The sequence below is a fragment of the Cricetulus griseus genome, chromosome 6 (genome assembly GCF_003668045.3).
Source record: "Cricetulus griseus strain 17A/GY chromosome 6, alternate assembly CriGri-PICRH-1.0, whole genome shotgun sequence".
Classification (NCBI taxonomy): Eukaryota; Metazoa; Chordata; class Mammalia; order Rodentia; family Cricetidae; genus Cricetulus; species Cricetulus griseus.
The window spans coordinates 23,530,183-23,670,378 of NC_048599.1; the positions used below are offsets into that span (position 1 = coordinate 23,530,183).

Sequence of the window (140,196 nt, forward strand, 5' to 3'; positions counted from 1 at the left end):
AAGTTAAGTATTATTCTTTCCAGGTCTGTGAAAAATTGTGCTGGGATTTTGATGGGGATTGCATTGAATCTGTTGATTGCTTTTGGCAAGATTGCCATTTTTGACTATGTTGATCCTACCTATCCAAGAGCATGGAAGATCTTTCCATTTTCTGATATCTTCTTTAATTTCTTTCTTTAAAGGCTTGAAGTTCTTGTCAAATAGGTCTTTCACTTGTTTGACTAGAGTTACCCCAAAATATTTTGTTATTTGTGGCTATTGTAAAGGGTGATGTTTCTCTGATTTCTTTCTCACTCTGTTTATCATTTGTATATAGGAGGGCTACTGATTTTTTTGAGTTAATCTTGTATTCTAAAAGCCTGCATTTTTAAAGTGTTTGAGTTTGTAAAGACTGTGAGCTTGTGAGGCTTTTAGCCAGGCAGTGGTAGCATAGCCTTTAATCCCAGCCCTTGGGAGGCAGAGGCAGGCAGATCTCCCAGTTTGAGGCCAAGTTGGTCTACAGAGTGAGTTCCACGACAACCAGAGCTACACAGAGAAACCCTGTCTCAAAAATCCCTGCCCCCAATAAATAAAAACCTGTGAGAATTCTAAGTTTCCAATGTTCTTTTTTTTGGGGGGGGCAGGGTTTCTCTGTGTAGCTTTGTAGACCAGGTTGGCCTCAAACTCACAGAGAGCCACCTGCCTCTACCTCCCGAGTGCTGGGATTACAGGCATTCACCACCACTGCCCAGCTCAGTATGTTTTATATTGTTTTATTTATTAATATGAGAGATTGTGAATGAACAAAAATGGAAAGGTTATTGTTAAATAGTGTTTTATTGGTGTGTCAAGTGGACAAAGGGTCAATTGTTCTGGCTAGTTTTATGTCAACTTGACACAAGCTAAAGTCATCTGAGAGGAAGAAACCTCAATTGAGAAAATGTCTGTCAGAGCGGGCTTTAGGCAAGCCTGTTGGGCATTTTCTTAACTTATTGATGGTGGAGGGCCCAGCTTATTGTGGATGGGGACATTTCTGGGCTGGCAGTCCTCGATTCTATTAGAAAGCAAACAAACTAAAAGGCAGACTGAGTAAGCCATGATGAGCAAGCCAGTAAGCGGAACTTCTCCATAGCCTCTGCATGCTTGAGTTCCAGCTGTTTGATATGCAAGCGTGAGTGAAATAAGCCCTTTCCAAGACTTGCTTTTGGTCATGGTGTTCTACCACAGCGATAGAAAGAACATGAAGGCTTGAGGCCTCACGGGCTAGCAAGGACCAGCCTGAGATGTTCTCTATCTGTACCCGATCCCAGCTCCCATCCCACAAAGATGAGATACAGGCTGAAGCTTCTTGCCCTTCTTGCCATCCTGCCGACGGTATGGGAAGAGCTCTGGGCTGACCCCACCTCTCAGGCCTCAGGCCTTCCCACCCATGACCTCCAGGCCTGCTCCCTGTGTGTTTGACTAGAGGGAAGGGATTGCTGAACCTGCTGGGTGAGTCCAGTGAGTCATGGACAACACTGGTGGGCAGAAGGGCAAGCAGGCAGACTGAGCCACAGCACTGCGCCATGGCTCTGACCGTGTGTGTGAGACGCCTAACAGAGCTGCCAGGCATCCATGACCGACAAGTGAAGCTCTGCTTCCGTGGTGAGATTTGCATGGATGGGGACTTTTAGAGCTGGGGGTTTCTGGATTCTTCATTCCCTCCAACTTAAATCCTTGCCAGCTCTATAACCCGTCTCCCTTCTCCCTGGCTTCTACTTGTTTCCTTATCTCCCACCTTTAAGTTTGAGTGGGGAAGTCGGCAGTGGGTCATGGGTTGGGGAGGTAAATGATTTGTGTGTGTGGAGGGCCTGATAAAAGCTTCATTTTTGAGCAGGCTTTACCCAGAAAACAAGGAAAATTCATTGTGGCCGAGAAGCAGATGTTGGTGAGGTCAGTATAGCTGGTTCCCAGCTGAAAAGAAGTCAGTATTTTCCTTTTGGGGTCCATGCTGGGGCAGAAGGGCTCATTCCTGGGCCTGGAAGGTATGGTCTCCAGAAATGGTGTGCGTCTCAGGTTTGAGACGTTAGCCCTGGTTTAAGACCCCAGTCTCAAAACTAGTGGGATTAGTGCTTGATTGGCAAGGAGTCCCAGATGAGCCCTAGACTGAAGTCAACCCCATGTTGGAGGGGTTTGTTCTGGGCTTAGGAGATTACTCTTAGGTGTGGCCTCACATTTGAACAGTTGGGAATAGACTCTGTGAGGGTCAGCCTAGCATCCAGTTACGAGCGTCTTCCTGTCTCCTCAGATGTTTCGTTGGCCCCACTATGGATCTCCACTGGCTGGAGAGAGTCTGACTGTACAGGTGGTCAACTGTAGCCGTGTGTTCAGCCCCAGGTGAGTAGAACTGGAGGAAGCCAGGAAGTGGCTTAGTGTCAACTACCTGCCCCACTCTTCTGCTCTATGCCTTTCTTCTAGGTCCCTGGGGACCCTGGTGATTTCCCTGCAGCAGTTACAGAGTTCTGGGCACTTGGTGCTGAGGGAAGCCCTAGTGGATGAGAAACTCCGAGTGTCCCCGGTAAGTGCCACCAGCCAACTGTCAGCAAGTCTGAGACTTCCTCCAAACAGATGGTTCCATTTAACTGAGGGGAAAAGTTGAGCCAGACAGGAGTGGCAACAAGCACCCGGCCCCAACTTAGGCTCCCTTTCTTACAGCCCCTGCCTGAGTCCTACACAGGCCAGAATCAGGCTATTTCTGAGTCACAAGGGGGTGTGGTGAGTGTACCATTGCTCCTTGGATCTGGGGTAGGCTCACTTCTTTTCTTACAGGTGACAATGATGAACCTGGTAGGATTTTCCTGGAAGGTTGCACACCTTTAAAAGAGGTGGACCTGGCTTCAAATCTCCGTTCCCCCTGGAGAACCTAGTAGAGTTCAGCATCTCCAAGCTGTTTCCCCATTTACGTAATGGAGAATCAGACTTTTTTTTTTTTTTTTCCATTCAATCATTGGTTAAGTTCAAGGATGATATTGAGCAATAGGGATTCAGTGATAAGCAAAACCAAATAAAGATTTGCTTTATTGAAGCTCACTAGCTGAACCAAGGGGGCCCAACACTAAGCAAGCATCCACACAGGTAGAGGTAGTCTTGCTGCTGGTGAATGCTGCAGGGCTGGTAAGAGTCTATGAGCGTGGATAACCAGTCTGACCTAGATGAGGAAGTCAGAAGAGTTCCCCTGGGGAAATGGTGCTTGAGCTCAGAATGGAAGGTTATAGGTGTTAGCTAGGTAGGAAGGAGAATGTTGAGATAGAGGATCCTGAATAAGTGAAATCCCAGGGTGCTGATGGAGCATTGTTGGGGTGCTGAGCAGGACAGAAACCTATAATGAGATGGAGCTGGAGAAGTTGTCAGGGACCAGAGAAGGAATCAGCTCAAGAGGCAACTTGCACATTGAAGCTGAGTTTTGTTGCTGTTTGTTTTGTGTTTTCCAAGCTTAGATTTGTTTGTTTTCAGTACTGCTGAACCCAAACCCAAGCCTTTCTGAATGCTAGACAAGCACTGTACCAACTGGGCTGGATCTCCAGCCTTAAGTTCTTTTCATTGATTTCCTTTTTATTTATAGCGGAGCACGGGGGTACACACCTTTAATCCTGGCAGAGGCAGGTGGATCTCTCTGTGTTCCAGGCTGGCTTGGTTTAGTGACTTCCAGGCTACACTAAAACCCTGTCTCAAAAATAATTTTAAGGGCTGGAGAGATGGCTCAACGGTTAAGAGCACTGACTCTTCCTACAGAGGTCCTGAGTTCAATTCCCAGCAACTACATGGTGGCTCACAACCACCTTGAATGAGATCTGGTACCCTCTGCTGGCATGCAGGCAGAAGACTGTATACATAATAAATAAATAATTTTCTTTTTCGAGACAGGGTTTCCCTGTGGCTTTTGGAGGCTGTCCTGGAACTAGCTCCTGTAGACCAGGCTAGTCTCGAACTCACAGAGATCTGCCTGCCTCTGCCTCCCTAGTGCTGGGATTAAAGGCATGAGCCACCAACGCCCTAATGTACACCTATATATATATATATATATATATATATATATGTGCCCCGTCTGCATGTACACCTGCATGCCAGAAGAGGGAATCAGATCCCATTATAGATGCTTATGAGTCACTATGTGGGTACTGGGTATTGAACCCAAGTCCTCTGGAAGAGCAGCCAGTGCTCTTAACAGATGAGTCATCTCTCTAGCCCCTTAAACATGTATTTATTTTAGTTCATTATTTTGTTTTTTCAAGACAGGGTTTCTCTGTGCATCCCTGGCTGTCCTAGAACTCACTCTGTAGACCAGGCTGGCCTCTGAACTCAGAGATCCGCCTGCCTCTGCCTCCTGAGTGCTGGGATTAAAGGTGTGCGCCACCATTGCCCAGCCAAACATTTATTTTCTTATGTGTGAGTAGGCATATGTCCAGAAGTTAGACACCTTCTAGGAGTCGGTTCTCTTCCTCCACTGTGTAGGTTCTGGGCATCAAACTCAGGTTGTCAGGATTGCCAACAAGCATCTTTAACCTACTAGGCCGTCTCCCCAGATCATTGCCTGTAGTTCTCAAGAAGGCTGTGACTATTTTAAAAATAATATTCTTTGTTAATTCCATAAGAACTTAATAGAATATATTTTGATCATATTCATTCCCAACTCTTCCCATGTGTCTTCTTTCCACCCTCACCTCCCTTCCCACCCAACTGTGAGTTTTCTTTTTTCTTTTCCACCCCCTGACAATAGTTCAGTTTATGTTGCCTGACTGCTCTTGGAAGTGGGGCCTGCCTTGGAGTGTAGTTTACCCCCCAGGGGTCACGTCATTAAAGACAGCTGACTTTACCTCTTCTGGCAGCTAGCAAATGCAGAGGATTGTGAGTGCTAACATTGATAATGAGAGAGGAACATGTTACTACATACACAGTCCAAAGGGTCTCTATTTGCAGACGAAGTGTAATGCATTGTCCAGATACTCTTGTAATGTCAGATTCTTGGCCCATTTGGTCCCACTGCCCTTCTCTGTCCCCCCAAAAGCACACAGACACTATATAGTTATAAAGCTGTTGGCCTTTGGCTAAGTTTTCTTATTCTTAATCATTAACCCATTTCTAAAAATCTAAGTATCTCCACGTGGTCTTATTTGACCAGAGAAAGGTCCAGGGACCTCTTACTCCTCTGGCGACCTACATCTCGACTGTTCAGCATTTCAGCAGAGAAGAGAACGATTTCCTATTTGTCCCGGCTGATGTGCAGTTTCTGCCCAGCCATGTCACTTCCGGGATCACATAACAACTCCTCTCTGCCTATACTTCCCAGAATCCTCCTTGTCTCCCAATCCTACCTATCATCCTGCCTTGGCAAATCATGGTTTTATTCATTAACCAATAAAAGAAACGTCTGCACAGAAGAACATTCCCCGTCACACTCTCCTAGCCCCATGTCGGTTTGAGGGACCTATGGGCATCGTATCTTGTTTCAGATCCAGGTGGAGCTTGACTTAAAGTATCAGCCCCCTGAGGGAGCTGCTGGAACCTGGGTAGAGGAGGACTTTGGGACACCCATTCGAGACAGGTAATAATCCTAAGCAAGGTCTGGTGTCCGCAGATGAAACTCAGCCCAAAGAGAGAAAGGGAGCATTCGTCTCCTTACTGGGTGTGCTGGGTGCTGTGACTCTGAGTGCATTCTCAGCGGGTCTTACCTCTCTATTTTCCCTCCCAGCTCAGAGCTGATCATCCCCAATGTGGGCTTCCAGGAGATGGAGTAAGTATGAGGGAGTGATTGAGAGCCACGGGGTCAGTTTTGAGGTTGAGAACCAGTGACATGGAGTTAGTCCCAGAGTCTGAGAATGGGATGAATGAATTATAAGGTCAGAGGTCAATCCTTGCAGCAGGACAAGGTTCTGAAGTTAGAATGGTCTCAGGATTAAGAGTCCAAAGCCAGGTGTGGTGGCACACGCCTTTATTCCCAGCACTTGGAAGGCAAAGGCAGGCAGATCTGTGAGTTCAAGGCCAGCCTGGCCTTCAAAGGGAGTTCTAGGACAGCCAGGGCTATTACCTGACTTAAAAAACAAAACAAAACAAAACAAAAAAAGAATTAGTCCCAGAATAGCGGGATCAATCTGAAATCAAAGGTCAATCATAAAATAAGCAAAAACAAGGGATGCCCAGCAACAGATGATCTCTGAGGGTCTTTTCCATTAGGCCTGGGGAGGCCCGGCTGGAGCGTCAGGCAGTGGCTCTGGGCCGCAGGCTAGCTCGAAGCCTAGGGACACAGGATGATGAAGAGAACGAGCTGGAGCTGGAGCTGGAGCTGGAGGACGAGCCTGACGTGGAGATTTCTGGGGTGGTGTTCAGCCCCCTCAAAAGGTAACGTGTTCCCATACACCTGCTCTCACACCCTGTCACTGAGTCAGTCTTCCTCATACATAAGGCCACACCCATCCACACCAGGGTGTAGGGGAGAGGTGGATTGTCTGGCATCAAGAGTCATTCACTTATAGGCACAGACACCATCGTGTTCAAACTCAGTTGTAGTGGCTCACACTAGTTAATAAAGAGACTTGATTAGGGTAGGTTTTGTCTATTGTTCATGTCAGTGTTACAGCTCTTAGAACAGTGCTGGCACATAGCAGGTCTCAATCAACCTTTGCTGAGCAAACAAATGGTTTTGGCGCTCCAAGAATGAGTCAAATTCTGGATGTAGGCCTGAGATGAAGGTAGGGCAATGCAATCTGAAAGGACTTAAACTCCAAAAGTTCATGGTGCGGAGTCCTTATCCCAGCGCCAGGCAACTGTATGTGTGGGCGGCTGAGGAAGGGGACGTGAAGTTGACCCTATGCTTCTCTACAGCCGCACCCTGGGCCTGCCCCGTAGGGATCCCTTCCAGGTGTGCAGAGCCCAGGACTTCCAGGTATGACTCTTGGGCCATGCTCTAATCCTCATGGAATCTCACAGGTTTCTCCCCTCATCCAGGCAGGTCTCACTCTCTTTCCTCCCTCTTTTGCATTCCTTACCTAGGTGGGGGTCACCATTCTTGAGGCCCAGAAACTGGTGGGCGTCAATATTAATCCCTATGTGGCTGTTCGTGTGGGGGATCAGCGTCGTGTGACTGCAACACAGCGTGGAACCAATTGCCCCTTCTACAATGAGGTGAGCACCACCAAGGAATAGGGTGGGCTTGAGAGAATGGGGGTGATCAGAGACACCCTGTCCCTGGAGAGGGCAGGCCTGGGTGCAACAATTCTGGTTTTATGAGTGAAGAGATTGCGGGGCAAGCTGAATGCATCTTTCACACCTAACGCTCTTTCCCTTTCTCATCTCACTCAACCCAGTACTTCTTGTTCGAATTTCACAAGACTCGGCTTCACCTCCAAGAGTTGCTGATAGAGATCACTGTGAGTGAGAAAGAGGATTATTTTGAGAAAGGGGCGATGCCCAGCTGAGTCTTTGGGTGGCTGAGGCAGCAAGAGTGCCATGAGTTCAAAGCCCTGCCAGGGCTATAGAGAGACTTACAAGGGGGCAGGGAGAAAGGTACCAAAGCACCAGGACTAACCCTTCTCTCCCCAGGTTTTCCACTCGCAGACTCTCCCATTCATGGCCACCAGGGTAGGCACCTTCAGGATGGATCTGGGCATGGCCTTGGACCAGCCAGGTATTGAACCCCCCTCTCTCATTGAAACTCATTTACATGAACAAAGACTCCAGAAACTGAGCTCTGGTCACTCACCTGTGCTGTCCCCAGTGCACTAACTTCTGAGAAGGTCATCTCTTGTGATGGCTGACCTTTCTTGTGCTTAGGCTCTTCTCTCTATGCCAGATAGAATGCTTTGCCCAGAACCCCAGCCACTGTCCAATGTCCTGAAACAACTCGGTGTATTCCTTAGGCACCTCTCACTCCTTTCCATCCTTAGATGGGCATTTCCACCAAAAGTGGGCTCCCCTACATGATCCCTGTGACACCCGATCTGGGACCAAGGGCTTTGTCAAGATCACCTTGTCTGTGAGGGCACGCGGGGATCTTCCCCTTCCACTGCCCGCTCCAATCCCTGGGACCAGTTCAGACATCGAGAAGTGAGCTGGAGTGACCCGGGAGTGACACGGGAGTGGAGGATTGGAGGAGGCATGGCCTGGGGGGGGGGGTCAGAGAAGCAGAGGGGCTCAGGCTCTAGCTTTACTCCTCAGTGAGGGATGTTCCTAGGAATCTACTCCTGCCACGTGGGGTGCAGGCTGAGAGACCGTGGGCACGCCTGCGTGTACGTGTGTACCGTGCAGAGGGTCTTCCTACAGTGCGCACGGGGCTGCTAGGCAGTCTGGCCCGTGCCTTGCATGACCAACACGTCCTCCTGGATCCCTATGTGAGGGTGAGCTTCCTGGGGCAGCAGGTAAGTCACGCTTATCCCCCTATGCCACAGCTCGAACCTTTTAAAATTTTATTTATTTATTAAAGATATCTTATTTTGGGATAAGGTTTTGCTATGTAGCCCTACCAGGCCTGGAACTCAGATTCCCTTGGTAGGATTAGGCATGTGTCACAATGCCTGGCTGCTATTATTCTTAATTGTGTGTATGTGGAATATCTGTGGTATTCTGTGCACATGAGTACAAGTGCCCATGGAGGCCTGAAGAGGGAGTCAGACCCCCTGCAGCTGGAGTCAGGGTGGTGGTGTGATGCACCCTGTGTGGACTGGGAAGCAAACTCACTCCCTGGAAGAGTACTTGCTCTAACTTTAATCCCAGAGCGCTCTCTCCAGCCTTTATTATTTTTTTATTTTTATTTATTTATTATGTATACAACATTCTGCTTCCATATATATCTGCACACCAGAAGAGGGCACCAGATCTCATAACAGATGGTTGTAAGCCACCATGTGGTTGCTGGGAATTGAACTCAGGACCTCTGGAAGAGCAGTCAGTGCTCTTAACCTCTGAGCCATCTCTCCAGCCCTCCAGCCTTTATTATTTATTTTGTGTATGTGTGTGGGTGCCCTGAGTGCCATGGCACATGTGTGGAGGTCAGAGGACACCCTGCAGGAGGGACAGCAGTATAGGATCTGGGGATCAAACTCAGGTCATCGCACTTGATATCAAGCACTATAACCTGCAGAACTATCCTTTGGGACCCACACTAACTCCCTCCTCCTGACTTGGCCTTCAGGGTGAGACTTCTGTGTGTGAAGAGGAGACGGAGCCCGAGTGGAACGAGCAGTTGAGCTTTGTGGAACTCTTCCCACCGCTAACACGTGGCCTTCGCCTGCAGCTGCGTGAAGATGCACCGCTCCTGGATGTGGCACTCGCCACACATGTGCTGGACCTGAGGCAGATTTCGAACTCCGGTCGCACAGGTGAGTGTAACTGACCTGTGTGCGGGGGCGGGGGGGGACGGGGGGGCGGCTCACATCAGCCCCTTAGAACAAAACATCCTTAAAACACAGGTGGTCTAGGGAGGACCATCCACCCCACAAAACGAACTGTTCTAAGCCAGGCTCTATTGAGATGATCTGGTGTCTGTAAGGCTAAGATATCTTTATTTAGAGAAACACCAGCCAAACGCAAGCCAGAGCGTGCCAGGGGCAGCAAGGCAGGGAGGCCAGAGAGAAGGGGCTCCCATGTGCCTTGCAGCCACTTAAAACCCTATCACGTGTCATCCTGACCTCACCTTGGCCACGCCCTGACAGGCATGGTCAGGCACACCTGTAGCCAGCTTCTAGCAGGCGTGGCTTACACTGTCCCCTACAAGGCTCTGTCTTCCAACCATGACCCCCACCCCACCCCCACCCCACTGTTCCAGTCAAGCCTTGCTGCAAAATGACCTCTCTGAAGTCAGTGGTTTCAGTATCCACACCCTCTCCGCCAATTACCACACCAGTACTTCTACCCCACTCTCAGCTCCCCTCTGAAGTCTAGAGAGGTCCTCTGTCTGCTACTGTTTGTCACAGACCTGTTCCCTTCCAGAACTCAGCCTTCTCTTTCCCTCCCCCCAACACCTGGAGGATACAAAGGTGTACAGTCCAGAGCAGTCTCCATTTACCCTGTGCTCTCCTCCAAACCCTGTTCTTGTCCCCCATAGCGGGGTTTAACCCCACTTTTGGTCCAGCCTGGGTGCCCCTCTATGGCTCGCTCCCCAGTGGCAGGTTCCGGGATGGTCTTCAAAGTCTCAATGAAGGTGTTGGAGAAGGCATTTGGTTCCGGGGCCGAATTCTGGTAGCTGTGTCCATGGAGGTGTTGGAAGGCAGAGTTGAACCTACATCCCCCCAGAGCACACAGGGGTCCAGATTGTCCCGACTCACTGGGAAGAAAAAGAAGAAAACCAAGCAGCGTCAAACCACGGCTGGCGTTCCGAAGCCTGTGGATGCCAGTGCCAGCGGGGACGCACCTGAGATTCCTAGCGCAATGGAGGTGGAGGTGGAGGAGTTGCTGCCTCTGCCGGAGGTGGGGCTGGTGGTGGTGACCCTCGGCTCTAGGGCTTGTAAATCCCTTTCCAAGCTTTAGAAATCATGATGCTGTTATCAATTTGGGGACTTGGGTTGAGAATTCAGTGTATGTGCACACGTGTTCTGATGTACACAGACATGGTATATATAGAGGGCGTGGACCAGAGAGAATCTGTCCTCTGGACCAATGTATAGGGAAGCTACCAGGGGCCAAGAGGGAGGTAAGACACTCACAGAGCCCCCTGGACCTTAGCTGATATCTTTCTGTGGGCATTGTGACCAAGCATAGAGCAAACTGCTCCTGGGGAGGATGGGAGCTGACCCCAGCTGACCTTGCTCTCTTTCCTAGAATGCCCTGGCACCCTGCGAAGATTTCCTGCTTTTTGCAGTGGTCTTTGAGGCTACCATGATTGATCCTTCGCTGGCCAAGCAGCCTATCAGCTTGGAGATTTCCATTGGTGTGTGGCCTAAATAAGCACTGAAGGTCATGGGTTTGCCTTCTTGTTTCAGCTTTAGGCACTGGAGGGAGGTTCACCTTCAGGGAGAGTGGTGGGCTCTGCTCCTACTGGGGGAGAGGCTGCAGAGGGATGCATAGGACCCTCAGCCTGAGGCTCTGATCCTTGATGTTCTGGGGGCAGGTCACACAGGCCGCCGAGAGGAGCAATTGGGCCAAAGGTCAAGGGCTGATGAGGGAGCCGAAGGCAGCACACTAGAGAGCGAATCTCGGCCTCTCCTGGGATCTGAGGACAGAGGGGCAGGGCAGGAAGAGGAAGAGTTGCTGGGGACACCGGATCAGTGGCCCGAGCCTGTAGATGGCAATGGGTAAGTGATCGGGCGTGACTTGTAGGAGGGTATAGATAGGTCTTCAAGCACTCGGGATGCCCCCAGCCCCCTCCCTTCTCTCTGGCCCAGGCCATACCTCTGCTTGCCTCTGCTGCACCAAAAACCCTGCCTGCATGTGTGGAGCCGCTGGGAGGATTATACTTGGCGCCTGCATAGCAGCAACAGTGTGTACAAAGTGGCTGAGAGGCTGGTGAGAGCAAGGTGACCCCTGAAGGGAAGGGCCCAGACACAGGACACAAGGGACTCAGCTTTGGAAAGGTGCTCCAAACTAGACACTAAGGGGTGGAGCTCATGTCTTGTTGGTGTAGGGCCAAGAAATGGGTGGCAGCCTGAGGGGAACAAAGTTGTGGGAGCTTGGGAAGGGATGGGTACAATGATAGACGGAGTGAAGCCGGAAGGGGGCTAGAGAAGCAGAACCAGGGGTATGAATGGGTGGGGCGGGGTGGGGTGAGCCCCAGACCCTCAAGACTGACTTCTGCTGGAGCCCACACAGGACCAGGGCCTGCAGGAGGTTGAGAAGATTCAGCGCAGGTCGGGGTTGGGTGCCTGCACACGGCTCAAGCAGACTCTGGAAGAGCTGGTGGCTGGGAGCAGGTGAGCTGAGAGTCATGGCGGCTGTTGAAATCAAGGGTGATTTCAAGCTGCATTATTTGTCCAGCATCTACAGAAGAAAGAGAATGGGAAGTGTCCATATCAATGGTGCTTGCTATAGATCACGGGGTGTTTGGCTCTAGAGGCTTATAAGGCTTCTCTCCTATTTCCTGAGAAAGGACAACCCTGCCCCCCCCCCCGAGCCTGTACCTGGTCAGCTTCTACATCCATTTGTTGGCCCTTCTTCCTGATCCAGGGAGGAAGCTACTTCCCCGGTTGCAGGTCTGGGATACTGATTCAATCTCCCGTCACCTCCTGCATAACTAGCTCTGCCATCATCTGTCTCTGCTGCACCCTTAGCTAGTCCTTTCCCAGTTACCAGTTGTTGCTCTAATCACAGGAACACATCCTGGTGGTTTCTGTCTTTCACCTCACTGCCATGAATTTGATAACATGCTCTAGCGCTTGAGTCCCTTTCTGACACTTTCTCAAGTGTTTTCTCTCTATTCAGCAAACACTCGTGACACTTGCCATGTCATTGCAATGACCATGGTTTCTTTTCTGGGTGATGGGAGAGCCACTGAGGGTCTTGAAATTCTCTTTATAACTTTAGAAAGGATGAGTGGCAGAGAGATGGTGTGAGAGAAGACAGGGTTACTAAAGAAGGCTTTGTAGTAGTTTAGGGGACAGAGAGCTGAACCACGCGATGGAGACGAGGTAAACGGATTAAACAGCTGTGGATGAACTGACTTGGCAGAGTGCTTGCCTAGCACTGAGTGCTTGCAGAGCCCTGGTTCAATCCCTAGCACTGCAGAAACCAGGTGTGGCGGTGCATATTTATAACCCCAGCACTTGGGAGGTAGAGGCAGGGGGATCAGAAGTTCAAGGTCAGCGTCAGCTTGAGACCAGTGTGACATACAAGAGATCGTGTCTCAAAAAAGGGTGGGGGGGGCTGGGGATTCACACTTGGAGATGTCACCTCAGTATGGCTAAATGTAGAAAAGGAGAAAAATGTGTGGAGTCACAGATGAACTTCAAGATTTCAGACCCAGTATCTGTTACTTTCCTCATTGCTATGAAAGATCACTCTCCAAAATGACTTAAGGAAGAGTTTATGTTGGCTTACAGTTTTAGGGGTTACAGTCCATTGTAGCAGGGAAAGCTTTGCAGCAAGAGCAGGACACACAGCTGACCACACTGTGTCTGCAGCCATGAAGCAGGGAGGGAGGAGTGCTTGGGGCTTAGCTCACCCTCTCCATTTTATTCAACCCAGAACCTCAGCCCTTGAGATGGTGCCACCCACAGTTCTGGTGGGTCTTCCCAGATAAATTTATACAATCTAAGCTGGGAAGTGGTGGTGCATACCTTTAATCCCAGCACTTGGGAGGCAGAGGCAAGCAGATCTCTGAGTTCAATGCCAGCCTGGTTTACAAAGCAAGTTACAGGATAGCCAGAGCTGTTACACAGAGAAACCCTGTCTCAAAAAAAAAAAAAAAAACACAAAAAGCCCTAAAAATTATTTTTATTTTAAAAGTAGGGGGCTGCTGAACACGGTGGCACATGCCACTAATCTCTACATTTGAAGGCAGAGACAGACAGGTGGATCTCTGTGTATTTAAGGCCAATCTACATAATGAGTTCCAGGACAGACAGAGATAGTGAGTCCTTGTCTCAGGGGAAAAAATTAATAAATAAATAAAAATATTTTTAATTAAAAAATAACATTTTAAGTGATAGAGTACTTAACAAGAATGAGAATATCCCAGCGCCAGAAGCTGTAAGCCCTGGGTTGTGGATGCTCACTTCTCCACCCATATCTTTTGGAGACACAGTAGAGCTCATTCCTTACTGTTGTTGACTTCTATAACATCCCTAGCTTTCTACTGTGTGGCTTGCTCACTCCTTTTGCTGCCCCCTCCCTTTAAGATAGGGTATCACTGTGTAGCTATGAGGGGTAATGGGTATGGTATAATTTTATGGAGTGTCCCTGTAGGCTTACAGCAGGCAGGGAAACAATCCATGATTGGTGCTGATACCAGATCATTTACTTGAGTCATATTTAAGCACAATATAATTTTGGGTGAAAAGGTTTTCTGATAACAATTAATTCAGTCCCAAGTGCATAACAAATTTAAGACACGAAGCTGGGCAGTGGTGGTATGTATATGCCTTTAGTCCCAGCACCTGGGAGGTAGAAACAGGAGATCTCTGAAAGTTCAAAATTAGTCTGCTGTTCAGAGCTAATTCCAGGGCAGCCAGGGCTACACAGAGAAACTGTCTTGAACACACACACACACACACACACACACACACACACAGAAAGAGAGAGAGAGAGAGGTTTGTATTGAGACTCTTTACAAAGTACATCTGGCCTCTTTCATAAATATGGGTACTGTTGTCTCAGAGATAGTGCCCCAAGATTTAGGATCTAGGCTGTGACTGACTAGATAAACATGCCTGTGAGTGTCAGGATTGGCCTAGTCCTACGATGGCATAGAAGTCACTTAGGCTGTTGAAAAATACAAGTGACATCACCCATGAGGGTGGTTTTATGTCTTAGAAGCAATGCTCAAGGTATGTTGTTGTTGTTGCTGTTGTTGAGGGGGAGGGTCTGGGATAAGTAAAACAAATTCTAGGAGATGTGAACAAAGCCTGGCTCACCAGACAGCAAAGGGTCATCAGGCTGTAAACTACAGCTAAGCACCTCATTCCACTCAAGAGTTAAGCTATGCATTTAGCTTTTCCTACATTCCTTGGTGCTTATCTGTGTGCACAAAGACTTCGTGCTCTCTACATAATTTATGGAGGAGCAAAGAAGCCAGTGTGACACATAGTTGTCCTTCATGGGACAAGGCATATTTAATGAGGATGGAGATAATGGACCAGATGTGCAGAACCTTTTGGCCATTTTTAGAGTTTTGTGATTTAGCTTTAGATGAGTAGAACAAAATAGATGGAAACGTGTTGACAGCATTCTGGGTGCTTTTGAGAATGTTCTATGGCATGAGGGTTAGAACAGCAAACAGTGCAGTGAGGAGGTGACTGCAGTGATCCTGGGTGAGACACAATGGTCATTTCACCTGGGTGATCCTAGAGGAAGATGGGAGAAGTGGTTAGATGCAGGGTGCCAGTACATACATGTTACATGCATGTGGTGCTGGACATTAAACTCAGCATCACACATGCTATGCGTGTGCTCTGTTGCTCACTCATATATCCATCCTGATATTGGATTCCTCTCCCTCCCCAAGACAAGGTCTCTGTGATGTAAGCGTTACTGCTCAGAAGGGAAAGGTATCCTGGCAGTCAGAAGCCAAGGAATACCTACAGCTCTGTTGCGGTGGAGGGCGGTTTCCCTAGAAAAATGTTACAATCCTTGCTCCAGGAAATGTTTCCCTCATGTCAGTATAACAACTCTGCTTTAGCAGAGGAGGATTTCCCCAGTTGGGTTGTCACAGCTCTATTCCACTCTGCTCCAGAGAAATGTTACAGCCCTGCTCAGCTTCCCCAGAGTGTAACAATTATTCTTCCAGCAAGGGAAAGTTTCCCCAGCCACAGTGTTAAAGCTCTGTTCTGCCCCAGTGAAAGTTGTTACAGCTCTGCTCTGCCCCAATGAAAGTTGTTACAGCTCTGCTCTGCTAAGGAAATTTTACTACAGAAATGTAACAGTTCTGCTCGGCTCTGGCTTCAAGGGCGGGTACATCTCTGCTTTGCTCCAGGGAAAGAAAACGTTGTTACAACAAACCTCACTCAAGAGATTTATTGGGAGGGAAGAATCCAGGAGAGAGGCTGCCTCTGCCAAGAAAAAGGGCATCCCCAAACTGAGTTAGTACAGAGCTTATACAGGATTTCTTAAGGGTGGGGCTTTCCAAGGTAGAGATTTTCAGGGTGGGGATTGGTAGGATCTTAATTCCTGAGTTTGGAACAAGATCAGAGATTGGTTGGATTTCATACTCAGGGATTTGTTGGTTTAGTGTTCAGGGATTGGTTGGATTTCAATTATTGAATTGGTGAGGGGCAGGGTGTGTTTCTTTGGCTTAGGTCTTAGGGCCTGGGTTTTCTTTCACTGGCCCTTTTTACCCTACAGTTTAGCCCTGGCTGTCCTGGAACTCGCTCTAATAGACCAGGTTGGCCTAGAACTAACAGAGATCCACCTGCCTCTGCCTCCTGCGTGCTGGGATTAAAGGTGTCATCTACCATTTCACCTGGAAGTCCAGCTATCTTTTAGTTAGGCTGGTGGAGACTAAAGCAGGCATTCTTCTTTGATTTAGTATGGGTATAGGACTCTCCCAGAAAGTAAACACGAAGGGCCTGGTGCTGTAGGCCTTGGGTGGTGCTGACAGGACAGGCAGGACATTTCTAAATAGCATGCAGAGGTTAGTCAGGCTGTTGGGCCATAACTGAAGTAGCCAGGGCAGGAGATGTTAAATATTGGTGACTGCAGGGCTCAAAGACCAGGTTGTGCTTGGTGCATTTGGGCATGAGGCTCTCTGAAGAAGGGCTGTCAGGATCAGGAATAGGAGGCCTTCTGAGGGAAGTGTTTCTGAGGTCCTGATCTCACCGTGGCTTCTCTCTTCTCTGCAGACAGTTTTGCCTTGGTGCTGAGCGCAGGACGATGACACGACCCAACACCCTGGATCGATGTCGAGGGAAACTACTGTCACACAGCCTGGTACAGGCTGGGGACTGGGAGGAGGGAGGGCACCTAGCTGAGTCCTTCTACTTATGTTCTCCCTGCCTCTCCCCCGCCCCCAAGAATCTGATGGCAAAGCAAGGATTGCAGCTTTTACGGGGCCTGAGGCAGAGCAACATGCAAAGGAAGGTGGCACTGGCCAAGAAGCTCCTGGCAAAGCTGCATTTCCTGGCTAAGGAGGTGATGCCTTGCCCACCATGCTTTCTTACGCTACATATTTCCCCCCACCTAAGTTCTGGATCATTCTAGAGACCTTGGGGCATCTGCAACAGTTGTCCTCTGGATGGCGCCATTGTGCCGCCTGCTTCATGTGGAAGTCAAGAGTGAGGAAGGGAGGGGTCAGCGGGGATCCAGAGATGACTCAAGAGCTGCTGGAAAGGACAGCCGACTGGCTTGCCTTGGGCAAGGCTTCCTCTGTTTAGTACCGTGGGTGGCTGGGGTGTATGAGGAGAGCTTGTGCTTGGGACACTTTCTGCACGAAGCATCTGCTTGAGTTCTAGTGTAATTCTTCAAACAACCTTGGGGGAGGGGTCTGTGCCATAACAGGCATCCAGTGGAGGCTGACAGTCTAGCTATCTTGGCATAGCTGGTTAAGCAGCAGCAGGAATTTCAAGCACATTTGATAGTTGCAGTTTGGTGTGTGAGAGGAGCGACACTTGCAAATGCCCAGAACTGGGAGGCCTGGTGGAAAATGGCACTGGAAGGAGGAAGAGGAGAGGAATTCACTAAGTGGAATCTTAGAGTGAAATTAATCTTCTTTCCATTCTCTCCCTCCCCCCTCCCTCCCTCCCTCTCCCTCCCTCTCTCCCTTTCTTCTTTGCCCTATGATAAGCATGTTTTACCACTGACTCATACCCCTATCCTGTCTTTAAAATTTGTAATGAAAGTCTTCCTTTGTCAAATGACATTTCATAGCACAAATACTCATTCAATCTAGTGTTGTCGTTTTTGTTTTGTTTTGTTTTTTTAAGGTTTATTTAGTTTATGTGTATAAATTCTTGGCCTGTGTGTATATTTTTGCCCCTCGGTCGTGCCTGGTGTCTGTGGGAAGAGGGCGTCAGATCCCTGGGATCCGCCCGGCTCCATTCCTAGCTTTCTTTTTAAGTGTTGTATTACTTTGCTTTCTTTGTGGTTATTGGGAACTGGGCCCTCAGCTGGAAATGCGGAGCTGTGCTCAGTGGGTGTTGAGTTTCTGGGTTTTTGTTGTTGTTTTTTGAGTTTCTGTTTTGTAAAATGAGAAGATTTCTGGGGGTGCATGGCTGTCAGTACACCTGTGAATGCACTTAACACCATTGAATTGTAGATTTAAAAGTGACAAGGGCTCCGGACGTTGGTGGCGCACGCCTTTCATCCCATCACTTGGGAGGCAGAGGCAGGTGGATCTCTGTGAGTTCGAGGCCAGCCTGGTCTCCAGAGCGAGTGCCAGGATAGGCTCCAGAGCTACACAGAGAAACCCTGTCTGAAAAAAAAAAAAAGTGATTGGGGCAGAATGCAGTGTGGAGACTAGGTGGTCTAGGTGGTCTTCGAGTCTGAGGTGCCCTATGGTGCAATAGGAGGAGAGGTCAGGGAGCAGGTGGCCACAGGACCAGAGGTTCAGAAAAGTCGGGGCATTTAAATTACCCATTCAGCTTTAGGATCGGGTAGCATTAGCTCCAGACTCCCCAGGTGACCTGTCCTCCACTTGCAGCCGCAGCCACCCTTCCCTGATGTGCTGGTCTGGATGATCAGCGGCCAGCGCCGGGTGGCCTATGCCCGCGTCCCTGCCCAGGATGTGCTGTTCTCTGTGGTGGAGGAGGAACGAGGCCGAGACTGTGGGAAGATCCAGAGTCTTCTACTCACAGTGAGATGGGCCTGGGGTGGAGGCGCTGGTGAGAGTGGGGTTCATAGCACAGGGCAGGACATCAGGGGTGATGGTCTGTGGCTTCTAACCAGGAACCTCTCTGGCTGTTTTTAACCATCCAAAAAGCCAAAAGGAGGTTATAGCTTTGTCCAGGTCAGCTGAACAGCAAACTTGTGTGCCCTGGGCCAGCGCTGGCCCTTTGACACAGACAGGGTAATGAGGAAGGAGGGTGACCATTCTGGCAAGCAGAACTGGTGGATTACAGACAGAGATTTTCCAGGTGAATTGTGTCTGGAAAAGACACTAAAACAGGTTTTTAACAGTGAGAAGCTGTGACCCTTGGCACAAAGGATAGAGTATAAATGTGTTGAGGCTAGAAGGGACAAGGGAGAGTCCAGATTATAATCTGCAGTTAAAACTGTGGGGATGGGAAGCAGGGTCATGTGAGGTGTGGGGCGGGATGGAGGGCATGGAGAGAGACGCAGAAGTGGGAACAGAGGGCATGCCTCCTGTACTGGGAGCTTGGGTTCCATTTAGCAGAGAGATTTGGGGCATGCTTTAGGGTGGCCAACATGCCTCCTTCCCACACAGGCACCTGGGGCAGCCCCCGGGGAGGTCTGTGCCAAGCTGGAGCTCTTCCTGTGGCTGGGGCTGGCCAAGCAAGCCAAGGCCTGCACCTCCGAGCTGCCCCCAGATCTTCTGCCTGAACCCTCGGCTGGACTGCCTCACAGCCTATACCGGGACGGTGAGTATAGGGCCAGGGGGTCAGCCGCCTTGCTGTTTGCCCTAGGTGGGGGTTCATGAGTAGGAGAGCTCCAGTGGTCTCCTGAGCAAGCATGGCTCCTTCCTTCCATTCATGTCAGACTTCAGCTATTTCCAGCTGCGGGCTCATCTGTACCAGGCCCGCGGTGTGTTGGCAGCAGATGACAGTGGCCTCTCAGACCCGTTTGCACATGTCCTCATCTCTACCCAGTGCCAGACCACACGGGTGAGGGCCAAGCTTGGCTATGGGCAGAGGGGAGCAGGGGACAAGGGGCACTCTTGTACAAGCCCTGAGTTTCTCTTCCCACTTTGGGTTTTCAGCACAGGCCACTAGATAACACCCTGGCCTGACTCAGTGATGGAGAACAGAAAACCAGTTTCCTGGGGTTGACTTTAGAGCGAGGATATGAGAATGGCAGATGGCCATAGGGAGACACCAGAGCTGGATACCCTTGCCTTTGGGTGACAAACAGAGAATCTCTTTGACTGCTCACTGGTATGTGTAGGGAGTCCACTTCTGATCTGCTTTTGCCCCTTTTTCTGCATGGTCCCCAAGGTCTTGGAGCAGACACTGAGCCCCCTGTGGGATGAACTCTTGGTGTTTGAGCAGCTGATTGTGGATGGCAGGCGCGAGCATTTGCAGGAGGAGCCTCCGCTAGTGGTCATCAACGTCTTTGACCACAATAAGTTTGTAAGTGTGTCCCTCCCTCCATCCCCTCTCCAGCCTCCTCTTCCCTTGAATGCTCCCCTTAGCTTCTGAGCATTTTTATCTTCCCACATTTATCTTTGAGACAGGGTCTTACTGTGTAGTCCTGGCTGGCCTGGAACTCATCATAGAACCTATCATCTCTGTTTCCTAAATGCTGGGATTAAAGATGTAGCCACCACAACCAGTTATATCATCTTTATTTCCTCACTGCTTTGCCTCCTACAGGGCCCTGCTGTGTTCCTGGGCAGGGCACTTGCAGCCCCAAGGGTAAAGCTGATAGAAGACCCATATCAGCGCCCAGAGCTGCAGTTCTTCCCCCTGAGGAAGGGATCACAGGCTGCTGGAGAAGTCATTGCTACCTTTGAACTCATTGAGCTGGACTACAGAGGCCACCTCGAGGTTAGAATTCTCTGGCCTGACTAGCAAGTTGTATCCATTCTTATTCATCAGGCTGTGTAGACTCAGGGTGCCCCAAGGATAACTGTCTAGTCACTTACCCAAGAGAATGCTGGCTGCAGGGTTATCTTGGGGTGACTTCATTGCACACCCAGGATTACAGATGGATATATCTAAGGTTCATCTTGCCAGAATTCTACCCTAGAGAACCCAGACTACTGTTCATCCTGAGTTTACCTATTGCGAATGCCTCGGGCTCCCCCACGGCTTTCTGTACACACCCATCTGCTTTCTGGAAAATCTTTCCTATACACTCAGCCTTGTCTGGCTCCCCTGCATTTGTACTTCACAGAGACTGTCTTAGTCAGGCTTTTTATTGTTGTGAAGAGACAATATTATTTCATTTCTTATAAATGAAAACATTTAATGGGTGCCTTAGAGTTTCAGAGATTTAGTCCATTATCACCATGATGGGACATGGTGGCATGCAGGCTACCATGGTGCCGAGAGTCCTTACATCTTGTCTCACAGGCAACAGGAAGTGAACTGTTTCACTGGGTGTAGCTTGAGCATAGGAGACCTCAATGCCCACCCCCACAGCGACACACTTCCTCCAATAAGGCCACACCTACTTCAACAAGGCCACACCTCCCATTAGGGACCATTGTCTTTCAAACCACCACAGAAACCTATGGTCCATCTCCAAGCCTAGGCTTTCTGTGTTGTGGCATGAATTCTAATTTATTTCTTCTTGTAGCCCACAGTGCCTAGTGATGTGGAGCCCCAGGATCTGGCATCTCTGGTTCAGCCCATCACTGGACACCTGAGCCTGCCTCCTAACGTACGCCCTGTGCTCAGGGAGTTCCGTATTGAGGTAACAAGCCTTTTCCCTTCCCCCAACCAGGTGGCACCGTGTCAGCTTCCAGCCCTTGAATCTCTCTCCTTTCCCAAACTTAGGTGCTGTTCTGGGGTCTTCGAGGCCTGGGTCGTATACACCTGTTTGAGGTGGAAAGGCCCCAGGTTGTTCTGGAAGTGGCTGGGAGACGTGTGGAGTCTGAAGTTCTGGCCAGCTACCGTGAGAGCCCTAACTTCACAGAGCTTGTCCAGCATGTGACGGTGGTAAGGAGGGGGCCAGGACACAGGCTGCGGGGCAGAGGAGTGAAGGTGAAGGATGCAGTATGTAGTGAATTCCAGCTGGCTACATTACGGATTCAGGAGCAGCATTCTCCAAATGTTCTGGCCTCTTATCTTCAACTCTTCAACTTTGCCACTGTAGATGAAAACAGCAATAGACGGTGTAGAAATGAATATGGCTGTGTTCTGATAAAGCTTATACAAACTGGCAGTGGGAGGTACATGAATCATGGCTGTAGTTCCCTGACCTGGATTAATCTGTAGACTGGTGGCATTCTCTCAGCTCTGTTGAATGGAAGGTCTTAGCCAGAGTCCTGAATGTTCAAAAAACAGTACAGGGCCTTCAGACATGGCTGAACCACTAAGAGCCAGCACAGCTCTTCAGATCCACATCAGGTCCAGCTCCAGGGGTCTCTTAGACTTCTGGCCTCTGCAGGTACCTGTACTCTGTATACACCCCCCAAAAGACACATGTACGCACGAGCACGCACGTGTGTGTGCGAGCGCGCGCACACACACACACACACACACACAATGTAAAATAAAATATATGTTTAAAATGTGAAATACGCTGTATTGTAAAAAATGATTAGGTCTAATGATTTTTGAGGGGCAGTGCTGGAGCACCGAGGCCAGAGCCTTACACATGGAGACTGGTACCAAACCGCTGAGCTGCTTCCTCACTCTTGGTAGTTTCAGTTATGGTTGAATGGGTTTGGGGGTCAAATTCTACCAATGCAATTTAGGGTTTCATCAAGTCATCTGTCCTCTTGATTTTGTTTTATTTTGAGATGTGGTAGTTTTGGTGGCCTGGAACTCACTATGTGGACAGGCTGGCCTTGAACTCATGAAGATCTTCTGCTTCTGCCTCCTGAGTGCTGGGATTAAATGTGTCTGCTACCATGTTCAGAAAAATCATTTGTATTAATTGAGATTCGTCATTCTGTCCTCTTTTTACTTTTTATTGTTGGAGCCAGGGTCTCATTATGCAGCCCACGATGGCCTGGAACCTTAGATCTTCCTGGTGTAGCCTCTTGAATGCTGGGATTACAGCTGTGGGCTGCCATGCTTAGGTCCAAAGCAGAATTTTCCTCCCCTCCCCTCCCCTCTTCTTCCCTCCCCTTCCCTCCCCTCTCCTCCTTTCCCCTGTGGAGGTCAGAAGACATCTCTGTGGAGTCAGTTCTCCCTTTCCACCTTCATCTGGGTCTCAGTCATCAGGCTTGTGCAGCGAGGGCCTTACCCACTGAGCCGTCTTGCCAGCACTTTTTAGCTTTTTGATAAATCTCCATTCTGACTTCCACGGAGGCTGTACCCATTTACACTCCTACCAGCATTAAATAAGGGTTCCTCTTTGCCCACATCCTTGCCAGCATTTCTTGTTACTTTTTTTTTTTAATTTATTACATTTTAAATTGTGTTTGTGTTCCCACGTGGGCATTGTGCCAGTCTGAGGACAATCTGTGGGAGTCGCTTCTTCCTTCCACCATGGGACAGTAGGGACTGGATTTAGTTCATCTGCCATGGCAGCAAGCACTTTTATGTGCTGAACTACTTCTCTTAATGTTTTCTTAATGATAGCCACTCTGACTGGGGAGACATGGAAATTTCAAAGTAGTTTTAATTTGCATTTCCTTAATGGCTAAGGATGTTGAACACTTTAAGGTGAGGCTGCAGAGACGGCTAAGCAGTTAAGAGCATTGGCTACTCTTTCAGAGGACCTGGATTCAATTCCCAGCACCCACATGGCTGCTCACAATTGTGTATGATTCCCCTTCTAGGGTATCCAGCGCCTTCTTCCGGCCTCTTTTGACACTGCATGCTCATGGTGCACAGACAAAATACCAACCCACATTTTATTTTTTATTTTTTGGTTTTGTTTTGGTTTTTCGAGACAGGGTTTCTCTGTGGCTTTGGAGGAGGCTGGTCTCAAACTCATATAGATCCGCCTGCCTCTGCCTCCCAAGCACTGGGATTAAGGGTGTGTGAGCACCACCACTGCCCAGCTCAACCCACATTTTTGTTGTTGTGGCCATTTGTTTCTTCTTTTTCTTTGTTTTTTTTTTTTAATTTTTGCAAACTATCTACTTAAGATGGGGGTTAATATCTAGGAAATATAAGGAACTGCAAAAATTAAACACACAACCAAACGACCAATCTTGTTTCTGGTTTTTAGAGGCAAGGACCCACTATGGAGCTCAAACTGGCATCAAACTTGTCGTGTATCCCATGACTCCAAATACTGGGAATACAGGTGTGTGCCACCACACCTTGGGCATCAAAGACCCTATTTTAATACTGTCACCCTTTGCTCCCTCTAAGTGATGTGTTTATAGGAACATAGACATTGAGACTATACTAAGGGCTTCCCTTTCATCCCTTGTTCCAAGGTTCAGATGGGGTGGCCCCACTTTTCCCACTGTGCATCTGAGGTGAGTGCACCCTCCCGTTGAGCTCAGTGGCCTGTAGATCCATCAGTCGGGTCAAGTTGCTTCACAGTGTTTCCCACACCTCTTCTGTCCATTATCAATATTAGGGCATTGAAATCTCAAGTTGTTCTGTGTTTCTCCAGCTCTGTTGCTTCTTTTTTCAGCCCTGAGTATTAGACCTTGTGAATTGCACGTGCTAGACGGGCTCAGTACCTCTTGGCCACTGTCCCCAGCCTCATCTGTCACTTCTTACTTTATTTTGGATTCTGTTGTTAGGTGTGTATTTGTATACAGTTGTTTTAGCTTCCAACTTACCACTGTAGAATGGCCCTCATTGTCTCTGGTAATTATATAGATAGTCCCTCACTGAGACGCTTTTCCTAGGAGAGTCTAGGTTGTATCCAGTTGAGAAACAGTCACAAGTGTGACTTGAAAGGTGTAAACTAAACTCAAAGGCTTCACTTCTAGGAATGAAGGGATCAGACCCTCACTCAGCCCCTGCTTCAGCAGCCATGACAGGCTACAGAAAGGACATGTAGGCCTCTGACACAAGGGGAAACCCAGATCCTCTGGCCTCCCAGAGCCTAGGGCTAAAACTGAACACAAAGAAACTCCAGACCCCCCCTCCCCAGCCTCCTAGATACTTGGTTCCTGGGAACTGTTTGGCCACAAAAGAAACTCCAGGGGAGACCAAAACCTCCCCTGTAGTTTCCAGGATACAGTTCTGAAAACTATTGCTATCTGTGTACAACAGGCCACCTGCAAGTAACAAGACAAAGCCATAGAAACCACAGAATGTTCCCTCTCAGCACTGACCAATGAGAATAATTGGTACACAGGTATTTCATGCCAAAATATGACTTTGAGAAATTCTCCTGATTGTTCCCAAATGTCAACCAATCAGAAACCAAACCATACCTACTGATGTAATCCTGTGACTTTTGTCTTTTTTTTTTTTTTTTGGAGACAGGGTTTCTCTGTGGCTTTGGAGGCTTTCCTGGAACTAGCTCTTGTAGACCAGGCTGGTCTCAAACTCATAGAGATCCACCTGCCTCTGCCTCCCAAGTGCTGGGATTAAAGGCGTGAGCCACCAACGCCCGGCTGACTTTTGTCTTTAAAACTTAGCAGTAGACAGGAAACTTGCTCCCTCTGGAGGCTGCTGAGTTGGCTAGCCAGACGGGGTGCCTGTCATGGTTGGATGAACAATCAATAAAACCTTGCTTTGTAGTTTGGTGGGTCTGTCTTCCTGGTGGTCTCTGGGGGTCTTTGTGACTTGGGCACAACATGAGTACTGATTTTTCACGACTTACTTCAGATTATTACTCATTTTCTGTTTTTTTTTTTGAGACAGGATCTCACTATGTAGTTCTGGTTGTCCTGGAACTCACTCTGTAGACGGGGCTGGCCTCAAACTCACAAAGATCCAGAGATCCATCAGTCTCTGCCTCCTGAGTGCAGGGAATCAGTGTGTGCCACCACACACAGCTATGGTTATTTCTCATATTTAGGACACGGTGGCACACTTCTGTAATCCCAGAATTCAGAAGGCAGCAGCAGGAAAATCATAACAACTCTGAAGCTAGTCTGGTCTACATAGCAAGTTTCAGGCCATCCAGGGCTACATAGCATCTTATTAAAAACTAATAATAATTCAAGGGAAAGGTAGATGTTTTTCTCTGGTGTAGCTCTATTCCTTCTCCTCTTTGTATATAATAAGAATCACTATCTTCATCCCTCTGGGGTACCAGGGACAGACAGGGAATCACTTGTCCAAGGTCCATACATATTTTAATGGTTCTGACACTCTCTCTGCAGGCTGAGCATTTACCCTGTAAGAACAATGCTAACTGTGTTTCTGGTTGCACTTTGTAGGTGTCTCAGTTGTTTCACCGAACTTAGAACAGTCTGTTGAGTCCAGTGCTGTGTCCCTTCTTCAGCTGGGGCAGAGAGTCAGAAGGCCATAATGACTGACTGTGTGGCAGATCTGAGCCCAGAATGCCTTGTTCCCACTGACTTTGTACCCCCCCCCAGGTTTGGAGTTACTTCCTGTTTTCCCCTCCCTAGGACTTACCAGAACAGCCATACCTGCAGCCCCCACTCAGCATCCTGGTGATTGAAAACCGGGCCTTTGGCCGAACTGTCCTTGTGGGTTCCCATATTGTCCCCCATATGCTGCGATTCACACTCCAGGGCCATGAGGATCCCCCTGAGGAGGAGGAAATAGAGGAGGATACAAGAGACCTGACTCCAAAGGGACCTCAAGGTTAGGAGTCTTTCTCCATAGGGGCCACCAGATAGAAGCACCTCTGGACCCTGGTAGAGACACTCTAGTGGACCGCCCAGTGGGGCCTGCAGTTCGATTTCTACTGGCCTAAACTCATGGAATAACTTCCCTACTTCCAGGAGAGCAGTCTGGGGACCCCTTCGTGGCTAAAGCAGGACAATCCAGCCGGCTCCTGAAGGTGATGGGGTGTTCCTGAGGCTGGAGAGGGGGATGTCAGGGTTTGTGGTGGTGCTGACTGAGAGCAACAAGGTCCTCTCTGCCTCAGGCTCCTCTGAAGAAGCTCACCTTAGGGCTCCTGGGTCAAGGTCCTGAGCTGGAGGAGGACATCCCAGACCCAGAAGAGATGGACTGGTGGTCCAAGTACTATGCCTCACTGCAGGAGCTCCAGGGGCAGGTGGGTGGAGCTCCAGGGGCAGGTGGATGGAGCTCCAGGGGCAGGTGGGTGGAGCTCCAGGGGCAGGTGGATGGAGCTCCAGGGGCAGGTGGATGGAGCTCCAGGGGCAGGTGGGCACAGCACAACCTAGGGCAGGAACTGGGGGAGGAAAGGCAAGAAGGTGGGGAGTCTCATCAAACAAGACCACTGTGTGTCCCAGAGCTCTTTATTGCGGACATCTTTTCTCCTCTATACCACAATTTTAGTAGTTGGACATTAGTACTTCTGCCTCCCAACACTCTGTTGCTCTAATAAAATAGAACATGAGGGGCTGGAGAGATGGCTCAGAGGTTAAGAGCACTGGCTGTTCTTCCAGAGTTTCTGAGTTCAATTCCCAGCAACCACATAGTGGTTCACAGCCATCTATAATGAGATCTGGTGCTCTCTTCTGGTGTGCAGGCATACATGCAGGCAGAACATTGTATACATAATAAACAATAAATCCTTAAAAAAAAAAAAAAAGAACATGAGGCCAGCATGGTGGTGCACAGCCTTAATCCCTGCACTGGATCAATCCCTGTGAGTTCGAGGCCAGCCTGGTCTATATAACAGGCAGTGAGACCTGTCTCTGAAACAAAAAACATGAGTGTAGAATTTTAGCTCTTAAACTTGGGTATGGTGACACACACCTCTCCAGTGAGCACCTGGGAGGTGGTAACAGAAAGGTCAGGAGTTCAAAGCCAGCTTATACCAACATGAGACTCTGTCTCAAATTTTTTTTATTTTAATTTTTGTTAATAGCCACATTTAAAAAGTGAAAGGGAACAAATGAGAATAATTTTTGGTACTGTTTTATTAATGTATACAAAATATTGTTCCAACCAGTGATTATCATAAAAATTAGTAATATGCTATTTTACATTCTCACAGTAAGTCTGCTGTGTGTCCCACTCACACCACCTCACAGTGCAGACTGACCTCACTTCAAGGGCTCAGTGACCGTGGGTGGGTGGTGGTGACTGAAGTCAACAGCATAGGTTTAGACAATAGAGGGGACTTTAAAAAGAAGTGACTGTGGCTGAAGAAGAGGGGTGGGCCAAGGGGGGCAGTGGGAGGGGCTACCTCCGACCTGTCTTTTGATTTCAGTCCGGCTTTGATGAGGATGAGATGGAGGACGCTGGGGACCCAGGTGAGAGTCCTGACTTTTGTTCTTGCTCCATCTCTCCACCCATCCCTGTCCCCACATTCTTACCTGGACCATTTCTGCTGTTTCCAGACGGGACCCACCTCATTTCTGGGGACAGGGAGGCTCAGGAGCAGGGAAGAACTGATATCAAAGTGTCTGGACCTCAGAAGAAAGCAATCGCCACCTTGAAGGTGACAAGGTGTTGGGGAGAAGGGTGCCCCTTGGATTTGGGGAACAGAGTTGTCACTGAGACCCCTCACCTTTCAGATCTACAACAGCTCCCTAGAGGAGGAGTTTAACCACTTTGAGGACTGGCTGAATGTGTTCCCCCTGTACAGAGGGCAAGGCGGCCAGGCTGGAGATGGCGAGGAAGGTTCTGGACACTTGGTGGGCAAATTCAAGGTATACTTGGGGGAAGAATGGGAGACTGACAAGGGACAAGCTTTCATACAGGCTGAGAGGTGGCTCAGCAGTTAACACTGGCTGCTCTTGCAGGGGATCGTGGTTCTATTCCCAGTGCCACAGCGTGGTTTACAACCATCCCTAACTCCAGTTTCAGGGAATCTGACACTCACTTCTGACCTTCTCAGGAACCAAGCTCACACAGACATACACACAAGCAAAACACTCGCACATAAAATAAATCCAATGTAATTTAAAACAGAACAAAACACCTTTCTTACCAACTCCTTTCCTGCTTTCCTGTCTCCCCGACTTCAGGGCTCCTTCCTCATTTATCCTGAGTCAGAGGCAGCATCGTTCTCTGAACCCCAGATCTCCAGGGGGATCCCCCAGAACCGGCCCATCAAGCTTCTGGTTAGAGTGTACGTAGTGAAGGTGAGTGTCCTTAGTCCCTAGCTCATCCCCATGGCAGCAGAGGCAACAGCCTGATGTCTACAAAGGCTCTCGAAGGCTCCTCTGGGTTTAGGTAGAAATCTTGGGTGTGATTAGACTTCCTCTCCTCACAAAGCTTGCCTGTGGCAGGCCTTATGCAGACTTTTGGTCTGGGGCCAGGGGGAGCCGAAGGCTATAGTGGAGGATCCCCAAATCCTGAATGCCTTTTGTCAAATACCCTGTAGTTCCTTCCATTGCTATGGCTGTCATGCAGAGACTAGCAGGGTCCTGGAATTTTCTTAAAGGAGTCTTGGGGAGAAACAGGGAATAAGCAGGTTGCTCTGTCCCTGTATCCCTGTCCCTCTGTCCCTGGAGCAGATGCTGCGGCCTGACCTAGGGATTCTGAGACATCACTGGAAGAGACAGTCCTCCTAGGGTACTGCTAGGGAGTGGGACTCATCCTGCCTGTGTGTTGTAGCAATATGGCAGGCAGGATGCTCTGAGATAAACTTTGTAATACATTGAGACATGTCAGACAAAGACTGTTTTTATGAACACAAAGCTCTGAAGAAAGGGAAGCATTCCTGTTCCCCGAGTGAGGAGGTGGCAGCAGTAATTCCAAGGGGGCCATGTGCCCCAGAGCTCAGCTTAGTTTGTCCCCACCTTGGCCTTGGGTTCCTAGAGTCTGACAAGGGAGGGGGCTGGAGACAAGACCCTGCATGAAGCAGGACCTCCTTGAGAGAGAGTCTGAGAGGCAGCTTGTCCACTGGGAAGGGGAGGCTGTTTCAGGGAAACAGTGTCTTCCTGGGGAATGTGTCTTTAGTGTGCCCCCCACATTGATTTAAGACTGGGATTTATATTAATATTATCTGTTTAATCCAGAAAACCTCAGTTCTGGGAGCCCAGCTTTAGCTCAGAACACTTTTTTTTTTTATTTATTTTTCAAGACAGGGTTTCTCTGTATAGCTCTGGCTGCCCTGAAACTTGCTCTGTAGACCAAGCTGGCTTCGAACTCACAGAGATCTGCCTGCCTCTGCCTCCCAAGTGCTGGGATTAAAGCTGTGCACCATGACAGCCCAGAAGCTCAGAACACTGGAGCCAAAGTGTTGCTCCAGGCCTTGGGGTCCATCCCCAGCACTAGGCTGAGCAGGAAGCTGAGACAGGAAGATTACTGTGAATTCTAGGCCAGCCTGGACTACATATAGTGAGTTTCAGGTCGGCCTGGCCTATACAGTGGGACAAACAAAACAAAACAAAACAAAAAACCCCAAAACCCAAACAAACCCCAAGCCATAACTGAGTGCAGTGCACATCAGTAATCCCCAAATTTGGGAAATGGAGGCAAGAGGATCAAAATACCAGCCAGGGCCTGAGAGGAGATCAGCAGTTATGAGCACTGGTTGTTCTTCCAAAGGTCCTAGATTGAATTCCCAGCACCCACGTGGCAGCTCACAAGCATCTGTAACTCCAGTTCTAGGAGATCTATCTGCTCTCTCTTGGCCCCTGCCTGAAACATGCACATGGTACATAGACACACATGCAGGCAAAACACTCATACACATAAAATAAAATTAAAACAAAACTCCTCACTAAGCCAAACAAGACAACAACCCAAAGCAAGGGGGCAAACAAAAAGGGCCAAACAAGCTGGTGTGGCCACTCATGTCTGTAATCCCAGTACTGGAGAGGTGGAGAGAGGCTGCTGGGGTTCACTGGCCAGCCAAGCTAGCCTACTTGGCAAGTTCCAGTCCAGTGAGAGATGCTGTCTCAGAAAAAAAAAAAAAAAAAAAAGGACTCTGAGGAACATCTGAGGCTATGAAGTCACTTTTTGACCTCCACATACATGCACACATACGAATGTCCTCACAAACACACACACAAAAACAACTCGAGCTGGGCCTGGTAGCACAGATCTGTAATCCCAGCTGCTTAGGAGGCTAAGATAGAAGGACTGTAAGTTCAAGACCAGCCAAGGACTGGAGACATAGCTCAGTTTGTAGAGTGCATTCCCAGAATATACAAAGACCTGGATTTAATCCCCAGAATCATGCAAAGCAAGTGTGCACATGCCTGTAATCCCAGCACGCAGGAGGTGAAGGCAGGAAGGTCAGAAGTTCAAAGTTATCGTCAGCCATGACGTGCCTGGGCTACCTGAGACTCTGTCTCAAGAGTGAATAGGGCTGGGAGATGGCTTGGTAGGTAGAGTGCTTGCTTGGCAAGCATGAAGACTAACAGATCCCCAGCACATTGCCCCCCTCATCCCCTGAGCCTGCGGTTCTCTTTGGCTGAATTCTTTAGGGCAGTATAATCTTCCCAGTGTCTAGTACTGTCCCCTCCCCAAACCTTATCCTATTGGCCCATACTATGGGCTGAGTCACATAGGAGATTTTTCCAACTTTTCAACCCTTGGCTGAACTGTTAACACCAGATAGGCAACCACTGCTGGCTGGGGAAGATAGGGCCCTAATGCTCCCTGCGTCTCTGACTTCCCCAGTGAGTTCTAAACACACCTCATACTGCAGATGGCCTGTACTGATTTATCTCTTACAGTGTAACAAGAGCCAGGGCTATGGTGTGGCTCAGTCAATGGAGTACTTGACCAGCATGGAGGAAAACCTGGATTTGACCTCCAGCAGCTCATAAAATCCTGTAATCAGGTTCCACAAGGGCTTAGGCTTCAAGGATGATTCCACTATATTTGAATTCCACCCCCCCTAGGCTACCAACTTGGCTCCTGCAGACCCCAATGGCAAGGCAGACCCCTATGTGGTGGTGAGCGCTGGCAAGGAGCAGCGGGACACTAAGGAACGCTACATCCCCAAGCAACTCCACCCCATCTTTGGAGAGTGAGGCTGGGCCCTGGCTTGGGAATTGGGGGTTCCTGGGCTCCAAATGCTCTGGCCTAGGCAGTTGGCTTGCTGATGGTGGGGGGCTGGACACTGCCACTCCAGGTCCCATCAGAGTGCATGGAACTGTCCTTAGCTACTTTTCCTTCCTGGCCAGGGTCCTGGAGCTGAGTGTTTCCCTCCCAGCCGAGCCAGAGCTGACTGTGGCCATATTCGATCATGACTTGGTGGGCTCTGATGACCTCATTGGGGAGACACGGATTGACCTGGAGAACAGATTTTATAGCCACCACAGAGCCAACTGTGGGCTAGCCTCACAGTATGATGTGTGAGTCTGGCAGGGCCCATTCATGAAACACATTGAAGCTCACATTTCCATTTTAAATGGTTTTAATCTTATTATAATTTGAATGTGTTTGCGTGAGTATATTCATGTGTGAGAATCTGGGCACACATGTTCCACAACATGCATGGGAAGGTCTGAGGACAGACTTGGGTGTTGTTCATCTCTTTCCATCTTGTGTGAGGCAGGGTCTCCTCACTGTTGTGAGCCAGGCTACCTGGCTCATGAACTTTCAAAGTCTCCTTGAACTTTCTATCTCCCATAGAAGTGCTGGTATTACAGACACTTGCCCTACGAGTCAACTTTCATGTGGGCTCCTGGGATTTGAACTCAGGTCCTCATGTTTATGCAACAAGCCCTCTACATACTGAACAGTTGCCTCCCTCCAGCTGCCACATCCCCATTCTTGTATACAAATTATAGTTTTACAGGAGAACTTCTCCCACCCCTTGAAAGACATCTTAGCTCAGTAGCCAAGACTTGAGCTAGGGTATTGGGGTTTTGGTACTAGTAAGTCATTTGACCTCTTTGAACCTCTGTGCCCATTGTGCCCACACACTGCCCTAGCTGATGCATGGTCCTCTTCTGCCTGCAGGGATGGGTACAATGCCTGGCGCGATGCATTCCGGCCTTCACAGATTCTGCTGGGGCTGTGCCAGCGCTGTGGCCTCCCTGCTCCTGAATACAGAGCTGGGGCTGTCAAGGTGGGCACCAGAGTCTTCCTGACACCGTCCGAGGCCCTGCCTTCAGGTACCAGACCCTTTGTGCTGGGCAGGCCACGAGGAGTATGAGGGAGGCAGACTGAGACACAGGACACAGCAGGTGTTGGGCTAGTGTACCCAGGAGAGCCCACTGATGGCAGTAGGCCCAGGGATGTTTGTGAGTTTGTCTGAGTAAGGGCAAAGCTCCTGGCTGCTGGGAGAACATGATCTTAGGTAGACCCCTCAGAGCACAGGATACAGAGCTCTACACAGTCTGTGGCTGTGGAATTGAGCTCACACTTCAAATGGCTGGTGGCCTCGTCTCTAGACAGGGTCTTGAGCAAAGGTGCTGCTGGCTCTTCACAGTCAGGAGTAGTGACAGCAGCAGCACCCTCCCCCCCACCCCCCACCTCCCACCCCTTGCTTTTTGTGAATGGTGGACTTGCTCTCCCAGGCTGCAGGCCACAGACTTTTTGTCTGGGGGAGGGACATAGTTGTTAAGGAGGTCTCTACATAGTCTTGTCTATCCTAGAACTCATTTTGTAGACCAGGCTTGCCTCAAACTCCTGGAACTCTGCTGGGATTAAAGGTGTAAACCACCACGCCATGTATAGACAACCAGCTTTATCTAGAGGTGCTGAGGAGGGAGGAGAGCTGGGGACTGTGGTGAACCCAAGTCCACACCCCTCTTGTTTCAGATGGCAGGGATCCCAAGGGGACAAATGAGGCTTCTGAAGAGGCCCAAGCATTGCTTGTGCTTCGGCGTTGGCAGGAGATGCCAGGATTTGGGATCCAGCTGGTACCTGAACATGTGGAAACACGGCCCCTGTACCACCCCCGGAGCCCAGGGCTGCTGCAGGTGAAGGGACCTCAGACTCCCAAGACTCATTGAGACACCCCACCACCACCACCACCCTTTCCCCAAGCCCTCTTCCCACACACTACACCGCCACTGACCCTGCTTCTGGTGTCAGTGAGAACCTCTGTTACAGGCTGTACTTACTATCCAGCCCCCCCCCACACACACCCTGGTCCTACAGGATCCCCAACCCTGAGCCAACAAGCGTGAGACCTGGGGCTCCTGATCTGAGCTCCACCCTCATTCACTAAGGTCTGGGCCTCAAGACCACAACCTACTCTTGACCTCAGTTTTCTCACTCTGGAACCGCCTCTTCCTGAACCCAAACCTGGCCTTGACTGTGGGACCCTCATTTCAGACTCTACTACCTTCATTTGAATACCCCCAAATCTACCCCATGACTCCTGCCCCTGTCCCTTCTCCCCACTGGGGACAGGGCAGCCACCAGATGCAAGGCTGTAGAGAGAAGAGTTCTCGAGCATGACCCTGCAGCCTGGTTTTGTGCTCTCAGGGATCCCTTCATATGTGGATCGACATCTTCCCCAGTGATGTGCCTGCCCCGCCCCCAGTTGACATTAAGCCTCGTCAGCCAATCAGGTGAGAGAATTTTGGCCCCTCTACTCTCTGAAAATCTGAGCTCCCACTAAGTCAGGCCAAGACTTCTGACTCAGGCCTATGGGCAGGTGAGTTATTACACTTTCTTCCCCATAATCTGTGAGCGTTGGGTATCGTAAAGAGTCCAAATGTCTTTCAGTAAACCCTGTTCTACCCCAGCTAGCCCAAGTGCAGCTCTGTGAGGGTGTCACACTCAGACACTGGTCCACATCAGCCCTCTTCTGATCTCTGCAGGCCCCAAGCATATATGTAACATACAGACACAGAAACCAGAGTCACAGATGGTTGTGAGCCACACTGTGGAGTCCTTTGGAAGAGCAACAAGTGCTCTTTTTTGGGGCCGGGGGTATTCAAGACAGGGTTTCTCTATGTAGCTTTAGAGCCTATCTTGGAACTCACTATGTAGAGCAGGCTGTCCTTGAACTCACGGTGGTCCACCTGCCTCTGCTCCCTGAGTGATGGGATTAAAGGTGTGCGCCACCACCACCCCGCAACAAGTTAGGTGGTGGTGGCAGCAAGTGTTCTTAATCACTGAGTTGTCCCTCTAGCCATTCAGAGAGCCTTTTGCAGTCCACAAAGAACAAGGTAACTTCTAAGGGTGCCGGACTCATCTCTTACCAGCCAGGACTCTTGAGCAGAAATAAATACCCAATCCTATTAAAGCAAAAGCCCAGAGCCACTTCCACTGACTGGCAGGGGTTAGATGCTCTTCTCTGAATCAGTTACTATGGGCAGGGCTGGGATACCTCACATTGGCTACTTCTGGGTGGTTCTCCCAAACCTGGAGTTGGGTAGATGCCTTCCCACCAGAACCATATAGATTGATAGTGTGGTTGGGTAGAATTCTAGGGAAAACAGGTATGGTAGTGTATGCCTATATCCCTGTACTCAGAAGGCAAAGGCAGGAGGATCAGGAGTTCAGAGGCCAGCCTCTGCTTCATAGAGAGGTCAAGGCTGGCCTGGGCTACATGAGACCTTATCTGAAGAAGACAAAACCAGGGAGAATCAATAAATGAAGGGATGAAGAGATATCCAGGCAACCCCATGACAGCAACGGGGCCGTACCGGGGAAGAACCAGAAACATCTATCTCTGGTTGTCTTTTCAATTCACACTTCTCTGTACCCCAGCACTGTGCGTTGCACAGCATGTGGCTTGCTGTGGCTCTAACCCTGCAGCTGGTGGATGTTGAACCACTCAAAGTTTTCAGCTTCTGACACCTCATTGTACTGGCTTGGGTTAGACCATGCCTTGTGGTGCCATTGTAGTAGTAGGGAAGGGGTCAGTGACACCTACCTAGTTCCTTTCTGTTTGCACAGCTGTCCCCCCCTTTGTCTTTAGAGACAAGGTATCATGTAGAACCAGCTGGCACTGAACAAGGTATGCAGCTGTGGATGGCTTTTGAACTCTCTCCATCCTCCTGCCTCTAACCCTCCATTGCTGGGATTACAGGCATGTACCACTACACCTTGCCATGTATGTGCGCTAGAGATTGACCCCAGGACCTTTGTGCATGCATGGTAGTTCACTCTACCAACTGAACTGATTTGTTGGCTGTTGTGGTTTGGGGACAGGGTTTCATATAGCCTCAAGGATGAGCTCTAGGTGCTCCTTCTGTCACCTCTGGAGCAGCTGGATTTACAATCCTGTGTGCCACCACCCCAGTTTAAGAGTTGCTGGGGAATCAAACCAGGACTGTAGTGTTAGGCCAGCACACTCCCAGGACCCTTCTCAACAGTCGGAAACCACTGTGTCCCCAGCTATGAGCTCCGAGTTGTCATCTGGAACACGGAAGATGTGGTTCTGGATGATGTGAACCCACTCACTGGAGAGATGTCAAGTGACATCTATGTGAAAAGGTAGGCTTGCAGGCCGGCTCACCAAATGGCTGTCTAAAGGAAACTGTAAATGGGGACCCTGTGTTCAGGCCCTCTGTGCAGAGAGCTGAGTTCTGGGTGTGGCCCCAGCCCTGACACCACCTTGACCTGGGTTGTGTCCTTCCTCACCCAGTTGGGTAAAGGGGCTGGAGCATGATAAACAGGAGACAGACGTCCACTTCAATTCCCTGACTGGAGAGGGCAACTTCAATTGGCGCTTTGTGTTTCGCTTTGACTACCTGCCTACGGAGCGGGAGGTGAGCGTCCGGCGGAAGCCTGGACCTTTCGCCCTGGAGGAGGCTGAGTTCCGGCAGCCGGCTGTGCTGGCGCTGCAGGTTTGGGACTTTGACCGAATCTCCGCCAACGACTTTCTTGGTACTTGGCTTTTTCTAGCCTCAAGCCTACATTTGATTTGTCCTTATTTGCCTTGCCTCCACCCTTTCCTCTCTGTCCCTTGGTTCCTACTCTAAGCAAACTTTGAGCCCTGTGGTCGATTTTAGACCCAAGCGTGAAACATAGTTTTCTACCTAATCACGGTGTTCAGGGAGTGCTGCAAAGCAACCTCCTTTATTTATTTATTTACTTATTGTTTATTTGATTTTCCAAGACAGCATTTGGCTGTGTAGCTTTGGAGCCTGTGGTGAAACTCACTCTGTAGACCAGGCTGACTTCCAACCCCCAGAGATCGCCTGTCTCTGCCTCCCAAGTGCTGGGATTAAGGGCGTGCGCCACCGCAGCCTGGCTAGTAACCTTTCTACCCAAGGCTCTGTCTCAGTCCTCCCCCTGGACCCTTCTGCAGTCGCTCTGGGTTCCCATTATGGCCTTTGATCCTTGCTTTGGCAGTAGGGTCCTGGACCTCCAGTTGGGACCTGCTGGTAGCTAGACTGGTTAGGAAGTCTATAGCTGTGGACTGACCGTTGGCTGCATTCTCCCTTTTGGCACTTTGCAACTCTGGGGTGCTGTCTCTTTGACCCCTTACCCTAACCTCGTGAGTTTTGCTCTCACAGGATCCCTCGAGTTGCAGCTACCAGACATGGTGAGGGGGGCCCGGGTCCCTGAGCAGTGTTCTGTTCGACTAGCCCTTGATGGGGCTGGGCCGAGATGCAATCTGTTTCGCTGCCGTCGACTGCGGGGCTGGTGGCCTGTAGTGAAGACGAGGGAAATGGAAGATGTGGAGCGGGAGGCCCGAGAGGCTCAGGCTGGCAAGAAACGCAAGAGGAGGAGGAGGAGGAAAGGACGGCCGGAAGACCTGGAGTTCACAGACACCGGTGGCAATGTCTACATCCTCACGGTGCGTAGTGTAATGACCACGACGTGGCTCAGGGCTGGGCTCTGTCCACTCATGGCCCCACCATCTCCTTCTAGGGGAAGGTTGAGGCAGAGTTTGAACTACTGACTGTGGAGGAGGCAGAGAAGCGGCCGGTTGGGAAGGGGAGAAAAGAGCCAGAGCCTCTGGAGAAGCCCAAGTAAGTAGCGGAGCTTAGGGAGGCGGGGCCGCTGTCAGGGGCTTCCTGGTCATGTGACTCCACCCTTCCCCAACAGCCGTCCCAAAACCTCCTTCAATTGGTTTGTGAACCCCCTGAAGACTTTCGTCTTCTTCATCTGGCGCCGGTACTGGCGCATCCTGGTGCTGCTGCTGCTGCTTGCGCTCATCACTGTCTTCCTGCTCCTCGTCTTCTACACTATTCCTGGACAGATCAGCGAGGTCATCTTCAGCCCCATCCACAAACACTAATCCAAGGGACCAGAGACACAGCTCAGGGAGCCAACCTTTCAACCCTGCTCTGGATGTCCTTCCTTCCAACGTGAGCTGTCAGGATTCAGTACTTGGTGAAAGGTTCAGGCATTATGCTGGCCTGCCCCTGTTACCTGGTGGAATCCACTCAGGCAATACCCTGGTCAGCCCAAGGTTCCATGGGAAAGAAGTCTGCACGCAGGTGCAGAGGACCCCTTTAAAAGATAGGCCCCTGCACCTTTACGCTCTCTGTCTGTTCCCCTCTCTCTCTCTCTCTCTCTCTCTCTCTCTCTCTCTCTCTCTCCCCCTGTCTCTCTCTCTCTCTCTGTCCCCTCTCTGTTTCCCGCTCTGTCTCTCTATGGCGACCGGCCATGGCGGTCAGCCATTTACCCCTGTTCCTCTTCTTAGTCTCCCCATTCTACCGGCCCTTATAATAAACTTATAGTCAATATGTCTGTCTCGAAGACTGTCCACATGCAACCCCAGAAAAGAACAAGCCCTAAGGATTAAGTGCACTGTGTCAACCTGTAACCCCCCACCCCCGCAGCATGCTTTCTATTCCAACCAGAGGCTGGTTGCCCTCAATCTGCTCATGGCTCTACCTTCCATGACACCTAAGCACTTTGTTCCACTAACTTTTTACCAACCCCGAGAGCAAGGATGTCTGCTAAAGCTTTCAGTGTCAAGAAAAAGAAATCTCAACCCAAATTGGCTTAAGCAAAAAGGGAAATTATTGTTTTGGTTGGCTGACTTCAAGTAGCTTGTCATAGGGCTTAAATGGTATCACTGGCTGTTGCTGCCCCCAGAGGACAGTTGCAGACAGCCTGCCCCGGAACTGGAGGAGCACTGTGCAGCTCCATCTCTCCCTCCTTCAGAGGGGCCTGGCTTATCTTGGGTCTGGTGGCTGGCCTACTCAGATGGTGACCTTCCTAAGGGCATGGGGTAAACCAACCTTCCTCTGGAACCACAGAGGCTGATGGTGGGTAGGTTGCCCGGTTTAACAAGGGAAACGGTCCCCAGGTGACCAAAGGGCCATCTCCCTCAATTCCTCAGTGATATTGACAACTCTCAGGTGATCAAATCACCTGGACCTCAGGCACCCTCCGGAGGTTTTGCTGTCATTAGGGGAAATAGAAGAGCTGATGAACTGACTGCTGTCCGCTGTCCTGACTCCCTGGGCTGTGGAGCAGTGAGGCCTCTGGGCCACGATTCTCTACACAGAGCTAAGGGCTCTAACAAGAAGCCCCAGTTGGGTCCTGAGTCAAGGATCTGGTGCTGGCTGTGCTCCAAAATGGCAGTGCCACCTCTCTCCCTGTTTTTCAGTTTTGCTTCCATTTAGGAGTCTGTAAAGGTCTATTTTCTCAATGCCGAGACACTATGGGGCTTGGCAGAGAGCTGGACCACATGACTGAGTCCAGGCTGTGGGAAGCCCCCTCTGCTTTAGCTGTCCATCACTGCAGAAGTGACACAATCCAGCCTGGACTCAGAGCTCTGGGATAATGGCACTGGAGCCATCTATTCCACAAGCTATGGTGGCTTCCAAAATATTTACCCTAGAACATTCTATTCAGTCACAGAAGAAGAGGGACTAAGGACATGGCTGTGAAGCCATATTAAACAGGAGACGCATATGTGGGACCCCAAAAGGGGGGTGGCCCCAGCCTGTCAGTCATGATGGACCTCATGTGGCTGTGAGGGGGCGCTGTTCCTAGGTTTCAGCCAGATCCCAAGAATCACACTGAGAGCAACAATAGTATCACAATGTTTATCGCCCTGGGCTGACTCTGGAGAGGAGGAATATGGGGTAGTGAAGGCTGAGGAGTGATCACAGGAACAGAGGAAAGGAAGAATGACAAGGAAGGATGATGACTACGTTGTCTTCCCTAGATCAATTTTCTTCTGGATGGCCCGAGCAGAGTGGTAGATGAGCGAGTCGATGAGTCCAGCCACTGGGAAGAGAGACCAGGGCTAGCACTGGACCCCTCATGTGGACCCTGCCTTGCCATCTAACTGGCCAGGCTAGCATTGTCCTTGGCCCTTAAGGTTCCCCTCTTCCCCAACCAAAGCCTGGGGCATTGCTGAGGGTGCCACTCAGTGGGGGAACACCTGCCCAAACACAGCACGGGAAGCCTGGGCACCCTGCTCCCCAAACAGGGACTCTGGGACTTACCAGTAAACATGCCTCCAATGATGGCGCACACACCTGTCAGGAAGTGGGTGAAGGACCTGCAGGGCACAAGGGGGGCTCAGTAGGCACCCTGCTCTCGCAGGCTCAGAGCCTTCGCCACTCCCACTCCTTACCTGTGTTTTTCTGTTAGCTTCACCATCATGGGTGAGAGTTCATAGAGTACAAAGACTCCTGGCAGGCCCTGGTCACCCAGCAGCCCATTGGCAACCTTCTCGTGTCTGGTCACAGAGAACTGGTTTGTCCTCAGCACCTGCAGGAAGAAGGGAACCAGAAGCAGAGAGAGGTTTATAACCTGGCTCAGGGTTGTTCTGAGCCCCGCTTCTTGTCAGGCTGTGACTATATGAAGAGATAGAATGAAGCTCCCAGTTGGTAACTAGCAACACAAGGCCTGGGGACCATCCTTGTTTCCCTTCCAGTCCACCATCTTATCAGTTTTTGCCTGTCCTAGCTACATCTGATGGATACTTTCACTGGTAGTACAGGGAAGAGAAGAAACTCTTGCAGGCAGCACCCTAAGGCTAGGACTCACATCCTTGCCCTTCAGCCCTGTCACACCACCCCAAAGACAGCTGTTCCAGACCACAGAACAGAGCAGGCCCAAGGAGGCTTGGCCTAGCCAACCCCCAGGTCAGCACAGACAATGGGGTCAGTAAGCACCCAAGGACTGTCTGGAGGCAGTGTGGGAGGCAGGAAGACCAAATAGTGTCTAGTGTGTGTCTCCCACGAGGGCATCAGTACCCTGGAGCCTCAGCTCTGCATCCATCACACAGGAGTGAGAGCAGTACCTCATTCCCCGGGCCAAAGTAATGACACACAGGACTTTGAGAGCTTGACAACAAGCTGAACTGGACGCCTATACTCGACTCACCTCCCCATCCACTTTCATGTACACAGTGGGGACCACCTTCACAAAGTACTGAAACATCATGGAGGCTGTGAGGAGAAGCAAGCACAGGGCATGGGCACCAGGAAGGGCGTTAGCGGTAGAGGGGGCTACCTCCCAGGATGGTACCTTGGGGTGCAGTGACATTGGTGTGGTCCAGGGGGTTCACAATGCCTGGATAGTCCTCCCCAAATGACAGGTGCTTGATGTAGTGAGTCATGTTGATCTGTAAGCAACATCAGCATCTGAGGCCCGATAGCACACCCCCACACAACACCAGCGTCTGTCTGAGGCCCGATAGCACACCCCCACACAACACCAGTGTCTGTCTGAGGCCCGATAGCACATACCCACATAACACCAGTGTTTGTCTGAGGCCCGATAGCACACACCCACACAACATCAGCATCTGTCTGAGGCCCAATAGCACACAACCCACACAACACCAGTGTCTGTCTGAGGCCCGATAGCACACACCCACACAACACCAGCGTCTGTCTGAGGCCCGATAGCACACACCCACACAACACCAGCGTCTGTCTGAGGCCCGATAGCACACACCCACACAACACCAGCGTCTGTCTGAGGCCCGATAGCACACACCCACACAACACCAGTGTCTGTCTGAGGCCCGAAAGCACACACCCACACAACACCAGCGTCTGTCTGAGGCCCGATAGCACATACCCACACAACATCAGCATCTGTCTGAGGCCCAATAGCACACAACCCACACAAAACCAGCTAGAGTAGCAGAGTGTTCCCCAAGGCTGTGAGCGCAGGTGGGAAGAGGGAGGAAGGAAGCGGCCCTGTACAGGAGAAGCTATGGCTTTAATAGGAGAAGTGTCTGTACCAGGCACTTGTTTTCACTTAGGGATCTCTCCTCAGTCCACAGATTTCTGGGCTCTAGGGTTTAAGGTACAGCTTCAAGCAGCCACATTGTACATGGTGACACTAGTCCTGTCTGCACACCTCAAGGGATGAAGGTCTAAGCCAGAAGCCCCAACTGGCAGCTTCCTTGAGGGACAGTTAGAAATGTAAATCTAACTATGTCACACCCCTGGTTAAGGTGAGGCAAAAGTGGCCCCTCTTCTCAAAAGGCAGACTCCTCAGTGTGGCTCCAGTCCCAAGGCCTCGACCCTGCCAACTCTGCCAGCTTCCTAGAAATGCCACACTCTGTCCTGGCTTTGCTCTGAGCTTCCTTCTGTTGAGGGTGCACCCGTCCAACGATCTCTGCCCTGGGTCTGAACACCAGCAGAACATGGAGAGTGATTTCTCCCCATTTCAGACATGAGCAGAGTCCAGTCTCTTGCCACCCATCCTCCATGGTTTCCGCCTGGTACGTACATTGTCAAGGCCGAAGCTCTGCAAGTCATGAACTAGGAGAAGAAGAAAACAGTCACCAGGCAGGCAGGACCAGGTTCCTGAGTCTTTTTTCAGGCCGTACTCCTCCCTGTGGGATATGACGCTCTGACCCCTCAGTCACCCACAGCCTGATACGCTGGCCCTGCTTAAGCACAGCTGGCCAGAGCCTGCCCTGCACCTGGGTAAAGGGTTCCCAGCCTCCCACTGGGGTGGACAAGAACACAGATTTCCCGGCCAGGCTTTTATCTCAGGAAACAAAACCCACGGACAGGTCTCTCACTAACCAGAGTTACTGACAAATTACTGTACCCCAACATCAATAGGGACTCCCTTGATTCTACCCTCAAAATTCCCCAAAGGGATTTTTGAACCAGCAGTTTCTTCCCATCTTAACCCCAATTGCCCACTGTTAGGAACCCCATGTCAAAGCCCATCCCAGGAGTAAGTCACCCAGCGGCAGGGTCAGAAGGCTCTATCCCAGACCCATCCAAACCTCCCCCCATTCCAGGAGGGCAGGCTGCTTTGGAAGTGGGGAGAGGGCATCCTTGGGGGCAGGGCCACTTACTCTCCACAGCATGAACTGCAGCATGGGGAAGGGAGAAGAGAACAGAGATTCAGAGCTCCAGTGGGATCTATGGAGCAAGACCCACAGTAGCGGGGAGGATGGAGACTCCTGCTTTGGCACGAGGGTCTAGCCCTAGCTAAAAGGCCTCTTCCAGGACCAAAGAGGCATAAAAGAGGGCTGAAGCATAAAAACAGCCAGCCTAAGAACAAAATGAGACCTAGAGCCTCGAAGTCCTCCCCCAGCTGTGTGACCTGGGCAGAGCACTTGGCCGGTGTTGTCTGCCAAGGGCTGACCTGAGGGTCTAGGAGGGGCAGATGCTTGGTCAACTTCACAAGACCTTATACCCCCTGGTGTTGTTCACCCTGCAACCAACAGGATGTTAAAAGCACTCTGAGGACTCAATGGCAGATCTTGGGCCACGGGCCACTGTAGCCATATGTGTATGAGCATCCTTGCACTCAGAGTCAGCTGCCCCGGGGTCCATGACCCAGAAGGTAGACCTAAGCAGAGGTGCAGGCGGAAATGCTGTTGTGATAGCAGCCCCCTCCCGAGTGTCTGAAGGCCTGTAGTCCACAGCTTCACACAGTGACACACCGATGTCGTCCTATGGTCTCAGGAAATCTATTTTACTCGGCCTCCTCCAGAGTAAAGGGGTGGGTGGGGGTTCCAGAGCTCTTCAGGGTCCTCCAGGCCACCTACCTCTCCTTGTGCCTTCCCCCTCTGCAGGTACAGACTACATGAGAGACTACAGGACCCCACGCCCGCCCACCTTAGTCACTGGGAGCAGCTCAGAACCACCAGGTCCTGCTTGTCCTCTGGAATCCTCTTGGCTGGTAGCGATCTCCCAAATGATCCTAATTCTCACCCCACCCACACCCCACCAGGTAGCAGCAGCATCTTCAGCCTCCACTTTGGCCCTTCACTCTTCTGCTTCCCCCGCAGCCTGACTTTCTCTTCCAGGCACCAGCTCCATTCCATCGTCTCAACTACTGTTTGGTCTCCCATACCTATCCACTCTGTAGTCAAGAGAGAGGTCCTTCTAGCTCCTTCCTGCCATTTTCAGACCACTGTCCCCTGATCTACAGTCAAAGTCCTTAGCTCCCAGGCAGTTCAAGGCACCCTACTTGTTAATCATGAAATTCCACCAGGCACCCCCAGGACAGTTTTAGTAACTACCTGCCCATCCTTTATGGCACCCGAATCTCAGCTTTTGGTGAGTCCCATAGTCATGTACACGAGCCTTCCAACACCCTGTCATCCCAGTTCCTGGACAGCCCCGCCTCCCTGCTCTTCTCTCCCACTCCAGACCACCATGGTGACCATTCCCTAACCCTGACATTAGCAGTAGCTATACCTTCTCTAGTGTCAACCACAAGCACCTCATGCTCCAACTGCCAGCTTGCTAACTTCCTCCTGTTCCTTCCCTGGCCCCGCAGTGCCCCAAATCCAACCATCCTTTGCCACCACACCAAAGGCCTGCGGCAGTCTGGTGCTTCTCCGCTTCCTCATTGGCGTCTACTCCTCCCCCAAACCCTGAGTCCTCACTTTCCTCCCATGGTCCAGCTCTGTGATTGCCTCTTTGTATACTCTTTGACTCCCTTGTCTGTGCAGCACAGAGCAACACTAAACCCCAGAAAATCCCACAGGTGCTCTCACTTCCACCCACTGTCCCCGAAACCAAAGACGTCCCCCTGTTGCCTCCAGCATGCCATCCCTTTCTCCACAGCCTTCGCTAATGACCTTGCTTCCTCTGCCCGAGAAGAAGCCAGGAGAGACACTGCATGAGCGCTTCTGCTCCCCTGCCATGGCTGGAGTTTGCTCTTTCCACACGCTCAAGGCCTAGACTGTCTTCTCCAGACCCGCTGTGTCACTTCAGCCCTTGTCACAGCCCTGTACATGAGCCATCTGACAGCCTGCGCACCAGTTCCTGGACACGCCTCCTCAGTCTTGTCCTCCGCCCCCCAGTCTCCAGTTCTGTTGCCATCCTCTAAACCAGCGTTCTCAACCTGCAGTTTGTGACCCCTCACGGGCTGAGCAACCCTTTCACAGGGGTCGCCTAAGACCACTGGAAAACACAGATATTTATATTATAATTCATAACAGTGGCAAAACTACAGTTATGAAGTAGCAACAAAAATCACTTTATGGTTGGGGTCATGACAACACGAGGAACTGTATTAAATGGTACTAGCATTAGGAAGGTTGGGAACCCCTGCTCTAGTCCGTGACGTGGTAGTAATGGCGCCCATCTGCAGTTTCAGTTTCGAGCACCTGGTGCTCTAATGCAAATCTTAAACACTTTTCTGCATTTCTAGTCATAGTCATGTTCTGTCAGGGCCACCAACGACCACTACACTAACAACCAACCTTCATCTTTTGCTTGGTATCCAGGAGTACCCATCCCTTGGCTCTTAGGATGGCACACTCCTGGCTGAAGCTCCCACCTCACCAGCCATCCTTACAGTCTCCTTTACAGCCCCATGCCGCTGGCCTCTAACACAAGAAGCCTGGTAGTACTCAGGTTCCCTTCTCCAACAAAGTTCACCTGCAGGGAGAGTGCATGGAGTCCCATAGCTTTAAATATGTGGGAGGGTTCAACGTCTGTCTCTTGGCTAGTCTCTGTCCTTGAACTCCAGGCAAACACTTATTTGGCATCCGCAGGGCCTAGGAAATGAGAATCCTACTAGTCTAGATATCTGCTCTGTACTTACTTTCAAATAACCACCCCACCCCGAGTCCTCCTGAGTCTCCTAAATGGTAGTTCCAATCTTTCCACTACTTAGGCATAAACTCTGAAGGCATCTTGGACTCCTTTGTCCTTCTCTGTCACATCTATCAGCTCTTCTCAGCTCTACCTGTAACGTATCCAGAACCCAGTTGCTTCTCCACCTCCACCACTCTGAGCCACGTTCTCTGCCAGGCCTGGTCACTGCAGAACTCCTCACTGACGCCCCTTGTCTGTCCTTTCGTCCTCCAGCCTTCTCACTATGGAGACCCTGTAATACACTTGTAGTGCCAGGTTGACCTGGAACAACTTATGCTGACCAGGCTGGCTTGGAACTCACAGAGATCCCCCTGCCTCTACCTTTTGAGTGTTGGGATCAAAGGTCTGCACCACCATGCTTGACCTTTTTTATTTTTTTATTTTATTTTTTGGTTTTTTTGAGACAGGGTTTCTCTGTGGCTTTGGAACCTGTCCTGGAACTCTCTCAGAAGACCAGGTTGGCCTTGAACTCACAGAGATCCACCTATCTCTGCCTCTCTAGTGCTGGGATTAAAGGTGAGCACTACTACTGCCCGGCCATGCTTGACCTTACTTTTTTAAGTGCAGTCACATCACACCCTCCTGAAAGCCCTTCTTAGCGTCTCACAGCACAGAAGCCTGGTCCCTCGGGCCCTATGCAGCTGTCCGCACACCTGTAGTCAACTATGCTCATCTGCTCACTCTGTTCCAGCCATCCTTTCTTACTGTCCCAGGCACTTGCCAAGCACACTCAGGCCTTTAGGATCTATATTTACTGCCCTCTCTACTTGTTATGCTGCCGTGGACATCAACACTGCTGGCTGCTTCACTGTGCTCAGCTCTTTGAGCAAGTGAAACCCCAGTCTTTCCTCAACCACTGTAACTAAACAGCAGATGCTCTGTCCCTCAACCATCTCTATTCTGCCTTGTTCTGGTCCACATTATTGTTTGTTTATTTAGAGATCAGATCTCACTATGTAGTTTTGGCTAACCTAACACTAATCATGTAGACCAGGTGGTCTCAAACTCAGAGATCTGTCTGTCTCTGCCCCCCAATTGCTAGAATTAAAGGTGAGCAACACCATGCTAGGCTTGGTCTCCATTGCTCTCTTTTTTTTTTTTTCCTCTTTTCAAGACAGGGTTTCTCTATGTAGCCCTAGCTGTCCTAGAACTTGCTCTGTAGACCAGGCTCTGCCTGGTCTCACTACTTAACAGTAGAGGGTATATCACATATTTTATAAACCTGTCCTTTTTTTTTCATATTTGGTGGAGAGAGGGTGTTGAGGCAGGGTCTCATGTGGCTAAGGCTAGCCTGAAACATGTTATACAAATGAGGACAACCTGTCTCTACCTCCCAAGTGCTGAGATTATAGGTATGTGGACCAGGTCCAAACGTCTGTTTGAATATTCTGAGTGCAGGCACTTTACTGACTGCTGTATCTATATCTAGACTAACACGCTAGGTATCTAACGAATGCATACATAAATACAGCTCAAGAGCACAAAACCTGAGTTCCAATCCAGCTTTGCTGACCCAAAGCCTCACACACAGTCACCTGATGGGGGGGGGCTACCACTTAAACAAAGCAGCACTTACACAGGCTCTGTGCTACAGTCCTAACTCCTGCACCACACAGGCTGGGGATCAGACCCAGGGCTTCACAGAGGCAAGCCCTCTACCAGCCAAGCCATACCCTGCCCCCATTCTCTTCACAAGTGTGCTAAACTGCTCTCCTACTGTGGCTCAAAGCTAAGAGAACACTGGCCCAGTGAGGGGCATGCCAACCTGCCAAGAAGGAACCCAGAGCTAAATGCCCCTGGCCGACTCTGGATCACTCACCATGCACATGGGACTGTTGGAAGCTCTTCCCAGGGGCAAAGTGGAAGTTTCCAGCCACCTGCAGGGGATATTTCCTCTCATTCTCCACTTCAACTGTGGAGTTCTCCCAGCCTGGCTCAGCCCAGCCCGTCTTGCCTCCTTCCCTCCTGGTACCTTGTTGACTTCCAAGAAGCCATACACCTGGCAGCCTTCATTCTTCTGCTCCTGCATCTTCTGGCTGAAGCCCTCTCGTCGACACTGCTCGATAGTGTCCGGGTTCTTGAAGGCCCAGCCTCGACGGCGGTATGCCTCCCGCACATCTTCACAGCTGTTACAGCACCTGTAGCGGGAGGTGTGGACGTGGAGGGTGAGAGCACAGCAAGGGCTGGCACCCTGGGCAGGAAAGCCCAGACAGTTGTCTGCTGCAGAGGCTCTGCCAGCCTCCTCTCTGGTCACCAAGTTCTCACTGTCTCCTCAGTTTGGGCACAGTATTCAGAGCACACACCCCTTCCTCTGTGGCTTGGGGCTGTGACCCTCCGAGGAGAAAAGGTAGTGATGCTCACACTACATTGTGAATGTCCTTAATGCCAATGACCTGTATGATAACAATGGTTAAAATGCAAACTTTAGGCTATATGTACCACTATTATTATTGTATTGTGTGTGGTCCTGTGGATTCCAGGGCCTTGTGCCTGTTTGGCACTGAATGGTAACAATCTTGCTTCCACCAATTTCTTCCCTTTAAAAAAAAAAAAAAAAAAAAAAAAAAGTAGATCTTCCTAAACCTATTGAGTCAGTCTCTCAGAAGTCAGGGCTGGGAAACCACACAGCCGTTAGCACATATCAGAGGCTTGTGGCTTTGGCCTTGTACTTCAGGGCTTTACATACAACACACACTTAATCCTTATGTGACTCTTGCAAGGAAGGTGTTGCTAGCCTCTGTTATTAATAGAGAAGTGAGGTGGCTCGGACTGAACACAAGGATAACCGAAGTCAGAGACAACCTTTAAACTGCTTCTCTAGGCTGAAGAGCAGTGACCATCCTCTTATGCCGTGTGCCTCGATCTGCAGCTGTCAGGCCAGGCCTGCTTATTAACCTTATCATATGAATGGGGATCAGTGCCGAAGTACACATCCTACCCCCAGCGGTCTGAACACGGCTGCGGCTAGCTAATCACAGTGACTGATAAGAACCTACTCCATGCCCAGGGCCTGGCTCACTTGATATCATCTGATTCTGCACCGTAGCAGCTCTCACAGCGATTGGGATCCAGGGAGTTTGGGTCAAACACGGCCACCTCGACTTTCCCAAGCTCTAAGGAGAGGACAGAGGCAAAAGCACAACATGAAGCAGACGCAGTGACATCTACAACCCTGGTTCCCACAGGAGTCCTTTGACCACAAAAAATGAAAAGCTAGTATTTATACAATATATTCCATGAGTCAGGTGTGAAGAAGCACTTTACATGCACTACATATTAATAGGAAAATAGCAAACACCAAACGCCTTCAATCCCAGCACCGGGGAAGCAGAGGCAGGTGGATTTCTGTGAATTTGTGGCCAGCCTGGTCTACATAGAGTTTCTAATCCAGCAAGACTTACATAGTGAGACCCTATCAAGAACCTGTCGAGAGAGAGAGAGAGAGAGAGAGAGAGAGAGAGAGAGAGAGAGAGAGAGCTGGAAGGAAATGGACCTGAGGGTAAGAGACAGCGGCTTAGAAACAGGAAGTGAAAGTGAAAACTATACCAGGTCTTTCATACACATTGTTGATCCCCAACTTATGATGGGGTTACATGTGGATAAGCTATCTTACTTGAAAAAAATGCACTTAGTACATCTAACATAGCTTAATCTAGCCTGCCTTAGACACGCTCAGAATACATACACAGCTTACAGCTGGGCAAAACCATCTGGCAGAGAAACTATTTCCTAACGAAGTACTGAGTTATCTCCGAATAACTTACTGAATCCTCTGCTGAAAGAGGAGAGCAGAAAGGTTGAATGTGTATGCTCTCATACCTTCAGCTGGGAACCATCTGTCTGCCTCTGATCCTTTATCTCATGTATGGGGTGCTACTGTTTACCACTACTTTACAGTTGCTACTCAGAGATTGCAAGGCAGTTCTACTTGAGAACTGAAACTCTTAACCTTAGGCCACTTGTATTGCAAAGGGGGAAAGTACTTTAGCCAATGCATTGGGAAGGTAAACACACAACAAGCTTTTACCCAAAGAAGACCCCTGCTTAAGCTTGAGAGTATGGTAACCAAGAAAAGTGTTCTGCTCTTAAGCGCTGAGCCATCTCTCCAACTCCTAAGGTATTCCACTCAATGTGCTCATATGAGAAGCACGGATTCAACCGACTCTTGGCTCTTCACAGCTGGAGAACCCTAGGCAAGCCAGCTGACTTCTAATGTGTCACTGAGCCTGCAGCAGCCCACTAACACAAGGCAGTGCGAGTATGTCCGGCTCTCGGATCGGTTACCGTGCCGCTCAGCCTCTGAGCTCACGGGGATGCCATCCTTGTCAAGCCGTTTCTTGAACAGGTTGTGCTCCACATCCAGCTGCTGTTCCCCGGCCACATCCATGGCATCGATGCTTAAATCTGGAAACAGAGACGGACTATGACTCCAGGAACCTGGAGATCTGAGCTTTGATAGGAAGGATGTATCTCGTGGAAGAACTGGACTAGGGGAATGAGGATGACATGGCATCCATTCCGGGATCTAAGGCCAGAGGCGTGTATCTGGAAGCCCACCTGAACACCCCCCCACCTACAATCGGGTACTCACAGGCACAAGGCATGTGCGGGAAAATAACATCGATGTTGATCTTCAGTTTATCTCCCCGAGACTTGTCCACGTAGAGCTCAGGATGCACCTGGCGCGACACCACCTCAGTCAGATTTGGCCTTACCCCCATCCCGGCTTTCAGGGTCCTACCCTTAGAACGCTAAGCCCCGCCCACGACCGAGGCCACGCCCCTTACCTCGGTGGTGAGATAATACTGCAACTCGGACAGGAACAGCAGGAGCATGAGAAGGCCACTGACTATGGTCACTGCAGAACGGGAGCGAGCTTTGGAATGGCCTGTGTCCCACCCCTCAGCCTCTAGCAGGCCAGGGAGAGTCCTGGAGCCCGGGCCAAACGCGGGGACAGCTCCCTCCCCACAACCCCGCCCGCTCCGAGACCTACCGGTGGCGCCCCCGCAGGTCTTAACCCGGAAGTCCTCCAGAGTCTTGGGATAGGCATCGAACTGCTTCAGCTTCCCCAGCGCCTCCATGGGGACCGGCCGGAAAGGGGACACCAGCCGGCCCGCCCCTCTAGCCTCCCGCTTCCGGCCTGGAGTCTGGGCCACGCCCCTCGCTGTCGCGCACAGGCGCAGCAGTGCGTACGCGGGCTCCACCCCTTACCTGCCTTCTTACAGGCTGTCTGACCTGTGGGCGTTGTCACGTTCCCAGGCGAGGATTGGGCAGCGTCCCGAGGTGGGCGGGCCGGGAACAGAGGGCGGCGCTTGAGTGGCAGCACCGGTGGTAAGCGCGTCTCCTGGGACCTTAGGACCTGTTAGGACAGCGCTTCCGACGTTCCCCCGCAGCAGCATGAGTTAGAATTGGCTCCAAGTGCAAATAATTGGTTCCCGCCGACCGCATCAGAAAGTCCAAGAGTGGCATCGAGGTGTTTCCAATGCGGTTAAGGCAGGAGAATGTGTGCCTTGAGGAGTGGTTATTAGCGGGCTAGTTGGCTCAGCGGCTGAAAGCACTTGCTGCCAATCCTTATCACCCAAGTTCGATCCCTAGGCCTACGTGGCGGAAGGAGAGAACCGATTCCTGCAAAATGTCCTTTAACCTCCCACACGAATGCCGTGGCACGCCGGTGGCCACACACAAATAAGTAAATATAATTTTAAAGACTTTTTAAAAGAAAGTGGAGTCCAGTGCTGGTGGCTCACGCCTTTAATCCCAGCACTCGGGAGCAGAGACAGACAGATCTCTGTGAGTTCGAGCCCAGCCTGGTCTACAGAATGAGTTCCAAGATAGCCAAGGTTGTTAAACAGAGAAGCCCTGTCTCGGGAGAGAAAAAAAAAAAAATGATGTTAGCATCCATTTTTCTCAAGCACAATCTGATCAGTAATGGAACCTTGTTCTACTGGACCTCAAAGTACCCTCGGTTCTTAAACAGCTTCCCAGTGCTTTCTGGGTTAACACAAAATCATTGTTCAGAATGCGGTAAATTCATCCACATGCTCCACCCCTCCAGGCCTAGGCTATAGAGTGGAGAGTTGCTTCCTCTTGTAACCCATTGGCTGTAGAGGAGCAGCCCTGGCTTAATCCAGCTGTGGTGACTAAAACAAAATGCTCCTGAGTTTTCTTTTGAGACGGAGTCTCCCTATGCTGTCCAGACAGGCCTAGAACTCCTGGACACTGCCTGCCTCAGCCTCATGGCATCTCACGTTTTTGTTTTGAAGATGTATGTATGTATGTATGTATGTATGTATGTATGTATGCAGTTTTTTTTGAGACAGGGATTTTCTGTGTAACAGTTCAGGCTGTCCTGGAACTCACCCTTTAGACAAGGCTGGCCTTGAACTCACAGAGATCCTCCTGCCTCTGCCTCCCTAGTGCTAGGATTAACGTCTTGCACCACCACTGCCTGGTTTATTTATTTATTTATTTTTATGGGTATGTGTATCTGCATGAGTTTATGTGTACTGGATGATAGCAGAGGGCATTAGATCCCCTAGAATTAGACTTATGGGCAGTTGTGAGTCACCTGATGTGTGTGCTGGGAACTAAACCAGGGGCCTCTGAAAGAGCAGAAACCACACTGAGCTCTTTCTCCAGCCCTGAGCTTAAAGGTTTTGATTTAGAATTCCTGCTTCAGGTCATAAATCTCACTTTAGGAATCCCATTTTATGCTGTTGAGTGGTTACATACCCATAGTATTGAATAGTTTCCCTTCCATCTAAGGATTTTTAAAAAGTTTTCCTTTTTCTTTCTCAAGACAGGTTTTTCTGTATAGCCCTGCTGTCCTAGAACTCTGTAACCCAGGTTGGCCTCAAACTACGAGATCCACCGGCCTCTGCCTCTAGAGTACTGGGATTAAAGGCATGCACTACCACCCAGAAGCATTTATTTTGTATTATTTTATTTTAGACAGGGTCTTACTATGTGGCTCTAGCTGGCCTTGAATTCATAGAGATCTGTTTGCTTTTGACTCCCAGAAGCTGGGGTTAAAGGCATGTACTGCCACACCTAATTTTTAAATGTTTTTTATTAGCATATATTATCCCACAATAATGGATTTCATTATGACATCTTCATACATATAAAATGTATTTCTAACACACACACACACACACACACACACACACACACACAGTTACCCATAATCCCTTTCACTTTCCTTCTACTTTCATGACTTTGTGTGTTCATGTGGTCAACCACTCACAAAAATCTCTCTGCTTCTCTCACCAACCATTCTGTGCATATAAATCCTCTGGTGTTGACTGGCCCAATGTTATGGAGATTTTGTGCAGATAATCTGAGCTCTTTTTAAAAAAAATTTATTTTTATTTCATGTGCATTCATGTTTTACCTGCATGTATGTCTATGTGAAGTTGTGGGTCTCCTGAAACTAGAATTACGAGCGGTTATGAGCGGCTGTGTGGGTCCTGGGACTTGAACCCCGGTCCTCTGGAAGAGCAGCCAGTGCTCTTAACCACTGAGCCATCTCTCCAGCCCCTAATCTGAGCTCTTATGAGATCAAGGGTACAACTACCATGTCATGCCTTGTCATGCCTGGAATTCACAATTCCACACTGCTCTCCCTTCTTCCTGTAGATCTTATATTCTCTCAACCCCATCTTCCAAAATGTTCCCTGAGCCTTGGAGGGTGTAATATGGCTGTCTCATTTATGGCTGGGTATTCAACAGTCATTTATTCTTGGTACTTTGGTCAGTTAGGAGTCTGTTGTTCCCCCTGAGCACTACACACTGCACCTCCTTTGAGCAAAGCTGATCACCAAACTATCCTAGGTATAGGGTTTGTTCTGTATTTTAGTTTCCCAGGCCATTTGCAGTGATTGAGTCAGAGGGATGCAAGGCTGAGGTCAACCTGGGCTATGTAGGGAGACCTTGTTTGCTTTAAATTTATTTATTTCTAATTTATGTGCATTATGTTTTGCCTGCATATATGTGAGGATGCCAGATTCCATGGAACTAGAGTTAGACAGTGTGAGCTGCCATGTTGGTGCTGGGGATTGAACCTAGGTCCTCTAGAAGAGCAGCCAGTGCTCTTAACCACTGAGCCATCTCTCCAGTTCCTGGGAGACCTTGTTTTTTAAAACAAAACAAAAACAAAAGACTGAAAGGAAGGCCAGTCATGGTGATTATTGTAATCCCAGCACTTAGAAGAAGGTACAGGCAGGAGAATCATAATTTCAAGGCAGTTCAAGGTCAGCCTGGGCTGTGAGAACTCATCTCAAAACAAATAAAAGATGTACGAGGTAGTAAAGGCATAAGGATGAGTTCGTGGGGTTGCTTAGAGGCAAAACACTGGAGCCAAACTAAATACCTATATAGGAATCAGTTCTGTAAATGTAAATTCTCAGGTCTAACTGCAGAAAAAAAGGAACACAAAACTATTTGACCCGAGTTTGATCCTTAGAACTTGCATTTAAAAAGATGGGTATAGGAGCTTGAGAGTTGACCCAGTAGTTAAGACCATGGTTGCTTTTTTCAGAGGACCCGGGGATCAATTCCCAGAATCCACTTGGTGGCCCTCAATGGTCAGTACCTCCAGTTCCAGGGAATCCAACACCCTCTTCTGGCCCTCATGAGTACTGCATGCACATGGTGTAGGTACATCATACATACATACAGACAGACAGACAGACAGACAGACAGACATACAGGCAACACACCCACATACATAAACATTGTGGAAGGAGCTCTATCAGGGCCTGGCAGCTGATCCACAAGCCACAGAACTAGAATGACATCCACCAGCTGCTAGATACTCCTGGAGGTGGATGTGAGCAGGATGTAGACCGTGGTTTGAGATAAATCTGGTCTCCTCACTGAAGGATCAAGCTCAGGTCCTCGGGCTTGTGTGGCAGGTGCTTTTACCCACTGAGCCAGTTCTTTTCTTATTTTTTGGTTTTTTGAGACAGGGTTTCTCTGTGGCTTTGGAACCTATCCTGGAACTCGCTCTGTAGACCAGGCTGGCCTTGAACTCAGAGATCCACCTGTCTCTGCCTCCCGAGTGTGGGGATCAAAGGCATGCGCCACCACTGCCCAGCTGAGTCAGCTCTTTTAATTATAATTTTTTTTGAGACAGGGTGTGGTCCTCACTGGCCTGGAACTCCATATGTAGACCAAACTAGTCTCAAACTCACAGAGATCTTCCTACTGCTGCTTCCCAAGTGCTGGGGAAAAAAAAGTTACACTAACATGCTAGGCTACAATTGGTTTTGCACAAAGAGAAATGAATTTGGCATTCTTGTCTAGAAGATGAAGTATACTGTTTTGTTTTATAATTATTTACACATATGGGCCTTGTTTAATTTCTAGTGTGAAGAATAACTACATGGAAATCAAGCTTAACATATTGATTTTCAATGCAGAGTTGTTGGGGTTTCTTGCTTTTTTCCTTTTACATCAATAGTACTGGCTGTTCTGAGCAAATGAAAATGTTCTGCAGGGCGGCAGTGAGATGACTCAGTGGGTAATGTGCTTGTCACTAACCCTGACAATTTCTGACAATTCCCAGAACTCACAAGGTGGAAGGAGACCCGACTCTTGCAGGTTGTCCTGTGATCACCACACACGTGCTCCGTGGAATGAATGCCCCCCCCCAAAATAAATAAGTGTAAAACAATTTAAAAAACCTTGCTCCCGTTGCTTCCATTGTTAGGGAAGAGGGTTTTTTTTTTTTTTTTTTTAGACGGTTTCTCTGTGGCTTTGGAGGCTGTCCTGGAACTAGCTCTTGTAGACCAGGCTGGTCTCGAACTCAGAGATCCGCCTGCCTCTGCCTCCCGAGTGCTGGGATTAAAGGCGTGCGCCACCACCGCCCGGCTGGGAAGTTTTTGATACCATAGTATGTGCATCTATGTATTAGAGGCCACAGAGTGTCATTACATAAATCTAAGACATTTTGGAGGATCACTGAAACCATAGCAGCAGGGGATGGTGGGTCATTTACTGTCTTGCAAGGCTTGGCTTCTAGGGAAAACCACAAGTTCAGCCTCAGGCTTGTTCTGGTGAGAGATCTCAGGCATCTTAGTGGAAGAGAGCCGAGGGCTCTCACTTTTGAGCATTAGAGAGGCTGCAGACTTTCCCCAGGCAGGCTACAGGGCAGTGGTCACAATGTGGACTCTGTGATGCACTGTGATACAACTGGAGTGGCCCTGACAGCCTGTCATTTCCTTCTGCAGGGAGCACTGAGGATAAAATTTATGTTCTCTCTAGGTCCAGTGAGAACGCTCCCTGGGGGTGAGAAAATGGACAGGAAGGGAAGGTTGAAGCTGGAAGGAAAGCCGGGGAACTGTGGAGACCAGCATGAAGGGATGCTGGCACTGTCCATAGCCTCAGCCCCATGTCCTTTCAGGTAGAGACCCCAGTCTGCTGTCTGCCACATGACCTGGTGCATGGGCCAGATATGGAGTCCTGTTGGGTCTCTTGGGGGCTCGTCTTGTTGCTGATGGCTCCCTACCTGGATTGGACACACGGATCAGCACCCCAGCAGGAATGGACATACATGGTACCACAGCACTGTAACTGGCTGTGCTTCAGATCTGGGGAAAGTGGCTGCCTTTCAAGGACCCCGAACTGCTCCACTTGCCACCACACAGCTGGAGAATGGAACTGGTTTGAAGCATATTATGAGAAGACCATGGGGTATTTGAGGAGGACAAAAGGCCTCTGGTGGCTGGTCAGTGGTCAGGACTGGGCCCTGAGCCACTCACTGTCTTCTCCATGCCCAGCTCACCTCCTATCCTAACCCTCTTCTCTTGGTTGCTGTGTGCTTCTCCCTGGTCCCCACCCCCGAACTGATGGCTGGTGCCAGAACCCCGACTTCTCTTTCTGCTGTTACCAGGGCATGAACTCAGTAAGCAAGCTTGAAAAAACGTGGAAGGAGCTATCAGAAGTGATCCCCAGGCCCCTCCTGTACCATTTTGACTTTCCCTGTGTGCCCTGTGCCATGCTGGGGAACTCTGGCCTCAGCAATACCAACCAATTCTACATGGCTTTCAGGTTGGTACTAAGTAGAAGGTAGCAGGGCCCGGGCCAGGCTTATCCCGAGGTTCTGTCAATGTTTGCCATTGTTCCCAGGATGAGTCAGGACACCACCCACGGATCTGAGGCAGTTTTGAGGAGCCAAACCACAGGACCCTTAATCTGTCCCAAGAATGCCAGTCACCAGGGCTCTTGGAGGCAGCAGTGGCTCCTGGAGCTTGTGGAGATGGCGCCCCGAGTGACAAGGTAATGGAGATGTCCCAAATACTCTCAGTGTGGAGGTGTGGGGGTTCCCCTTAAGAAGATGGGAGGAACGCTGGGGACAGCTGAGGGATTTTCTTAGGTCTCAGGAGCTTTCTAGCATTTCACCATCTCCAATTCTTTCTCAACTGTAGATTTTGGGAGACAGTCTGATTTCCCTAGAGGCACGAGCTAGTTAAGATGAGGTAAGGAGCATGCATCTCTGAGCTGCTGTGGGGAGAGATGCAGGCTAGCCCAGATACAACTATAACACGGGCAACCAGCTGGATAACCAGGCTGAGTGTCAATGCTGGAATTCACAGTCTGGTCTGCATGGCCCGCACAGACTCACCACATTCCCTGACGTCTTCGGCGCGGAGGGCAAAGCTCTGAGCATACACTCACTTGCCTTCTTGTATCCCATTCTGCACTTCAATTTCTTAAAAAATTATTTGTGTATAGGAGTATTTTGACTGCACGTATGTGTGGGCACTATGTTCATGCCTAGTGCCCTCAGAGGTCAGAAAAGGGAGTTTGGTTCCTTGGAAATGGAGTTCTGGATGGTTCTGAGCTGCCATGTGGGTGCTGAGGAGAACCAAACCCAGGTCCTCTGCAAGAGCAGTGAGTACTCTTAGCCAAGCTACCTCTCCAGCCCCTGCGCAGTTCCCTAGTGCTCTAGTTGCCTTTTGCCTTTTCACAGGGCCTTTCTTCTGTCTGGAATCCCCTTCCCGGGGCATAACAGAGATTAGCTAGTTGATGGTCTTTTTGAGGTTCAAGGTAAGTCTATGAGAGTGTTTATTGCACTGTGTTCAGTCTGTCGACCCTAGAGAAGGGAAGCTCTATTATTCTCTCCCAGTTCTAGAAACAGCCTGTCACTAGATGATGGAAGAGGGAACAAGGGCTAAAGGACAGGATCCAGCCTGCTGACATGCACATCCCTCTCATGCTAGGCCACCCTTTCTGGATTTGGACCAGAACAGCAGAGTATATGGTCCCATTACGATAATCAGACCAGAGCCCCCAGGACCTGTCTGCATGGACTAGAGAAGCACAAACGGAAGACGCTTGTCAGCTGGGATGGCCAGACAAGGCTGCCATTTACAAGTGACAGGCAGATGAGGCATGAATGCTGCAGAGTTTTAGGATCATAACAGCCACATAACTGTGAAGACATTCATGGGTGAAGATCAAAAGAAAATGGTATGAGATCAGTCTGGAACTGAATAAAATCTTGGTCTGGTTCTCTTATCTGTAAACATAATACCTGGGGAGGAAGGGTCAGATCCCAGGGGCAATGCCTGCCTGTCTTTCTGACACCTCCATCCCCGACCCCTATAGCTCTGGCCTCTGGCTATCCTGGAACTAGTTCTATAGACTAGGCTGGCCTCGAACTCAGAGATCCACCTGCCTTGAGCAGAATTTTACAGTGTAGCCCAGGCTGATCTTGAACTCATGATGTTCTCGAAATGCCTTCTGAGGACTGGCATTACAAGTGTGCACTGCCTTGCTCAGTGTTATGTAGCATTTTCCTACAAGACAAAACCTTTCACTTTGGAGGAAGACACAGGGGGTTCTAAGGAGAGGCGAAAATTCCATCCTGCAGGGAAGCTTCCCAACTCAAAAGCTTCAGGAAGTCCCAAAAACTGAGCAGATTCACTAGACCCTTCACTCCATAAGTATATGTAAGCAGTGAGGCCTACTGAGAGCCACTCCCAGACAAGCCTAGCTGCCTGGAAGGAAGCAGAGATCAATTGAACTGCTAGGAAGAGTCTCCAGCCCGTGGAGCTGCCTGCAAGTTATACAGTGAGCTAAAGTGTTCAGCATTTGTGAGTGTCACCCATGTGGGGTGGGCTTTTGGTGACACAGCTGTCTTTGGGTTATTTCTACTTCTGTTAATACTCCTTGCCCATAAGTAACCCCAGTAAAAGGCATTGGCTCACTGTATTTACACTAAGTAGCATGATCAAACTCAAGTTAGTTTCACTGTTTTCAGAGGGGACTGATTCTTCAGTATAGGGAACTAGAAAAATATGCACATACTAAAAGATGAAATTGGATTGGAATACCAATACATACAGTGTGTGTGTGTGTGTGTGTGTGTGTGTGTGTGTGTGGACAGGCACACACATGTGAATGACTTAACTGTCAAAAATACAAAGCACGAGGGCACATGCACTGCAGGCTCAAGCCTCTCTATCTGGGAACAAGAAGTTGGTGTAGGGCAGTGACATGGCTTGGGGTAGAACTCATACCCAGAACCCTGACGTCTTCAGTTCTATCCCCAACACTTCAAGGGGGGGGGTAGGGGAGGGAGAGGAGAGGGGAGAGGGAAGGAACAGCGGGAGGAAGGGAGAGAGAGGAAGCATGCAGGGCACTACTCCTTTTAGGCTTTGAGGAAGTCACCAACAATGGCCTTAGGCCTGTGAGCTCTAGTCTATATCCACCAGGCCCTTTCTGTGCTGACTCGCTTGATACATGGTGGGACTTAGAGGCCAGAGTCATTTCCAGGAGATGCACCCAGGAAAGGACATGGGAGGATATTCAGACAACCATGTGTTATGGGGAAAGAAGCCACATGGACTTCTCCAATCAAGACTGTGGCTTTAGCCAAAAGTCATAGAGCTTGGTTTAGGTAAAGAAACACAGTGGATGCTTACTGTCTGGGTAGGAGCTAGAGGCCTGCTGTAATCCAGCCTCTAACCTTGGTCCACCCTTTGCCTCAGATAGACTCGTTCCCACCACGTGTTTAGCAGAACTCTCAACAACTCCATCCCTCAGGGGTCAGGGGGTGATGCCTCGCTCCTTGGAATCTCCACAGGACTTCTGCTCATACACGTCTCTAAATCGGTAATGTGTTACTTGGTTCTTTTTTTGTTTACATGCATATGTATATGTAGGGGCAGGTTCTATCGAACATGTGTGGAGGTCAGAGGGCTATTTATTCTTCCATCTTGTGGGACGGGGGACAGAACTCATATTGTCAGGCTTGGCAGCAAGTGCCAAGCATCTTGTCAGACTTGTTACATGGCTCTTACCAGTCACAGTTGAAGCTGGACCAGGATTTTCCTCTGTAACCTCCCCAGTTAGACAGCACACCACGCAGCATCTTCCTCGATTCACTTGGTGTCCTGCTTCTGCCTGTCTGCAGAAGTGGAGACAGCAGCCGAGGACGAAGGCGAAGGCCTGGCATTTATTGTTGACGGGGAAGGGGAGGGATACACTGAAGCCAAGAAGGCAGTGGACATTCCCTGCACTTCATGCTCTGAGGATGCTCCTGTCCAGGACAGAGGACCCACGTGCTGTGCTGCTGGTGCCAACAGGGCCCAGGCTCAGTGTAGACTGTGCTTGCTTCAACAGGCAGAAAGACAACAGATGCCCCATAGTCAGGGCAAGGCACTTCTTGGGTAACAGGAGGTTAGCAAGCAAATGTGATTTGCCTCATTCCCATGTGAGCCTTCCCATTTTCTTCCTGGGACTATCAGCTGACCCGGGCCTCCTAGTTGGGTAACAGAGTTAAATCTTGCCTTTGGCAAACCTGTAGTTGTTGCAGGGAGGGAGCTGTGACCCCTCTGCAATTGTCCAATGTGCACCACCTTACTGGCCTATGTTCTGCCCTGGCTATGGCTGCTACCTGGGGGTAGTTTGAGCAGTGTCCAGACTGGGATGTAGCAGAACTGGCTCTGGGGATGCCAGACTCTGACTCAGGGACTCATCCAGCTTTCGGGTCTCAGCCTCAAGAACAGTGGCCTCGGGGGCCTGGGCCACGGTGAGGAGGGAGTGAGACAGGCTGTGATGCAGGCCTGCTAGCTCGCGGCTGGTCTGCACGGATCGTGCAATGTAGTCTTGCCTCTGCTTTCGCTCCAATGCCAACTGGGCTCGCAGCAGCGCTACCTGGTGGACAGGAAAACCAAGAAGGAGAGCAGCTGAAGGCTCTGAGGCTGTCCTGGCCCTTCTGCTCTGTGCTCTCGTGGCTTGTGGCTCCACCCTGGGATCAACTGCTTCATATCTGAATCTCAGAATCAGGCACTGGAGTTGGGATAAGGGTCCCATGGACTCCAAATCCAGTGATTCTCAACACTGGCTCCACAGGAAAGACAGCGGGCTTAACTGTCAACACAATCTAGTACCTGGGACTAGGTACATCAGGTTGGCCTGTGCATGTCTGTGAGGGACTGCTTTGTCTACATAAACAATGTGGGAAGACCCAGCTTGTTTGTGCCGGTGGTTCCATTCCTTGGCTTTGAGTCCTGGACTCCAGTAAGCTAAGTACCAGGCATGCATGCATTCTCTCCCAGCTGCTGACTGTGCTGTGACTAGCTGCTTTAAGTTCTGGCAGCCTTGCCTTCCCTGCTACGATGGACTGGTACCTGGAATTGTGAGCTAAAATAACCCCTTTCCTGTCCATTGCTGTTGTCTGGGTGTTTATCAATGAAACTAGGACACGGGAAAACGAAAGTCCCAAGGCTTCTCTTGCCTCAGACTCTGTGTCAGGGGGCTTCGTAGAAATTTAACAGACTACAAAGCATAGCTCAAGTCCAGCTGGAGTCAGCCTGCCAACAATAACTACTGATTCTGAGAGAGGTTCAGAAGTCAAATCTATACTTCTCATTACTCCTAGGTGGGACAGGAAGACAGGTGTAGGGAGCAGGAAGGAGGAGAAAAGAAGAGGCTTCTGGACTCTTTAGGTAGCACAGGAGGCAGGAGGCATTAAAGTAGTTTCCTGAGCATGGCAGCTTGCCTGGCCATGTCTGAGTGCCTCTGCCTAGTGTGCTTGTCCACAGCCCTGCCTACAAGGGAGGGCCAGGCCAGCCAGTGCTGCTTGCCCCATTCTGCCCTAGACCCTCTGAGTCTCCTCTCCCCAGACTTCCTGCCACACTGAAGGTGGAGTTGGGACTGGAGCACCGTTTTGTCTCCTATGGAGATCAAAGTTCTCTGAGTGCCAAAGCTGCTTCCCCTCTCCTGCTGGACATGCAGACACTGAACCTGTTGCCTGAGTACAGTGAGAGAAAAGGGGAATAGGAAATGGATCCTTCCAGAACATACCTCTCTCTGAAGTTCAACCACACGCATGCTATCCGAGGAACCCCTCTGAGCTGCTCTCCCATCCTGAGGAAAACAGATATGGCTCCTGTTAGAATGGAGTTTCCACAGCATCCTACCCCCACCTGTGCTCCTAGGCTGGCGAGGCCTCCAGGAGGTCTATCTGTGGAAAAGGCGGTGCTGAACTCCTTATCCCCCTCGCAGGGGTCTAGCTCATCATGAGGGCCAGGAGTACCTGAACTCAGACTGAAGCACTGTGGGGCATGGCTCCAGGCAGAGGGAAGGCCCAAGAGGGCCTCACAGCAGCACCACAAGCAGCATCTTCTGTGAGGAACTTGTTTTTTGTTTTTTCCGAGACAGGGTTTCTCTGTATAGCTTTGGAGCCTATTCTGGCACTCACTCTGGAGACCAGACTGGCCTTGAATTCACAGAGATCCGCCTGCCTCTGCCTCCCGAGTGCTGGGATTAAAGGCACCACCAACGCCCGGCTGTGAGGAACTCTTTTATTTAACATAAGGGATCTGGTTTGTGGCAGCATTGGGCCGAAGGGGAAGAAAGATAGTATCTGCCCCTGGGAAACGTTCATTAAAGGAAGTGGGGTGAAGCTGGAGATGTTCAGGACTAGAAGTTCCTCCTGCCATGCTGATGGGCACAGTTTACCTTAGGCGGTGACGGTTTAAAAGAGCAAACTTTTCCCTGAGAATGGGGCTCTGTGCCAGGACACATCAGAACCCTAACTTTGTAAACTCAGAACTAAGGGGCTCTTAGATACAAAGCTGTGCTCAAACTCCTGGGCGTGTCAAGAGCTGGTAAGCACGACATAGCCCTGGATGCCAGAGGCTCTGGATGAGAGGGCAATGTGAGGCACTGGCCTGGGAGTGATCTGAACCCACTATCCCTGGCTGTGCTTACTCACTGATGCTGGACCTCCTCCTAAGGCAAGGACAGACAACGGGCAGAATCAACCCAGAAGGGGCTCTCTAGATTAAATAGAGTGGCTGTCTCTACATACAACAGTGCACTACAGAGGGTTGAGCTTCTATAGTGGCAGGAAGAAAGAGGCAGGTGAGAAAAACAGGGTAACCTGCTGTGCGGGGGACGAAGCCATAGCTTCTTTCATCTCCAGTGACCCTGCTCGGGAAGCACGCATGGAATCCCTCTTCAGCTTCCTCCGTTCTCGCTCTACCTGCCAATATGCAAGTGAGAAATCACGTCTTGATCTGGAGCCAGCACGTGTGCAGGGGTGAGTGTAGAGGGCTGGGGAGGGCATACAGTAGGGTACAGAGAAGTGCTCCTGGTACAGAGAAGGCAGGCCAGCTCTCAGGCCCTGGGAGCAGAGGATAGCTTTGTGGGTTGTTCCTGAGCTGTTCCTGCCATGTCAACTACTATGCTCCCCAGCATGATGAGTAGGCATCCACAGAGAAAGCATGGTGTAATTTAATAAACTGTTTCAGAAACAGGCACAGGACGGGGACTGCAGAAGTTACTGACCAGCTCTAAGGTAATCCGCAGCTGCGCATTGTGGTGTTGCAGCTTGCTCCGGTCAAATTCCAGCTGTGCAACTGCTTGCTGCAGACGTTCAAGCCTTTGTGTCCACTGCTCCTTCTCCTCCACCCCAGGACTGGGCTCAGCCACAACTACCTGCAGGGAAGACCCATGGTACTCATATGGGCATCCAGACAGACAGGGAGAAGAGACAGAGGGCAAAGGGACCAATTTGTGAGCTTGGGTTCAGAGACCCATTCCCCAAGGAGGGAACACACTGTTGGCAGGGCTCCTCCTATGCCACCAGGCCCAGCTCACCTTTCCAGGATGTACATCTTGTCCAGCTTTGGGCCCCCGGTCTGCTCTGCTGGTTGAATGTGAGCCATGTGACTGCTGCTCCTCCAGAGCCTGTCTGCTAAGCACCAACTCCTCCTAGGGTACAGAGCGAGGGACAAAAATCACACTACGCCAAACTCATGTCCAAAACTATCTCATCCTCTACTCTTCATAATCGTGCTCAAGAATGGAGCCGGATGTGAGAGTGTGTGATGTTTGGTGTGAGGGGTGTGTTGTGGTGTGTGTGTGTGCACGCGCGCGCACACGTGTGACAGGCTCACAGGGAAAGGAAGAGCCAAATGGTCTAATCCTGAGCCCTACTCAGATGTCAGAGCTAACCATTTCAACCAGATGTCTGACTTTGGATAAGCTCAAGTCTCAAACTGCCATTTTTCAACTACAAAATGGACATAATATCAGTTCCTTCTTTGAGGGTAGTGAAAAAGTGAGAACAATGGAACCTGGCATGCAAAAATATATAAAATATGTAAAATGCTAAGTGGTAAAGAGAACTTGTTGTTTTTCCAGAGGACCCAAATTTGGTTCTCAGCACCCACATGGCATGGCTCACAGTTGCCTCTAACTGTCCAGCTCCAGGGAATCCAACATCCTCTTCTGGCTTGCATAGGCACTCTACACACAGATGGCAGGCGGATCTCTGTGAGTTCAAGGCCAGCCTGGTCCACAGAGTGAGTTCCAGGACAGCCAGGACTGTTACACAGAGAAACCCTGTCTCAAAAAACAAACAAACAAACAAAAAAACCCCAAAAACAACAAAAGCATGACCACCACAAAGAGCTGCCTCTGATCTTTGTTATGTTATCTAAAGAACACTCAGTAACCTGAGAGCAAGCCTAGGAAGTATCCTCATGCCCAGAGATGTGCCCCCCTTCTGCTAGGCCACAGGATAGGCTATATGATGATAAGTTCCATGGCCAGTAAGATGCTTGCCACTTAGCCTGATGATCTTAGTTCAATCCTGGGGACCCACATAGCGAAAGGAGAGATCCAACTCTTGCAAGCTATCATCTGACCTCTACACATGTGGCTCAAATAGATAAATGTTAAAAAGCACTTGCTACACACAGCCTCATTGAAACCATCATTCCCACGTATTCAGGTGTGGTGCACCTCTAATCCCAGCACTCAGGAGGCAGAGGCAGGCCAGTCAGCCTGGTCTACAGAGCAAGTTCCAGGACAGTCAGAGCTATACAGAGATATCTTGTCTTGAAAAACAAACAAAAAAACAACAAAAAAAAAAAAAAAGAAAAGAAAAGAAAAAAAAGAAATGCAGTCTTGAAAAGTGAAATAGACAACAGCCAGTAAATTACAGAACCTATTTCAAATCTAGGAACCCAACCCCCAAATTTGTGAGTGTGATTCCTTCTTCACACACCACCTTTTTACCAGGGCAGAGCTTTGTGAGTTCCCAGAAAGTGAGGAGGCCCCAGGAGTTGTGCGTCTGGGGGGTCGTTTGATCCACAGGTTGAGAACAACCGTCTATAATCAACCACTGACTTTCAAGCGCCACACTCCTTCCCCTACAGGAATGTCCCCTGTGTGTCCCCCAGGTGCCTCATTCCACTTCCGACCAAGTTCACCTCCTCACCCTGCTTTTCTTCATCTCAGTGGGCAGATTCCTGGTGCTGCCTTTGTCCTTTCTTTATTCACATTTGCCCGCCCCCCCCAAGTCTCCACCTTTCCCTGGACTTCCAGAGTCCCCTTTTGTCTCCTCAAGTCTGCTGTCGATCCACACGCATCCTGAGCAGTTATTCTGAAATTGTCCTAAATTTTCTACCCACTTCCCACGAGTGACCTAGTCCTTAGGAGCCCTGGATGCCATAGCTTCTGCTGGCCTCGTGTCTCTACGTTCCACGTGACTTGGCCCTCTTTCACAGGTCCCCCATATGTTCCTTCCTCGTGTTTCCTCTGCCTTTCCACAAGAAAGTCCCACCTGCATGGTGTCTGGTTAATTCCCTACTAGTCTCTTCCAACCTAACCTTAAACACCAGTTTTACCAGGAAGCCATTTGGTACCATCCTTGGGAAGCTTTGGTGTCCCCGTGTGCTTGGAGCACACTGAACTTCCTTTATCAGACACGGACCCCACTGTTTATGGTTGCTCATCTGTTCCGCTAGCTCTGAGGTATGGGGGGGCTCACCACCTCCACTTTCTCACTCTCTGAGGTACCACAGGCAAGCAGCCCTTGAGCTCAGTTAATGAACTCTATCCCCTGCCCTTCCTAGTGACTCACCTGTAGCCTTTGTTGTTCCGATTCCCGCTCTAGGACAGAGGCTTGTAGGAGCATAGCGATCTCCTGCAGACTGTTATTGCTGGCCTTGCTCTGGGCCAGGGACCGTGCCAAGTCCTGAGCCTTCTCCCTCCACTCGATCTCCCTGGCCTCTGTCTGCCTCAGGGCATTCTGCAGTCGTTCCAACTCCTGGCACAATTGTGGAGCTGGCTTCTCTGCTGGGAAGGCTCTGTGGCTTGGGGAAGAGGCCTCTAGACTCTGCCTTTGCTGGGCCTCCCTCAGCATCAAAATCTCTTCTTCTTTTTGGGCTAGAGTCCGTTGTAGCTCCCTTAGGCTCGCCACAAGGCCCCCTGTGTCCTCTTTTCTCTCTTGCTCCAGACTTTGTTTCTCTTGGATCCCATTTTCTTGACTGCTTTGGGTCAGAGCCTTTTCCAGCAGCTGCCTCTGCTCCTCCTGCTGCCTCAACTTTTCTTCCTTCTGGGAAAGGGCCTGCTGAAGCTGCTGCGTAACCTCCTGGTGTTGGAGCCCCTGGGCCTGGATCTCACCTTCTCGAATCTTCAGGGCCTCTTCTAGCTGCCTGGCACGTGACTGGCAGTTGTCCAGGGAAGCTTGTAAGGCGGTAGTGCTGGCCTCCAGAGTGCAGCTCAATTCAGCCTGCTCAAGGAGACTCTGCTCTTTGTCCTGCAGGGCAGCCTGGGCTTTGCTGAGGGCCTCCTGCAGAGCCTCTGCTTGGCCCCATGCAGCCTCCTCCTGATGGCGGGAATACTGATTTTCTGCTCGTAGAGCTGCTAGCTCTTGTTCTTGTTCTGAGAGTGTGGCCTGGGCCCGCAGCCAGCTGTCCTGCAGGGTCCTGGCTTCTGCCTCATGCTCCTGTGCCTGTTCTGCACACTGCTGTTGAAGGGCCAGCACAGCCTTCTCGTGTTCCCGAATCTCAGACCTTAGGTCTGCCAACACCTCCTCCAGGGCCCGAACCTGTCTTCCCTCCAGCACCAGCTCTTCCTGGAGCCTTTGTGCCCGCTCCCGGTGCTCTTCCAGCTCCCCCTGGCGCTCCTTCAGGGTCACCTGGGCCTGCTCCAGAGCGGCCTGCAGAGCGCCTGTCTTTTGCTTCATGCTTTCCTCCTGGGCCAGGGTCTGCTGCTGTTCTTGCTGAAGGGCCTCCAGTTCTTGGTCCCTCTGGGCCAGAGCTCTCTGGGCCTCCTCCAGCTGACCCTGAAGTGCCTGCTCTTTCAGCTCCCCTTGGTCCTTGGCTTCCTGGAGGTGCCGCTGTAGGGTTGCTACCTCCTGTTCTCGGTGGGTCAGGAGCAGGCTAGTCTCACCCATCTTCCTGTGCAGGCCTTGGAGCTGCTGTTCCACCTGGCCCACGTGCTCCTCAAGCTCCTGGATGCGCTCATGCTGGCATTCTACCTCTTTCTCCTTCTCACGCAGGATCAGCTTCAAGTGTTCCAGGCTTCCGCGCTGGGCTTTACCAGGGCTCTGCCCATTGTCTGCCCGCTCGAGCATCAGCTGCCGCTGAGAAGCCATCTCCTGGCCACGTTCTCTCAAGGAGTGCTTGATCTGTTCCAGGTCCTCCTCTAAGATCTTGGTCTGTAGCGTCCTCTGGTCTTCCAGAACCTGAATCCTCTCCTTCTGCAGCATCAGCTCCTGGCCTTTCCTCTCCAGGTCCTGAGTCAGCTGCTCTTTCTGCTTCTGCAGCTCCTCAATCTGCTGGCGCTGAGCCTTCACCTCCTGGTCTCTTTCCTGCAGCTCTCTGGCCAGATGGGTGCCGTGGCTTTCCAGCTCATGGAGCTGACTGCTTTGTGCCTGTAGGTCCTGGCTCCTTTCTTCCAGGTCCAATGTAAGGTGAGTTAGAGCCACCCTCTGCATTTCCCTCTGGCTCTCCAGCTCCGCAATCACCTGCTGCTGGCCCTCCACTTTGTGATGGCTTTCCTCCAGTTCCAGGGCCAGGCATTCCAGTGTCACCAGCTGTTTTTTCAGATCCTGAATCTGTCCCCTCTGGGACTCAATCACTTGAGCCTTCTTCTCCAGTTCCAGGAGCTGATGCTCCAGGACACTCCTCTGGGTCTCCCGATCTTTCTCCAGTTCTCGGATCTGGTCCTGCTGTACACTCAGCTGCTGCTCCCGCTCCTGGACGGCCATGGGCAGGTGCTCTAAGACCGACCTGCACTTCTCTAGCTCCTGAATCTGTTCTTGCTGCAGGTCTACCTCTTGGCTCCGCTGCTTCAGGTCCAAGGAGAGCAGCTCCAGAGCTGCCTTCTGCATTTCCCGCTGCTTCTCCAGTTCCTGGATCTCAGTCTGCAACGTCTCCACCTCCCGCTCTCTATTAGACAGGGTCTGGGCCAGCAGGGCTAGATTCTCCTGCAAAGCTTTCCCCTGGGCTACCTTTAGCTCACTCTGCTCTTGCAAAGCCTGGGCTCTCTCCCGCTCGCTCTCTACCTCCTCGTTTTTCAGTTTCAGTGCTGAGCGAGCTGTTCGCAGATCTTCTTCCAGGACAGAAGCCGCACTTGCCTGAGCATGGGCTTCTGCAACAAATGCTTGCAGACGTTCAACCTGGGCTGTCAGCTTCTCCTTGGATGCCTGAAGCAACTCTTGCTCATTCTGGAAACAAGAGGCAAAAGGCTTTAAGACACGATTATTCCTTTTTATTTTGGTCTTTCAAGACAGGGTTTTTCAGTGTAGTCATGGCCGTCCTGGAATTCTGTAGACCAGGCTGACCTTGAACTCAGGTCAGCCTGCCTGCTGGGATTAAAGGTGTGTGCCACTACTGCCTGGACAAGATTATTTTCTTGATACTATCATTCTAACACTGGCTTCTTATTTTGAGGCAACATCAGTGACCAGTCGTTAACAAGGACTGAAGAAGTGCCCCACTTAAGCTGACCCTATCCAAGTGTCCCTACCACCTTCCAGAGCTCTTCTGTGTCCAGGGGAGATAGCCTAATGCAAAGAGGCATTCTAGACCCTGATCTTGCACATCAGGGAATAACTGTCTAATCTTAATCCAGAAAAAGTAATTAAATAAAGGTTCACTATGACCTTAATAATGGGAAGGTGGGAAGAGTCAGGGAACTTTGAGACTTGCTGAAGGAAGCCAGGCATGAGCACAGACAGGCCAAGGTGTTTCTGAGAGGCAGAACACGGGTTAGGGTTAGGGTTAGGAAAAAGGTCAGAGTCAGGGGTTAGGGTTAGGGTTATGGTTAGGGAAAGGGTCAGGGCTAGGGTTAGGAAAGGGTCAAGGTTTAGGGTTAGGGTTAAGATAAGGGTTAGGTGCTTGAACTCTAAACACAATTCCCAAGGCACTCTTCCCCAGACCAGCACTTTACCTGAGCTTCCATTTTCTGCAGCTCTGCCTGCCGTAGGCGACTCTGTAAGGATGCCACAGTCTCATGCAAGTCCCTCAGCTCAGACTCCAGGGAGTTCTGTTTCCCTTCCCACTTGGATTTCTCTTTGAAAAGAACAGAGATGTTGGAGTCAGGTGCATGGCTGCAGGTGGGGGAACACAGGGTACAGAAGCAGATGGAGGACAGGGATCAGAATCAAAGGGGAACAAGGCCAAGGAGGAGAAAATGACACCCAGTGTCCTGTGCCATCACTTTTCTGCCAGCAGCTGCTTCCAGCCTTGCATCTGTGTCTGCTGAGAGTCCTGGCACAGCACAGCCTGCTAATCACCCTACACTTCATCTGAGAACCCATCACCCAGGGGTTCTCAGATCGCTCTCCAGACATGAGAGCCAGCTGATGCAGTGGCCCGTTCTAGCCCCAATTCTATGAGTTTGTAGGTGGTTCCTAGAGGCCCTCAAAGTCTGAAGACGGAACCTCAGCCCAGGTTGCTCTTAAAGTGACTACAAAATCTAGGCTTGTCTTGAACTCCTGATTATCATCCTGCCTCTACCTCTCAAGTGCTGGGATTACAGACATTTGAGGCCCCACACTTTATCTGCCCAAATCTTTTATTTTTATTTTTTTTGGGGGGTAGACAAGGTCTCAAATGCCTAAAAGGCTCACCTCTTTCCTTCTGCAATAGAACTTCAGAAGGGAACAGTCTTGAGCCTCTTTTCCTTTCCAAGTGGTCCCCACCCTCCAAACCCTCAGCAGAGGGACATGGCAGTGTGCTTGCTCTTCCTGAGTCCCCTTCTGGCCTTTCTCAAGAGTATGTTTACAACCCTTTTGTCCTCAAAGGCTAATTTTGAGGTGATAGTGGAAAATGGTAAAAATAAGTAACAGGGATAAACGACAAAAGAAATACAGTTTTATGTTCTGATAGTTCTGGCCCAGGGTCACCAGGATTTTGTGCTTGAAAAAAAAAATTTTTTTTTTCCCTGCATGGGCTGGTGAGCTGGCTCAGAAGGGAAAAAGCTCCCACTACCACACCTGACTACTTGAGTTAAATCCTGGGGAACCTATGTGGTAGAAGAGAACTGATTTCCACAAATTGCTTCTGACCTCCATGTGTGCCATGGCATCCCCCCCCCCACACAAAATAAGTGCAATTTTAAAAGTGAAAAAACAAAAACAACTCCCCGAAGAGACTATCAGCAGCCCAGGAGGCAGCGTCTATCGATTTCCCAAGTCCGTTCCTTCTAAATCCTTCTTCCAGGGTGGCCCACAAAAGCCAAGCACAGTGGAACAAGAGTTGAAGAGGCTCGCCCCTCCCAGGTGCCTGAGCTAGTCTCCCCATTCCAGCCACCACCTGCTCTTGCCTCCTTTCAGCCTGGTCCCCTGAGCATCTCACCTTCCTGGCTCTGTGAGAGCTGTCTTTGCAGGTCCTGCAGGTCTGAGTGGACCTGGCTCTTCTGGGCCTCTGTATCAGTCAGGTGCTGTTTCAGCTTCTGGATCTGGTCCCTCAGATCATCCTGGGAGAGGAAGGGCGGGGCTGAGCTCACACTTTCAGGAGCTCAGAGACTATCCATACTCTGCAGTCTCTGCCATCATGACCCCACTCTCTAAGCCAGTTCTCAAACCTTCCTAACGATGTGACCCTTAAATAAGTTCCTTGAAGTGTGGTGACCCCAACCATAAAATTATTTTTGTTGCTATTGTAATTTTGCTACTGTTATAAACTGTAATGTAAAAACCTGATATGCAGGCTATCGGGTATTCAACCCCTGTGAAAGGGTCGCTCAGCACCCAAAGGGCTTGCGACCCACAGGTTGAGAATCACTGCTTTAAACTCTTATGCAGAAGGGAGGGTGAACCTAAGGGGCACCCCTTGGACTTAGGTTTTTGTTGTTATTTCTGGCAGTCTCATGAAGCCCAGGTTGCTCTTAAAGTGACTACAAAATCTAGGCTTGTCTTGAACTCCTGACTATCATCCTGCCTCTACCTCTCAAGTGCTGGGATTACAGACATTTGAGGCCCCACACCTTATCTGCCCAAATCTTTTATTTTTATTTTTTTTGGGGGGGTAGACAAGGTCTCAATATATCACTCGGGCTAGTCTCAAGTTCTCAATCCTCCTGCCTCAGCCTCCTGAGTGCTGGGACTACAGGCATGTGCCGCTACACCTGGATTATTTCTTTTGAAATAACTGCTCAGTATCCTATCCCAGGCCACACCCCTTCTCGCCCAAGAGGCTCCTTCACAGTTCCCCTGACACTTTCTTCCAGTCCCAGCAGGTAGCTGTCTGTCTGAACTGGTCCTTCTGTCAGCTCCACTATGCAGAGCTTCTTGAAGGCAGGCTGTGTCTTTATATTTCTGTATCACCAGCTCTGAGTGGCTGGTGCACAGGTGCACTGGCAGCTCTCAGTACTGACTAGCAAGTGCACAGTGAGGTGAAGTAGGTTCAGTCTTAAGTCTAGAATATTTTTGTTAAGTGGTGACCTCAAATTTCAATACGCCCCAGCTTACCTGCCTTTTCTCAGGGGATTTGGTACCAAGAAGAAATTCTTGGATGAGAAGAAATGATATAAGAGAAAACCCATGTTTACAGTTCTCAGGGCTCCTCTAGGCCCCACCCAGCAACTGGGGTTTGGAGTAGAGTGGGACAGCTGAGGAAGTGAAAGCAAGGCCCAGGAAATCCAAAGGCTCAGTTATGTTTGCAGGACAGTCACTGATACAGGTGGGATGATAGGGGCAGAGATCGGGATGAGTAACCTTTGACCCATCTCCCTCCATTTACAAGTCTGTTTGAGGATCTCAGGGGAACTCCAGAAAAGGAAGGAGGAGGGCAGAGGACATACCCGGGCCTGCTGAGCCTTCCACAGGTCTTGATGAAGCTTCTGGAGAGCCAATGCTACAGCCTCGGCTGACAGTGCGGTCAGGAGGGACCCTCTCTTAAAGGGTCTCCTAGCTCCATTCTGATCTGAAGAAAAGGGAAACTTCTTACCTGGCTGCCACAATAAGCAGCAGCTTTAGCTGTCCCTCCCCAGACAGGGCCTTGGCCCTCCCGCTGGCCCCCCCTCTCTCCAAAGAATCCCTTCTAGAAGGTTTATTCCTATACTTTCCATTAGGGCAGTGGTTCTCACCCTTCTCAATGCTGCGAACCCATAACACAGTTCCTCATGCTGTGGTGACCCCAAACATACAATTATTTTGTTGCTACTTCATAACTGTAATTTAGCTACTGTTATGAATTGTGATGTATCTGATATGCAGGCTATCTGATATGTGACCCCTGTGAAAGGGTCATTCAACCCCCAAAAGGATCTCAACCCCACAGTGAGAACTGCTGCATTAGAAAATGCTGGCTGTTGGCAGCTATGCTCAAAAGTGCAAGCTATAAAAAAAATTGTATTTTTTTCCCTTCCCAGACAGGTTTCTCTGTGTAATAGCCATGACTATCCTGGAACTCACTCTGTAGACGAGGCTGGCCTCGAACTCACAGAGACTACCTGCCTCTGCCCAGCCTCATTTTTTTTTTTTTTTTTTTAAGACAGGATTTAAGTAGTCCAGGCTGGCTGGAATTTACTATACTCTTAATCCACCTATCCCAACCTCAACCCCAAACAACTGACTATGTAGCTCAGGCTGGTGGAACTTAGTGCTAGGGTTACAGGCAGGCACCTCCATTTGGCCTACCTCTTTTTATATTCTTAGACAAATTCTAAGATAGGACTTTTAACATTTTATAATCAAGAAAAATCAAGTTCCGAGAAGTTAGGTGGCTTTGCCTGCTACCAAACAGACTGGGGTTCAAGCTACCTGGAATCAGCGGTGGCCTTAACCTGGATGCTATTTTACAGCAGGAACTCCATTCCTTTCCCTCTCCCCAGCTTTGGCCCACAAGACTTAGCTCTCATGTGGCTTCCTCACCTGGCTCAGGGCCCCACAGGGAGGGAGCAGAGTCGCCCCCACCCCTCAGCTCAGGCCGGCTTTCACATGCAGACCCCAAGGCCTGCTGCAGAACAGAGTAAAGGCTAGCCAGCTGGGCCTGGGCCTGGTTCTCTGGCTGCTGTTCTGCAGCCAGTACCTCCAGCTGGCTCTCAGTGCTGCGCAGCTGCAGCTGCAGTTGGGTTGTCTTGGCCTCCTGGGTCCACAAAGAAGCTCGCAGCTGCTGCTCTGTGATCCGTGAGGCCTCCAGCTCCTCGAGCAGCTGTGCTTCCCGGGCTACAAAGTCAGCCTCCTTTTCCTTCACCTCCTGCCTCAGTAGTTCCACCTGCCGGGAGGAAGTAGACTCTCTGAGCAAGCTCCATCAGGACCCCAGATGGGGAGAAGTCCAGTGGGCTCAGCTCTGCAGCAGGTAGGAAGGGCCCTGAAATGAGTAGTTCTGACAACTGGGGGTGATCAACACCACACACAAGGGCCCAGGCTACACTAACACACCTGGCCCTGTTCCCAGTCAGACAGATATGTCAGCCCTGCTGAGATTAGAACTCTGCCCTGAAACCTTGACATGGAGCTGGTCAGACTGTATGAAAACTAGTAGGTAGGTGTGAGCCCCTTCCCTCTCCTTTTCAACTTTGTCTCTCCTCCAGGCTCAGGTCCGAGTCAATGAACAAATGGAGTACGGAAGGCCTCTTGCTGGTGTTTACCCTCCAAGTTCCCCTGCTGCATTTTGCCAACCAGATGAAGTACATCTGCAAGTGATTATGCATGAACACTCTGTTCAGGATGTCAGGCTCCCCACATGGGACAGAGCTCATCTGTGTGTCAGGTTCCTAAACCCCTGGTGCCCAGCCCTGCTTTTCCCCTACTGGCAGGGATGCTGAGGTCCCAGCCTATCTTGTTCTTAGGAAAAAAAAAAAATTCACCCAGCCCCTCTAAGAGCATCCTCTCCAGAAAGTAGGGCTCAGGCATAGTGCAGCACCTGTACACTGAGCTCTCTCTGTCCTTCCTGGGCCTCCTGTATGTCCTGGCGCAGGGAATTCAGCTCCTGCTGTCGAACAGAGTCAGCTTCTTGTAAAATGAGGAGTCTGCCTTCTTTTTCCACCAGCGACAGTGCCAGGCTAAAAACAAAGGTTGGAGAGAGAGGTCATTCTCTCAGGGGGTGAGAGTGTACTTCACCGGATTGTTCTAATCATAGCACTGCTTGTTAAAACAGAAACCATAATGGTGACCAGAGGGTCAGTAAGAACTACTGTTTATTGAACACCTAAGGGCTCCTAGGAACTTCATACATGAGGACTCATTTCACTCCAATTTATTCTTCTCTGATAAATCCCACATATATATGCACATATTTCAAATTCATTATATCCAAGCTTCCCATCCCTGTGTCCCCAATTCTCCACCCAATCATCTCTCACTCTGTCCCATGGCTCTGTGAATGGCTCTTTCATCTACAGTGTCAAAGCATGGAAGCCACAACCATTTTAATTCCCCCTTCATCCTACCCACATCCAATCTATAACTATATATAATTGTCTTAAGCCGTAATGTATCTTAAGTTCCTCTCTTCTTCCCTTCCCTCCTACTTACCATGGCACACACAGTCTTGCTAACTCTCATTTGGACACCTGTTCCAGCCTCCTGACTTGTCTTTAGGACTCAGTTGTCACTATTGAAAAGATCCATTCCTTTTCAGGTCCCTAGGTCACTGAGCGTATGCTGTCTCCCATTCTGAATGGGCTCATGTCACTCCATGTTTCAGGCCATCACTATCCCTTCTAACAGGCCAGAAATCTGATTATGCTGATTCCCTTACTTGAAATCCTTACAGTTTCCTGTTGAATGTAACCTACAAGCTCCTGCTGTGGACTTTAGCTAATACTAGCTTTCCACACTCTGGCATCACCAAAGAGGGAAAGCTCTCATTTGCCTCAAGACTTCTTCTCTTACTGAACAGAACTCTCTTTGATTACAAGGGTGGCTCCATTGTCTTTCAACATTCCATCTGTTTATTTATTTACTGTGTGTATAGAGGGACGAGTGGAGGTCAAAGGACAACCTTCAGGCATGGATCCTCTCCTTCCATCATGAGGCTTCTGAAGATTGAACACAGGTCGGGCAGGCATCGCAGCAAGCGTCCTTACCAGCTGAACCATCTGACAGCTCCAGTATTCAGTTTATTTTTATTTTATCTTTTTGTTGTTGTTTTTAAAGATAGGATTTCTCTGTGTAGCCCTGGCTGTCCTGGAACTCACTTTGTAGACCTGGCCAGACTCAGAGAGCTGCCTCCTGAGTGCTGGGACTGAGGGTCCATGTCTGGCTTAGCATTCAGTTTAAATGTAACTTCCTGGGAAAGATTTTCCTTATACCTTTCTAAAGCAGTTTCTCTCTCTCTCTCTCTCTCTCTCTCTCTCTCTCTCTCTCTCTCTCTCTCTCTTTCTCTTTCTCTCTCTCTCTCTCTGCACCTTGTCTCTTTCCATTTGTTTAAAAAATTGTTCGATTAAAAATTTCCAACAAGCAGTGGTGGCGCAAACCTTTGATCCCAGCACTTGGCAGAGGCAGGCAGATCTCTGAGTTCAAGGCAAGCCTGGTCTACAGAGTGAGTTCCAGGACAGACTCCAAAGCTACACAGAAACCCTGTCTGGGAGTAAAAAAAAAAAAAAAAAAAAATCCCACAGACTATAAATTCTATTGAGGTAGGGACTACATTGTCATAAGACAATGGTGCATAAATGGTCTTTTCTCTAAATATTTACTAAATATAAGATCTGAAGCTGAGATCATGTCCACTCCAGATGGCTACTACACGTGTACTCCAGAGTGAGACATGGTGAGATAACCTTGCACAGAATAGTCAGTGCCACTGTGACTACGACACATAAGGCAAGCCACCCCTCTGGCTGTCTAGCTTACCTGGCTTTCTCTTTCTCGAGTTCCTTCTGAATCCGGCTATATTCCTGAACCTCCTTCATCTTCTCTTGAATCTCTTGTTTCACCAGCCTGTGGGAGTCATCCTGGGTTACCAGCTGAGACTTCAAGTCCTCTACCTGGAAGGTTAAGAGCAAGAGGCTGAGATGACAAAGCCCAGAAGAAGAAGTCTAGATGTTTAGGCTCAGGTAAGCCATATTAGTCAGTGGCCCATCTCCACAGTTCTGGAGGTTTCACTAGTCCCTACACTATTTTGTTTTCTTTTTTACATTTACTTGTGTATGTACACACTCAATCACATACCATGACATGTTGTGGAGGTCAGTAGACAATTTGTAGTTGTTCTGAGCTATCTAAATGAACATGCGTGTGTGTTCTTCCTTCCTTCCTTTCTTTTATTCCTTTCTTTCTTTCTTTCTTTCTTTCTTTCTTTCTTTCTTTCTTTCTTTCTTTCTTTCTTTCTTTCTTTCAGACAGGGTTTTATAGTCTGGATGTCCTGGAACTTGCTCTGTAGACCGGGCTGTCCTCAGACTGAGAGATTTGCATGACTCTGAGTGCTTGGATCAAAGGTGTGCACCACCAATACCTGGCTTCAACCACATTCTTATCATTCCCTTCCCCCAAACTCTTAAGCTTGTTCGTTTCCAAAGTCTTAGAAATGCTACATAAGTGCAGCCATAAATAAAAATCTTGGTTGAGAAGGTGGGTGGTGGTAGTGCATGCCTTTAATCCCAGCACATGTGTCTGTCTGTGGTGTGTGTGTGTGTGTGTGTGTGTGTGTGTGTGTGTGTGTGTGTGTGTAGGTCAGAGGTTAATGTGTGGCTTCCTCTATCATTCTCCACCTTTTTTTTTTTTTTTTAAAGCAGGATCTGTCTTCTTAAACCTGATACTACTTACTTTCAGGAAGACCAGCTGATGGTGAGCTCCAGGACCCGCCTGTCTCTGCCTCTCCAGCCTCACCCAGCTTTCCATGTGGGGGCTGGGAATCTGAACTCAGACCTTAATGCACTATGGCAGGTACTTTATTAACTGAGCCACCTTCCTAGCCTGTTCTTGTTTTAAAGACAGAATCCCACTATGCAGCTAGGATTGACTTCAAACTCAATCTCTGTCTCTCTCTTTTTTTTCTCCAAGGGTTAGAGTTTCTCTATGTAGCTTTGGAGCCTGTCCTGGTACTTGCTCTGTAGACCAGGCAGGCTGGCCTCAAACTCAGAGATCCACCTGCCTCTGCCTCCAAGTACTGGGATTAAAGGCGTTTGCCACCAACACCTGGCCTGCCTCAACCTCTTAAATCTTAAGTGCTGGCATTAAATTATATAGCTTTTGACCACAACCTATTCACATTCTCCTATACATTTCTCATATTGAATACAATGTAAACAGTACCTAATACAAAGTAAACACTATGTAAAACGGTTGTTATTTAGAGAATAAGAAAAGGCCTGTATATTCACAGTATGTATTTTCAGTGGCTGTTGGTAGAATCTGGGTAACGATGGCTAATAATACAATCCCAGAACTCGTTGAGGCACATGATCAGCTCTGAACACCCTTCAACAACTCTGCACTTATTTCTGTAGCCCTGTCCTCCCAAGCTCAAGCAGCAGGACCTGGGACTCTTGTCTACAAAGGGAGTGGGAAGGTTTGGCTGTGGTGAGCAGGGCTGTGAGGCAGGTAGGAAAGATGGACCTGCTTCTGTAGGTCTTCTCTGTCCTTCCGGAAGGCAGCATGCTCCTCGCTGTGCTGCTGGGTTGCCTCCTTCAGCTCCTGCTGTGCTCCCTGAAGCTGGGTCTGCAGCATGTCAGTGGTCTCCTACCGGAGAAAGGATCAGTGAGTGCAAAAAGCTTCCATAGGGGCTAGCTCCTGAAACCTGTGCTGTATAAGTGCTGTTTGATTCTACTGAGTTGACAGACCTGAGGCAGGGACTAAGAATGCATATTGTTTCCCCCCTCTATCCTTATACCCTATTCCTTCTTCCACACGATTGCATGGGCTCAGTCAAACTTCTAGACAGGCCCACAGCCTCCCCAACATACCCCTATTTTCACTTGATTGCATACATAAATGTACATACTTTCACTTGGTCAAGTACTGTATTAAAAGATATCCTGGCCAGGCATGGCAGCACATGCCTTTAATGCCAGTGCTAGGGAGGCAAAGACAGGTGGAAGCCACATAACAGAGACCCTGCCTCAAAAAGATATTCTAGGCTGGCATTATAATTTAGTAGCTGAACATTTGCCTAAAATGTTACAAGGTTCCAGGTTGGAGCCCCAGAACCACAAAAAGATAATGATAATAAAAGAATAAGTATTTAAATACATAAAATGATATATCACAGGGGCTAGAGACATGGTCAGTGGTTAAGAGCACTTTGCTCTTGCAGAATACCCAGATTCAATTCCCAGTATCCACATGTTTGTAACTTCAGTTCTAGGAGATCTGACATCCTCTTCTGGCCTCTGCAAGTACCAGGCACACATATGGTATATATACATACAAGTAGGCAAAAAACTCACACATAACATTTATTTATTAAAAATAAATAAGCCTTTTAAAAAAATAATGTGTTCTCCTACTCTTTTTTTAATTTATTAATTTTATTTTATATGCATTGGTGCTTTGCCATGGTGTCAGGTCCCCTGGAATTGGAATTACAGACAATTGTGAGCTGCCTTATGGGTGCCAGAAATTGAACCCAGGTCCTCTGAAAGAGGAGTGCTCTTAAATACTGAGGCATCTCTCCAGCCCCCCATGTTCTCCTACTCTTAAAATATCATTCACCATTTTTCATTGGCCTCAAAACAAAACCCAAGCTCCTACTATAGCTAAAAAGGTCTCCTTTCATCCTCTCCTCTCTCTCCAGTACCACCCCCATCCTCTCCTCTCTCTCCTGTATCACCCCATCCTCTCCTCTCTCTCCTGTACCACCCCATCCTCTCCCCTCTCTGTACCACCCCCATCCTCTCCCCTCTCTCCTGTACCACCCCCATCCTCTCCCCTCTCTCCTGTATCACCCCATCCTCTCCCCTCTCTCCTGTACCACCCCATCCTCTCCTCTCTCTCCTGTACCACCCTCATCCTCTCCTCTCTCTCTCCTGCACCACCCCCATCCTCTCCTCTCTCTCCTGTACCACCCCCATCCTCTCCTCTCTCTCCTGTACCACCCCATCCTCTCCTCTCTCTCTGTACCACCCCATGTACCACCCATCCTCTCCCCTCTCTCCTGTACCACCCCATCCTCTCCCCTCTCTCCTGTACCACCCCATCCTCTCCTCTCTCTCCTGTACCACCCTCATCCTCTCCTCTCTCTCTCCTGCACCACCCCCATCCTCTCCCCTCTCTCCTGTACCACCCCATCCTCTCCTCTCTCTCCTGTACCACCCCCATCCTCTCCCCTCTCTCTGTACCACCCCATCCTCTCCTCTCTCTCTGTACCACCCTCATCCTCTCCCCTCTCTCTCCTGTACCACCCCCATCCTCTCCCCTCTCTCTGTACCACCCCATCCTCTCCCCTCTCTCTGTACCACCCCATCCTCTCCTCTCTCTCTGTACCACCCTCATCCTCTCCCCTCTCTCTCCTGTACCACCCCCATCCTCTCCCCTCTCTCTGTACCACCCCATCCTCTCCTCTCTCTCTGTACCACCCTCATCCTCTCCCCTCTCTCTCCTGTACCACCCTCATCCTCTCCCCTCTCTCCTGTACCACCCCCATCCTCTCCCCTCTCTCCTGTACCACCCCATCCTCTCCTCTCTCTCCTGTACCACCCCCATCCTCTCCTCTCTCTCCTGTACCACCCCATCCTCTCCTCTCTCTCTGTACCACCCCCATCCTCTCCCCCTCTCCTGTACCACCCCCAAGTTTATCACACCAGAGCCATGCACCTCTTTTTGTCCTTGAATTTCCCAAGCCTCATTCTGTCTGCTACAGGGCCCTATGACAGTGAAATCCTATTTGTCCTTCAAAAACTATCCTCAGTGGGTAAAGGTGCTTGCTGTCAATTCCAGGGTCCTACACAGTGGAAGGAAAGAACCAACTCCCACGAGTTGAATTCCATATGCGTTTCATGCCACGTGCACATGCATGTACATATACACACAGAACAAATAAATAAAGTAATTAAGAACAGCCTCCTGCCAGCATTCATGAAGCCTTGAGGTTTGATGGTTAACAATACATAAAACTGGGTGTTGTGGTCCATGCCTGTAACTCTGGCGTTTGGGAGGAGGCAGGAGGACCAGGCCCAGGAGCGCCTTGCATACCTGTTCCTGTAACTTCTGAATCTTCATGTCCTTCCTCAGCCTTTCCAACTGCTGTGTAGCATCTGCCAACTCCTTCTGAGTCTGCAGCAGGGTTTCCAGGAGGGAGACTCTCTCCTTCTCTGTTTCTAGTTGCATCTGTGGAAAGGCAGGAAGGGCAAGGGCTTCACGGCTCTGGGTTATCATGCTAACCCGGGAGGCCATAAGCACATTTGCTCCAAGTTCTTCCAACAAATAGGATGAAGGCTGAGGGCAAAGGAACGTCTAAGACCATTAACTTAGAACCAGGAAGTGCAAAGATTGCCACTGGTTTGCAAGCTGACAGGATGTGGTAAATGTTGGCCCTCCCTCAGGAAGTATGACATACTGCCTGCTGCAGCTAACTGCGTATTAGCCCACCTGCAAGCAGCAAAGTGGTAGCTACACACTCTTCTGGAAGCCCCACTTGAGCCTTGCTGTTAGAATGAAAAGTGGTAAGCCAGGGGGAATCAAAGGTCACAAGGGTCCACTTACTTGGTACAGGGTGCTGTCAGCATGGGTTCGCTCCTCTTCCCTCTGTGCACGGAGGGCTTCAGTTTCTGTCTGTTGCTCTCTCAGCCTTACTTCCAGCTCCGTTCTCTCCCTTTCCAGGGTCTCCAGGGCCTTCTCCAGCTCCTGCTGAAGCAAGGAGCGCTCTTTCTCCTGACCATGTGGAGGAAACCATACTGTTAGAACCAGTGCATGAGCAGAGGAGACCAGAGAGTTGTTTGGAGTGCGAATCTCTCCACTGCCTCACTGTGCCTTAGGCACTGCTCTCAGCCTGGCAATCATTTCTGATGAAAGGCTCAACAATCCCTGCCTTATCTGTCTCATTAAAACTTAAGAGTCAAGTGAGATTTATTTTTTTAAAAATGATGTTTAGGCCAGGCAGTGGTGGCGCACACCTTTAATCCCAGTGCTTGGGAGGCAGAAAAGATGGATTTTTGTGAGTTAGAGGCAAACCTGGTCTACAGAGCGAGTTCCAGGACAGGCGGAGCTATTACACAGAGAGACCCTGTCGATAAAACAAACAAACAAACAAAGAACAGTAGTACAGATGCTAACCACAGGATCATTGTAAATGACAAACCTTACATTCAGGTTCAAAAAGCCAACTGTAAACACATGTGAAAGATTAATGGTGACAATTGTTTAAAGAAACCTAAAACAAAATTAAGCTGTTTGCTCCATATGAATGTATGGCCACAAGAGAGCTAATTCTGTGATGTCAAAACAGGAATAATCCATCACTTCTGGTTAGACTATAACCAGAATACTTTGGTTCACTTGCTGCATCAGCTTGAGGACCTGAGTCCCATCCCCTGAACCTATACTGGAAGGAGAACCGATTTTCAAAAGCCATCAAGTGCTAATAATTCCTTAACTAGAAGTTGGGCCTTAGGAGCCCCTTCCTCCTCCTTGGAATTTTTAACTGGCTTCATCTTGCAGGAACTGGTGGGATTCAGAAGGGCATACAGGACACCCTGCAGCTGGAGTTGCAGATGAAAAAGGGGAAGTGTGGTGACATATTATTTATGATTTATTAAAGCTTGCCTGAGGATTCAGACAGCAGTCAGCCACAAGCCATAGTGATCGGGTGGTGGTGGTACACACCTTTAATCCCACCACTTGGGAGGTAGAGGTAGACAGATCTGTTAGTTCAAGGTCACACTGAGCTCCTCGAAATTGATCCAGTCCTAAAGAGAAATAGCTCACACAAAGGTGATCTCAGCACCTGGTATCACACACCAGGGCCAGGGTCTCAGAGCTGGCATTCATTCTCCAGCCACATTGAGGATAGGAAGACATTAAGTCTCAGGATTCTCCAGCTACGCTGAGGAGAGGCAGCTAGCCAGAGGTTTGGTGGAGCCAGGATCACCTTTCAGTCTGAGGGAGTGAGAGCTAGTGGCTGGCTCTTTTAGTTTTCTGTTCTTCAGCTTGAAGTTTGAACTCCATATCTGTCTCTGGGTCTTTTACTTATCGTACTACAGTCATGAACTACCTAACATGGGTGCAGGGAACCAAGCATGGGTCCTCTGAAAGAATAGCACCTGCCTCCTGGGTTCTGGATTATAGGCACACACTAAGTATCATGTATGGCTTTTGATTATTGGTTGTTTTTAAATATTTATTTTTATTTATGTATATGTATGCCACGTATGTATGTATGTATGTATGTATGTATGTATGTATGTATGTATGTATATATGTGCACAGAGGTCAGAGAAAGACTTCAGGACCTCTAAAGCTGGCTTTACAGGCAACTGTGAATCACCTGAAGTGGGTGCTAGGAGCCCGCCAGGGCCTTCTTGAGAGCTGTACTCTCTTAAGCACTAATCTCTCTAGCCCCTTGATTATTTATTGTTTTAAGGTGGGTTTGTTGGCAAGATAGTAGCCAAAAGTTTGCCCACTTTTAGAATTATGTGCTGAGATGACAGTGGCTGCATCCCTCTAAGAGTCAGGGGTAATGCCCACTGACAAGCCCAAAGTAAAAACTATTTCAAACTTTCTGATTGATGAGCTAATGGCTTCAGTTTCCCTGGAAGGAGTGACTGCCATGGCCACACCTGGATCATGGTGGTCCCTTCTCTTTTCCTCTCCACACACTCAGGTAATCCCATCTTCTGATTGCCTAGCTTTACAATCTCCCTGATGATTAAAAGGTAGACTGCTCTCTTACAACTTTTTTTTTAAAGATTTTATTTATTTATTATGTATACAACAATCTGCTTCCATGTGTATCTGCACATCAGAAGAGGGTACCAGATCTCATAATGGATGGTTGTGAGCCACCCAGTGATTGCTGGGAATTGAACTCAGGACCTCTGGAAGAGCAGTCAGTGCTCTTAATCTCTGAGCCATCTCTCCAGCCCCAAACTTTTTTTTTTTTTTAATTTAAATAAATTTTTAGAGAGGGTCTCACTAGGTAATCCTGGACTGGAACTCACTAAGTAGAGCAGGTTGTCACTGAACTCACAGAGATTTGCCTGCCTCTGCCTCCCCAGTCTGGGATTAAAGGTGTACGCCATCAGTTCTTGACATCTCTTTGTGTGGATCCCTTTGTAAAACAGGTAGCCTTGAACCCACAGGCTTTCTGGTTCTAAATGCTGGGATTATAGTTGTGCTCTGCCATGGCTGCTTCCAGGAACCACACTTAATTCTTTATATATACCAAGCAAGCAAACAAGCAACACACACACACACACACACACACACAGAGAGAGAGAGAGAGAGAGAGAGAGAGAGAGAGAGAGAGAGCTTACAAATGAAGAGCTCATACTATGCCAAGAACTAGTCTTTGTATTTTTTCATATGGTAACTTATTTAATAGCTAGAAGCTGTTCAACTCTGAGGCCCACTAGGCCACAAGGAGGTATCCTATCTCAGAAAACAGAGGCTGAAGTAGAAACAGAGACATGCATTCTGGGATTGAGGATTATTATTATTTTTTGGTTATTTTTTTTTTTGCAGATTTTTTTTTTATTTGAATTAGAAACAAGATTGTTTTAAATGACAATCCCAGTTCCCTTCTCCCTCCCGTCCTCCCCTACCACCCCCCCAACTAAAACCCTACATATCACATATCCTTTTTGCTCCCCCTGGATAGTGAGGCTTTTCATAGGGTGTCATCAGAGTCTATCATATCCTTTGAGATAGGGCCTAGGCCCACCCGTGTGTCTTGGCTCAGGGAGTATTCCTCTATGTGGAATGGGCTCCCAAAGTCCACACCTATGATTGAGGATTATTAAACTGGATTTTATACCCTGGTGATCAAATTTCATTTTTCTAAGCAGTAATAACTGGACCAACAGCGGCAGGTGGCAGATTCACTAAAGGGATGCCGTGTCGCCTCTCCTATTCCCCAATGGGCAGCCGCTACCTACCCATTTCTCTTGGAGCCTGTTCAACTCCTCCTCATGGGCCACCTTCTGCTGCTCCAGAGCTGCCTGCCCCTCTTGTTCAGCTTGGGCTAGCTGCCTGGCTACTGCATCCCGCTCCTGCTCAGCCCGGCTCCTCTCAGCATCCAGTTCCAGTTTCAGGCACTTCACTTCCCCTAAGATGTCAGGCAAGATCCACTCTGAGCCTCTGCTCCACGCCACTCCCTTTACCTAATAATATTTTCCCGGCCCACCCCCCTCATGAGCAGCTTCCATCTCAGAGGACCCAAGTCTGGATGAGGAAAGCTTCCCATTGCCCTCTTGGCTGTGAACATTGCCATGGAATGCAGCGTGCCCACCCTGGTGGGCTCTCACCTTGAATTACTTCCTTGGCTTGAGTAATAGTTTGAACCTGGATCTCCAGCTGCCCCTTAGTGACCTCTATCACAGAATTTTGCTGTTGGGTCTCAAAGAGATTGCTCTCCAGTTGTTCCTTGGCTGACCTGAGATTTGGGAATCAGGAAGTATTCTAATCCATCAAGCAATTAATTACTTGTCTACAATTCATTTACAGATCATGCACTCAGGACAGGGAGCTCAGCTTAGCCTTGCAAAGCTCTGGGTGCTTGGTAGAGTTAAGTGTGGACCCTACCTGAGCCCCAGAACTTGTTCAGTGAGGTCCTGTCGGTCCCGCTCCACAGCCTGCAGGCGAACCTCGAGAGTCGCCCTCTCCCGTACTAGGGTCTCCTTCTCTTGGACTGCTCTGGCAAGTGTTTCTTGCTGTCGCTCAGTGTCCTGATGCAGCTGCTCTAGCTGAGCTGTGGCTGCTTCTTGCTGGTGATGTGCCTGAGGAAAAGAAACTGATGAGATACAGAGTGAGGCAGATGCCCAGGGCTGCTAACAACGTGTCAGGACCAAGGGGTCTTCAGAGAGTCTAGACTCAGCACCATGAGCACTGAAATGACTCAGAAATAATAGGCATTTATTTATTTCCTTCATCAATCAGGAGGCCCCAGGCCAGAAAGAATGCTCTCCTATGAGTGAGATACTGTCCTAGGGACAACAGGACCCATATACACATGAGAAAGTGACTAACACTTGAGAAGGGACTCTAAGAATGGATTATGTTCAAGTATTAAGGCAATGAGAGGTTTGGTAGGGAAAAGCAAGATTGCCAAGATTAAGCTTTATTGTCAGCTTGGTGATTTAGAATCACTTAGGAGACACACTTCTGGATATGTCTGTGAGGATGTTAATGGAGGAGGGAAAACCACTTGAATATGAATGGTACTATCACATGCGCTGGAGTCTCAGATTCAATTAAAAGGACAACAGGAGAAAGCCCAGCAGAACACTTCATTCCCCTTTCTCTGCCTTCTGGTGGCTAAGAGGCAAGCAAGCAGCTGCCACAAATCCTGGCTACCACATAGACATCTGCTGCCATGCTTTTCCCACTATAAATGGCCATACCTCCTCATGTTGTGAGTTAAACAAAACAATAAAAATCCACAAATACACCCTGTCTCAAACAAACAAACAGAAAGACAGATATACACAGCCTTAGCTGGACATGGTAGCTAATAATCTCAGGAGGCAGAACAGGTGGAACACTGCAAGTTTGAGGCCAGCCTGGTCTACATAAGAAATTCCAGGCCAGCCAGGGTGACAGAGTTAGACACTGTCTCAAAAGACCAAAATAAATAAGTAAACAACATAGGCTGGCCTTCAAGGATATCAAACAAATAATTATGGCATGAGAGAACTGTAGATGTTTGAACTAATTATGCAGTGCTAGCTAAGAATTCAGGGGAAATCATGTAGGAATAGGGAGTCGGGGAAATTCCTTAAAACAGTGGGCAGATACCTCACTCACACTGAGTCACTCTCTGAGTCCTTTCTGCTTACCGTAAGCATGCATTACACTGCAAGTGACCACAGCAAATTCTCTTCTCACCTCACTTAGTTTCTCTTTAAGTTCTTCCTTTTCTTCTCGGATGCTCTTTAGTTCTGCCTGCAGCTCAGCTCCTGACTCCTCTGCCTTCTGCAGCTGAGTCTGCAGCTGAGTATTCTTCTCCCACAGGGCTTCCCTGTGCCTCTCTGCCTCTGCCAGGTCCACCTGCAAAGCACTTCTCAAATGCTCGGCCGCCTCCGCTCTGCTGCACACAGACTGGTTCTCCTGCTCCAACTACTGGCCACAAAGGGAAGGGAATGCAGGCATCAAAGGTAAATGGGTATAGTTCCCCTATGCTGCTGAAGTGCTGTGACTGGAACCCTCCCTACAGCTGAACAAAACAGTGCTTTGAAGAGAAGAGACCCGTCCATTTGATCTGGTGTTTATATTCTGGGCACCAGATGGGCCTGATGCTGGGATAGAGATAAAAAGGCAAAATCTTGCTTCCAAAGAGCTCAGAATAACACTAGTGGTGGTGCAAGCACTTGGGAAGTGATGGAGGATCAGGACAGCCTAGGTAGCATGAAACACTGTCTCAAAAAAAAAAAAAAAAAAAACAAACAGGACACCCAGACTAATGACATTTCTGGGTCTCAGGAAAGCGGGAAGCAAGAAGTTTTTCCTACTAAAAATGACAGGTTAAATTTTTAACCAACAGGTGATTTTGAGGGCACGTGGGCTAGTCAGCAGATCTGCCACACCCAATAGGATTAAACACTTAAGTCTTGCTTCCAGGGACATGGACCCTTCCCTTGTCCTATCAAAGGCTCAGCGGCAGGTACAGAGGAGGGCTATCTATAGTGCTTGAGTCTAATCCTTTGTTCTCCTCTGCACTGTAGAGGTCCCTCTTGCTCATTTCAGCCACATTCTGGAGCTCACCTGCCTTTGCCTAATCCTCTAAGGACTCCCCACCCCATTAAGGCATCAGCTTTGTCTGCCAAGGGCTAATCCTCAGATAAGGTCCAGCCCCTCCTGGAAATCAAATCTTTGCTCACCTGGAGAAGCTGCTGGTTCAGCCCAACTTTATCTAAAGCCAAAGCCTCGTTTAAGGCCCCAAGCTTGACAGCTGCAGCTCTAAGATCGGCTACCTCTGCCTTCAAGCTGTTCTCGGAAGCTGACAACTCTGCAATGGACTGTTCTGCCTAAAAACAAAAGTTAGTGTTTCCTGCTTTGAGTTTTCATGGATCAGTAAACACTCCCAAAACCTGCTTTTATTTATAAAATATCATTCCATCTCTTCCCTTCCATTCTAAGGTTTTCTATCATTCATTCATTCATTCATTCATTCACTCACTCACTCGTTCATTCATTCATGAGAAATGTGCTCACAGAATAGAAACACAGAAAGATGTGCAAACTACAATTGTCACAACAGTATAGAAACTGTAAACACAACTGAAAACTCAAAGAAGGCATCAGTTTAGTTTGGGAGAGGAGAAAATGCTTGGAACAATGAATACTGAGAGGGAGATGGTTCTTGGGAGTCAAGGTGAAAGAAAAGAGTATACAATGTATTAGAGTCAAGAAGGAAGACAACCTGAGAACGCAGCTGACCTTTGTGGGGAGAGCAAAGGACACCTGGCGTGTGGTGGGCCTGGGAAGGCCAGCCCAGAGAGTGTCTGAGGCAGATGGCAAAGGGTGTTGAATATGGTACCAGAGTTGAGAAGCCACTGAATTTTCTTCTAAAGGCTTTTATTTTTAAATCCTGTGTATATATGTGTCTGCGTCTCTTTTCTCGAATAAATGTACAAATATGAGTGCTGTGCCCATGAAGTTCAGAAGAGGACGTCAGATTCTCCCAGAGTTACAGGCTGTTGTTGGCCATCTGATGTGGGTGCTGGGAAGTGAACCTGGGGCCTCTGCAAGAGCAGTACACACTCTTAACTGCTGAGCCACCTCTATGGGGCAACTTTGAGAGACTAACAGCCAGATTTATACTTTAGAGAGTGAACTGAATTTCAGTGTAGAGCGCATGTTGGGAAGGAAAGGACCCAGAAGCAGACTAGTGATTGAAGAGAAAGGCTTGAAGTCGGAAGGGTGAAGAGTGAGCCATCGAGCCCCTTTCCTGGGAACACAGCTTTCCGAGTGAGAAGGCCCACATACCCTGGCCCAGGCTGCCGTCACCTCCACTTGCTCTTGCCTCAGTAGCTCCCCTTCCAGGCGACTGGACTCCAGGGCTTCTCGAAGAGTCATCAGCTCACTTAGTGATTCTGACTGTTTAGCTTCCAGGCTCACCAGCATCTCCTGACTAAGAAGGGAAGGAGGGGGAGCTAAGGGAAGTGTTTGGGAGTGACCACATCCCAACAGGAGACAAGAATCTAATTTTTTTTCTATTTAAAAAAAAAATGTGGAATTCATTTCTAAAAACTAGTAAGGAAAGCTCTCTAAGACAGAGCAAGTGAAAAAAGGAAAGAGCATAACAGCATGTTAGTGTACTGCCTTTCATGCCAAAAAGTGAGAGAAAGCAGAATATTTCCATGAAGTGGACTGGAAAAATAAATACAAAATTAACTGAAATGGTTACCAACGGAAGGAAAATAGGACAGATCGAGAAAAGATGAGGGAGACTTCCCTGTGTGCACCTTTTTAAATAGATGGGTTTTCTGTTGTTTATTGTGACAGGGTCTTGCTCTGCAGTCTAAGCTGGCTTTGAACTCACAGCAATCTTCTTGCCTCTGTCTCCCAAGTATTGGGATTGCAGATGTGAGCCAATATACCCTGGTATCTTTTTAAACAGCTTTGGCTTTTGACTTATCTAACTATATTGTTGAGTCAGATAGATTAAATTTTAAACACATATGTATCTGTGTGGATCTTCTGCTATGCCCTCAGTGCAGGACATGCAGCATGGCCCTACCTCTTGGCAGATTCCTTAAGCTTCTACTGTTTACTAGGTGCAAGGAATAAGGCACAGAGGAGGGGACTATACCAAGTGAAGAGCTGTCACCAGGGCTCTGCTGGCATTGTGGGTTCATGGTGAGCTGGGACTACAGAGTGAGACCCTGTCTCAAACAAACAAACAAATAATTACATTTATTTGTATGTGGGGAGGGAACTACAATACTCACATGGAGATCAGAGGACAATCCATGGGAGTTGGTGGATTGAACTCACATTGCACCATCTTGACAGCCCTATGCTAGCATTTTATGAAGTACTGCCACATCTTGCCAATAACTCTTCAAATGTCATCTCCCTTTTGCCAAGAGACTAATCCATTCTGGTGGCAAAGCAAAAACCTGCACCAAACCTTCGTCCTGCTCTACAGTTCCTTTCTGTAGCATTACCAGTGGACCTCACAGATTAGCTGGGGGCACTGACCCTGGATTTCCCTTCTTGATCAGTGAATTTCCTATCATTTCCCAGAGGGCACTGACCCTGGATTTCCCTTCCTGACCAGTGAATTTCCTATCATTTCCCAGTGGTTTTGTCTTTTCTCAGACAGCTAACTCAGAACATGCCACAAACTCCCAATTCCTTTTCTTTGCTATTCTGTCCCTTGGTCCCTTTTCCTACATGTCAAGGCCCCATCTCCATAAAGTCGCCCCTGGTTCTGAATAGTAACTATTGCTCCTACGCTTCCAAACCACCAAGCTTGAACTCTAGTGAGGCTGTATTTCTTCAAGCTTCACGTCACAGCTGTTTGCTTGTCACATTACTTATTAGGTTTCAAGCTCCTTGAGATCATGATCAGTTTTTTGTAGCCCTCACAGTCCCACATCTCTATAGAAACTCGACAATGTCTAGATGGACTTTCTAACTCATCTTTCTGCAAAGGAAGACGCAGTAAGCAGTGTGAAGCACACGCAGGTTTTACACACTCCACTTCCTAAGAGAGAGGAGTGGGGTGGGGAAGGTGTGGACCCTGGTGACAGAGGTTGGTCACACTTACAGAAGCTCCCTCTCACGGACGGCCATGTGCAGCTCCTCCTGCTGCTCCTGCTTCTCCCCCTGAGCAGAGTCCCCCTGCAGCTGCAGCTCCATGTTCACTCTTCGGAGTCGCCATGCTTCCTGCTCCAGCACCTCCAGCTGCTCCTGCAGCTCTCCCCTGGCCTTCTGCAGCAGCTCTCGCTCCCTGAAATACAGACAGAGGTCTGGGGGACAGACCTGGGGACAAAAGACCCTAGTGGAAAAAGACCTTGTAGGGCAAAACATGAGAGAAGCTTGTTTCTTTTCAAATATATATACATAACTTTTTTCAAGCAGAAAACCATTTATTATTTGATCCTAAAGACCAAAGGGTTTTCCCACAGGAAATAGAAAACCAAAGCAGCCTTAAGCATCCATGAGTCCAGTGACAACAGGAAGAACCAATCAAAAACAGGACAGTGACGGTAAGTGGCTAAATGAGGACTAGAAGCAGACACTGGAGAACTGAGAATGTAGCTGCAAAACCATTAAGTAAAACAAAACATGGAGTAAAATAAAGTTTTGAAGGCTTTGCTTTCCTTTAAAACAGAAACAAAAACAAAAACCAAGCATGAAAGGGAGGGACAAGCAGCCTGTCCACTCACTTGCTGAGAGAGTCCACCTCTCCCTGAAGGTCCACAGTCTGCCCTGCCAGAGCATCCCGCTCCCCAGTGAGCTTGTGTAGCCTTTCTCTCAGGGCTTCACCCTCCTCCTCCCACTGACGGTGCTGCTGCTGCAAGAAGCTCATAGCCTCCTGGCAGCCTGAAAGCTGCTGCCTGAGGTCCTGTGGGAGGAGATCCATAGAACAGGATGAAGAACAAGGAGCCACAAACAAAGGGATGACTCCAAGGCAAGGGGATGGGGACAGGTGTAACAACAGTCGGCAAGAACAGAAATGTGGCCAATGGAGACGTCAAAGAATCAGGGATCACTGGGCTCTGTGGCCCTGGAGTCCTGGAATCCAACACCTTCAAACATGGTGGCATAGGGGACAGTAAGTGTCACTTGGAGTTGGGGAACTTTTACACTCTCCCAGGACTCTGCTTAGTGTTGCACATACATGCAGTTGGTGTGGAGAATATAAACACCTGTGAGCCACAGCACCACTGGGCAAATAGAGAAGCTAATGTGCAACTGGATACATTATGACTAGCCAGCTGAAAGGGTTACTCCAGACTAGAGATATGTGTCTATGGCTGAGGAGCAGCTGTGGAATGTTCCTTTACACTGTGTGAATATGTTGTTGTGATTGGTTTAATAAAGGAGCTGACTGGCCCATAGCTGGGCAAGAAAGGTTAGGTGGGAGAGCAAAACTGAGAATGCTGGGAATCAGGGCAGAGTCAGGAGTGGCCAGCAGAGACAGAGAGAAGCAAGGTGGGCATGCTCTACTGAGAAAAGGTGCCAAGCCATGTGGCAGACGTAGATAGATAGGAAACATGGCTTAATTTAAATGTGAGAATTAGCTAGTAACAAGCCTGAGGTATTGCCCAAGCATTTATAATATTAAGCCTCCAAGTCGGTTATTTGGGAACTGGTAGGCAGGAGTCCGCCTCTAAGCAGCTCTGGGGCTTCTCACCTGCACAGCCTGCTGTCTCCGAGTCAACACTGAACGCACCAGAGTAAGAGCCTTGTCTGGGTTCTGGGGATCAAATGGGGAGAAGCCACTACAGTCCAACTGTAATGAGCTCTCATGGTCTGAGCTGTGGGTCACAGTGTCCTCTTCTTCCACTGAGGCCTGAAATGCAACCGAGTGTCATGGAGAGACTTGCACCACAGAACAGAGGAACCAAGGTTCCTTTTACAAGTCCTATCTCTGGGCTAGGGCCAAGGATGGAAACCTAAGAGCAAAAATTGACCGGTCCCTTCAATTCTTCATGTTTGGTCATCTAAGAATAGTTAGCACCAAGGCTAGAATTCTCTCTGGGGCAGTAAGTGAGGGGGAAGGGGAAGAAAATGCTTTTGTAATGACAAAGACAGAATTCAGCCTATGCTGAGAACCATAACAAGCAACAGGATAGACCCATCCACTACACAGTGCTAGGACATGAATGCTAACCTACACCTCTTTAAGTTCACCGAGAGAACTTATCCTTACATGACCCTTAGCCCAAACCTCAGTCTAGAAATCAAGGCCACTAAGAGGATATGAAGAAGAGGGGACACTGTCCAGTTACAGGACAAGAGGCTTACCAGCACCTGAGCTATATCCTTGATCACATGCTGTAGAGACAACATTTCCTCTTGAGCATTCCTACTGAGAGACACCTCATGTTCCATTAACTCTGCATGGTTTGTCTCCTAGTAAAAGGACAGAATAGAACCTAAGAGCCAAACTCTTGTCCCCAAGTCATTCAAAGACATATTCTGTTTATTCTGTCAACCATACTCTCCCAAGGAGTCTGAAAACAATGTAATATAGGAATAAAAGGCTAAGAATAAAATGGTTAAAAACCTAAATGACTGCCTAGATTAAAGTTCTTTGTTCTATCAGCAGTGAACACTGATGGCCCTGGAAAACCAGAATTCTTTGCAATTCAATGTGACTCGTTTTAATTTACTTGAGCCCTGTGGATGTCTGCATTGGCAAATTCCTGACAGAAAGGAATTAAAGGGGCACAAACAAGTTTGCTTCCTAGTGGACTCCAACACAGATGAGACTAGGAGAACATGTGGATAGGGTTCTGGAGCTGCCAAAAGTCTATGACCAGAAAAATGTGTTAAGAAGAAAGGAAACATGGAATCAGCCAGGGATTTTGGCATCCTATCTTGGAAAATCACTTCTGTGACACCCCTGACAGGTGTTTAAGATGGTGAGAACAATCTTTCTCTTTCATAAGACACTCTTTCGTAAGACACACACTGTTCAAGTGACAGCTCTAGCTCAAGTCAAAACCTACTACTTTATCTGTAGCTTCTACTGCTGGTGATGGCTCTACCCTGGAAAACATTAAACTGGTCAACTGGCTTTCCCCATCAACTCCACTGTCAGAGATGTAAAGGCAGCAAGCCTATCTTCCTCACATTCTTTCTGCTCCAGGCTAAACACTGCCATGCTCCTCAGTTGTCCCCCATGTAAATTGGTTTTTAATCCCTCCACAGAACCCTTCTCTGATACCATGCTCATTCCCACCCCTTTAGCTTTCCTTAGTGTCTCATGTGGCTCACACAGGCCCCAAATTCACTATGACAAGTCTTCTCTCTCAGACAAGGACACATTTCATATATATATATGAATTACAATGACATATATATATATATATATAAATGTCATTGTAATTTCTCTGGGAATATAGTCAGGAGAGTGGACAGTTATTATTTTACTGAACAGATGAATGAGTTAAGAAATTTTCAGATTCAGCCAAAGTTTACTTTTCAGCTTTGAAGGATTTCCTCAAGGACCATTTAAATAGCATCATTCACTACTTGTCCCCAAAGAACAAGGAACTTGTCAACCCACTCTGAGCACCTTTGCAACACAGAGGATCACATACCAGCGTCTCCATTGTTTCTCTTAGAGCCTTTACCATCTTTTCATAATCTTCATTTTGCTTCTGAGACTGGGTCAGCAACGCAGAGAGCTCTGTCACTCTAAGAAAGAAAGCACATCACTGTCCCCTGGACAGCCCAAGGATGGTGACGGCGCCACACAATAGCACACCTCAGCCCCCACACGGACACCCCCACTGCAGCCCACAGAATCCCTTGGGGATGCCCAGTCCTTTGCACTCCCTGAATAACATGTGACTCTATATTCTTGATCTGGTAGGGAAAGCCAAAAGCCACTCAGACACATGCAGGGATTTACCACATCTCAAGACTGGAACGCGGGCTGTGGGCCTGAGAGCTGAAGGAAAGCCCTGGCCCAGGCCCTTCCAGGCCTCGCTTGATTGTGAAGTTAAGCACCCTGAAGCCAATAAGAACATCAGAATTGCCACCACAGGGGACAGTCCCAAGGTCCCTCCAGCCCAAGGTTTTGACTCTGATAGGGAAAAAGGACAGATGACTTGGGAAACAATACAGCTAATGATGACAAGCAAAATCACCAACAGCTGTCACACCTCAGGGCTTTGTGACTAGTGTTACACACATGGCTTTCTTTCTTCTTTTGTTTTTTTGGTGACAGCATCTGACTATATAGCCCAGTCTTGCCTGAAATTCTCTATGTAGTCCAAGATGACCTTGAACTAGAAATCTTCCTGCCTCAGTCTCCTGAGTAATAGGATCATGGGCATGAGCCATGACACTTGGCCAACAAGTATTTCTTAAATCAATGTTACCAAAGAATAATTTATTTATTTATTTATTCATTTACTCATTTATTTATTTACTTTTGAAGCAGGCTCTCACTACATAGCCCTGTCTGACCTAGAATTTGCTGTATAGACCAGGCTGACCTTGAACTCATAGAGTTCAAGCCTTCTTATAACTCCAAAGAGCTGGGATTAAAAGTGACAACTACCAGACAGCCAGCGGTGGCACATGCCTTTAATCCCAGAATTCAGGAGACAAAGACAGGCAGATCTGTGAGTTCAAGGCCAGCCTGGTCTCAGAGTGAGTTCCAGGACAGCCAAGGCTACCCAGAGAAACCCTGCCTTGAAAACAAAAAAAACAACAAAAGTGATGACTACCACACCTGGCTAAAAGAAAATTTTAAGCCTCAATAATTTTATTAGAAACCACCTCTGGGGATCACTATTGTCTTTTATTGAAATATTGTATTATTCAACAAACAATAATTATCTATTATATGAGAAATAAGGCATGAAACACTAAAGATATAAACCTACTAAGGTAAGATTTGTTCTTAATGTTTCTAAAAGCAGAAAGAAAACGAAACAGTCCCCAATTTATGTATACTACCAACAGGTAGGGAAGAACCCTAGCCATGACACACAGATCAAAGACTCCAAGTTTGCCTTGGTAGTCAGTGGCACTCAGCTCATGTCTTCCCCTCTCATTATTTTAAAAATCCCATTTTATTATAATCCAAAAGTTAAGAAAGCCAAGGTGGGGTATAGCTCAATGATAGAATGTTTGACTAGCATATGCAAGGCCCTGAGTTCAAACCCCAGCACAGCAAAAACACTTCTAACCCACCCCCACCATCACCACCAAAAGAAGGGAGGGATACAAGGAAACAAAGTAATTAAAGAGATACAGTGAGATTAGTGCTGTAATAAGCAGATCAAAAAACTCATGGGACTACAAGATATTAAAGTGAGACAAGTCTCAGAAGAGGTGACATGTGAACTCTCCCTTAAAGGGCAAGGCAGAGGGAAGGAGGGAGGCACTCCAGGCTATGGCTGGCATACATTTAGACAGAAGTGTGGGAGAGTATGGCTGAGAGGAGACTGCTGTTGACAGAACAGCTAGCAACACAAACTATCAGGAGAGAGACTGAGTTGCAAGGTAGCCAGAGGGACAGTAACAGGCCCCAACAGACACACTGGGTTCCTAAGTGGACCCCTTCCCCTCCCAGGGTGAGGGTGTTCCTGACATCTTTTTCTGCCCACCCACAATTCTCTAGGGGAGTCAGCTTTCCCTCACTACAGTCCTCCTGGGACCATATGTCACCTCACCGGTCCTGCAGCTCAGCCTTTTCCAGATCCCCTTGACTCTTCAGCTGTATTAATTCCTGGCTCTTTTCGTGGGCTTCCTTCTCCAGCGCCTGGGTCTTAGCTACCAGCAGCAGCAGCTGGGCGGGCTCATTCTCTGTTCTCCCAGATCCACTGGATTCACGAGACTGTGCTCTCACGGTCAAGCGCAGACAACAGGTCAGCAAGGACCCTGAAAGCTTGGCGTGCTCAGCCTTTAGCTCTGTCAGATCTCTGAGCACAAGAAGGAAGATTGAAGACTCCAAGGAACCAAGGTAGAGAGCTCAGGCATAGGCTTTCAGGTCTGAGAGAATCTCTATCTAGTAAATCTCCCTCCTAGCCCATGCCCACTGTCCCCAGTGCCTCTTCCCAGAGCCTGCAGTCTTAAGTCCAGATCAGCAGGACAAACCTCTCGTCTCATCCCCATACTGACCTGTCAGTAGCTGACTTCATTTTCAGGAAATGACGTCGGAAGGTCACCACCTCACGCCACAGATTGAGCAGACGGTCATGTTCACCTTTCAAATAGCCCTTGAAGAACTGTGTTCAGAAACCCAAGTCACACCCAAGGGCAGGGGACCTTGCAGCAACACAAGAGTCCTGGATGCCTCATGGCTACTGGGTGAGGGTGAAGAGAAGAAGGTCTTTGAGGAGATAGCTTATGGATGGGTGCCTATACTCAGGTCATATTGAGGGGCTTAATAAAAAGTTGGCAGTGAGGTTCAAGAGGTCAAAGGGCCCTGGGTGAAAAGTAGCCTTCCATTTGGCTAGATCAGAAAAGCAGGCAGTGGCTGCCTGGCAAATGGGAGTTATTACGGCAGACAGGAGAATTAGGTGATCTAATACATGCAAATCAGCCAGACCCAGCACCCAGCAAAGGTTCAAGAAATATTTACTGTCTGTAGTTGTGACTGAAAAATTTCCCAGGGCCTATAACTATGTTTTCTATTTAATCCAGCAGCTACCTTCTTAGCATCTAGCTATGCAGACCTTCAGAAGAAGGCAAACAGTAAATTTTCAGATCCATTTGAAACCTGAGATAGTCACTTTTGCAGGAGTTGAGCATGACACTACCTGTCAGCAAAGCCTAGACGAGGCAGAAGTAGGAAGAAAGCTGAAACAGGGCACAGCTGTATCTTGGGCAGGGCTAATCAGAGGCTGGAACAAGGACTGAGCAGTTTCCACCTAGGTCCAGCACTGCTCAGACAGCAGCAGAGTGCACATTCCACCCTTGTTCTTCTTACCTCCTGCTCCAGCCGCCACTGGCTCTCCTTCCTGATTAATTCGTCCCGGGCCCGACTCCAGTCCACTGTCAATTTTTCCACATCTTCCCGAAGGGCTTTATTCACCACATCAGCTTTCTCCATGTGCAGGCGAAGCTCGGTGTTCACCTCCACTAGACTCTCACACCTGCACTGGGCATCAGGAAGAACAAGGGCAGGATAAAGGTCTGGTCCCACCTTGGACCTCTTGGGAGTAAGAGTGAGCGGAACTTTCCATCATCAGGAATGAGAGGACTGGAATCTTGTTTGCCCTCAGGACACAAGGTTCCAAGAAGATCCCTCCCCCTTTTTTTGCTTCCCGCCTGCCTTATGCTACCCACATGAACCACCATCCCAGCACTTTCCCACTCGCAGAACAGAAGTTTTCCCTCAGCCTCTCCACCCTCTGCACCATCACTCAGATCAGGAAAGTTGGGGTCCATCACCTCTGCTGCTCCTCCTCCAATCGGACCAGCAGCTGTTCCAGGTTTGGTTCTTCTACACCTTCCCAACGCTGAGGGATCAGTCCCTTATGAGACAGACAGGCCTTATCATACCACACAAAAACATCACCCAGGACAATCCCTGACGCCTTCTTCAACAGCAGCCTACTTTCTCTGTTATTCTTCCTCTTGAGAGCAATTTGCTTCTTTTCTCAGTCACTGTCATAAAAGCAAACCCAGGACACTCCTTTCTTCAAAAGTGAACCAATCACCTCCCCTAAAAGATGGCATTTGGGGGAAATGGCACCCCGCCTGAGGATTGCAAGCTGCATCTTTGACTAGGGCCCTATCACACTAATTTGGGACCTCAGGAAGTCACGCATCATCACCAGACCACAAACCAAGGTGGTTGTCATTTGTCTCAGAGTTTGCACTTGACTGACATAACAGTACCAATGCTTAGGGGTGCCCGGGTCTGCACAGAAGGTGCTCAATACATTCTGGTTCTTTCCTTCTTCTGAGAACTTTCCTTAGGGGAATGAGGAGGAATTGAGGAATGACAAAAGGGTCTTTCACAGCCAACCCTACCCAGGCAATTAATACATCCTTCTACTGCAGGCATGCTTACAGGCATGCTTACAGGCATGCAAGGTGCACATCTTCCTGATGCATAAACACTGACACCTGCTGGATGAAAAATGAATTTTCCCTCCAATGCCATATGCCCATTCCACTATGCTAAGTCCCCAGAACCTGCATTTATAAATGGGAAACCATGGGAAGGAATCTCTCAGGCCAAGGGTCTCTAGAAGACCTTATTGGTAGCTCTTTGGAGCTGGAGACAGAGGAACTCCTACCAAACATCCTGTATAACCCCAGCCTTCCTTGGCAGCATATAAAGCCAAGCCAGTATATTTTAAGGGCTGAGAGGAAGTCCGGAACTCAATCTCACTTACTCCAGTGGCTTCTAGCCGCTTCTCCAGCTCTTGGCACCAGCTCCGGTACTGTAAAACCTAAAGCAAAGAGAGCAGACCCTGAGCACAACTATAGCCCATATAAACAACACAAGCCAAAGGCTTTAAGGGATCTTGGGCGAATCTGCTGTGAACATGGGAAGCAGGTGGTGATGGCAAAGTCATCTTCTTAAGGCCACAGCATCTTAAGAGTTTCTAGCCGGGTGTTTGGAAACACTTTCTGGGGAGATGGCTCAGGAGGAAAGCACTTGCTGTGCAAGCATGAGGACCTGAGTTCAGATCCCCAGAGCTCAAGTACAGCCAGATGTGGTAGTGTGTGTCTATAGTTCGGCACTCCTGAGGCAAGACGGGAGGCAGAGACAGGAGCAACCCTAAACTCATTGGCTAGCTCACCTAAGGTTGTCCCCTGACCTCAACATGTGTCAGGTGCACGCTTGCTTGTACTCTCAGACTTACACAAGGTTTTTGTTTTGTTTTTTTATCAGTATTTCCAAGGGGCTGGTAAAGATGGCTTGGTCAGTAAAATGTGCCTGTTGGTGGTGGCACATGCCTTTAATCCCAGCAGAGGCAGAGGCAGGCAGATCTTTGTGAGTTTGAGACCAGCCTGGTCTACAAGAGCTAGTTCCAGGACAGCCTCCAAAGCTACACAGAGAAACCCTGTCTTGAAAAAACAAAAACAAAAACAAACAAACAAACAAAATACAAAAAGAGTAAAATGTTTACTGTGCAAGCATCAAGACCCAAGTTCAGATCCCAGTGTGAAAAGCCACCATCCCAGTGCTACAGAGGCAGGGCAGCAGATCCTGGAGCTCCCTGGCTGGCGAGCCTACTGAATCTATGATTTCCAGTTCAGTGAGAGACCCTGTCCCAAAATTAGTGTGGTAGAGGCTGAAGACATAGATCGGTGCTTAAAAGTTTGCTGTTCTTTCAGAGTACCCAAAATCAGTTCCCAGCACCCAGAACGGCTCATAACTGCCTATAACTCCAGCTGCCTTTCAGGGCACTGACATACAACATATACTTACATAGACATAGGCACACAATATACAAAATAAACTTAAAAAGTAGGATGGAGAGTGATAGAAGATACTCAATATTGACCTCTGGTTTCCATATGCACTCTCACAGTTTATGTGCACCTGAATACACACACACACACACACACACACACACACACACACACACACACACACTTTCACACACACAATATATGCTTTGTGTATTGGGTTTGGGCTTAGTTCTAAACCAGCAGTTCTCATTCTGTGGGTCGTGACCCCTTGGCAGAGTGGAACAACTCTTTCACAGAGGTCTCCTAAGACCATCAGAAAACACACATATTTACATTATGATTCATAACAGTAGCAAAATTATAGTTATGAAGTAGCATCGAAAATAATTTTACAGTTGGGGTCACCACAACATGAACAACTGTATTAAACGGTCGAGGATTTAGGAAGGTTGAGAACCACTACTCTAGACTAAGAGAACAAACCTAGACAACTAATTTAACTATTGTGAATGTCATATTTGGAAGGAACATAATCCATACTTTGTGGAGCAGTTTGTGACCATCAAAGGAGAGGCTATGGTTGAGAGTTGAACTATCTGGGCCATCCTCACCAGGATGTTTGGTCCACTCCCCTACATGGTCTCTCACTCATCCAGTCCTTATCCCACTCTAGCACTCAACTCTGGGTGAGGGGTTCTTTTTTCCCTTCCCAGAGGGGCATTTGCCTCACCTTGGCCTGCAGCTTCCTCACAAGGGTTGCTTGCCTCTTCTGGGCCTCTTGGGAATTCTTCAGCTTCTGCCAAGAGGCAGCCTGGTTCTCCGCCATCTGGTGCTGCAGTGCCAGGACCTGTTCCTCCAGCACTAGCTGTAACGACTTGGGCTTCATGTTCAATCCAGGGCTTCCTGTCTCCATGGGAGCATCAAAGAACAAATCCACAGTTCCTGTGCAGCTACAGGCTGCTTGCAGCAGGGTGTCTGATCACTGATCTATGTGTCGTAGACCTCCTCTTGAGCTAGGGACCAAAACATAACAAGATTGAGAAGGCCAGGTTCCTCAAATTTACTCAGCAAATGTTTAAGCGGAAATGGATCTGGATGAATGAAGTAAATAGGTTCCTTTATTACAGGACTCCTCAGAACTTTTTTGTTTGTTTGTTTGAGACAGGGTTTTGCTGTGTAAATTTGGAGGCTGTCCTGGAACTCGCTCTGTAGACCAGGCTGGCCTTGAACTCACAGAGATCCGCCAGCCTTTGCTTCCCTCCTGAGTGTAGGGATTAAAGGCATGCGCCACCACAGACTGACTAGAACTTTCTTTTTAAATATATATATTTATGTATATGAGTGTTTTGCCAGAATGCATGTATATGTATCATGTGAGTGCTTGATGCCTGAAGAGGCCAAAAAGAACATGGAATACCCAGGAACTGGAGTTATAGACAGTTGTGAGCTACCACGTGGGTGCTAGGAACTAGGCCTGTATCCTTTGCAAGAACAGCAAGTGCTCTAAACCAATGAGCCATCTCTCCAATCAATCTCTTCAGAACTTTTAAAAGACTAGGATGGACTCTAACCTCTCCAAGGAGCTATGATGAGCGTAGTCACAGGACCCCTGCTTCTAGGTTTGCCTTTGGGACTCTGCATTAAAACTGGAACCCTTGCTATGCTGTTGCACCTCTCTGTCTGGCACTTAGCATTAAACTAAGAACCCCTGCTATGCCACCACACCCCTGTGTCTGACTCGTGACTCAGCAACCTGTGGAATGAATCTGGAAGATGCCCTGATCTTGGCAGAAGCAATGACACAACAATTAAATACAATGTGGAAGTTTCTAGAACTCCAAATCCTTTTCATTTGCCAAGATGCGATCTATAGCATGGCTTAGTCTATCTCCTATCCTGCCCACCCAGATGAAGCATTGGAGTCAAATTTTTATGGCTATATGTGTGCACATGCACACACTCGCAGTCTCTTGCTCACATATACATTCACCTATATTAAAGAAAACATGTATTCTAATGTCTACATTATCTTTTTTTTTTTTTTTTTTTTTGGAGACAGGGTTTCTCTGAGTAGTCTTGGCTTTCCTGGAACTCACTTTGTAGACCAGGGTGGCCTTGAACTTTTGAGAGTCACTGAAGGGACCAGCTGCCCATTTTGGCAGCCATAACAGCCTAGCACTAGGTTGCCTGACCTTGCCTTGGTCACTTGGTCAGATGCCTGCCTTGTGGCAAGGAACCAATCAGAAGTTAGCTGGTGGTGCTATGCTTTATGGCTCTGGGTGTGCTTTATAGACAAGTGCACAGCAATGATGCACAGAGCATAGCAACCGCCCTGGGAGGGCCTATGGGCCATAACAACCAGTTGACCAATCAACACAAGGGCAAGCCCTGCAAGCCTGGAGGCACACCAATCCTGAACTTGTATGTACCCCTAGACACTCCCCTTATGCTGCCCTATAAGATCTCTACTGCATGGCTTCTCGGCATCTTTCCTAGCCATCCATCATGGTTAATGGATGAAAGGCCTGAGCTAAAATGGGGTTAAACAACTGCAATAAAACCTCTTGCTGTTTGCATCAAGTTTTTTACTCCGCCTGGTGATTGGGGTCACTGAGGTCCTGGGCAGAGATCCTGGGGGCCTGAGCCTCCAGGGGTCTTTCACCACCAGTCTCTGCCTCCCAAGTGTTGGGATTAAAGAGGTACACCACCATCGTACTGTCATCCACATTACATTTTACCATGAGCATCTGTCTGTCTTTGCTACCACTGTGTGCCTCAAGGCAAGAGCCGTGTAATTCATTTTAGTCATTAGTAAATTGTCAGCAATACACACCTACTCCTGGCAAATCTCAACCTTAGTCCAGAGGTTATAAATTTAGTGGCCTGCAGGTTCGACTTCCTTTCTTCCTTCCTTCCTTCCTTCCTTCCTTCCTTCCTTCCTTCCTTCCTTCCTTCCTTTCTCTCTTTCTTTCTTTTTTGGTTTTTCGAAACAGGGTTTCTTTGTGTAGCTTTGGAGCCTATCCTGGCACTCATTCTGTAGACCAGGCTGGCCTTGAACTCACAGAGATCAGCCTGCCTGTGCCTCCTGAGTGCTGAGATAAAGGCGTGTGCCATAGGTTCTTTCTGTTTTTCAGAGAAGGTTTCATACAGTCCAGGCTAGCCTGGGACTTGTACGTAGCTAAAAATTCCTGAGTCTCAGGCAGGGCGATGGTGGTACATGCCTTTAATCCCAGCAGTCAGGAGGCAGAGGCAGGTGGATCTCTGTGTGTTCGAGGCGAGCCTGGTCTACAAAGTGAGTTCCAGGACAGCCTCCAAAGCTATAGAGAAACCCTGTCTCAGAAAAAAAAAAAAGAAAAAAAAAGAAAATTCCCGAGTCTCCTGCCTCTACCTCCCAAGTGTTGTAATTACAGGTGTCTGTCACTGTACCATAAAAATTTTAAGAATTCAAAAACAGATGCCAACATTCATGAATACATACACAAATATGCCTTTCTGGCTCTTTTGAATAACCAGGCTACCTACTAACCAACAAGGCAGTTGTGGTGATATTTTGTTTATGATCTAACAAATAAAGCTTGTCTGAAGATCAGCCACACTCGTTCGCTATAGAGGCCAGGCAGTGGTGGTACACACTTTTAATCCCAGCACTTGGGAGACAGAGGCAGACAGATCTCTGTTAGCTCAAGGCCACCCTGGGCTACATGAAAATGATCCGGTCTAAAAGAGAAACAGAACTCACACAAAGTGCTGGGATCACATGTCTTTAATCCCACCACAAGGAGGTGGAGACAGGAGTGATATGGCTGGGCAGAGAGAGGAATATAAGGCAGGAGGAGACAAGAGAGAGATTCCAAGCAGTGGCAGTCTGAAGCAGTCTGAGGATGTGATCTGAGGCAGAGGTAAGAGCTAGAGCCAGGCTGCTTTGCTTCTCCCCCCAATATCTGACTAGGAGATTTTATTACTAAGAACAATTAGAATTTGTGCTATTGGCAGTGACTCAAGGTCTTCTGCCTCTCCAGCATCTGAAGACTGAGGGTCCCAAGGCTCAGCCTTAAATCTCTCTATACACTCATTTCCTAAGTAACACAGACGACTATCTCCACTAGCCAAATTGTTGAGTTCTGCGTTCAAGTGCTCAACCCTGACTCAACATATAACGTGGAAAGATATCAAGAGAGACACCCAATCTCTGGCCCTGCCCAAGTAAACATGGATACACACTTGCACACACACACCATATACATAAAACCAGAAAAAAAAAAAAAACCCACCACACTACTATCATCACCACCACCACACCCCCACCAAAAATTAAAGAGAGCCTAAGTTGCTGGTGGAGGCACAGATCTACAGTCCGGGCATTCAAAGATCAAGGCAAAAGGATCCAGTGTTTAAAGTCAGTGAGTTCAAGGTTAGCCTGGTTACATGAAATCCTTTCTAAAAATAAAAAAGTGAAACCAAATTTCCTCTCTTTGAGTGTAGTATAAACTAGATGTGACTAACGCCAGACAGTTGGCTAAGCAGCTAAGAGCACTTGATGCTCTTAGAGGACCAGCATTCAGTTCTCAGCCCCCAGACGGTGGCTCACAACCATCTGTGACAGTTCCAGGGGCTCTGACACCCTTTTCTGACCCCTGAGGTTATACATGTAATGACACACACATACATGCAGGCAACACATCTATACTAATAAAATAAATCATAAGAAAATGTTTAAGTAGAAATGCCTTCTGAGAAAAGGCCACAGAAGGTGCTGTGGCTTGTTGCTTACTTACTCTCTGGAGAAATACCTGCTCTGTCCTGAGGACACACAAGTGCTAGTGAGGAGGCTCAGGAGAAAGCATTGGGACTTCTGCCAACAGCCTTGTGATTGAGGCATCATGGAAGTAGATCTCCCAGCCCTTGTGGAACTCTTCAGATCACTGTCAACCTTGCCTGAGCCTCTTAAGCCAGAAGCAGCGGCTAATCAGTTCTAAATTTCTGACCCACAGTGACTCTGAGGTAACAAACAACTGCTGTTTAATACTAACCCTGGGAGGATTCCTTGCACAGCAACAAAACTGGAGCACTGCCCAAGCTTCCTAGGTGCTGGTGACACCACTAAATTCTGTTTTGTTTTTTTCCCTGACTACAACAGTTAGAGGATCCTTTTAAAACACCAAACAGGGCTGATGAGGTGGCTCAGGGAGTAAAAGTACTCGCTGCCATCCTGACGGCCTGAGTTCAGTCCACAGAACCCAGAGTGGAGGAGAGAACTGTCTCATAAAAGTTGTCTTTTAACCTTCACCTGAGAACTGCAGGCACACACACACACACACACACACACACACACACACACACACACACACACACACACCATAAATAGCCAGGCATAGTGGGACATGCCTAAAATCCTGACACTTGTGAGACTGAGGCAGAAGAACTGCTACAAGTTAGTCTTCCATGGACTATGCAGTTAAGTTTGAGGGCAGCGTGAGATACATATAGAGACCCTGTCTCAAAACACAAAGCCACCACACCCTAGATAACAGCCAACTACAGTTAAAGGAAATCTTTATAATCGTGCATAGAGTCCTAATTGACCCATCTTAGCCAAATGAATCAATTCTATTTCATCTCCCCTTTGCCACTCCTCCAGCCACATGGCCAGCCATCCTCACGTGTGCTTAGAACACGGCAGGAGCTGTGTTCTCATTTGTTATCCACATGATTTGTTCTAACCAGGTTTCTGATCAACTGTCACCTTTTTGGGAAGTTGTACCATGTAAAGTACCACCACTCCTAGACATATGCACTGGCATTTCTACTAACCATGTCTATCTGCCTCTAATTATCATGTGTAACAACTTACCAAAATGTAAATACCACCAGCACAAAAGCACTGGTTTTGTTTGTTTGAGACGGTGTCTTGCTCTAGTAGCTCAGGCTGGCCGAGAGCATCTGAATTCAGTGCCTGCCTTACATGACCCTTATGATCACCAATAGCTTTACAAAATATTGGCAGAGTTCCACAGTCATTCCTAAAGCAAAAGTAACACCATGCACAATGTGTACAGTGTTTAATCTTACAATGACCAGATGAGATCAGGCACATTCAGGGTGGTGTGGCTGTGGACCTCTTACAACAATCAGTTGCAACCTTCCTTATCAAAAAAATACAAACACAAAAAACCTTAGCGGTATTAGGATTACTGTCTCAGTTGGGCAGTGTTGGCTCATGCCTTCAATCCCAGCACTTAGGAGAAGCAGGAGGATCTCTGTGAGTCTGAAGCCAGCCTGGTCTACAAAATGAGTTCCAGGACAGCCAGGAACACAGAGAAACCTTGTCTCAAAAAACAAAACAAAAATTAGTGCCATCATTTTACAATCAAGAGAACTAAGATTCAAGGATCCAAGATTAGGAACACTTGTTCTTTCAGAAGAGCTGGGTTCGGTTCTCAGCACCCACATAGTGACTCACAACCATCTGCAACTCCAGTTCCTCTTCTGACTTCTGATGGCACCAGGCACACAGATGGCACACATATATATGTGTAGGCAAAGGACTCATACATATAAAATCAAAACAAATAAAATCCTAAAGAAGAAAAAAAAAAGAACATGGAAAACTAATATTTAAAAAATGTTAGTGTGAGCTGGGTCCTGGCCTATGTCTTAAATCCCAACGCTTGGGAGGCAGAAGCAGGTGGATGGCTGAGTTTGAGGCCAGTCTGGTCTACAGTGTAAGTTCTAGGACAGCTAGGACAGCCAGGACTACCTAAAGAGACTGTGTCTCAAAAAGCAAAAACAAAACCCAACAAGGGCAAAACACAAAACAAATGGAGAAACAAAACAAAATATCTAAGTGTGAGGAAGTGGTGCTTTGGTTAAGAGCCTATATTGCTCTTGCAGAGGATCCAAATTCAGTCCTTATCACCCACTCTGGGCAGCTGACGACTGCCTCTAACTCCAGGTCTAAGGCCTCAGACACCTGCATTCATGCACAACCCTCCCCAAAATTAAAAATAAATTTTTAAATGAAAGGGGAAATGGGAACATGGCTCAGCAAGTAAAGAAGTGGCCTGATGATCTGAGTGTGACCCACATGAAGGCGGAAGGCAAGTGCCAACTCCACAAAGTTGTCTTCTAGCCTCCATATGTACACCATGGTACAACTCCACTATCACACACACACTCCCCCCCCCCCGTTTTGTTTTGTTTGGTTTTGGTTTTGGTTTTTCAGATAGGGTTTCTCTGTGTAGCTTTGTAGACCAAGCTGGCCTTGAACTCCCAGAGATCTGATGGCCTCTGCCTTCCGAGTGCTTGGGATTAAAGGTGTGCCCCACCATTGCCCTGCCACAGGCACTTATTTTTTTTTAAGAGTCACAACTAGTTAGCAGCAAAGTAGAAACCAAATTCTAATATGATTCCAAATTCTATGCTCAAGCATTAGCTGTCAAAGTCAGAAACTATAAAATCACAGCACCTCGGAGCATTTCCTAATGGGGAATGCTGAGGCCTGAGGTTTTCTAGGTAAAAAGAACAAAATAAGGTGGAAGGGTCCTGGAAGAACACGGGGTGTAGGTGTACTGGGAGCACAACCTGGATCTGGCCTAGATTTTTTTGTTATGAATATTATCGATTTGGTAACATTAATTCTCCTTCATAAACCTTCTAGGGCCTGGCCTGGATACACAAGGCCTGAAATCTCAGCTTCTTGTGAGGCCAAGACAAGAGGACACCAAGTTCAAATCCAGCCTTGGTAACTTGGTCAGACATTGTCTCAAAATAAATAAGTAAAAAGGGCTCAGGGGTCTGGGGAGATGGCTCAGAGGTTAAGAGCACTGACTGTTCTTCCAGAGGTCCTGAGTTCAATCCCAGCAACCACATCGTGGCTCACAATCATCTCTAATGAGATCTGGTGCCCTCTTCTGGTGTGTAAACATGCATGCAGACAGAACACTGTAGATGTAATTTAAAAACAAAAAGACGGCTCAGGATTAATTCAGTGGTATAACACTGGCTGGCATGAATAAGTCTCTGGGTTCAATTCCTATTACCCGCCGCCCCCCTCAAAAAAAGCCCTTTTAGTAAAATGTGAATTGTTAACAGTAGCCTCTGTATCTTACAGGCTAATGTACAAACAGCAACTCAAAGACAATCTAGTTAAGCCATCAATCATATGCATAGGCAGATTCTAACTCATTGTGGAACTTGATTTATGGGTGCTTATTTCTTCATGTATAAAATGTTTACATATGGAACCCACATCATCGATCGCAGAGTGGACTAAAGGGGCCTTTGCAGATAATGCATTTAGCAGAGCTGTCATCTTGCGACTATTCAGAAACTTCATTAGTTACTGCTATCATCATGGGACATACAGTTGAAAAAAGACATGGCTTCTAATAAACAAGCCCAGAACACGAGCGAGGGGAAGAACACTGACTTGGGCAAAGATCGCAAAAACCAAGAATCGAAATTAGCTGAGCCTGGAGCAGGCCTCTAGGAAAGATATTGAAGAAGTGATCTTTGACTAAATCTGAGGATGGAGCAGCGGGCTGGGACAGGACTTTCAAGGGGGCAGATCACGTGCAAAGCGCTCGGCAGGCAGGGTAACGGGGAGCTGCAAAGCTCGGGGGAGCACGAAGTGAGATCTGCGGGGAGCGCAGCGTCTTAGCCGGTTGGCCCTGGCGTGAAGTTCTCCGGAGCTGCGGTGGTGCAGCAGGAGGCTCAGGCAGGCCAGCCGGGACCCCTAGGACCGTCCCAGCTCCTCTCCGGGCCCGGGGCTCCTCCGGGGAAAGGGAAGCCGCTGCCCGGGCGAGATCCCCGCGGGCGCCCGTGCTGGCCTCAGACCGTTACCCTCGGCACCTCCCGCCTGCCCCAGACCCACCTCACCACCTTCGGTTCCCGGGAATCCCGAAGCGCTCCTCAGCAACCGCAGAAGCTACCCAGTACCCGGCAGGCCAGGCCAGGGGCGGCGCTCTGACGGGCGGCCAGGCCCCGCCCCCCGAAACTCCCGCCCTTTCGTGGGGCCGCCCCGCGGAGCCGAGCGCCGGGAACCAGCGCGGGGACGCACGGGCTCTCGCCATATTAGGTACTGGCAGCCAGCTCCCCAGAGAGGCCCAAAAGGAAAGGGGGATTATAATGAGACACTCGATCGTTCTCCAAAAACAGACACGGCTACAGTCTCTGAATTCTAGCACTGAACGTTCTGAGGGGAGAAGAAACACTCGCTCTCCATCTTCCGCCTGTAGCTTCACAATTAAATAATGCGCACGCGTAAAACCAAGGGCTAGGTGCACCTGCGCACTGTTGAGCCAACAGAGCCGAGAAGGTCTAGTTGCGATTAAATCTGGGCGAGCGACTGCTTCATAGTCTCAATTTTCCATGTTTCCGGATCCTCCACGCAGCCTCAGGCAACACAACATCCGCAAACAACTTAGTGTCGTTTGGACTGCTCAGTACTCCGCAAGCCCTTACACAGTATTGCTTCTCTGGAAGGGCTTAAATACCAGGAGGGCTACAGTTTGTCCAGTTATGACTACCTCTATAAGACTACTTTCCATTGTAAAAGGGGAGTTATTTTCATAATATATTGCACATACATTATTAACGCAATTTCTTAGCGTTGAAATTTCATTTGTTTGACTCCTGGTTGTCTCTAGTTTTAGTAAAGACAGGACAAACAACAAAACAACAAAGACATGGATTTTTGTTTTTTTGAGACAGGGTTTCTTTTTGGGGGGTATTAATTTATTTTTTACATTACATTCCAGTCCCAGTTGTCCCTCCCTCCTCTCCTCCTGCTCCCCCCACTCCCCTCCCACACCCCTGTGTCTAGGCTGGGCATGGTATCTCTCCATATAGAATGGGCTCCACTGAGTCAGTTTGTACATTACTGTTAGATCTTGGACCCACTACCAGTGGCCTCATATATTGTCCCAGTCACACCACTGTCTCCTATATTAAGAGAGTCTATTTCGGTCTTATGCAGGTTCCCCATTTGTCAGACCTGGGTCAGTGATCTCTCACTAACTTGGGTCAGCTAATTCTGTGGGTTTCCCTATCATGGTCTTGACTCCTTTTATTATCGTTCCTCCCTCACTTTGATTGTACTCCAGGAGCTCAGCCCAATGGTTAGTTGTGGATTTCTGCACCTGCTTCCATCTCCTTCTGGAAGAGGGTTCTAACGTCTCTGGGGTTATGGATTGTAGAATAGGTATCTTTTGCTTTATGTCTGGTATCCACTTATGAGTGAGTACATACTATATTTGTCTTTCTGGTTTTGGGTTACCTCACTTAGGATGTTTTTTTCTAGTTCTATCCATTTGCCTGTGGATTTTAGGATGTCATTGTTTCTTACTGCTGAGTAGCACTCCATTGTGTAAATATACCATATTTTCTTTATCCATTCTTCAGTTGAGGGGCTTCTAGGCTGTTTCCAAGATCTGGTTATTACAGATAATGTTGCTATGTTGAACAAATGTCCTTGTGGTGTGGATGTGCCTCCTTTTGGGTATATGCCCAACAGTGGTTTTGCAGGGTCTTGAGATAGGTTGATCCCTAATTTTCTGAGAAATCACCATACTGATTTTCACAGCGGCTGTACAAGTTGGCACTCCCACTAGCAATGGAGGAGTGTTCTCCTTTCTCCACATCCTCTCCAGCATAAGCTGTCATTGGTGTTTTTGATGTTAGCCATTCTGATCGCTGCAAGATGGAATCTCAGAGTGGTTTTGATTTGCATTTCCCTGATGTCTAAGAATGTTGAGTATTTAGTTAAGTGTCTTTCTGCCATTTGAGATTGTTCTGTTGAGAATTCTCTGTTTAGATCTGTACCCCACTTTTTAATTAGACTTTTTAATTAGATTATTTGGTAGTTTGATTTCTAGTTTCTTGAGGGTTTTTTTTTTTTTTTTTTTTTTTTGGTTTTTCGAGACAGGGTTTCTTTGAAGCCTATCCTGGCACTCCCTCTGGAGACCAGGCTGGCCTCGAACTCACAGAGATCTGCCTGCCTCTGCCTCCCAAGTGCTAGGATTAAAGGCGTGCACCACCAATGCCTGGCCAGAAATGAACTTTTAAGTGTCCACTTAGAGTCCATCCCTGAAGACTCAGTACACCAAGCATGAAGCCAGGAATCTCATTATTGCAAATACCCAACATGATTTTGCCCTGTGGGCACTACAAAAGACTGAGCTCCTTGAGGACAGAGGAGGCTGGTACAAAACAGATACCCAGCAAGTGTTGAGTAAACCAATGTATAAGTTGTACAAGTTGTGTGTACACAAGAGAACCAGTTGGCTGGGTGGTGGATTGGCACATGCTTAATCCCAGCGCTGGAGAGGCAGAGGAAAGGGGATCTCTGTGTTCTAAGCCAACCTGGTCTACAGAGCGAGACTACACAGAGAAACCCTGTCTGGAAAAGCAAGAGAGAGGGGTGGGGAGAAGAGTTAAGACACAAAGGGAATCTGAGAAGGGAACACTTTGTAAGTTCCTCACAGCTTTTTATGTGATTGGATCTGAACTAAGGTCCACGCTTGGGGAGCAAACATTCTTACCCTTTGAGCCCTCTATTTATATCCTTTATATAAGAAACTTTGTTTTTTCAAGACAGGGTTTTTCTGTGTATCCCTGGCTATCCTGGAATTCACCCTGTAGTGCAGGCTAGCATCGGACTCTGGGATCCACCTGCCTCTGTCTCCTAAATACTGGGGTTAAAGGAGTGTTCCCACACTGCCCAGCTCAGCCCTAATTTATTACATTAAATTTAAAATTTTTTATGTGTACATGTGTGAATGCACACATGTGAAGTCAGAGAAGACATTGCAGGAGTCGGTTCTCTCCTTTCACTCTGTGGGTTCCAGAGAGCAAGCTGGGGTCATTGAACTCTGTGGCAAATGCCTTTTACCTGCTGAGCTATCTTGCTGGCCCTTTAATGGTTACTTTGAGGGGTGTGGTGGAGTATTGAAAAGGCAAGTAGTTCCGAAAAACAAGCTATCTAGAGCAGGAAGAAGAAACATCTCCAGACCCTGGAGAAAGAGCTGCAAAGAATCTGTAGTGAGCGCTCAGTCCAGGAAAACAACCCCCAAGTCCTGTGCAAGAATGGTCTCTGTTGCTAGCAGGTGGTGTTGCCTGCCTTTAATCCCAGCACTTAGGAGCCAGAGGCAGGTGGATCTCTTGTGAGTTGGAGACCAGCCTGGTCTACAGACTGAGTTCCAGGACATGTTCCTGTCTCAAAAAAAGAAACAAACAAAAAACAAACAAAACAAAACTCTGTTACTGTGTTTGGAAAAAAAAAAAACAACCTTAATGTTAGACATACCTGATCTTTTCTGCCTCTAGGCCTTTTTACATATTTTACCCTCTACCTAAATAAACACTACACCCCCCCTCTCTTACCTTACTCTCAGCTGTTGGCTTAACTGGCATTATTTATTTGTTTGTTTATTTACTTATTTATTTAAACAGGATTTTACTATGTAGCCCTGGCTATCCTGGCACTCGCTCTGTAGACCAGGCTGGCCTTGAACTCACACAGATCCACCTTCCTCTGCCTCCCGAGTGCTGTGACTAAAGGCATGGGCCACTAGGTCGTCTAAGTCTCTAATGGTTCCCTCACATGCTTGCTACAGTGAAGCTCAAGCGGCTGAGATGGGTAAAAGTGCAAGCCTGAACAGCATGTTAGATCCCAGGAACCTATAGTAGAAGAGGGGAACTGACTTCCAAAAGTTGCCTTCTGACCTGTACATATATATGCCAAGGCCATGTACACCTGTGCATGTGTGTTCGAACACACACACACCAGCCCTAATAAAATAATTTTTGAAGAGTAAGACTTGCCCTATGTTTTCCCATCATGCTTTTCTGTCTCTTTTATAGTCATTCTACTTTTTATTTACTGACTTACCATTTTCATACTTTTCCCCTATGAAATTGAAGCTTCATGAAGTTATGAGAGTGTTTCTCATGTAGTCTGACACGTGTTTAGTAAGTATCCATTGAACTGGATAAGTCAAGCTGTCCTCAGGTTTAAAAAAGTTACTGAGATAAAAACGCATCAGCAGGGGCATGGAGAGCTGGCTCAGAGGCTAAGAGCATTGACTGCTCTTCCAGATGTCCTGAGTTCAAGTCCTAGCAACCACATGGTGGCTCACAGCCATCTAGAATGAGATCTGGTGCCCTCTTCTGGTGTAGGCATACATAGATGCAGAATTCTATACACATAATTAATAAGTAACTCTTTTTTAAAAATCCATCAGCAGGGGCTGGGAGTGTGGCTCAGTTTAGTGGGTTTACCTAGCATTTGTGAAGCTCTGGGTCTGATAGAACTTGGCATAGTGGACAGGCCTGTTACCCCAGCATTTGAGAGGTGGAGGCCAGGCTATCAGCAGTTCAAAGTCATTCTCAACTACAAAAAGAGTTTCACAGCCAACCTGTACTACATGAGACCCTGACTCGAAAACCAAAAATTAAAACAGAAAATCCATCAGCAAACTGCCAGCATACTTTAGGGAGTGGATATAGGTTTCAGATTACCAAAATATACCAATAAAAGGGGGTCAATAAAGTAGGAAATCAATATCAAACAGTAATCATTGAGCTTTGTAAATGGGGAGTCTTTCCTGTCCTTATTAATTTATCCATTTACCCAGCAAGCATTTATTGAGCAGTTATGTTCTATTATCAGATAATAACACAATGTGTTAACAACCTGTTGAAAATTCTATAAAAATATTAAGTGGTACCACTGGGAACTACCTGGGCCAAAGCAGAAAGTGGGGTTCCTGATGTGGAAAAGTGGGTGACACTGTCCCCTAGAGATAGTCTGGGCACATAGTGGATACATGAGCCTTTGGGCTTCCTGCACAGTGCAAGGGACATTTGGGACAACAAATGGGTGTTCATAGTTTGGAAGGACAAAGGCCTATAAGGAGAAAATTAAAAAGTCTTGGGAGGAGGAAGGAGAGGAGAGAGAGAAATGGATGAGTTAAAGGATAACGGACCCCAGTCACCTCAGGCAAACTGCACATCTTTTACATCCTAAATTGAATGTCTGGGAAATCACCTTCTGTGCAGGTCCAATGGTGACCCTGTATCAAACTTACTTATTGTTCTAGTTTCCTCTTTTTTTTTTTTTAAATTACGTATGTGAAATTTCAAGATGAGGTGCTATGCTATTTCTTTCAGTTTTGTTTTGTTTTTGTTTTTGTTTTTTTTGAGACAGGATTTCTCTATATAGCCCCGACTGTCCTGGAACTCACTTTATAGACAGGACTGGGCTCTAACTCTTAGGAAGTCACCTGCCTTTGCCTCCCCAGTGTTGGGATTAAAGGAGTATGCCACCATTGCCCAGCTAATAAAGTTCTTAAACTTCTTATCGATTACATGTCAACTGGGGTTCTTGGGGTTTGGAGTTTGTTTTGCTTTATGTTTGGTTTTACATTTATTTATTTATTTATTTGGTGTTAGTTCTCTCCTTTTATGTGGCCTCAAGGAATTGAACTCATGTTGTCCAGTTTAGCAAGTGCCCTTACCTGTGATCCACCTTATTGACACTACTCTAGGGTTCTTTTTTTGAATCATTAGAATCCCAGACCATGGGGCTGGAGAGATGACTCAGAGGTTAAAAGCACTGACTGCTCTTCCATTCCCAGCAACCACATGGTGGCTCACAGCCATCCGTTATGAGATCTGGTGCCCTCTTCTAGTGTGCAGATATTTGCGGAAGCAGAATGTTGTATACATAATAAATAAATAAAATCTTAAAAAAAAAGAATCCCAGACCATATAGTGCTCTAGTTGTGCCTATCTATAGCCATCGCTGTCTCCATCCTTGTGGTTGGCTCTGTGATCCCTGCTGGAGAGCCTGTCTGTGAGTCTGTAAACAGATTCACCAGGTACCGTGATTCCAGGAGTCTGACTGGTACCATTCTCACCACCCCAAGGAAGTTTACAGAATGGGTTTCCAGGACTACCAGTGGTGACACATACCCTGACCTATATAATGGGTACACCTCAACTAGATGTCCTCCTCACTTCCCTATCTCCTCAATGTGGCACATCCCTTCTCTCCTATGCCATCTAGGAATCAGACACCCCAGCTGACAGCTCCTGCTATGAGACCTCCTTTCCTCTGAGGCCCATGAGAAGGAACCCCCTACCTCTGAGGCCTATGAGAAGGGACGCCCCCCCCAACTCTGCAGGGTGTGCTTGAGCTCTCCTTAGAGCCCCTGCAGTACTGCTAACTATCTGTCCATGGTGCTGATAACTCTTCTATGAGATTTCTTACCCCCAAAGGACAACCTGCCTCAGTGTTCTCCTTGTATCCCAGAGCAGAAGACTTTTAGAAGTCAGATGGAGGAAGGAGAGAATGGAAGGAGGATGGTAGGAAGGGAAACCAAGCAAGAATCTGAGGTTTCTGAGCTCAAGAATGGCAAGGAGTAAGCAGTGCGGTGGCTCACGCCTGTAATCCCAGCATTCCCGAGGCACAGGTAGGCAGATCTCTGTGAGTTCAAGGCCAGCCTGGTCTACAAAGCCTGTTCCAGGACAGGCTCCAAAGCTACACAGAGAAACCCTGTCGTTGTCCCCTTCACCCCCCCCCCAAATGTCGAGAAGCTAAATATTTTAGCATGGACCTGCAACCCAGCAGTAAGGGCAGCATGATAAACTGGTCAAGACCAACTGGGACTTTGCACCCGGGATACACAATATCCTTCCTCAAACAAAACAAATGGCAAGAAAGTTTTCCAGGTCCCTAACTGTTACCTGTGAGGTAGGAGTTTGTGGGGGGGGGCAGTAGATTAAAAAAAAAAAAACATTGTGTCAACTATATAGACTCACCTCCAGCTTGGGGATCCTCTTGCCTCACACAACTATGTCAGATAATTTGATTTTTTTTGTTTCTTTTTCTTAAGTAAGTGTGTGTGTGTGTGTGTGTGTGTGTGTGTGTGTGTGTGTGTGTGTAGTATACTGCCTACATGCAGTGCCCTTAGAAGCCAGAAGGAGGCACCAGATCCCTTCAAGAAGAAGTTAACAGGAGTTTAGACAGCTCCTGGATATCCTTGCTAGGAACAGAACTTAGGTCCTCTGGAAGAGCAGTTAGTGTTCTTAGCCTCTGGAAGAGCACTAAATGTTTTTAACCACCTAGGCATCTCCCTTGGTCCTCTTCTTTCTCTTTCTTTTTCCCTTTTCTTTTTTCTTCCTTTCCTTTTTGATACAAGGTCTTATATAGCTTACTATGCACTGGCTTTGAATAACTTTTGCATTTGATAGAATATAATAGTGGGGGCTCGAGTGTTATGCTGCCCATATGGAGGACAGGTAACAATTTGTTGGAGTCAGTTCTCTCCTTCTACCTTTATGCAGGTTCTGGGGATCAAACTCAAGTCATCAGGCTTGCACAGCAAGTACTTTTACCAGGCACAAAACCAACTCAGTGGCCCCCGCTACCACTGTTGACATTGTATTGACCTATTCTATTGCTCTGCTTTGGAGAATTTCCTTGTTGCTTTTGCAGTTGGTGTGAGCCTTTATCTCAATCCCTTAAATAAGAGGTCAAGAACCACCGAGTATGGTAATATGCACTCAGGAGGCATAGTCAGACAGATCACTAGAAATTTGAGGCCAGCCTGGTCTACATAGCAAGCTCCAGACCAGCCAAGGCTAAGGATGACCCTGATTCTCTTGCTTCCAGCTCCCAAGTGCCACCATACCAATTTATGTGGTGATGGGGATTGTGCTGGATAGTTTTATATCAAATTGACACAAGCTAAAGTTTTCTGAGAGGCAGGAACCTCAAGAAAATGCTTCCATAAGATGGCGCTGTAGAGCCAGGCGGTGTTGGCACATGCCTTTAATCCCAGCACTTGGGAGGCAGAGGCAGGCAGATCTCTATGAACTCCAGGACAGCCAGAGCTAACCACACACACACACACACACACACACACACACACACACACACACAGAGTCAAGAACCTAAAACAAGAACTAAAAATGCCTGACCCAGATTCTGCCCACTGGTAACATAAGTGCTAATGTTGCAGACAGGCACCTCCACACCACACACCACACTTCTTTCCATCCTTCCTTCCTTTATTTTGTTTTTGAGACAGGGTTTCTCTGTGTAGTCCTGGCTGTCCTGGTACTCGCTCTGTAGACCAGGCTGGCCTCGAAGTCACAGAAATCTACCTGGCACTGCCTTCTGAGTGCTGGGATTAAAGTCATGCACCACCACCACCCATCTAAAACTGGGCATCCTTAATTAGTGCAAAACTTGTACAACCATGCATGACAGCTCTGCCTACAATCACCCCCTGTACACAGACAGGCACCAACACACAGCCACTTTTCTTCTCAGAAGGTTCCCCTCCTTCCCACCCTGTCCCCCCCATTTCTTCTGTGCTTGTGTTGCTGAGAGGCATACAGCTCTTTGTCTCTCCACCCTGAACGCTTGCTCACAGACCAGATGCAGGCAGGCGGGAAGATGTGGGGGTGCAGTGGGCACCTTGGAGAACCAACTGCTCTAGAGTGGCAGAGGCAGGGTTTCTCTATGTAGCAGCTCTGGCCGTCCTGGAACTCACTCTGTAGACCAAGCAGGCCTTGAACTCACAGAGATCCACCTGCCTCTGCCTCCTGAGTGCTGGGATTAAAGGCCTGCACCACATGTTCAGCCATACTTCATCTTTCAAAATACTTAATTTATTTATAATTATGTGCATATGTGTGTGTCTCTATGTGATGTGTCCATGTTTAAATGCATGTGTCTGAGGAGTCAGAAGAGGGTGTCAGATCCTCTGGAGCTGGAGTTACAGGTAGTTGTGAGCCACCCCATGTAGTTGCTGGGAAGTGAACTCAGGTCCTTTGGAAACGCAGTACTCATTCTTAACCTCTAAGCCATTTCTCCAGCCCCCAAAAGATTTTATTATTACTTTTGTCATATAGTTTACTAAACTGAGTTACAGTGAGATCAAATAATTTAACTGAGGGCTAGAGAGACGGCTCAGCGGTTAAAAGCACTGACTGCTCTTCCAGAGGTCCTAAGTTCAATTCCCAGCAACCACATGGTGGCTCACAACCATCTCTAATAAGATCTGGTGCCCTCTTCTGGCATGCACGCAGAACACTGTATACATAATGAATAAATCAATCAATAAAATAAATCTGTTTATGAAGGTTTAAAAAATTTAATTGAGATCACATAATTTGTGAATCCAGGCTCTGGGTTTATTTGAAGGTTGGTAGCTTTGTATTAGTTATTATGTGACATCTCGGCTGCCTAAAATCCCCTGCTTGACTCTCCAGTGCACTACAAATACAACTGAACTCACTGTTCATGGCTTACAAAGCCACACTGATATGGTTCTGACATGTCTGACTTGATCTCCCATATGATTCAACCCCCTGGCTCTTTCTGCTTTAGCAACACCAGCTTTCCTTGGTTTCTCACTTGTACCCAGCACATTCCTAACTTGGGGCCTTGGCATATGCTGGGCCCTCCATCTGGAATGATCATCTTGCAGACCTCAGGAGGCCTCCCTATGTCTCCATCTCTGCCAACACACAACCCTTCGGTGAGACACTCCTTGCTAGAACAGACACTATATCAACTGTTTTGTTTCCCACACAGCACTTATAGTTCCTTCAAACTGTGCATTTATTTGTCTCTTTCACCGAAATTTGAACACAGACTTTGATGTCTTGATCACTATTATATAGTTAGTGCTCATAATTAAGTAAACGGATGAATACCCAAGGCCGGTCAACTGGAAAGTGGCAGAGCTGGGACATAAACTGGGCTATTCCATCCTTGAGTCCATCTCTCAGCTACTGTGCCCTGTTGGTCTAACTTGAGACCTTGGGAGGTTGAGGGAACATAAGGAATATGAAATGCCTTTGAAACTTCCTAATGTTTGAATAAAACAAGGGATTATTATTCTTCAGTTCACTCTCTGTTTGTCTAGTAATACTTTGGCTTACTGGCTTTATAAGGATGTTTTGTGAGGTGCCAATGAGATAATGGATGGGGAAATATTTAAAGAAATTAAAGGCTTTACATAGTGGAAGGGCCTGTAAAGATTATTTCCATGCCAGTGGCTTCCCAAGGCTCCCATCCTCTACCTTAGGTTTGACATTAATATTGCTGACAGGAATGGGGGAGGGAGGGAGCCACAGGGGACCCAGAGACTCTGTGTCCCAGTAATTAAACATGTCGGGACTGAAGCATAGCCAGCAGCAGCATCTGGTTGCAATTACCAGAGGGGACCAAAGTGATTAGTCACCTTTATAGTAAGAGCCAGGCAGGAACTCTGGGCTCCTCCCTGGAGAGGGCCTTCCATCCAGATTTGGAGTTTTTTCCTTGCTCCTACCCAACCTGGTCTTCAGACAATAGCCCCTGTCTGAGACTCCTCTGTGTCCTCCAAGTTCCAGACCGCTGGATGAGTCCGTGGCTGAAAGTTAAATTCCCTAGTGTCCCCACCACACCACCTTATCACTTATGACCACTTTCTAGAGCGAGATTCTTGCATAATGTGCTTTAAAGGGTCATTGAGACGGCTCAGTGGATAAAGATGACGCTCTAACCTGATGACCCGAGTTTGGTCCTGGAGACCCACGTGGTGGAAGGAGAGAACCAACTCCCCCAGGTTATTCCCTGACTTCTGTGTGCCACTACATATAAACAGAAATACAATGTTAAGCTAGATCTTGATCCCCCAGCACTCGGGAGGCAGAGGCAGGTGGATCTCTGTGAATTGGAGACCAGCCTGGTCTACAGAGTGGATTCCGGGACAGCCAGAGGTACATAGTGAGACCTGATCTCAAAAACAAGAAAGAAAGGAAGAAAGAAAGAAAGAAAGAAAGAAAGAAAGAAAGAAAGAAAGAGAAATAAAAAATTTTAATGTCATTTTTAAAAATATGGGGAAAGGGATGGGTGTAGTAATACACACCTGCAATCCTACTAGACAGAGTAGAGGAAGGAGATTCACGAGTTCAAGTTTGCCAGGTGGTGGTGGCGCACTTCTTTGATCTCAGCACTCTGGAGGTAGAGGCAGGTAGATCTCTGAGTTCAAGGGCAGCTGGTCTACAAAGTGAGTTCCAGGACAGCCAGGGCTACACAGAGAGACCCTGTCTTGTAAAACAAAAACAAAACAAAACTTGGAAAAGCAGAAAGTGAGCTTCAAAAGTAACTTGGGGTAGTGAGACAGCTTTCGGGTGAAGGTGCTTGTCACAAAAGCTTGGCCTAAATTCAATCTGGGACCCAAGTAAAGGCAGAAGGAGAAAACAGACTTTGCAAAGGTGCTCTCTGACCTCCAGGTGTGTGTGGTGGGACACATGCACCCATGCATGCACATTCATAGTAACGATAAATAAGTTTGTGAGCTGGGCTGGACAGATGTCTCAGTAGTTAAGAGCACTGACTGCTTTTGGAGAGGACCTGAACTCAGTTCTCAGAACCTGCACCAACTGCCTACAAATTGAACTCCAGAGGATTCAGTGCCTTCTTCTGGCCTATAAGGGTACCAAACACACATGTTCACACACACACACACACACACATACACACACACACACACACACACACACACACACACACACACCACACACCACACACACACAAAGAAATAATTTTTAAAAGTAATTTAAACTTTTAATTTATTTGTCTGTAAAACGAAGGAGGCTAAAAGGATCGTCAGCAAAAGTTGTTCAGAGTGGGGTGTGGTTGTGAAGTAAGGTTTTAAAAGTAATAGAACACAAGCCAGTATCTGATGGAGAATATGTCCTCAAGGTGTAGCTGTTACTAACATTTATCAGAGTTTTTAAAACATTACACAGTATTTATTTTGTGTGTATGTGTGCATGTGTTCAGAGAGGTGGGGACTGGGGCAGCTTGTGAAAGTTGGTTCTGTTTGCTCCTCTACTTTGTAGGACCTGAGGATCAAGCTCAGGTTGTCGGGCTTGGTGGCAGGCACCTTTAACCCACTGAGCCATGTCTCCAGCTATCTTCTCAGGTTTTTAATAATTCACTCCACCAAATACCCACAGGAGCTCTTTGTATGACAGTACTGTCATTACCCCTGCTCAGAGCTGCAGAGTGGTTGGAAGGCTCTCCGGCATCACACAGTGTATAAATAGCAGAACCACCAAGAATCAAACCCAGACCTGCCTGCAGAACCTCCATCTTTATCAACCACTCATTGGATGTCTACGTGGACTGGTTCATAGCTTTGTTTATCCAGAGGATAGAGCTTAGAAAATTCTTGGTAGCAAAATAGCGTCTCTCCCTTTTAGGGACTCAAGTACAGTAGAAAAGGCGGGGAATGTTTAAAATGATGGCTTTGCAGATAAATAACACATGCCTTCTCTTATATTAGCATCTAGATTTATATATATGACTTGAAAGCAGAAGAAGGACCAGTGGCTACTGGAAGATGTGGGAACAGTAAACTAATGGAGGTGGGGGAAGGGACACGAACATCCAATTATTTCCTTTCTTATGCAGAAGTTATATATTTAAATATATGGAGATAGAACAGGAAAGTAGAAAGGGTACTTTTGTCGAAGAAGGAGTCTGAGTTGTGGGAGAAGATAGGGGAGAGAATATGACCAAAGTGTAATAATATGAAGTATGAAAATATCGCAATGAAACCCATTATTTATTCTAATTTTTAAAAAGAAATGATAAAAAAGAAAATGACAGTGTTTCTTTAAAAGGGCCAGTCTGAGAGTCATTCATACAACACACACTGAGAATCTGCTCTGTGCTGGGCTCTGTGCCAAGGCCTGGGAATAATTGAAAGACAAATATGGTACAGTGTAGTTATAATCTAATGGGATAGACAGATATGTTCATAAATTATGATAGGCATAAGGAATTCAGTTAAAATAAAACTATGAAAAAAACAAACAGACTGTGAAAAACTGAACTACCTTGCAGATGGAGCAAGGGCTGTGGCTGGGTGGATTTGAACTCTAAGAGCAGAAAGAAACCTAGCAGGTATGTGGTGTTGTTTGGAAGCTTCATGCCTTTCCTGGGGAGTAAGCGTTGACTTTGTGTCAAGTAGCAGCTGGGTCAGCTCTTGCTCAGTGGGTAGGCTTTAGGTGTGTGTGTGGTGTGGGTGGGGGGGGTTAGGGACGAAGAGGTCCTGGAGACCAAGAAGTCAGTTCTAAGGGAAATGTGGCAGGTAAAAGCGTGAGAAGGGTCAGGATAGTGACAGAGACTGTAGGAGGAAGATGCCAGAGAGGACAGTAAGAAGAGAAGTCAGAAGCAAAGACAAGAGTGCTGGGCCTGGATGACTTGAGGGACTGTAATGAGTTCAAGCCATCCTCCAAGCTCGCTGAAGAAAGCAGGTGGTGCCTTGGTCCTTGGAAGTCCAGGCTTCAGACCTGGAGCTATCAATGAAACTTGGAGTGGCTGAGTAAGTGAACCAGGAACAACATTATGAAAAAGAGTACTTTCTGCTTGGGGAAGGACAGAATTCTGCTCCCGGCACCCATGTCAGGGTGGCACACAGCTGCCTGCCACTCCAGCTTCAAGGGACTTAATACCCTTTTCTGGTCTCCTGTGGCACCCTCTTCCCACACATACACATAAACAAAGTAAAATATTTAAAAAAGAAAATAGACTTGCAGCCACTTAGCTATCCGGAGTGAGGACTTTGTTTGGGGTTGTCTTGGTGAGGGCTCTGTGCATGCTAACCATGCACGAGACTACTGAGTTACATGCCTAGACTCCAGCAGAGAGTCTCTAGAAACCAACTTTAGCGTGTGAATGGATCTGTTAGGTCAGCTGCAAGATTTGAGGATTAATAAAGGAAGGCTAGGGCAGGTGGTACAGTTCCATAATCCCACGCTGTAACCAAGGAGGTGGGTGTAGGAGGATCAGGACTTCCAGGGCAGCCTCAGCTAATATTGCAAGTCCAAGGCCAGCTTTCGCCACAGGAGACTGTCTCAAGAAAAGGGAAGAGACTCTGGACTAGGGGTGGAGCTCTGCGGTAGTGTTTGCCTATCACACTTGAGGGAGGCCTGGGGTTTCACTCCCCCTTCTCCTTGACCCTGAGTAAGTTTCCCAGGGCTCTATAACACGGAATCTCCAAAGAAAGGGTGTTTAAATACTTTAGCAAGGCATTTTAGGAAACCCTTGTAGCTAGGTGGTGCCACATATCTGTCATCTCAGGCTCTGGTAGGTGTAGGATCAGGAGCTCAAGGCTAGCCTTGGGTACATAGTGAACTTGAGGCCAGGTTGGGCTACATGAGACCTTGTCTAAAGAAGAAGAAGAAAAGGAAGGCGAGGGGCACTCTTGAGTTGAGCAGGAATTCAGCTTTCTCCACCAGCTATTACACAAGTAGTCCATGAGAACTTTCTCTTCCAACTTCCTGCAGGGGTCGCTGCTGCCTTAGGCAGGGGCTGCTACCTCTGGCCCCAGCCAATTTCTTCTAAGAAAACTGGCGGTCTTTGCCTGTGTACACTCACTCTGGACCTGTTTTCAACCAAGGGGGCTACAGGATGGCAGTGCTTAGCGAATGGCATTTGGTGGGGGTGGTATAATGGGCACTATTTTTTTTTTTCTGTTTCTGGGTCACAAGTTTATTAAAATAAAAGAAACTGTGGGTAAATGCTGCCATCTGTGCTGCCCCCCCAACACACACACACACACACACACACACACACACACACACACACACACACACACACACACACACACGCACGCACACACCAGGTCCCAGACTAGACAGAGGGATTGAAACTGTTTTATAGACACTCCTCGGACTTCACTGAAAAACCTAACTCGCATACCTAGTGCCTGCAGGTCTTTGCAACTCATTCCTCAGCATCTCTGCTCAGGATGGTGGGGTGGGCTGCTCCAGCGGGTGGAGGTGAAGACCCCTAAGTCTGTTCTGGGGTTGGGAGGCCCCCTAAGCCTGAGTCCCGCTGTGGGGCTCTGAGCCAAGAGCCCCCGTGAGTCGTGGCCTCTAAAGGGCAGTGGTGATTTTTTTCACATAAATATATCGCACTTAAATGAATTTAGACAGCATGACATCAGAGAGTAATTAAATTGGTTTGGGTTGGAATTCCGTTTCCAATTCCTGAGTTCAGGTTTGTAAAAGATTTTTCTGAGCACCTGCAGGTTTGTGTGTGTGTGTGTGTGTGTGTGTGTGTGTGTGTGTGTGTGTGTGTGTGTAAGTATTTTCACTGGAAAGGATTCAAAATTAGAGGGAAAAAAAAAAAAAAAACTGGAGCGCTCAGGCAGCATTACGCCATTCTTCCTTCTTGGAAAAATCCCTCAGCCTTATACAAGCCTCCTTCAAGCCCTCAGTCAGTTGTGCGGGAGAAAGGGGGCGGTCGGCTTTCTCCTTTCAAGAACGAGTTATTTTCAGCTGCTGACTGGAGACGGTGCACGTCTGGACACGGGAGCATTTCCACTATGGGACTGGATACAGACACACGCCCGGCGGACTTCAAGGCGCTCAGACTGAGGAGAAAGCCCTGCCTGCTGCTGCTACTGCTGCCGCCGCCGCTGCTCCTGAAGACCCACTCCTTTCATGGTTTTTCCTGCCAAGCCAGAGACACCTTCGCTGCCGCTGCCTTTCTCTGTGGTGTCAGTCAGCGGCTGGCCAGAGGATGAGACTCCCCAAACTCCTCACTTTTTTGCTTTGGCACCTGGCTTGGCTGGACCTGGAATTTATCCGCACTGTGTTGGGTGCCCCCGACTTAGGCCAGAGACCCCCAGGGGCCAGGCCAGGGTTGGCCAAAGCAGAGGCCAAGGAGAGGCCACCCCTGGCCCGGAACATCTTTAGGCCAGGGGGTCATAGCTATGGTGGGGGACCCACCAATGCTAGGGCAAAGGGAAGCTCTGGGCAGACACAGGCTAAGAAGGATGAACCCAGAAAGATACCCCCCAGATCCGGTGGGCCTGAAACCAAGCCAGGACCCCCTTCCCAGACTAGGCAGGCTGCAGCACGGACCGTATCCCCAAAAGGACAGCTTCCTGGGGGCAAAGCCTCCTCAAAAGCAGGATCTGCCCCCAGCTCCTTCCTGCTGAAGAAGACCAGGGATCCTGGGACCCCTCGAGAACCCAAGGAGCCGTTCCGCCCACCCCCCATCACACCCCATGAATACATGCTCTCGCTGTACAGGACGCTGTCCGATGCTGACAGAAAGGGACGCAACAGCAGCGTGAAGTTGGAGGCTGGCCTGGCCAACACCATCACCAGCTTTATTGACAAAGGGCAAGGTGAGGGGGTGGGGTGGCAGGGAGGGGCATTTGCACAGACCCAGGAGTTCCAAAGTCCTGGAGTTCGCAGGTGGGGAACAGTGTGTATATCCAGGCTAGGGTGGGAGTCTGGAACTTACACATACCAGGTCCAGGATTAGGGACGCCTAGGGATCACCAAGTTAAACTCCTGCGAGGTGCAAAATGGGCACTGAAGTGCAGAGAGGAGCTCAGATCTGGATGCTAGACTCCAAAGTCCACTCTTGATTACTGGGTCATACTTTTGTGGGGGTTGCAACGCTCAAGTTTGTACGCCCCAGCTTTTCCTCAGATAGCAGAGAGAAAGAGACTTTAGGTTCCTGTGGGTCTTCAGCTCTAACCTCAGGGAGGGGGCGAAGGGGTAGGATTTGGGAAGACCAAAAGCATGTCGTCTTGGAGTCGCAGCTGACCTAGGGACTAACTCACACTGTGACCCTAGAAGTCCCTTCTTCCCTGGGGTCTGTTTTCCTGTGTGTGTACTACATGCGCCTTGGACTAGGTGAAGTCTGAGCACTTTGAATGCCAAAGCCTTGAGTCCTATCCTAACCCATATGGCTCTCCTCTAACCTGGGAGAATACTTGTCTTCCCTGCTTCTCTGGAGGTCTGCCCACCTAGTGTTACTGGCTCAGCTCTTGCTCTCAACTTGCTGTGTGTTCCCAGCAAATCCCTTCCCTTCTCAGAGCCTCAGGTTCGCCACAGTGCGGAGCTGGCTGGACCGCTGGCAGTTGGTGAGGTGTCTTGCAGTTCAGTCTCAGGTTCACAGTCTTGGGACTTTGGCGGGCAGGGTGGGGGAGGGGCCAGAGAGTGGGAGAGCCTCCTCATTAGAGCTGGTCTGTAGGGGAATGACAGGGCGTGGGGGAGGTACAGAGGCAGCAGGTCTGGCAGAGGTGGGGGAGGTGGCCTGGCGTCGTGCCCAGCCAAGGAAAGCTGTGACCCCTCTAGGGCTCATAAAATAAGTCCTTGTGTCCCCCCCAGCACTAAGGGAGCTTGGGGAGGGGGAGATGGAGAGTTTAAAGGCCTAATTAGTTACCTTCTAGAGCAATATTTGAATATTCCCTAATGGCATATTGGCATTTAGGAAGGAGGGCATGCTGATTCAGAGATAATCACTGAGCTACACACACACACACACACACACACACACACACACACACACACACAGAGCCTTGTATTTTATACACATGGTAAACGAATCACAAACATGCATACATACATATATCATCATTTTTCAAGTACTCATTGAAGCCCAACTGTACTTGCATGTGCCAATAGCATATATATTACTTTATACTCACTCGGGAACCCAATTGCACACGCGAATGCGCGCGCGCGCGCGCGCGCACACACACACACACACACACACACACACACGAACCACACTCATGGACACAAAATTGTCAGACTGGAAACTAGGGAAGTTGAGTTGCAGATGGGCTTTGTTATTAATCTGCTGTGTTACCTACATCAATTTACTCCCCAACTCTGTGCCTTGCCCAGAACAAAAACGCTAAGGTCCTTCAGGTGGAGGAAGCTCGAAAGGAGTATTGAAGTTCTAGGCTACAGTTCTATTTCTACTTTCCCCCAGGTAGAGGACATTGAATGAGTCCCCTAACTTACTCTGAGCGGCAGGTTCCTCCTCTGGAAGAGTGGGTAGTTTAAATGCACATATCACCTGTCTTACGTATGGGAGATAATAATGTGCTCATGGGTGGGGCGGACACCGGTATACTGTTTGATGGCTCTCATACAGATCACGAATGGCGAGGGCACTGAGATCGTGCAAAGTGGCACACCTACCTTCATTTGGAAAAGGGCTCTTGGTGGTTTGGGTGTTGGCTTTGGCCATAGTGGGGAAGAGGTTAAAGGAATGTCTTTTGAGTGGGAGAGAGTTAGGTCCTCCCTGGAGGCTCCGAGGTGGCAGGCTAGACTATCTTGGTGAAGTGACAAGAATTGACTTCCGGCTGTTTTCTCCAGATGACCGAGGCCCTGTGGTCAGGAAGCAGAGGTACGTGTTTGACATCAGTGCTCTGGAGAAGGATGGGCTGTTGGGGGCTGAACTGCGGATCCTACGGAAGAAGCCCTTGGACATGGCCAAGCCAGCGGTCCCCAGTAGCGGGCGGGTTGCCCAGCTGAAGCTGTCCAGCTGCCCCAGCGGCCGGCAGCCGGCAGCCTTGCTGGATGTGCGCTCCGTGCCAGGCCTGGATGGATCTGGCTGGGAGGTGTTCGACATCTGGAAACTCTTCCGAAATTTTAAGAACTCAGCACAGCTGTGCCTGGAGCTGGAGGCCTGGGAACGGGGCCGGGCTGTGGACCTCCGCGGCCTGGGCTTTGAACGCGCTGCCCGACAAGTCCACGAGAAGGCCCTGTTCCTGGTGTTTGGTCGTACTAAGAAACGGGACCTGTTCTTTAATGAGATTAAGGCCCGCTCTGGCCAGGATGACAAGACTGTGTATGAATACCTGTTCAGCCAGCGGCGGAAACGGCGGGCCCCACTGGCCAATCGCCAGGGCAAGCGACCGAGCAAGAACCTCAAGGCTCGCTGCAGTCGCAAAGCTTTGCATGTCAACTTCAAGGACATGGGCTGGGACGACTGGATCATTGCACCCCTTGAGTACGAAGCCTTCCATTGCGAAGGACTATGCGAGTTCCCCTTGCGCTCCCACTTGGAGCCCACAAACCATGCAGTCATCCAGACCCTGATGAATTCTATGGACCCTGAATCCACACCACCCACCTGCTGTGTGCCCACACGGCTGAGTCCCATTAGCATCCTCTTCATTGACTCTGCCAACAACGTGGTGTATAAACAGTACGAGGACATGGTCGTGGAATCTTGTGGCTGCAGGTAGCAGCACCGGCCCTCTGTCTTCCAGGGTGGCACATCCAGAGAGAACCCCTCCACATGCTCCTGGAATCACAGAGGGGTTGTGAAGTATCCCGACAGCCTGCAGGAAAGGGGATTTCAATGGATGTACTCTCTGGGTGTGATCTGGGCTAACCGTGCCCCATCTGGAGATTCCTGCCCTTCTGCTCCTCTGACAGGCAGTGACAGGCCCAGAGAACAGACTCTGAGTGGGACTGGGACCCAGGAGAGGAGACTCGGGCCATCATCCCTCCTGCTCCGGCCTCCTCGGTCTCCAGAGGAGCTGGTGATATCCTAAGCGCTTCATGGGACAGCCGCAGTGCCACCCCCTCCTTGAATTACCTTTGTGCCTGGTGACTTTCCACCCGTAGGGCAGATTAGATGCTCTTTGCCTGGGCTGGTGGAGAAGGGTAAAGGACTTGGGTAGAGTATGAGCCTATTAGACTGTTAGACTAAAATGTACGTTGATGAGATAAAAAGCTGAATCTTCATGCCTAAAGTTGTAGCGGATTTCTTGTTTACTCCAGGGGCCCCAGACCCCTTACAGAATTGCTAACCCTATGAGTGAAGGTAGGTTGCCTCAGGTATGAACTGTTTCCCAGGCTTGGACCCCACCCCCACTCCTGGGAACTGAAGCAGAATGAGGCCCAGAGTACAGCTGGTCATGGCCAGTGCTCACCTCTAACCCCATTCCTGATCCTTCCAAAGGCCCATTGGTCCCCAGCTCCTTCTGCTCCATTGGGGCCTAGCAAAGAGTTAGAGTTTTACATTCCTTAATCAACTTCACGGTCTCCAAAATGAAGCCTTAAGAGTGGGGAGGGGGCCCTGGTTTCCTTTCAAATTATCTCCACTTCGTTAACCAGCATTTGCCCAATCCTGGGTCCCCCAGTGTCCCTAATCACAGACTTGACTGGGTCTCACTGAAGGGGTCCTCTGCTTTTTTCCTCTGAAGAATCTGGGCTGCCATGGGTCTCCTCCTCCCTATGGTGTTACCTCATTTCTACCATTGGCCACTGTTCTGGCATGACCAGCATGATCTGACCTGGGACCCCTCTGCTGCACTCTGGCTCTGTGTGATCGAAGCACTTGACTGTTCAGAGTCAGAAGTTGAGTCCTCCCTTTACATCTTACATTATACAAGTACATAATTACATACCAATCACCCATCTCCCTGTTGACCTCAGACGGACAGAAAATGCCAGGCATATCCTCACAGTGCTTCCTGCTTGGAACTTGGCCCACAGTAAATGCTCATTTCCCTTTCTTCACTAGAATCTTTGAAGAGGTATGGGACATGAACTTTTGGAGAGGACAGTCCTCTGGTGGGGAAATTTAGGCACCTGGATCCCAGAGAGGAGGGCTCAAGGTCAGAATCTACCTGGCTAAAGAGACACACAAGACCAAAAGTCCAAGTCTCTGGTTCCCACCCAGAGGGCCTCAAAATTTTCCCCACCTCTCTCCAGCTGGGTCTTTGATTCCCAGGGCTGCCAGCCAAAGCTGTCTCAAGAGTAGGGATCCCTGCCCAACAATGGGCAGGTCTTGTGTCCTTTCCCTTTGGGTTGTCAGGACCTGAAGCAAGAGCCCAGTGTAGGGGGCAGCCCTCTTTTGAGCTGCCTCCTTGGTTTGGAGGCCATTACCTGTCCCAGAGGGGCAAGACTGAGTCTGGAACAGAGTTCTCTCTGGCTTGGCTTCGTTGTGTTTGGCTAGTAGTGTGCCTGGGAGCTCTGGAAGTAAACAAAAGAGCTGCCACAGCAGACAGAGGCCTGGTGTGTGAGAGGAGAATGAGCCCAGAGGAAGGTTCTGGCAAGGCCAAGGAGACAGCTATGGATACAGAAAGAGCAGTGTAGGCGCGAGGTGGCTAGAAACCCACAGGCAGAGAGACAGCGGGAAGGGGTCACAGGTGGCACTGGCTGCCCCAAGTACTTATTTCCTAGGTTGTTTATCTCTTGTTTCTTGGAAAGTTCTTGCCTTAGCCCCAACAGAGGATCACCTGAGTCACAGAGCTCTTCCTGTTGAAGGGCTAGGCACTGAGTGAATAGTCTTAACTCTGGCTGGATACCCCTGAAGCTTCCTTTCCCACCCCAGCCAGCCCTGGAGCTCTTTTTCTCAAGGGAACAACCCACACTTTACAGCCGCTTCATACAAATCTAGGGATCCAGCCAGTGTTGGTGGCGCATGCCTTTAATCCCAGCACTTGGGAGGCAGAGGCAGGCAGATCTCTATGATTTCGAGGCCAGCCTGGTCTACAGAGTGAGTGCTAGGATAGGTTCCAAAGCTACACAGAGAAACCCTGAACAAAACTAAACAAACAAACAAACAAAAACAAAAACAAAAAAACAAATCTGGGGATCCAATCTGACCACCAGGAATGGCAAGAGTCCTTTCATTCCAGCCTTCAGATCAGGTCAGGGCAACAGCCTCTTTGGAGAACTCTCCTCCCCAGCACCACATCTGACCACAATCACAGGAAGCTGTATACTGATGTACTGAATTCTTGCTTAAAGAATAGAGAACTTTCTGAGGCAATGGAGATGGTTCATTGGTGAAGTACTTACCACATAAGTGTGAGTACCTGAGTTTTTATTTTTTTAAGATTTATTTATTTATTATGTGTACAGTGTTCTGCTTGCATGCTGCTTGCAGGCCAGAGGAGGGCACCAGATCTCATTACAGATGGTTGTGAGCCACCATGCGGTTGCTGGGAATTAAACTCAGGACCTTTGGAAGAACAAACAGTGCTCTTAACTACTGAGCCATCTCTCCTCCAGCCCTGAGGACCTGAGTTTTGGTCCCCAGCACCCACATGAAAATCAGAGTAGAGTGGTACCTGTCTGTAAGCCCTGTGCAGGGGAGGTAAGGATAGCAGCAGCTCCTTAGGGCTTGCTGGCCAGCCAGCCTAGCTGAATCTTTGAGATCCAGGTTCAATAAGAGAGACTCTGTCTCAAAACATAAGGTGGAGAGTGACCAAGGAAGACACCAGACATCAACCTGTGGCCTCTACATAAATACACATAACACACATGTACACACACACACACACACACACACACATTTGGATGCTCATGTGCACACAAACGTACCCCCCCCACACACACACACAAACAACACAGGGTTTTTATTCTGCACCATAGTTCACACTCTCCATAGTCATTCAGCTCTGAAGGGTTCAAAAGCTTGTGTAGTTTCAAACTTCAGTTTTGTCTTCTGTCAGTTATAGGCCTTAAGGGCTGCAGAAATGGCTCAGCAGTTTAGAGTGCTTGTTGCCCTTGCTGAGGACCCGAGTTCAGTTCCCAGTACCTAAATCAGGTGGTAACAAGCACCTATGATTCCAGCTCCAGGGGATCTGAAGCCCTCTTATGGCCTCTGTGGGTACCTGCACACATGTGTGAATACATATACATGAGTGTGCATGCACACACATATTCATAAACAAAAATAATGTTAAACCGGTTGTTGGTGGTGCACGCCTTTAATCCCAGCACTGCAGAGGCAGAGGCAGACAGATCTCCGTGAGTTCGAGACCAGTCTGGTCTACAGAGTGAGTTCCAGGACAGGCTCCAAAGCTACAGAGAAACCCTGTCTCAAAAAATCCAAATAAATAAATGAATGAATAAATAAATAAATCTTTTTGGGGGAGGGGTTTCAAGACAGGGTTTCTCTGTGCCTTTGGAGGCTGTCCTGGAACTAGCTCTTGTAGACCAGGCTGGTCTCGAACTCACAGAGATCTGCCTGCTTCTGCCTCCCGAGTGCTGGTATTGAAGGTGTGTGCCACCATTGCCTGGTAATAAAATAAATCTTAAGAAAAAGTTACAGCTTTGAACAAGAAGTAGGTGCTGCCATGTGGCCAGGCTGCCTTATGATTCACTGTGTATCCGAGGCTGGTCCTCTGTCTTTTGGGACTGTAGGTATGTACCATTTGGTTGGGCTTGGTTCCTTATTTGAGAAAGAAGGGAAGTAAATGAAGGAAAGAGGGAAATAAGAAAGAAAAGGGGGTAGTCATCATATTTATTATCTATTTCATAAAACTAGCTGTGAGATTTTGAAAGACACTCAACCTAATAGAGTAAGTGGCACAAAGATGACACTCAGTAAACATTATTGTCACTATTGTGCCTCAAATTGTCCTAAGAATAGGCAATATGAGGACTGTGTGTGTGTGTGTGTGTGTGTGTGTGTGTGTGTGTGTGTGTGTGTTCCTCAAAGTGTAGCTCTGGCTGTCCTGGAACTCTCAATGTTAACCAGGCTGACCTTGATCTCACAGAGATTCACCTGCCTCTGCCTCCCTAGTTCTGGGATTAAAAGTGAGCACAACCATGTCCAGCTCCTAAGAGGACCACTGACTTCTGTTGTTTTTTACTTAGAGGACTGCAGAGTGGCAACCACATGTCTCCTGCAGATCTCCTCATTCTTACACCCACTCTTCTGGGCCCCTGAGTCTGTTGACCCCTGTCTTGGCTAGCAATGGAGTCACCTCCCTGGCTTGGCTCTCTGGCCCCAAAACTCTCTCCTTAGGGACACACCATGCTGTTAGTTCCTTGGGAAAAATATCAGAGCAGAGTTTAGGACAGGAAACATGAGAGGCCCAGAGGGGAGGAAAGAAGGAGGCTTCCAGCACTCCACTCCCCATCGCTGGGCCCTTTCCACATCCTGTGTCCCAGGGTCACAACAGGAGAAACCACATCTCGGGAAGCCTTATGGGATCTCTTGATTTGAACATACATTTGAGGAAGCAGAGTAGGGCGAGGCTAGTCACATGATGGGGATCGGAGAGTTCCAGCCCTGGTTCTATCATTTTCCAGGTAAGTGGCCCAGGCTAAGTCAGTTAACCTCTCCAAGTCTCAGTTTCCTTGTCTGTAAAAATGGACAATATAAAAGTTATAATTCTGGGACCTGAGAGATAGCTCAGCTGTTAAAAACACTGCTGCTCTTGCAGAAGTCCTATGTTTGGATCCTAGTACCTACCTAGCAGCTCACAACCATCTGTAACTCCAGTCTAAAGGAGCCAGTATCCTTTTCTGGTTTCTGTGGACACCATTCATACATATGCTGCGCATACTTACATGCAGGGAACCACTCATACACATGAAATAAAAATATATAAATTGTCAGGCAGCGATTAGTGCATGCCTTTAATCCCAGCACTCAGGAGGAAGATGAAGGCAGATCTCTGAAAGTTCAAGGCTGTCCTGGTCTACAAAGTGAGTTCCAGAACAGCTAGAATTCTGTTGCACGGAGAAATCCTATCTTGAAACACACACGCGCGCGCGCGCGCATGCGCGCGCACACACACACACACACACACACACACACACACACACACACACACACTCTTGAAAAACTATGAATCTTCAGATTCATTATATGATGGTATTCATTCATTTCACCAATGAATGAACCTTTATCTAGTCATTTATTGATTGATTAATGAATAGTTACTGAAGGTCTAGTCAGGCACAGACACTGTACCTGGTGTTAGGATGATGATAGAAGTATTGCACATGTTTACTAAAGGCTTACCATGTGTCAGGTTCTTGTACTTTGAACTTTATGGGAATTTTCATATTTACAATATTCTTAAGGTTCATGAACAAATGGAAAAGAACACAAAGAACTTAAAGCATGTTGGGATACGGAAGGCTGGATGAGAGTAGATGAACTAGAATAGGAGAAAAAAAAACCTATCCATTTAAATCTATGAAACCAACTCCATAAGTAAGTATGGGTATGAAAAAACGTGAAACTTCAGATTGGAAGACTATGATGTGGTAGGTGGCTGTGAAGCCCATGAAGTTAATGGAATGCAATATGGCTGCCTGAATATAATTATAACAAGTGTAGTACAAGAGTTTCAGGACTGAGACAATCAGTCCTGTTCAGAGGTATACTGGCTTGCCTAGACTCTGGGACTGAACCCTAACCCTGTGAGATGAGAAGCAAAGAAAACATAAAAGTGCTCATTATTCAAGTATGTCACCACACCTGGTTTAGTTTTAGAGACTTTTCTGAAATTTATTTTTTAAGACAGGGTCTCACTGTGTATCTCCAGGTGACCTGGAGCTCACTATGAAGATCAGGATGGTCTCAAACTCACAGATATCTGCTTGCTTATATGTTGTGTGATATTTTGATCACATTCTGACAATAAAGTTTGCTTTGAATCAAAGGGGGTTGCTAGCTACTAGCGGACCAAAATTAATCATAGAGGTTTTAGAGGACTGAGGACAGATAGAGAGACAGGAAGTAGTAGGGCGGGGCATAGAGAGGATCTCAGTCTTTTTGAATGGAGGAATGGAAGAGACAGGAAGTCATTGGTCACTTCACCGATGCTGCTCTGATCATTCAGGTTCTTACCTCGATATCTGACTCCTGTTTTTTATTGATAGAGAATTATTAGATAAATGCAACATCTGGTGCCTAACATGGGGCTCAAACCCAGGATCCTGGGATTAAGAGTCTCATGCTCACTGGGCGTTGATGGCACATGCCTTTAATCCCAGCACTTGAGAGGCAGAGGCAGGCGGATCTCTGTGAGTTCAAGGCCAGCCTGGTCTTCAAAGAGAGTTCCAGGACAGCTTCCAAACCTACAGAGAAACCCTGTCTCAAAAAACCAAAAAAAAAAAAAAAAAAAAAAAAAGTCTCATGCTCTACTGAGTGAGTGAGTCAACCTTCCTATTTAATTAGACAAAAAGGGGGAAATGCTATGGAATAATTCTCTTGTACACTGTGAATGTGTGCTGCTCTAATTGATTCTAATAAAGGGTGAACTGGTCAATAGCTAGGCAGGAAGAGGTTAGGCAGAAGAGCCAGGCTAAGAGAATGCTAGAAAGAAGAAGGGTGGACTACCCAGGAGATGCATGGAGAAGAAGATGAACATGCCCTGCTGAAAAAAATATCTCCACATAGTAGAGTGTAGATTAGAAATATGGGTTAACTTAAGATGTAAAAGCTAGTTAGTAACAAGCCTAAGCTATCAGCCAAGCATTTATAATTAATAAGAAATCTCCAAGTGGTTATTTGGGAGCTGGCTGGATGGACAGAGTTAACTGGCAGAAGACAGAATATTCTGTCTACACTTCTGCCTCCTGAGTGCTGAGATTAAAGCTATGCAGCACTATGCCCAGCTGTTTTCTGACTTCTTGATCTAAGCCATTACAGGATGAACAAAGGAGGTTGTGATAGTGAGAGGTCTAGAAATAAAGTCTTAAGAGATTTAGCTGAAGAAACTAGAGCTACAAGGATGAGGGAGGAGGAGAAGAGCAGCCGTGTAAGGAAACATCATCCCAGCTGAAGGGTTTCTGTAGGTAGAAGAGATGCCATCAGAACATGTAGTTCGAGAGGCTAGAGCAATGTACTAAGAGATGCATAGACATCGCCTTTGGATGGGACCAAGTATGGTGCTAAATCCCTACATCCTTAATTATCACAACTACCCTATGACATAGCTGCTATAACCTTCATCCTATAGGTGAGTTACTGTACTGTATAGCTCGCTCCCTAGGCAGATCTTGGAATGCTTTTCTTTTTTAAAGCTTATGAATTATTTCTGAAAAATTTTTGTTGGTGTATGTTCATTATACATGATACTGTGTGTTATACAATCATTTTTTTTTCCCCCGAGACATTGTTTCTCTGTGGCTTTGGAGGCTGTCCTGGAACTAGCTCTTATAGACCAGGCTGGTCTCGAACTCACAGAGATCTGCCTGCCTCTGCCTCCCAAGTGCTGGAATTAAAGGCGTGCACCACCACTACTGGGCTTATACAGACATTTTAATACAAGTATATAATATACTTTCGACATATTAGTCTTTCCCCTGGTATTTGTTTTTGAGACAAGATTTCACACTGTGGTAGTTCAGACTGGCTTTGATCTCAGCAAGCATCCTACATCAGCATTCTTGGGGCTGGGATTATAAGCATGAGTCATTACTCTTGGTTTAAAGCATTTTGAAGTCTAAAGATGAGGTAAAGTACCAATCCTCGACGGGTGGTGGTGGCACATGCTTTTAATCCCAGCACTTGGGAAGCAAAGGTAGGTGAATCTCTGTGAGTTCAAGGCCAGCCTGGTCTACAAGAGTGAGTTCCAGGACAGCCAGAGCTACACAGAGAGACTCTGTCTTGAAAAGCCAAAACAAACAAACAAAAAAGTACCAATTCTCTGCGATTGTGAAGAGCTTATATACTACTTGGGAATCTGGAACTGGAGTTAGAGCAACTTTTGGGGAAGACACTGACAGTATAAAAAAAGGAAGTAGGCTGGGCATGCCGAAGGTTGATGACATGGATGGAGGCTGACGGAAGACTCCAGCCAAGGTGCCACATGAACAAGTGAATGATGACTTACAAAGTGGTGAAGGCAAATTCTTCATGCCTAAACTTTTCAACTTAAAGCTGGGCTTGGTTGAATATTTGTAGCCCAGCAACTCTGGAGGCAGAGGTACCAGGCTCACTTGAGTCCAGGAGACCAGCATAGCAACCCTATCTCAGAAAAAAAAAAAGAACTATGGAAGAGATGGGGTGTATCCCTGGTATAGTGCTTGCTTAGCATTTGCCAAACTCTGAAAAACCTGCAAAAACCAAACCAAACCACATCCACTAAACTGATACATTTTCTAAGGGGGGGAAACTATATACAAAAGACCTGGGAGAAAGGCCTGGGGAGGAGGCTGGGGAGATAGCACAGACCTGAGTTTGGACTCAGCATCAATGTGAAACCCAAGAAAGAAATGACCACTTTGTAAGTCATTGTTCATTTGTTTACGTGGCCCCTTGGCTGGTGACTTCCTTCAGCCTCCATCCATGTCATCAACCTTCGGCACACTCAGAGTACCTCTTTTTCTCCACTGGAGCATTTTAGCCAGCCTGTCTAGCCAAATTAGCCATCTTCAGATTCAGTTAGAGAACTGTCTAAAAACAAGAACCCAAAACCAAACAACTCGGTGAGAGCAGGGCAGTGATGGCTCACACCTTTAATCCCAGGACCAGGGAGGCACAGGCAGGAGGATCTCTGTCCATATAGACAATCCTAGAACAGCCAGGGCTACACAGAGAGACCCTGTCTCAAAAAACTAACAGACAGATACAGTGATGCTAGTAAGACAGTTTAGTGCATACAAAGCACTTACTGTCAGACCTAGCAACCTGAATTCTGTCCTTGAAACCCACATAAAGAAGGAGGGTGAGGCTGGGCAGTGTCCTCTGCCTTCCACACATATGCTGTGGCACACGCCTACATACACAGGTACACACATGGTAATAATAAATAATAAAATTGCAAAATAAGGTGGAGAGGGATTGAGGAAAACATTTGATTTCCACCTATGGCTTCCATGGGCGTGCACGTGCACACTCATACACAGGCACACATCTACAAACTCAGCAAACCAAGAATTAATATTTCCCACCTAGGAAGAGGAAAAAGACAAGAACTCCTGAGTAAATTGGGAGTGTGGGGGGATGAGGTGAGGGTCAGGGGGAGAGAGGAGGAGGGAAGGGAAATGGGGAAGAAATAGCTCAATAAAAACAAGAAAAAAAAGAATATTTCTTAGCTGGGCATAGTGGTGCACTCCTTTAATCCCAGCACTCAGGAGGCAGAGGCAGGAGAATCTCTGTGGTCCGAGCTCAGCCTGGTCTACAGTGTGAGTTCCAGGACACCCAGTACTACACAGATAAAAAGGAATCAATATTTTTTTAATCTGATAAACATTACACACACTCTCTCTCCTCTCTCTCTCTCTTTCTCTCTCTCCCCACAAAATGAGCATGTTAGGATGATTATATACCAATATACAAAAGAATGAGATTAGATCCTTACTTTCTTTTTAAAAAATAGTTATTTATTATCATTTTCTGTTCATTGGTGTTTTGCCTGCAGGTATGCACAGGTATGCCCAAGTAAGGGGGCCAGATCCCCTAGAATGGAGTTATAGACAATTGTGAGCTGAATGTGGGTGCTGGGAATTGAACTCAGGACCTCTGGAAGAGCAGCCAGTGCTCTTAACCTCTAAGTCAGGTCTCTAGGTCCTAGATTCTTACTTCTACCACACACAAAAATCAACTCAAAATTTACTGAAGACCTCAGCATTCAGGAGGCAGAGGCAGGTGGATCTATGAGTTTGAAAGCAGCCTTAACCACACAGTATAAGATTGTTTCAAAACAAAAGTTCATTGAGGACTTAGACATTAGACCTGAAACTTAAAACCACTGCATAAAAAGTAGGTGAAAAGCTCCGTGACATTGGTCTGGGCAACATTTTCTTAAACAAGTGTGTGTGAGTGTGGATAAGCATGTGCCATGGTGCACTCCCAGAGTTCAGAAGAATAAAACCCATGATGCTACAGGAGCTTCTCCCTGATTCTTCTGTCTCCGCCTCCTATCTCATAGTAGAAGTGTTGGGATTACAGATGTGTGCCACCCATCAGCTTTTTATGTGGATTCCAGGGATCATTAAACTCAGGTCAGTAGGCCTGTGCAGCGAACATGTTACCCACTGAGCCTTCACCCTGACCAAATATTCTTTTGTGGTTTTGAGACAGGATTTGGCTCTGTAGACCAGGCTGACCTCAAACTCACAGAGATCATCCACCAACCTCTGCCTTCTGAGTTCTGGGATTACATGGCTCCAATATTTGTGTGTGTGTGTGTGTGTGTGTGTGTGTGTGTGTGTGTGTGTGTGTGTGTGTGTGTGTGCATGCTGTGCGCATGTAGGTGCCCATGGAAGCCAGAAGCATCAAATCCCCTTGGATCTTCTGGAGTTGCAAGTGACTTCGAGCCACCTATGTTGGTGTCAGGAATAGAACTTGGTGATCCAGAAAAGCAGTATTTACTCTTAAGCACTGGGCCATCTCTCCAGCTCCAACAACAGTTTATTATTACTAGTCTTAATTTTTTTTAGAGAGAATCTCTATATAGTCATGGCTATTCTGGAACTCTCTATGTAGACTAGGCTGGCCTCTAACAGAGATATGCCTGTCAAGTGCTGAGATTAAAGGCATGCACCATCATGGCCAACCCCCAGTAGTTTTTCGTTTGTTAGTTTAATGATCTCCAAAGTATAGAAACAACACAACCAAAACAAAGACAGTTGTAACTACTTCAAACTAGAAAAGGAAACAATTATCAGAGTGAAGAGACACCTATGGAGTGGAAAAAGTATTTGTTAATCATATATCTGGCATGATGTTAATATCCAAAATATATAAAGACTTCACTCAGTGCAATGGCAACAAAATTATCTGATTAAAGACTAGGCAAAGGGTAGCTTATTGGTAGGGTTTTTGCCCCCTCCCTGCTATGTATCATGTTCTGGGTTTGATCCCTAATACCACAAGACAGTGGTATTAAGTGTGGTGGTACATGCCTTTGAGTCCAGAACACAGCCGTCAGAGTGGAGATCTTTTTGAAATCAAAGCCAGTCTGATTTACATAGAAAATTCCAGGCCAGCCAAGGCTACTTAGTGAGACTCTGTCTTAAGCTACCCATCCAACTACCCAACCAACTAGCCAACCAAAAGACAACATCAGTCCCCAACAATGAACAAAGGATTTTTGAGAATAGTCATTTCTCCCCAGAATATATGTAATTGGCCATAGGCACACGGGGAAACTATTTCATTATTAATCATCAGGGAAGTGCAAATTGAAACCACAATAGGATATCACATCTTTGAGGCTAGCTATTATAACCGTGTTGATGAGAAGTGGAGAAAAGGGAACACTGGCAATACTGTAAGTGGGAATATAAATTAGAATAGCCACCGAGGAGACCAAATGGAAGACCCCTACAAAAACTTTTTTTTTTTCAAGTTTTTTGAAACAGAATTTCTCTGTGTAGCCTTGGTTGTCCTGGAGCTTACTCTGTAGACCAGGTTGGCCTCTAAGTCACAGAGATCTGCCTGCCTCTGCCTAAAGGTGTGCGTCATCACTCCTGGCTCAAATTAACTTGTACAGGGAGCCCACCAGAGACGAACACTCAGACACAGTTTATAGGCAATTTTAAGTCTTTATTCCAGCTAGTCTGGACTATACTCAAGTATCCAGATACTAAGTTAGTGCCGAGTGTTCCGAGCATGGGGTTTTTGAAGGCAGAAACCATGACCTGGCATCTCCTTCGGAAGTTGCAGGGTGCTTCATGTAAGCAAGCAATTTATCAGAAGCTAAGGTAAGTAGCTAGCCAGAGGGGGAAGTTTGCACAAGCAGGCAGTTCAACAGAAGCTAAAATAGGTTAAATAGGGCATCTTGACCTGGGGTTCCTTGAATAGAGTTGGGTAATTTTCCTCGGGATTGTCCATGAAGATCAAATTAAACCTGAAATGGTCTCAGCAAGAATACAAGATGGAATGCCGGGAGTGGTGGTGCATGCCACCTCCCAACACTTGGGAGGTAGAGGTAGAGGTAGGCAGATCTCTGTATGTTCAAGGCCAGTTTGGTCTTACAGGGCTATTATACAGCCTCAAAACAAAAACAAAACAAGATGGAGGAACCTCTGCACTGTCTTGTCCGGTCATAAGCTTAATTTAGCCATTCTAGATGTAAATATTTAAAAACCACAAACTTGATAAACATACAGAATTTTGCCCGATGTGGTGGCTGCTAGTCGGGGGGCAGAGGCAGTTGGTTCTCAGTTCCAGGCCTGACACAGCTACATAGTGAGATCTGCTCAAAACACCAAAACAAAATTGTGAGGCTGGGCCTAGTGTCACAACCTGTAAACCCCCCCCCCCCCCACACACATGGGAGCTTGAGGCAGGGGAGGCCAGCCTCATATACTTAAGAGTCTGAGGTCAGCCTGGGCTACAAGAAATTTTGTTGAAAAGATAAAAAATAAAGTATACCCTGCATCCCACCTTACACGTCACTTCCTCAGATGGGCTTTTATCTGGCTAAGCTGGCCAGGTAGTTGCCCATATCATTATCTTTATTAGGTATTTATGGTTCCTTCATACCAGTTTTTATTTTTCTCACGAGTTGTCTAGACAAATCTACCCGTACTTTCCTCAACG

General features: G+C 48.2%; 5 protein-coding genes across 15 annotated transcripts; 3 read left to right on the top strand and 2 right to left on the bottom strand.

The window, feature by feature from the left end:
• Positions 1-255: 255 nt before the first annotated feature.
• Positions 256-37,680, top strand: Fer1l4 (fer-1-like protein 4). Of its 2 annotated transcripts, XM_027421347.2 has the most exons (45): positions 1,545-1,623; positions 1,856-1,911; positions 2,267-2,355; positions 2,437-2,536; positions 5,469-5,560; positions 5,708-5,749; positions 6,190-6,354; positions 6,838-6,898; positions 7,006-7,137; positions 7,320-7,382; positions 7,555-7,639; positions 7,899-8,058; positions 8,186-8,369; positions 9,143-9,329; positions 10,055-10,416; positions 10,768-10,876; positions 11,057-11,240; positions 11,331-11,451; positions 11,755-11,855; positions 16,437-16,524; positions 16,609-16,725; positions 18,233-18,385; positions 18,977-19,130; positions 19,249-19,373; positions 19,704-19,838; positions 20,082-20,255; positions 21,010-21,126; positions 21,210-21,371; positions 25,877-26,075; positions 26,216-26,274; positions 26,362-26,490; positions 27,616-27,658; positions 27,746-27,846; positions 27,923-28,057; positions 28,376-28,492; positions 31,208-31,335; positions 31,493-31,663; positions 32,274-32,428; positions 33,078-33,238; positions 33,750-33,835; positions 35,613-35,711; positions 35,863-36,104; positions 36,737-37,020; positions 37,095-37,195; positions 37,272-37,680. In XM_027421347.2, exons 1-45 carry the CDS (start codon positions 1,545-1,547, stop codon positions 37,462-37,464), a joined length of 6,000 nt encoding a protein of 1,999 aa, XP_027277148.1. In that variant the 3' UTR covers positions 37,465-37,680. The 2 variants fall into 2 exon arrangements, with proteins under 2 accessions (XP_035302641.1, XP_027277148.1); XM_035446750.1 differs by lacking the exons at positions 37,095-37,195; positions 37,272-37,680 and having other exon boundaries at positions 256-1,623; positions 35,863-35,986; positions 36,737-36,904.
• A 1,530-nt stretch (positions 37,681-39,210) lies between these two features.
• On the bottom strand, positions 39,211-50,384 carry Ergic3 (ERGIC and golgi 3). Its single transcript, XM_027421352.2, has 13 exons — positions 50,223-50,384; positions 50,017-50,087; positions 49,821-49,908; positions 49,514-49,633; positions 48,249-48,342; positions 47,202-47,367; positions 47,049-47,106; positions 41,883-41,914; positions 40,665-40,761; positions 40,521-40,585; positions 39,766-39,902; positions 39,635-39,690; positions 39,211-39,413 (listed from the first exon to the last, which is right to left on the bottom strand). The coding sequence occupies exons 1-13, from the start codon at positions 50,308-50,310 to the stop codon at positions 39,334-39,336; spliced, it is 1,152 nt and encodes a 383-aa protein (XP_027277153.1). The 5' UTR covers positions 50,311-50,384; the 3' UTR covers positions 39,211-39,333.
• Positions 50,385-50,421: 37 nt separating this feature from the next.
• Positions 50,422-57,746, top strand: CUNH20orf173 (chromosome unknown C20orf173 homolog). Of its 3 annotated transcripts, none has more exons than XM_035447093.1 (5): positions 50,422-50,560; positions 55,635-55,958; positions 56,124-56,281; positions 56,360-56,509; positions 57,454-57,746. In XM_035447093.1, the coding sequence occupies exons 2-5, from the start codon at positions 55,686-55,688 to the stop codon at positions 57,545-57,547; spliced, it is 675 nt and encodes a 224-aa protein (XP_035302984.1). In that variant the 5' UTR covers positions 50,422-50,560; positions 55,635-55,685; the 3' UTR covers positions 57,548-57,746. The 3 variants fall into 3 exon arrangements, with proteins under 3 accessions (XP_035302984.1, XP_027277156.1, XP_035302983.1); XM_027421355.2 differs by lacking the exon at positions 50,422-50,560 and adding an exon at positions 56,659-56,709 and having other exon boundaries at positions 55,499-55,958; XM_035447092.1 differs by lacking the exon at positions 50,422-50,560 and having other exon boundaries at positions 55,499-55,958.
• Positions 57,747-59,673: 1,927 nt separating this feature from the next.
• On the bottom strand, positions 59,674-108,134 carry Cep250 (centrosomal protein 250). 8 transcript variants are annotated; one of them, XM_027421350.2, is made up of 33 exons: positions 107,977-108,134; positions 99,835-100,117; positions 98,078-98,134; positions 97,125-97,207; positions 96,661-96,826; positions 95,850-95,956; positions 95,402-95,650; positions 93,314-93,410; positions 92,019-92,120; positions 91,399-91,557; positions 90,428-90,606; positions 89,806-89,988; positions 88,017-88,161; positions 86,909-87,055; positions 85,917-86,147; positions 84,615-84,808; positions 84,338-84,465; positions 83,969-84,138; positions 80,580-80,747; positions 80,070-80,204; positions 77,496-77,618; positions 75,792-75,925; positions 73,858-73,996; positions 72,864-73,206; positions 71,792-71,913; positions 70,345-70,465; positions 68,936-69,057; positions 65,619-68,210; positions 63,347-63,460; positions 63,035-63,184; positions 62,628-62,729; positions 61,547-61,609; positions 59,674-60,394 (listed from the first exon to the last, which is right to left on the bottom strand). In XM_027421350.2, exons 2-33 carry the CDS (start codon positions 100,015-100,017, stop codon positions 60,131-60,133), a joined length of 7,272 nt encoding a protein of 2,423 aa, XP_027277151.1. In that variant the 5' UTR covers positions 100,018-100,117; positions 107,977-108,134; the 3' UTR covers positions 59,674-60,130. The 8 variants fall into 8 exon arrangements, 7 of the variants coding, with proteins under 7 accessions (XP_027277151.1, XP_035302980.1, XP_027277149.1 ...); XM_035447089.1 differs by having other exon boundaries at positions 88,038-88,161; positions 92,013-92,120; XM_027421348.2 differs by having other exon boundaries at positions 92,013-92,120.
• Positions 108,135-123,342: 15,208 nt separating this feature from the next.
• On the top strand, positions 123,343-127,690 carry LOC100762027 (growth/differentiation factor 5). The gene is made up of 2 exons (XM_027421357.2): positions 123,343-124,315; positions 126,309-127,690. Exons 1-2 carry the CDS (start codon positions 123,703-123,705, stop codon positions 127,181-127,183), a joined length of 1,488 nt encoding a protein of 495 aa, XP_027277158.1. The 5' UTR covers positions 123,343-123,702; the 3' UTR covers positions 127,184-127,690.
• Positions 127,691-140,196: the final 12,506 nt, after the last annotated feature.

Coding starts and splice junctions, on each gene's coding strand:
- CUNH20orf173 (XM_035447092.1), top strand. CDS start 55,623: ATGTCCTTTCAGGTAGAGACCCCAGTCTGCTGTCTGCCACATGACCTG. Junction 56,282..56,359: donor CAATTCTACATGGCTTTCAG/GTTGGTACTAAG, acceptor CATTGTTCCCAG/GATGAGTCAGGACACCACCC. Junction 56,510..57,453: donor ATGGCGCCCCGAGTGACAAG/GTAATGGAGATG, acceptor CTCTCATGCTAG/GCCACCCTTTCTGGATTTGG.
- Cep250 (XM_027421348.2), bottom strand. CDS start 100,017: ATGGAGACAGGAAGCCCTGGATTGAACATGAAGCCCAAGTCGTTACAG. Junction 80,748..83,968: donor ACAGGCTCCAAGAGAAATGG/GTAGGTAGCGGC, acceptor CCACATGGTCAG/GAGAAAGAGCGCTCCTTGCT. Junction 70,466..71,791: donor GGAAGGCTCAGCAGGCCCGG/GTATGTCCTCTG, acceptor TTCCTCTCCCAG/GATGATCTGAGGGACCAGAT.
- Ergic3 (XM_027421352.2), bottom strand. CDS start 50,310: ATGGAGGCGCTGGGGAAGCTGAAGCAGTTCGATGCCTATCCCAAGACT. Junction 49,634..49,820: donor CCCGCACATGCCTTGTGCCT/GTGAGTACCCGA, acceptor CTCTGTTTCCAG/ATTTAAGCATCGATGCCATG. Junction 47,368..48,248: donor GCAGAATCAGATGATATCAA/GTGAGCCAGGCC, acceptor CTCCCGCTACAG/GTGCTGTAACAGCTGTGAAG.
- LOC100762027 (XM_027421357.2), top strand. CDS start 123,703: ATGAGACTCCCCAAACTCCTCACTTTTTTGCTTTGGCACCTGGCTTGG. Junction 124,316..126,308: donor CTTTATTGACAAAGGGCAAG/GTGAGGGGGTGG, acceptor TGTTTTCTCCAG/ATGACCGAGGCCCTGTGGTC.
- Fer1l4 (XM_027421347.2), top strand. CDS start 1,545: ATGGCTCTGACCGTGTGTGTGAGACGCCTAACAGAGCTGCCAGGCATC. Junction 2,537..5,468: donor AGAAACTCCGAGTGTCCCCG/GTAAGTGCCACC, acceptor ATCTTGTTTCAG/ATCCAGGTGGAGCTTGACTT. Junction 21,372..25,876: donor TTGTCCAGCATGTGACGGTG/GTAAGGAGGGGG, acceptor TCCCCTCCCTAG/GACTTACCAGAACAGCCATA.